Source organism: Trifolium pratense, linkage group LG2 (assembly GCF_020283565.1).
Source record: "Trifolium pratense cultivar HEN17-A07 linkage group LG2, ARS_RC_1.1, whole genome shotgun sequence".
Lineage (NCBI taxonomy): Eukaryota > Viridiplantae > Streptophyta > Magnoliopsida > Fabales > Fabaceae > Trifolium > Trifolium pratense.
The window spans coordinates 70,763,443-70,907,621 of NC_060060.1; the positions used below are offsets into that span (position 1 = coordinate 70,763,443).

Sequence of the window (144,179 nt, forward strand, 5' to 3'; positions counted from 1 at the left end):
ACTTTTTTATGGGGGAATGTAGCCACCCTTGTCATAAGCTTTGTACTTGATTCAGATGTGAGGCTTCTATGCAAGCTGTATGTACTTGTTGCTGAGTTCTTATTGGTCTAGATTATCTTCTTTAATGATGTTCTATGAGAACATAAAGCCTTGTTGCAAGATGTGAAGTTATTATTCCTTAAAGAAGCTTATTTGAGTAAGCTCAAGAACCAAAATTAATTCCTTGCCTTAAATGACTTATTTGTACTGTTATGATCTTTTAATAAGTCCAACTTAAAAGTTCTTTCTTGTCTTGTACCAGTTGACTTGAATAAGTGCTTATGCTTTAGAACGCATAAGTCTGGAGACCAATCTGAGATCATTCTTCTACTGCAGATTTGTCTAAAACTTGTTTGATTCTTTTCTTATGAGTGAAACAAGGTTAATTTAATCCATTGCATCTGTTCTTAAATTGAATCACTCAAGAGCACTTGTTAGATCACAAAATGATCAGAATCAAATTAAAATTTAATTAAGGGTTGTTATCTTTAAAACATCAAAATAGGATTTTGTCTCAACAATCTCCCCCTTTTTGATGATGACAAAACCTTTAATTAATTTTTGATTGTGATTCTGATTAAACCATATTCAGTAATAATACTTGTGATTTAATCATATAAAGCTCCCCCTCAATTTTAGCATTCTTTATCAATTTATAAAATATGCAAATGCAAATTGAGTAAAAATATGTAAAGACATAAATTTGAATCAAACATAACATTCATTAATCAAACTCATAATCAGAGAATATGACATTGTTCAGGTACATGATTAATGATTCAAAAAGGTGATTCAAAATATAATCTAAGTTCTTAGAATTCAAACAACATACAATTAGAAGTTGAAACCAAAACAACTTCCAATTATATCTACAAATTCTAAGACTGAAGTACATAAGGCAAACAACAACATAATCACAAGAGTTTTTAAAACATTTCAAAATATCACAATCTCCCCCTAATTACTACAGAATTCATTCTCCCCCTTTTGTCAACAGCAAAAAGGCTTGGGAGGTATGAAGGAGTGCTACTGAGGATCTGCAGGAGAGGAAGGATCAGAGTTAGAGTCTTTGCCAAGTTCTGGAAAATCTGGAACTTGTGGAGGAGGATTTGATGGAGGTGGATTGATACGCATTGCTGGGCAAAATTCTTCAATGAGCCAGGTCCTAAAGAGCTGGTGCTCATGGATAGTGTAGTTCATCAGAGTGTTGTTGATCTTGATGGCTTGAAAGAGCTTAGCCATATCTTTCTCAACTTTTGACTTTTTGATGGGTCTTGAGTCAAAAGGAGGTATATTTGCAGAGTTTTGGAATGCAGCAGAATCAGTTGATGGGTAGCTAGTGCAGAAAGAGTTCATGGAAGCAAAGTTTTGAGGGAAGGATGGCAGAGATGGACCAGCATCAGTATAGATAGGCTGATGGATTTTTGAAAAATCTGAAGGAGTTGAAATGAAATTTTTCAGAAAATCTGTGGTGTCAAAGGAGGTTTGTGGAGAGGTTAATAAAGGTGAGAAGATGGATGTATTGACAGGATTATTAATGGTGGAAAAGTCATTATCCAAGACAGAGGTGTGAGGATTTTGAGGGTTGCCAAAATCATTTCTTAGGTTATCAAACTCTAGGGATACAAAAGGATTGAACTGAGCAGAAGTGGTTTTTTCACTTACAGTTTCTTTGGTTTGTTCTGTTGGAGCTGAGACTGGGAGAATGATCTCTGGATGGTCTCCCTGCTGTGTTGTCACAGCTTCAGCTAGAAGGTTCAGATTGCTATCCTTTTCAAAATCTTCTCTTTTTCTTTTCTGGCTTGGATCAGGAATGGTGTGGTCTTCAATATCTCCTATGAACTTCATTCTTCCAATATTCTTTAGGGAGAATGTGGTAGATGAATTCTTTCCTTCTTCTCCTTCAAAGCTTACTTTGAATTTGTTAAAGACTCTTGTTAGAAACATTCCATAAGGAAGAGTGACTTTTCTGGATTCATTTTCAATGACAGAAACCATATGTTTGAGCATGACAAAGGGTAGGTTGAGAGGAATTTTGTTGAACATATGATACATTATCAACATATCATTGTCAGTGACTTTATCCTTGCTGCCTTTTCTGGGAAAGATGGCATGAAGACACATGTTGTGGAACATTTTGAACACAAGTTTAAGTTTGGAAGAGGATGGATTTTTGAGAGAGGTTCCGGGTTCATAGATTTCAGACATGAATGTTTCCTTGTTCACTCCTGCCATGGAGAACCAGCTTTCTCCATACAGTTTGTGACCAGATGAGGGTACATCTAAGAGTTCACTGAGGAGTTGTTCAGTGACCTTGAATTTGATTCCTTTGAGTTCAGAAGCAATGTAGGTTTGTTCAGAGGAAATAACAGCATTGAAGTAAAAAGCTGAGATAAGGTTAGGATAATGAGTTTCTCTAATGTTGAACAAGTTTGTCCATCCAAGAGGGTTGGTATATTGGGTTAGGTCATGATCTGTGTTGATAAGATCATCAAAGTTATACACTCTACCAGGAAGAACAGGTTTTTTCTTTGAAAAAATTTCAAAACTTTGTTGACAATCTTCATGAATAAGAGGAGCAGGTTTTTTGAGTTTTCTAATCATGATATCTTCTTCAGAAGATTCAGATTTTGAAGGTTTGGTGTGGTGTTTGGACGATGAAGGTCTTTTTGAGTAGGTTTTGATTTCAGGAACAGATTTGGCTTTTGGAGAGCCTGAGTGTGTATTTTCTGAATCATCATCAGAGAGAGAGTACACAGTTTTATCTATTGCTGGTCTTCTCCCAGCACCTGAGGCTAATCTACTTGATTTTCTGACTTTTGAAGCATCAAGTGATTTTGATTTTTTGGTTTTGGTTGAAGTTGAAGTTTTCTTAGTGATAGGGTTAGTTTTGATTTTTGGAGTGGTGGTTTTGATTTCAGCAGAGGTTTGAGAACATTGAATGGGTTCAATGACGGTTTTACAAGTAATTGGAATGGTTCCAATTAAAACTTCAGAGATTTGAATGGTTGTTGGTGGTGGTGATTGTGTTTCAATAGAGGGTTGGTTTGTTTGAGGCGTATTTGAGGGATTTGATTGAACTTCAATCTCATTTTCACGAGTTGAAAGGGATTTAGAAGAGGTAGAGGAGGATGATTTGGTACCTGACTTTTGAGAAGAGGATGAACAACTTTCCATTTTGTTCTTGTTTGCAGGTTTCTTCAAACGAGCCATGGAAGCAAAATTTGATTTTGGAAGATGAACAGTGGAGAAGAGATAAGGGTTTTACGGAAGTGATGATGAAAGAGTGTAGATTTTGTTTTGATTAAATAAACCACTAATGAGAGAGTGTCTAGAGAATAGGAAAGGATTTGATAGATAGGTTAGGTGTAGCTTAGTACAATTATGAATAGTTGCAAATTGTACTTAGGAAAACTAAAAGGAGAGAGAGAGATAGTTAAGGCGTGAGAAAGAGAGAGACAAATGTCATGGGAAGAGTAAAGGACTTAAAAATTATAATTAATTTGAGAAATAAACATTTAAGAGTTTTCAGCCAAAACTTAGATCATTTTTTTTTAAGACCTGATTTTTTGTTCAGGGAAAGAATGTTCTCCTGACGTTCTCCAAGAGGAGAAACTTTGTCTCAACAATATTCAGCTGGGATTTTTTATAATTCTTAAATTTTCTTTAATAAAATTAAAACGATCTTCAGTTAGAGGTTTTGTAAAAATATCAGCTAATTGAGATTCAGTATCAACAAATATTAATTCAACATCTTTTTTGCAAACATGGTCACGTATGAAATGATGTTTAATTTCAATATGTTTAGATCTAGAATGCTGAATGGGATTCTTTGATAAATTAATGGCACTAGTATTATCACAAAGAATTTTAATATTTGTGTACCTTAGGGAAAAGTCCTCAAGTTGGTTTTTGATCCATATCACTTGTGAACAACAATTTGCAGCTGATACATATTCTGCTTCAGTTGTTGAGAGTGCTATGGTGTTTTGCTTCCTACAGCACCAACTTACAAGAGCTTCACCAAGAAATTGACAAGCACCACTTGTGCTTTTTCTTTCAAGCTTGTCACCAGCATAGTCAGCATCACAATAGGCTTTTAGGTCAAAATGAGATCCCTTTTTGTACCATAGACCAACATCTGGTGTTCCCACCAAATATCTAAAAATCCTTTTGACTGCTGTAAGGTGAGATTCCCTTGGAGATGTTTGAAATCTTGCACAAAGACCAACTGAGAATACAATGTCTGGTCTACTTGCAGTTAAATATAGAAGTGATCCAATCATTCCTCTATATTCTTTTTCAGACACAGTTTTACCACTTTCATCTTTGTCTAAATTTGTTGATGGATGCATTGGAGTAGTCATGATCTTTGCTTCATTCATGTTGTACTTCTTGAGAAGATCTTTGATATATTTTTCTTGACTAATAAAGATTCCATCATCTTGTTGCTTGATTTGCAAGCCAAGAAAGAAACTGAGTTCTCCCATCATGCTCATTTCAAATTCACTTTGCATAAGGTTTGAAAAATCCTCGCACATTTTTTCGTTAGTAGCACCAAATATAATATCATCAACATATACTTGCACAATTAATAAATCATTTTCATTTGTTTTTCTAAAAAGTGTTGTATCAATTTTTCCTCTAGAAAAACCATTTTCAATTAAAAATGAGCTTAATCTATCATACCATGCTCTTGGGGCTTGTTTAAGTCCATATAAAGCTTTGGTAAGTTTAAAAACATGATTAGGTTTGTGTTCATCTTTAAAACCAGGAGGTTGATGGACATAAACCTCTTCATTTAAAAATCCATTTAAAAATGCACTTTTCACATCCATTTGAAAAAGTTTAAGACACTTATGAGATGCATATGCAAGTAATATTCTAATTGCTTCTAACCTTGCTACTGGTGCAAAAGTCTCATCATAATCTATACCTTCTTGTTGATTATAACCTTGAGCAACAAGTCTTGCTTTGTTGCGAATTACCTTACCATTTTCATCCATTTTATTTCTGAAGACCCATCTAGTTCCAATGATAGAATGATCTGCAGGAGCTGGTACTAGTTTCCATACTTCATTCTTTTCAAATTGTGAAAGTTCTTCTTTCATAGCAATTTTCCATGATTCATCAATGATAGCTTCATCTATGGATTTTGGCTCAATTTGAGAGATCATAGCTAGATTGTTCTCATTAAGTTGAAATGATCTTCTGGTTCTTACTCCTTCTGCAGTATCGCCTATTATTTGTTCTTGAGGATGATTGTTTACAATCTTCCACGTTTTAGGAGGTTCTTGAGGTGGTGATTCCTGTTCTGCAACCTGTTCTTTTGATGAGTTTTGCTCATCTTCATCATCTATTTCTCTTACACATGATATATCATCATATTCATCAAATTTTACATGCATGCTTTCTTCCAAAGATTTTGATGTTAGATTATAAACTCTATATGCTTTAGATGTTAAAGAGTATCCTAAAAAGATTCCTTTATCAGACTTAGAGTCAAATTTTCCTAGATTGTTTTTAATATTTAAGATGTAACAATAACACCCAAAAATGTGAAAATAAGAAACATTTGGTTTTTTATCTTTCCAAAGTTCATAAGGGGTTTTGTTCAAAACTTTTCTAATAGACATTCTATTCAAGATATAGCAAGCAGTGTTGACAGCTTCAGCCCAAAAGTATTTTTCAACATTGGATTCGTCTATCATAGTTCTTGCCATTTCTTGTAAGGTTCTATTTTTTCTTTCAACAACTCCGTTTTGTTGAGGAGTTCTTGGGCAAGAAAAGTTGTGAGAAATACCATTTTCATCAAAGAATGATTCAAAGTGGGAGTTTTCAAATTCTCCACCATGATCACTTCTTATGGAGATGATATTTGAACCTCTTTCATTTTGAACCTTTTTACAAAAGATTTTAAAAGATTCAAAAGATTCATCTTTACTTTTTAAAAATAAAACCCATGTGTATCTAGAGTAGTCATCAACAATAACAAAACCATAGTTTTTGCCACCTAGACTAGTAGTTTTGATAGGTCCAAACAAATCTATGTGAAGTAATTCAAGAGGTCTTTTAGTTGAAATAAAATCTTTAGGTTTAAAACTACTTTTGGTTTGTTTTCCCTTTGTACAACTTTCACATAGTTTATCTTTGTCAAAACTTATCTTTGGTAATCCTCTTACTAGATCAAGTTGAGAAAGTTTTGCAATTGTTCTCATATTTACATGTCCTGCTCTTTTGTGCCAAATCCATTTATCCTTTTCAAGAGATACAAAACATGACTCAACAGGCAGTTCATCTAGATATATGACATATACATTCTTTTTTCTTGATCCATTAAAAAGAGTTTTTCCAGAAGATATTTGTTTAATTTCGCATGTATGAGTTTTAAAAATAACTTCAAGACCATTATCACATAGTTGACTAATACTTATTAAGTTATGTTCTAGACCCTCTACATAATGAACATTTTCTAATTTAGCAGAATTAATTTTACCTATTATACCTTTACCTTTGATACTAGCTTTTTCATTATTTCCAAAGGTAACGGTTCCTCCTTCCTTTTCTTCAAGGGAAAGGAAGCTGTGTCTGTCTCCAGTCATGTGCCTCGAGCAGCCACTGTCCAAGTACCATGGCTTTTTCTTGACTGCTAGCATACATTCCTGTATTTGAGTTTAGTAAGACTTTTGGTACCCATATGGATTTGGGTCCTTGTTGGTTAGTGTTTTTAAAATGTATTCTCTTATGAGATGGTTTTGTGTATGCATTCCTTTGAGACCAGTTTTGGAGATTATCTGGAGAATGATCTCTCACAGAATTTTTTGATCTTTTCTTAAAACAGAAGTATCTTATATGTCCATGTTTATGACAGAAGGAACAAAACAGTTTTTTTACTTTTTGATCTTTTTTAGGTAAGAAAACTTTATCATAAATTGTTTGATGAGTTTTGAAGCCTATTCCATTTTTATCAATTACTCTTTGTTGAACACCTAGGATGTTTTCAAAGGTTTCAGTTGCTTTTACATATTTGGCTATGTCTTTTTCTAAAAGTGAAATATTCTGTTTTAGTCCTAAGTTTTCTTGTTGAACAATAATTTCTTCTTTACTTAACTTAGCTACTTTATCTAGATCATTTTGAACTCTTTTTAAAGTGTCTTTTAAGGTTTTATTTTTAGTTTCATACTCATCTTTTTCTTTGATGACTTTAGTAAGTTCAAATTTATACTCATCTCTTTCTTTAATAATTTCAGTGAGTTCATTTTTAAGTTGATCATACTTTTGAGCAGTAATTTGTGAATCATACAAGAGATTATCAAATAGTTGTTCAGTTTTCATGCATGATGAACAAGGTTCAAGATTTACCTCATCAAAGTTGGTTCTGGTCATTAGGCAGACATTTGCTTCTTCTTCTTCTGGTAATTCTTCTAGATCGTCCCATGTAGCCATCATGGATTTGTTGTAGGGAGGTTTTCTTTGCTTCAGCTTTGGACATTCATTTTTGTAATGTCCAGTTTGATTGCATCCGTAACACTTTACTTGGCTTAAATCAGTTTCATTTCTTCTTGGTGGAAATGAATTTTTGATTTGATTTCTTCTCATCATCAGCCTTTGGATTCTTCTTGAGAGAAAAGCCATTTCTTCCTCATCATCTTGTTGAAGGGGATTCTCTTCATCACATGTTATTTCTCTTTTAAGGTTCTCTTTTACTTGTGATTCTAGAGCAATCATTTTGTTATTTGCTGGTTTCTTTTCTTGAAGTATTGCTTCATGAGCTTTTAAAGATCCAATGAAATCTTCTAGATCCATTGTTTTGAGATCTTTTGCTACAGTTATTGCAGTTACTATGTGTTGGGTTTTTGTATGGTTGGCTACATTTTGCAAAAACATATTTTAGCCAAGTGTTGAAACAAGTGTGCTGACCCCAAGTGTTGTGACAAATGTTGTGACACTTTGGAACAACACCTGACTCTGTTCTGCGCGCGCCAGCTGGATGTTATTATTTTCTACTCAATCTTTTGAAGATCTGTTTGAAGAATTATGTCAAGGTTTCTTACAAAGGAAGGCGCACGTGTTTAATGTGTTTCATGAGGCAGCTAAACCCTAGTTTTATTTTCCAAAGGAATTATATTTTTGGAAAATATATTTTTGCGGTTTCAAAAATATAACTATTATTTTCAGAAATATATCACAGCTGCCGTAATTCTAGAAGCCCTAATTTTTCTTGAAGCCCAAGTCGTTCTACTACTATAAATACGAAGGCAAGCATATGGTTTCAAGCATCTAAAATCGTGTTCTTACAAAGCGTGTGTTTTAGGGATTTTAGAGTGTTAATTGTGAGCCTTTCTTGTGTCTTATTGATGCAAGCTTAGGACCTGAGTTTATTGAGTTGTAAGTGTGAACTTCTCCTAAGCTTTGAAGTACGGAGATTGTTCCATTGTGTTGTGTGGTTTACTCGCAAGCTTTTAAGCAAGAGTGAATCCTAGTTTCTTAGGAGTGTGTCTCCACCTGTTGTGTTTGTGGAATTGAATAGCAGCGCTGTCTGTGTTGCTAAGGTGGGAATTGGGACGGGGTCTCATATCTAGGAGTTCCTAGGTAGAAGTGTCATTGGGTAGTGATTAAGTGAGAAGTTGTAAACGGGTGAGTTTAGCTTCGAAGTAATACTGCTGATAGTGGACTTCATTCCTGGATTGGTATCCCCCAGAGTAGGCTTTAGGCTGAACTGGGTTAACAACTCTTGTGTGTTATTTACTTTACTGTTTGTATTGTTGTATGTTATTTGCTCTGTTTATAGACAAGTGTTGGCGCACCGGTAACAACATCTGTCTACAACAGACAAGTGTTGCTACACCTTGAGCAACACCTGTCCACTGTGTGCCAGGAAATTCAATTGGCATCAGAGCAGGCACCCTGTTCTGAATTTTAGGGTGAGCTCCAGGGAAATCGTTTCTGGCAAGGATGGACAAAGAAGGAGGTTTTGTTACCAGACCACCTCTCTTGGTTGGCGCTTCAAACTATGACTATTGGAAGTCCCGCATGATGGCCTTCCTAAAACAAATTGATAGCAAGACATGGAAGGCAATTCTGAGAGGATGGACTCCACCTGTGAAGATGGATAAAGATGGCAAACCAACTCTTGAGTTGAAATCTGCTGAAGAATGGTCCAAAGAAGAAGATGAGCTTGCTCTTGCAAACTCAAAAGCATTATATGCGCTATATAATGGTGTTGACAAGCACATATTCAGACTCATCAAAAAGTGTGTCTGTGCTAAGGAAGCTTGGACAATTCTTGAGACTGTTCATGAAGGTACCTCTAAAGTGAAGATGTCTAAGCTACAACTCCTAACAACTAAGTTTGAGAATCTAAGAATGAATGATGATGAAACCATTCAGGATTTTCACATGACCATACTTGATTTTGACAATCAATTTGATGCCTTGGGTGAAAAGATACCTGAAGAAAAGCTGGTAAGAAAAATGCTCAGGTCTCTACCTAAGAAGTTTGACATGAAAGTCACAGCTATAGAAGAAGCAAAGGATATCACAGATATGAAGCTAGATGAACTAGTTGGTTCACTACAAACTTATGAGGTAGCCACAAATGAAAAGATGGATAAGAAAAACAAAAGTATTGCTTTTGTTTCAAATGCTGAAGAAGAAGATCAACTGAGTGACACAGAATCTGAACAAAGCATCTCTGATGCAATGGTTCTTCTGGGAAAACAATTTAATAAGGTGCTAAAAAGAATGGACAAACGCTCTAAGACAGGTGCAGCTGACATTGGTCGCAACACTTACAGGAATTTCAGAAAACCTGTAACAGATGAGAAATCAGCTCCAAATAAAGGTGTTCAATGCCATGAATGTGAGGGGTTTGGTCACATCAGAAGTGAATGTGGAACCTTTCTGAAGAAACAAAAGAAGGGGTTAACTGTAACTTGGTCAGATGAAGATTCTGAAGGAGAAGCCGATACTGCAAAAGCTATACATGTATTGACAAGTGTTTGCACATCTGACACTGAATCATGTGAAGAAGAACTAACCTTTGATGAGCTTGCTGAGTCATATAAAAAGCTGTGTCTGAAGAGTGCAGAAGTCTGCAGAGTCTCTGAAGAGCAAAAAGAGACAATCACTAAGTTGCAAACTGAGAAAGCTGCCAATTTGTCAAGAATCTCTGAATTTAGTACTAAATGGGAAGATAGCTTAAAGATCATTGAGGAACAGAAGGGAACCATCATCAACTTAGAAGCTGACAAGATCAAACAACTGACTGAGATAGCCCATCTGAATGAAGAGGTAACTGAATTAAACTCTCATCTTGAGAATTTAAAGAAGCATGTTCTTAGGCTATTCAAAGGAAGTGATCTAGATGAAATCCTGGAAACTTTGCCTGCCCCTAGTAGATCCAAAACAGGCATTGGGTATGAATACAAAAATGTTAATAGGATTATGGATTACAACAAAGAAGGGAAATTTATGCCTGAGATAAGTAAACAATCGTCTCCAAAAATGCATGACAGGATGTCGTCACACCTGTCCCCTAGACAGCAGAGACAAGTGTTGCCACATGTGGCACCACATCAGCAAAGATGGCAGAGACCTAGGTTTATACCTAGACCAAGAAGCAGGTACCATTCATGGAGATGTCATCACTGTGGAAGGAAGGGGCACATAAGGCCTTATTGCTACAAACTATATGGTTATCCAAGTGAAATTCCACAAGAACCTGATCAATCCATCACTAAAACAAAGATGGAATGGAAGCAAAAAGATGATGCAACCAATACCAAGGAGTATACAGCTGAAAGCAGTGGGAAAAGTCTGATTGCCCATACATCTCTCAGAGCATCATCAAAAGAAGATTGGTACTTTGATAGTGGCTGTTCCAGACACATGACTGGTGTTGAAAAATATTTAAAGGAAGTAAAATCTTATGCCACAAGTTTTGTGACATTTGGAGATGGAGCAAAGGGGGAAATCAAAGGTATTGGAAGACTTATTGACCATGGTCTACCAAAACTTGAAAATGTTCTCCTTGTAAAAGGACTAACTGCCAATCTAATCAGTATAAGCCAACTATGTGATCAAGGCATGAAAGTCAACTTTACAAAAAATGAATGTCTGGTCAGCAACAATGAAGGAGACATCCTTATGAGGGGTGTTAGATTAAAAGACAACTGCTACTTGTGGATCCCTTTTGAAGAAGGTAATGTATCTACATGTCTCTTAACTAAAAATGAAGAGGTTAAGCTGTGGCATCAAAAATTAGGACACCTTAACCTGAAGAGCATGAAGAGAGTCATATCAGAAGAAGCTGTCAGAGGACTACCAATCTTACAGATACAGGAAGGCAATATCTGTGGTGAATGTCAGATTGGGAAGCAAACCAAAGTGTCGCACCAAAAGTTGCAACACTTGTCCACCTCTAGAGTTCTTGAGTTACTACATATAGATCTGATGGGGCCCATACAAGTTGAGAGTCTTGGAGGTAAGAAATATGTTCTTGTTATTGTTGATGACTTTTCTAGGTATACTTGGGTGAATTTCATTAGGGAAAAATCTGAGACTTTTGAAGAATTCAAAAATCTTTGTGTACAACTTCAAAAAGAGAAAGACTGTGGTATTGTAAGAATCAGAAGTGACCATGGTAAGGAATTTGAAAACTCTAAATTTGCTGATTTTTGTGCTGCTGAAGGAATAATTCATGAATTCTCTTCACCAATTACACCTCAACAAAATGGTGTGGTTGAAAGAAAGAATAGAACCTTACAGGAATCTGCTAGAGTAATGTTGCATGCCAAAAATGTTCCTTACAAGTTCTGGGCTGAAGCCATGAATACAGCATGTTACATTCACAATAGAGTAACATTAAGGAAAGGTACTGCTACAACATTGTATGAACTTTGGAAGAATAGGAAGCCTACTGTGAAGTACTTCCATGTGTTTGGGTCAAAATGTTATATTTTAGCAGATAGAGAACCTAGGAGAAAATTGGATCCCAAAAGTGATGAGGGGATATTTTTAGGTTACTCAACCAACAGCAGAGCGTACAGGGTTTTTAACTCCAGAACAAGAACTATGATGGAATCAATTAATGTTGTTGTTGATGACAGTGATACAACAAGTGCAGATCCAGCTGAAGAGACAGATGTCATAACACCTGTCCCAACACCTGATGATGATCAAACTGAACCTGAACCTGATCAACATTCTGAGTCTACAACAGAGGTTTCTAGACCAAACAAGGGACCATCTACTAGAACACAGAAGAATCATCCTCTGGAACTTGTCATTGGAAATCCAAATCAAGGAATTGCAACAAGAAGATCAAAAGAAGCAATTTCCAATTCATGTTTCATATCAAAGATTGAACCAAAGAATGTTAAAGAAGCTTTGACTGATGAATACTGGATCAATGCTATGCAGGAGGAACTAACTCAGTTCAAAAGAAGTGAGGTATGGGATCTAGTACCTAGACCAGATGGTATAAATGTTATTGGTACAAAGTGGGTGTACAAGAACAAAACTGATGAAAATGGTGATATTACTAGAAATAAAGCCAGACTTGTAGCACAAGGATACACCCAGATAGAAGGAGTAGATTTTGATGAGACTTTTGCTCCAGTTGCTCGCTTGGAGTCCATAAGATTACTCTTGGCTGTGGCATGCATTTTGAAATTCAAGCTATATCAAATGGATGTAAAAAGTGCATTCCTAAATGGATATCTAAATGAAGAGGTATATGTTGAGCAACCAAAAGGGTTTGTAGATCCAAGCTTTCCTAACCATGTTTACAAACTAAAGAAAGCACTTTATGGATTGAAACAAGCCCCTAGAGCATGGTATGAAAGATTGACTGAATTTCTTGTCAGCCATGGATACAAGAAGGGTGGAAATGATAAAACCTTGTTTGTAAGAGAAGAGAAAGGGAAGCTAATGATAGCTCAGATATATGTGGATGATATTGTATTTGGTGGAATGTCGCGACAAATGGTGGAACACTTTGTGCATCAAATGCAATCTGAATTTGAAATGAGTCTTGTAGGTGAGCTAACTTATTTTTTAGGTCTTCAGGTCAAACAAATGGAAGACACCATATTTATCTCTCAAGAAAAATATGCAAGAAACATTGTGAAGAAATTTGGTATGGAAGGTGGTAGTCACAAAAGGACACCTGCACCTACACACTTGAAGCTTACCAAAGATGAGAAAGGGGTTGATGTGGATCAAAGTCTCTATAGAAGTATGATTGGGAGCTTACTATATCTCACAGCTAGCAGGCCTGATATCATGTTTGCAGTTGGAGTTTGTGCTAGATACCAATCTGAACCCAAGATGAGTCATCTGACTCAAGTAAAGAGGATCTTCAAATATGTCAATGGCACATGTGGCTATGGAATTCTATACTCTCATGGTAATGATTCTACCTTAATTGGATATTGTGATGCAGATTGGGCTGGAAGTGCTGATGATAGAAAGAGCACCTCTGGTGCATGTTTCTTCTTGGGAAACAATCTAGTATCTTGGTTTAGTAAGAAGCAAAATAGCGTGTCTCTATCAACAGCTGAGGCAGAATATATAGCAGCTGGGAGTAGTTGCTCTCAATTGTTATGGATGAGACAAATGTTGAAAGAGTATAGTGTGGAGCAAGATGTGATGACACTTTACTGTGACAATCTTAGTGCTATAAACATTTCTAAAAATCCTATTCAACATAGTAGGACTAAGCACATTGACATACGTCATCATTTTATAAGAGAGCTTGTAGAAGAAAAAATTGTTACACTTGAGCACATTGCATCGGAAGAACAATTAGCAGACATTTTTACTAAAGCGTTGGATGCAAGTCAATTTGAAAATTTAAGAGGCAAACTTGGAATTTGCCTTTTTGAAGACAAATAGCAGTTACAGCATGCAATGCGTGTAACCACCTCTCATCACTTTAAGTTACACGCTAATCAAGGAAGTTCTTATTCAACTTCCCACAACCTCCATCAACCACAATCATTACTTTTCATCTATTCTCTCTCTCACGCTCAAAAACTCTCTATCTTCCTCATCAACATTTCTCTGACTTCTCCTCTTCTCAGAAAATCTCAAATCCAAATCATGTCTAACTCCGCCAAATCTTCACCAACAAAGTCAGATGCTACTCCATCACTACAAAAGGTGGTAATCGATGCTGTTCCTCTCACCACCATACCTTCCATAAGTCCAACTATGAGGAGAAAATCAGTTGCGAAGAAGGAAAAATCATCACGAACGAGCATAAATCCTTCATCTCCCTCCTCTTCAATTAAGAAAACGAAGAAGAAGAGCAAGAAATCGCGAACTGAATCGAGAAGGTCGTTTACAATGTCTGAACTGCATGTTGATCCTCTGCCATCAAAAGATGTTCCTACTCCTGTCGTTGATACTACAGAGGACGATGTTGACACATCTGGTAAGAACTCACTTAATCAAAACTCTGATGTTCCAAATTCTGTTGAAAACCTAGGTTTAGAGAAACCTACTGTGTCTGAAAATTTGGGGAAAAGTGTTCCTAACTCCCCTGTTGCTGTTGATGATAATATTGGTGCTTCTACTGAGACCAATAATGATGTTGCTGATGAGTCCATTAAGAAAACTGCTCCTGAGACTCATGTTGCGCCAAGTGTTGCAACACATGGCGCTACGCCAAATGTGGTGCCAGATGTTACCACATCTTTGGCACAAGAAAACCTTGTGGACTATTCTGAATCTGATGAGAGTCCCCCACCAAAGGCTGTTCCTGATAAAGTTGTGAATGAAACTCCTGAGGTGATAATCGTTAATGAAAATGAAACTACTGTTAGTGATAAGGCTATTCCTGCACATTCTGAAGCTAGTGTGGCTAGGAGGACTAGAAGTAGGGTTAATAAAGGTGTAGAGACTGCTAGTACACCTGTCCAAACACCCAAACCCTCTAAGGCTGGAAAGGCTACTGGTAAAAAGCCTGTGTATGGACCTCCAAAACCTGTCAGTAAAGTGGTCCCTAGGTCAGAGACCAAGAAAAGAAAAGCTCCTCCAACAAGTGATTCTGATTTTGAACCTGAGACAGATGTTGCTGCATCTGGCAGCACATCTAGAAAGAGTATAGGAAGGAAGAAGGTTCCTCAAACTGTTCCCTATGCTCCTTTAGACAATATATCATTTCATCTGGAAAATGGTTCTGCAAGATGGAAATTTGTGTATCACAGGAGGCTGGCTCTAGAAAGGAATTTGAAGAATGATATTCTTGAATGTCCTCTTGTTGTTGAAGCTCTTGAGTATGCAGGTTTGATGAAAACAATGGTTGGTTTGGACAAGTGCTATGACAGGCTTGTCAAGGAATTTTTGATTAATGTAGCTGCAAACTGTAATGACCCAGCAAGTCCTGAGTACAGGCAGGTGTTTGTACGTGGAAAGTGTGTGAATTTCTCACCAATTGTGATAAACCAATATCTCCAAAGAAGTTCTGATGAAGTGGCTCCTCTAAAAGCCACAGATAATGAAATCTGCAAGGTCCTCACTGGTGGAAAAATTAAAGTGTGGCCAAGCAAGGCAAAGCTGTCTGCAACTTCCCTCTCACCATTCTATGCTGTTTTAAATAGGATTGCTGCCCATAATTGGGTACCAACTACTCACTCAGGTGATATTGCAAGAGGATTGGGCAAGTTCATTTATGCTGTGGGTACCAAGGCCAATTTTGACTATGGAGCTTATGTCTTTCAAGAAACTTTGAGTCATGCTTTAACATATGCTGTTGAGAAACCAGTTGCGTTTCCCACTCTGCTATGCAATATTATACTTGAACAACATCCAGATATTTTGAGAAGTTCTGATGTTCCTTGTAAAAGGAAAGGGGTGTTGGTGATTGAGCAGAGGCTGCTGGATGGGACAAATGCTGCAGCAGGTGTTGGCACATCTGTCCAAGCTGGTGTATTCTCTAGGAAGCAGATGATTGCAGACTTGACTGAGACCAGCAGAGCTCTTGAGGCCAGGAAGCTGAAAATAGATCGTGTGATTGATGCACTTAAGGCTGAGGAAGCTGCTGATATGGCTGAGGGTGAGCTAGATGGACAAGAAGGAAAAGAGGCTAGTGAGTCTGAGGATGGTTCTGAGGATGTGATGGAGGACTCTGATGAAAGTTCTTCAATCTGATCTCTGATGTTTTGCTTATGATTTTGTCTCTGATGTACTTTTGGTGTTTCTTTTGTTGTTCCTTTTTGGGCAAGGCCCTGAATTTCTAGCACCTGTGTGTGCTCTATGGTCTGTAATAACTGCACACTGATATTCTCTATGCTCTGGTACACTATGATTTCCTATTCCTGATGTTTGTCTAAATTGTGGCTAAAAAGGGGGAGTAATGTGTGTGTGTGACAAATGCGTGGGCAGATGTTCTCACATCTGGAGACTGTTGACTATTTTTGCATGAATTGTTCGTATGCTCATATTGAGGGGGAGTGTGAGTAATATGCATGTACTGAGGGGGAGTAGTGAATATTCTTTCTCTATCTGGTGGTTCGTATGCTCGTATTGAGGGGGAGTGTGAGTAATATGCATGTACTGAGGGGGAGTAGTGAATATTCTTTCTCTATCTGGTGTGTGTATGCATGAATTCAGGGGGAGTGTGAGTGATATTATCTCTTGATCGCCTGAATGTATTTGATGACAAATGTTGTGCCAAGTGCTATGGCACCTGACTATTGAGTCCACTATCTATTATGACTGAGAATTTATTTTTCTCAGATGTTTATGGGAATTTATTTTTCCCTGTTGTTCTTATACTGAAGGAATGCGCCTTAAACTATTAGGAGTTTATTTCTCCTACTTCTAAGCATCTACTATTGGGAGTTTATTTCTCCCTTGTGTTGTTCCATGAGGCTAGTTGTTTTTATTCCGCTGTTGCATTGCCTCTGATACTACTTATTTCTCTTGGAAGTTTTGTTTATTGTGTGTTACTTTCTTTCCTAGTTGTGTGATCATGTTGACTCGAAGGAAAGGTAATACTGTATCTCTCTATATACTGGTCTAATATTGTTTTAGCCAAAATTTGCCAAAGGGGGAGATTGTTGGGTTTTTGTATGGTTGGCTACATTTTGCAAAAACATATTTTAGCCAAGTGTTGAAACAAGTGTGCTGACCCCAAGTGTTGTGACAAATGTTGTGACACTTTGGAACAACACCTGACTCTGTTCTGCGCGCGCCAGCTGGATGTTATTATTTTCTACTCAATCTTTTGAAGATCTGTTTGAAGAATTATGTCAAGGTTTCTTACAAAGGAAGGCGCACGTGTTTAATGTGTTTCATGAGGCAGCTAAACCCTAGTTTTATTTTCCAAAGGAATTATATTTTTGGAAAATATATTTTTGCGGTTTCAAAAATATAACTATTATTTTCAGAAATATATCACAGCTGCCGTAATTCTAGAAGCCCTAATTTTTCTTGAAGCCCAAGTCGTTCTACTACTATAAATACGAAGGCAAGCATATGGTTTCAAGCATCTAAAATCGTGTTCTTACAAAGCGTGTGTTTTAGGGATTTTAGAGTGTTAATTGTGAGCCTTTCTTGTGTCTTATTGATGCAAGCTTAGGACCTGAGTTTATTGAGTTGTAAGTGTGAACTTCTCCTAAGCTTTGAAGTACGGAGATTGTTCCATTGTGTTGTGTGGTTTACTCGCAAGCTTTTAAGCAAGAGTGAATCCTAGTTTCTTAGGAGTGTGTCTCCACCTGTTGTGTTTGTGGAATTGAATAGCAGCGCTGTCTGTGTTGCTAAGGTGGGAATTGGGACGGGGTCTCATATCTAGGAGTTCCTAGGTAGAAGTGTCATTGGGTAGTGATTAAGTGAGAAGTTGTAAACGGGTGAGTTTAGCTTCGAAGTAATACTGCTGATAGTGGACTTCATTCCTGGATTGGTATCCCCCAGAGTAGGCTTTAGGCTGAACTGGGTTAACAACTCTTGTGTGTTATTTACTTTACTGTTTGTATTGTTGTATGTTATTTGCTCTGTTTATAGACAAGTGTTGGCGCACCGGTAACAACATCTGTCTACAACAGACAAGTGTTGCTACACCTTGAGCAACACCTGTCCACTGTGTGCCAGGAAATTCACTATGTGTCTCCATTCTTCTGGTAGACATCTTAGTAGCTTTCTTATTCTCTCATGTGTGGTATACTTTTTGCCAAGAGAATTTAGCTCATTTATGATGACTGTAAACCTTCCATACATTTGATCTATAGTTTCACTATTACTCATTTCAAACAGTTCAAACTTTCTTACTCCTATGTCAATCCTTGTTTCTTTTATGTGGCTGGTTCCTTCATGGTGTGTTTGAAGAGTGGTCCACATTTCTTTGGCGTTCTTGCATTCCATGATCCTGTCATATTCTTCCCTGCACAAAGCACTTTTAATAAATAATTGAGCTTTAGTGTTTAGTAGTACCCTGTCAGATTCTTGAGTTGTCCATTCAAGTTGTGGTTTTGGTGTGAATGAATCTTTGACCAGTGGAGCATAGTCTCCAACTTCAACTACAGCCCACATGTTGATGTCTTGTGACCTAAGAAATAGTTCCATCTTGTCTTTCCAGTAGTAGTAGTCATTTCCTTCAAAAAGAGGTGGTCTATTTGATGATCCTCCTTCTGAGATGAATTTTGCAGGTTTAGACATTACTTCCTTCCTGAATCTTTTCCTCAAGCACTTGTTAGATGCTTAGATTTTAGAGGCAGTGCTCTGATGCCAATTGAAGTAACAAGGTTTGTCACAAGGAAGGGGGGTTTGAATTGTGACCCTTTAAAATTTTCTACTGCAAAATAAAGTTAGACAATAACAGCCTACAAAAGCTTGATGGTTAGATCAACTGGAGAACGTTCTCCTTAAAATGTAAGTGCAAATAATCAAGTGATTAGTGTGTATAGTGTTTGCATAAAATAAAAGAGTAAGGGAGAAGAGAATCACACAAAGAATTTATCCTGGTTCACCCCTTAATAGTATGGGCTACTCCAGTCCCCACTTGCGTGAGATTATCCACTATAATCTAGACCAAGATTACAGAAACTTCCCTTTGATCTAAGCCCAGATCAAAGAACCCTTTATGACCTAAATCCAGATCACAAAGTATCCAGCTATATTCAGCTGATCTACCTTTACAAGGTAACCTCAATCAATTATACCCAATTGACTTGAGAGAATCCTAAAGATTTAACAATGATTCTTTTGGATCTAAGCTTATACACCTAACCGGATGTGAAGCTTACAAATTGATACACTCAAAGTACTCTTACAAAATATGATCCTAGATTTCTAGAGAGCTTTAGAGTATGAGTGAAAAGAAGAGCTTGATTGCTTGAGATGGAATGTATTTAGATTGCTTTTTATGCTTCAAGTTCTTGCTCTTCCAATTAAACCAACGTGCTATTTATAGATGGAGATGCTCCTTTGTTGCTTGGACATTACACATATCCGTTGTGAGTGAAGAAATAGCCGTTGAGAGACAAACAAAACAGCCCATGTGATTCTGTCCTTCAGATGCTTCAGGAGATCGTTCTTCTCATGGTCTCTGACAGTCACTTGTACTTGTTGGTCAGAAATATTCTTTGGCCAACTGTAAATGGGTTGTCTCTGAGTGTATATCCGTTGCAAATGTATTTCCCATGTGGGAAAATAAGATTTGAATTCATTTGGATAAGATTGCCACCTAAGTGCAGAAACTGGGAGATCATTCTCCAGGACGTTGGAGACCATTCTCTGAGATGGTGTGGATAAGGTCCAACGAAAATATAGCTGTTGCAAGTTGTTGCAAGTTGTCAACCAGCTGTAAACTCTTCATCAAAGGCATAGAGTAGCCACTGTTCACTTGTCCTTCAAAGGACACATGAATAGTAAGATGAGTACTTTTTTATGGGGGAATGTAGCCACCCTTGTCATAAGCTTTGTACTTGATTCAGATGTGAGGCTTCTATGCAAGCTGTATGTACTTGTTGCTGAGTTCTTATTGGTCTAGATTATCTTCTTTAATGATGTTCTATGAGAACATAAAGCCTTGTTGCAAGATGTGAAGTTATTATTCCTTAAAGAAGCTTATTTGAGTAAGCTCAAGAACCAAAATTAATTCCTTGCCTTAAATGACTTATTTGTACTGTTATGATCTTTTAATAAGTCCAACTTAAAAGTTCTTTCTTGTCTTGTACCAGTTGACTTGAATAAGTGCTTATGCTTTAGAACGCATAAGTCTGGAGACCAATCTGAGATCATTCTTCTACTGCAGATTTGTCTAAAACTTGTTTGATTCTTTTCTTATGAGTGAAACAAGGTTAATTTAATTCATTGCATCTGTTCTTAAATTGAATCACTCAAGAGCACTTGTTAGATCACAAAATGATCAGAATCAAATTAAAATTTAATTAAGGGTTGTTATCTTTAAAACATCAAAATAGGATTTTGTCTCAACAATAAGATGATCTCTTATAAGGAGGTTTTGAGTAAAAATTTCTTTTTAGATTGTTCTGAGAATGTTCTGATCTATAGAGAGATTTCTTTTTAAAACAAAATGGTTCAAGATGTCCATCCTTGTGACAAAATGAGCATTTATATTTTTGAAATCTTTTTTCTTTATGAGGAACAAAAACATTTTCAATTAGTTTCTTATTTTGAAAAGGTTTGTATCCCAATCCAGTTCTATTATATGAATTACCTTGTGATCCTAATATATTTTCAAAAGTTTCTGTAGTACTGACAAACTTTGTTAAATCTTTTTCAAGTTTAGACACTTTTTGTTTTAAACTGATATTCTCTTTTTGAATCATAGAACATTCTTTTATTTTATTATTGTCTCTAAGTTCTTTAATTTGCTTAGAAAGTCTATCATGTGCAAGTTGCATATTTTTGATTATCTCTTTCATTATATCATTATCAGATTTATATTTATCTCTTTATTTAGTTAACTTAGTGACTTCATCTCTAAGTTGACCATTTTTAGAATTTAGAATTTGAGAGTCATATAAAAGATTATCAAAGAGATGTTCAGTTTTTTGACAAGATGAACAAGGATCTAGAGTTACCTCTTCAATGTTTGCATTTGTCATGAGACATACATTAGCTTCTTGTTCTTCTTCTGCTTCTTGTACTTCATCCAACTCATCCCAGGTTGCCATCATGGATTTGTAAGGAAAGTTCTTTTGTTTAGGACATTCATTCTTGTAGTGTCCAAATTGGTTGCATCCATAGCATTGTATTTTGCTGATATCCACTTCTGGTTTAGATCCATTTCTTCTTGGTGGAAAATTTTTCTTAATCTGATTTCTTCTCATCATTAGCTTTTGTATTCTTCTGGATAAGAATGCTAACTCTTCTTCATCATCTTCTTGAAGAAACTTGTTGTCTTCCTCCACTGCTTCTTTGTTCTTAGAACGTTCTTTAGTCTGTGAGTCTAATGCAATCATCTTGTTTTTCATAGGTTTGTCTTCCTGGAGAATGGACTCATGAGCTTTTAAAGATCCAATGAGATCTTCTAATTTAACCTCAGTGAGATCTTTTGACTCTGTGATTGCTGTTACTATGTGTCTCCAACTCTTTGGTAAACATCTAAGCACTTTTCTCACTCTTTCATGTATAGAGAATTTCTTCCCTAATGAGTTAAGTTCATTTATGATAATTGTGAATCTTCCATACATCTGATCAATTGATTCATCTTCCTTCATTTCAAATAGCTCAAATTTTCTAACACCAATGTCAATTCTTGTTTCCTTGACACGACTTGTTCCTTCATGGTGAGTTTGGAGTGTTGTCCACATTTCTTTGGCCGTTTTGCATTCCATGATCCTGTCATATTCTTCCCTACACAAAGCACTTTTAATAAATAATTGAGCTTTAGTATTTAGAAGTACCCTATCTGCTTCTTGAGTTGTCATTTCATCTTTTGTCTTTGGAGTAGTAGAGTCTTTTACTAATGGAGTATAATCACCAACTTCAATCACTGTCCACATGTGCGTATCTTGTGATCTAAGAAATAGTTCCATCTTGTCTTTCCAATAGTAGTAGTCATCTCCTTCAAATAGTGGTGGCCTATGTGAAGATCCTCCTTCTGATATAAACTTTGCGCTTTTATTCATTACTTCCTTCCTGAATCTTTTCCTCTAGCACTTGTTAGATGCTCAACCTTAGAGGCAGAGCTCTGATGCCAATTGAAGTAGCAAAGTTTTTCACAAGAAAGGTGGGTTTGAATTGTGAACCTTTTAAAAATTGTCCTTTTAAAAATTAGATATCAAAACATACGTTAGAATGATCTCAGAATAAATAGTATAAGTTAGGAGAATGATCTTAGAACGATCTCTGAGCTGCAAACAAAACAATAAGTGATTTGTGTGTGTTTGTGTTTGCATAAAATTAATATGAGTTTAAGGGAGAGAAGAGACACAATAATTTTATCCTGGTTCACCCCTTAATAGTATGGGCTACTCCAGTCCCCACGCTCCTGTGAGATTGTCCACTAAGAGATTCTACCGATCTCAAGATACACTTCTTCTTTGATCTAATCCAAGATCACAATCTTCCAAGCTTCACTTGCTTGATCTACCTAAGTCTTTCCTAGACTTTATGAGGTGTCACTCAATCAATAGTTACGTATTGAATTGAGCCAATCTTTACAATTTTGATGATGGTTTGGATCTAAAGCTTTCTCACTCAAACTAAGTTGAAAAGCTAGTTACAATAAAATCTCTCTTTGTTCACTCAAAATGGATACTGATCCTAGTATGATAATTACAAAATATGGAGTGAAAGAGATCTTTAAAGAAGAGCTTAAAAACTTGTGTCACAAAGACAAGTAGATTGATTGTTGTAAATTGAACTCTTGCTCTTCAATGTTGCCAAAGCCTTCCTTTTATAGTTGAACCTTGAGTCTTCAGTTCCTTGGTCCCAAAGGAAGTTCTCCAACGGCTAGTTGATTCAAAATAGACAGCTCATGCTGAATTGTTGAGTGGATAAGCTCAAACTGATCTTTCTCAGAACGTTCTCCCTGCTGTTCTTCATATTTTCACTTAAAAGGGCCAAAATGACAGCTTGCAATGGGCTGTAGATAGTTGTTCATTGCTTCCTCACCAAGTATAACCGTTATAGACCATTTAGGCACGTTTTGGCCAGCTGTAGATGAGCTTGCAACTTCAAAAGCAAAGGACAGTCATTCTCAGCATCATTCTGAGATCGTTCTCCAATCTGGGCGAATTTTATACTTGATCTTCAAATGGAGAATGATGCAGACCTGTGGCCAGTTGTAGTGTGAAGGGAATGCAGCTGTGATGTCCTTGCATAACTATTCACTTGTCCTTTCCATGTACTTCCTTTTCTTGATTAAGAATTAATCTCTTGGAGAATGTTCATTAAATAATGACATTGAAGGTACATGACAACTATGAGTTGAATGTGTGTTGTCTCATCCTTATTGGTCTATGTAATTCTTGTCCAAACACTCTTGATACACCTGATTAGATGATGCCTTGAGAAATTATCATGTTGCACATGCTTGATCATTAACTTTGTCCAAAGAGGAAAGTCACTTTCTTTCCAACTTATTCCTTGCCTTAAATGTTCATGAACTGTTGTGATCTTGTGAGTTAAAACCAAGATAAAGTGCTTGGTCTTGTATATGGTTGACTTAATGAAATAAGTGCTTTTGCATTTATTCTTGTTCATGAGGAGAATGTTGCACTTAAACCAGAGATCATTCTCAGACTGATCCTGAAGCTTCTCTTTTTGCCAAAGCATAATGAATATTAGAAGCTTAATTGTTCCTGACTAATTAAAACACTCAAGAGCACTTGTTAGATAACAATGAGATCAGAATTACATTTAAAATATAATTAAGATGTTTGTTATCTTTAAAACATCAAATTGGGATTTTGCATTTTGCCTCAACAGTACCTATGTTGGGGTAACGTTGTGAGATCGTAGAATGTGAGTTTATAGATGATTCGTGCGAAGTGGATGTTTTAGCGGTTTGCTAAGAATGGTTTATGCCGATGTCATGATTGTTGAATATTTATCGACAAATTGAGGAACTGGCCGTCCTTGATCTCTTGTTGATAAATAGACAAAAATTGTGTTGGATGGGATAAACTAGTTTTGTCAAACTTAGTAATGTGTAGTGTTTTGAGTGTTTCGTTGGAGGGTCGGATACAGGAGTTATCCGGAGTTGTTTTAGTAGCGTAATTTTCGAGGGCGAAAATCTTTTAAGTAGGGGAGAGTTGTAACGACCCAAATTTATTATTCGCTATTTAAGTGTTTAATTATTTGGTGATGTGGTTTTTAAGTAAGATAGTAACTTTAAGTTATTTATCGAGAGTTTTAGTTAACGCGCGAGTTAGTGAGAGTTAACGCGAGTTGGGCAAAGTTAGTGGGCTTGAGGCCTAATGGGCCTTGTCTCATGAGTGGGGGGCGCTACTTATAGCCCATTAGAGAGAGAAAGTCTCACTTTTTGGTTGTTCTTGGAGAGAGCTAGAGAGAAGGAAGAGAAGAGGAGAGCTAGGGCAAGCTTGGAGGAGAGATTCGAGGAGCAATCTTCGTGAGTTCGTCGATCTAAGGTAAGAGAGTAGATTTTCATATTCGTGGGTGACTCGAGGAAGGGGAGAATGTCGATTTCTCCTCACCCGAACTTCCTCCACCCCATTTTCGTTTTAGCTTAGATCAGATTTTCTTGATGGAAATCGTTCCTAAGGTTCTTAATATGTTTAACATGCTTTTAACATGATTAATGAACGGATTTAATGATTAAAAAACGAGTTTATGAAAGATTAAACTCAAGAACTTTGTGTTCTTGAGAGTTTTGATGAAAAAGTGTTCAATCTTTACTTTTTCGATGTTTATGATGTAGATCTGAGAAATGAACTGTCCTTTTGTGTTTATCCATGTTTGTTATGCTTGAATACAAACTCTTTTGGGATTTATAACATGAAAAATCGGATTTTTGGGCGATTTGGTGTAGAAAACGCAAGTATTTCGCCCCAGGCGCCAAAATTTCGCCTGAAACGGCAGAACAGAGAGCAAACCAGTTACTTCAGGAATTTTTCCGCCCCAGGCGAAAATGTTTCGCCCTAGGCGAAAATACTGCAGATTTCACAAATTTTCATCTGCTATCTTCCTTAGCATGTAGTTTCAAATCAGTGTCTTATTCTTCATGATAATGATATTCTTACATGATTGATTGCTTGTTGATGAAGAATGATGTGTTGATGAATTGTTGATTATATTTGTGAATTATAATTGTTGTTGATTGTTGATGATATTTGTTTAAATATCAAAGAAGTATATTAAGGTGTTAATCAACTCAATAAAGAAGGATATTAGAATTATGTTATTCTAATAAAGACGTATATTAAGGTATAGTGTTATCTTAATAAAGAAGTAATGTTGGATAGTGTTCCACATTAGTAAAGGAAGAGCTTAATGCTAATTAAAATGATTGTGAGTGAATTCATGAAAAACATATACATGCATTCATGAATATATGTGATATTGGATATTCCAATAAAGAAGGATATCGGATTATATTTATCCGATAAAGAAGGATATTAGAGGTGAGATACTCTAATAAAGAAGATGGTACCACATGCATTAGAGGTGTCTAGAAGACATAGCATGAATGTGAAGCATTAGATTGCATTAGGGATTATGTGTGCATTTTATGATAAATGATGTTTGACACGTACTTGGTAAATGTTGATTGTTAATCCGTATGTGAGGAGCAGAGTCCGTCATGACTATAAAATGAACAACGCAAGGTCCGTCATGACCATAATCTGAACAATGTATTTGTGGTGTTAGATTACATTAGGAACTTTATGTATATTCCTATTTGTAATTGAGTTATGTGATATTTGTTGATGTTTTGGTATTGTCCGAGACGACGTGAAACTATATGTTTGGTGTATTTTGTGGATGATTGATTATGTGATAATTGTTGACGTATAAGTGATGTTTGAATTATAATTTGTCTGGTATATTATAATGGAATGATAGATGTTGGTGAATATGTATAGATGTATGATATATGCATGAATATTGAGAAGTGTTTAAGTACCCTTTACTTACACTTATATTTTGAGTATGTTGTCTAACTCTCTTTTATGTGTTATGTGCTGGACCGTTGGGGGTCCAGATTTTACAGGATTTTGTGGTATTCGATGTCGAGTCGTCGGTGAAGCTCCGCTCTGATTGTGACACGGGAAAAGTGGGTTGTATATTGTATATACAGAGTCATTCATGACTCATGTATTTAGATTGGAAAAATGTATCTTTTATAAGGAAATTTATATTGTATAAAACGAGTTTTTATTAAATAATCATGTTAGTATTATTTTGTAAAGAGGAGTGTAATACCTAGAACTAATATTCTATAAATTAAATTGTAATTTTCCGTTGCGTATTTTGAAAAAGATTTAATAAAGGTAGAATTACTTAAATAATGGGTTCGGGTGTTACACCGAACATTAAAATTGTTTTCATCTTCACTTTCCACAATTCCAAATTGCTTTCTGTCGCGGTGATTTTTGGACGCCAAGCTATTGGTTAGCTTTGGTTCTCAAAAATGATTCACCACCGAACTTTAATTTATCCAAGGGAAGGGAAAAAGATCGAATAAACTCAAAATTAAATTTTTAGAGATTAAAAGGTTCGGGGGTTAGTTATACAAAGGGAAGGTATTAGCACCCTTTGTATCCGTAGTACTCTACGGGAACCTCTTGTGCTTATGTGTATTTTGTGCTAAAAAGGATTTGCTTGTCAGGTTTTCGATACACCGAGACGCTCATTTTTGCCTAAGCCGCCCTTTCGGGTTTTCAACCTAGCGAGCTGTTTTTTTTTTTTTGGCGAAGTATTTCTTGATTGCATCGGTGTTCAAGGCATGCCCCCGAAAAATTCATTGGTTATTTGATGCTAGGAAACACTAAATGGAGGCACAGAAGCTGGAGTAGCAACAATTTCTGTACTGACAATTGTTTGGAACGTTGTTACCTCTTCATGAAGCTCAATATTTTCTTGGATGCGTCCATTCTCTTTTTCAGGTTTGCACGGTGTTGTACTTTGTGACCGACTCGAAGATTGGAGAGAAAAGGCACGAATAGTTCCCAGAGTTTGAAAACTTGAATTATGCATGAAATGCAATGCCCATGATTTATTTTTATTGGTTTTCAAGGAACTCAATATTTTAATCGCAAACATCATAAGGACACAATTCCTTTTTTAGAAAAACGTGCCACCTTTTACTGAAGGAAAAGAGAAAAATGTACCAACATTTACTAATGGTAGAGAAAAAACGAGTATCAATGGTAACAAAGCATACCAACGTTTCTAAAGGTGGAAAAGAGAAAAAACTTCATTTCATTGATAATGGAAGGATTACAGAACCTATGACGTTTGTAAAGGGAATCCCAAGTTCTTTGAAAACCAAATTAAAAAATTTCATGAATGCATGGATGCATGGTTATGGATGCAAGGGTATGGTCCGGGATAATTTCAAGTCATCTAGTGTTAACTTTTTTAAAAACATTTGAACTACCATCCCCTCACATGTTGGTTCTAAGTTCCCTAATGGTCCCTAAAATCATTGATCTTTATTTGAAAATATTGCAGCCATTGCAAATCCTCACAAGACTGCAATCATTACAAACGATCTCTTTTAGGTGTGGCCTTCGCGTCGACCCTACGAGATATCCACCACGAAGGTCAACGCTTAACCACCAACTAGGGCTCTAGAAATAAGTCCTTAATAACATGTTTTAAGGTTCTAGACCGGTTTAAAAAACGGTCCCTAGAGTCATGGACCCAACGAGAAAATATCAACGTCATTGCAAATCCTCGCAAGACAATGACATCTCCAAGAGAGTCTACTCTAGGCGTGGTTTTCATGCTAACCCTACGAGGCATCCACCACGAAGGTCAACACTCAACCACTAACTTATCTTAAGTGTTTGCTCAAGTCCGGGTAGAGGACTTTTCTCTCATAAGTAATAAGCCCAAATAAATCAGTATTATAAAATAAACAAGATATACAAGCAAATAATAGCACAGAATAACATATACACAAGTTAGGCTTAACCCTCTTGGGGGATTCCCCAGTGAAGTCGCCATTTCTATCACGGTGATTTTCGGACGCCAAGCTATTGGTTAGCTTTGGTTCTCAAAAATGATTCACCACCGAACTTTAATTTATCCAAGGGAAGGGAAAAAGATCGAATAAACCCAAAATTAAATTTTTAGAGATTAAAAGGTTCGGGGGTTAGTTATACAAAGGGAAGGTATTAGCACCCTTTGTATCCGTAGTACTCTACGGGAACCTCTTGTGCTTATGTGTATTTTGTGCTAAAAAGGATTTGCTTGTAAATAATTGTTTATAAATAATTGGGATAATGAGAAGAAAAAGAAAATATGTATTTTATTAATTTTGATTTGGGAAGACGCAAGGTCTTTTGCACTACGTACCCGTTAAGGATCAAAATTCCGTAGTTCGGGGTAAAAATAACAGAGTGGTTTGTTTGATTGTTTTTAGGAGAAGAGACAAGTTGTCATCTTAAGTTAAAACTCCTTTAATCCACCATAAACATGATGACGATAGATCTTTGCTTCACAATAGGGAAGGGCTCCAACTTGGATATCAAATCAACAAGTATGCCACTAACTCTCCTAGGTGGAAAAGAATCAATATCTTTTGATTAAATGTTATGGGGAATTTGAGTTTTCAACCATAGATGACTCATGTCTAAACTCTTTTAAAAAAGAGTTTTTAAAGTCAAAAGCCAAATTGGAAAAAAGTTTGAGTGAGTTTTTGTATTTTTTAGTCTTTTGAAAATGTTTGGATATATGCTTAAGTGTGTTAAAGCATTTATTGAAAAAGAGTTAAAAATCTCTTGACGAAAGTCAAGGTATCTTAAAAAAGATTCTTTTTAAAAATTAGTTTTTTTGAATGTTTAGAATTTTGTGTTTTGAAAGTAAAGAACAAAGATAAACAAGTAAACATGCAAAAATCACATAATGACACAAAGTCAACAAAACAATCCATTCCCTTGGATATGGACATAAGCATCCTAAACAAAAATAAACTCTAAATAAAACATATTTTTGATCTTTTTGTTTTGTTATATTAAATAAATAATTGAAATGACAAGGGAGTGCAAACCTGTAATAAAAGGGGGTGCGAGTATAGTAAAAAAAACACAGGCCCAAGTCCAGACAGGCCCAAAACGCCCAAAAAAACAAACAAAAGTCAGGAACCACATCTGACCGTCTGATTGATCAGACAGTCCTGATCTGATCCGGGAAGAAAAGAATATAAGCTGTGTGATGAAGATCAGCGGCGGTGACAAAAGGGCTTATGGCGTGCTGCGATAGACACGCGCACACAGGATCAGGATGGGGTATAAATACCCAAATCCTACGATTTTTTTTCATTCTTTCTTTTTTTCTCTCACTTCCTCCTTCTTCTCTTTCTCAGTTCCCTCTTCTCTGCTAGGGTTCATAAGGAGGGATGAATATTCATCTTCTCCGGTGGGCTGCCACCATGGAGCTTAGATTCTGGCGCGGCGGCTGCCGTAACAGTACGGCGGCGCCGCCGCCGGGAACACTTTTCTTCTTATTTTTTTTCTTTCTGTTAAACACTAAATCCACCCTCAAAACACCCAAAATCAAACCCAATAAACTGTTTCCAACCCAAATCCGAACCAAGACAAAAAGCAATTATTCAAAATATTTGATCTAAGTTCTGTGATTGTTTTTTTTTATTCTGGTAAACACACAAAAATCAAAACAAACCCAAAAGGAAGACTTTTAAACAAAATAGGGAAAAAAAAGATAAGTTAAAATCGAACTAACCCTTGAAGACCAAAAGATTCAGACTCCTCTTCCTGTTCCCTGCTTTCTTTCTTTGATATATTTTTTACTCTTGTGAAAATTTTCTGTGTTTTCTCTCAATTGAAATTTTCTGTTCTGATTTCCCCCCCTCCCCTTTCTGCGTGTGTTTTGGCTCTATTTATAGAGCTCTCAAGATCAAAGTTGACATTTGATCTAGAGTGTGTGAGTGAACAAAGTTTTATGGAAAATTACAAAAGCAAAATGTTTGGTCTGCTGCTGTTTGAACTTGTTGATTAAAGTGAGATTTTTGCAGGAAAGGGATGCACTGTTGCTTGTTGTTGTTAAAGTTGCAGCAAAAGGTGAAGAGAAAGAAGAGGCAAGGAGGCAGCAGTGCTGGTTTCAGTACTGTGTTGCGTGTTTTTCTTTTTATTGTATTGTTTAAAATTAAAGAAAAAATAACAAATAATAAAATAAAATAAAAGGGAGGGGGAGCGTGCTGTCGATCAGCATTGCTGTTCTTCTTTTCCATTACTTTTTAATTAATTAATTAATAATAGTAATAATAATAAATAAGAAGAAAGAAAACAGAAAAAGGGTGGAGGAAGAAAATAGCAACACGTGATGCTTCCTTTCCAATTTTATTTTATTTTTTATATATATTTTTGAAAATAAGTTAAATATAATAATAGTAAAAATGAAAGAAAATAAAATGATTTCATTCAAGTTAACAAATTGACATATTTTTTAGGATTTTTGTTAGCGATGCATGAAATTTAAAGATGAGAATATGAGGTGGGATTTTAGGTCAAAAATTGGGATATGACACTTTCAGAAAGTCCCTCAATATCCGACTTAGAACTCATGGTGCTCACTTCAAATTGTTCCGGTTGCCCCACGGTGGGCGCTAATTGTTGTGAATTCGTCTTAAAATCACACCAATGAATAACTTGATGTGTGGAACAATAGAACGGCAACCAAATAATTAAGCGGAATAAGCAATAATAATACCGATAAACGAGATAAAGGAGAAGAAAGAACACAATATTTGTTTACCCAGTTCGGTCCAATAATGACCTAGTCTGGGGGAGAGAGCAGCCCCTCCGTTCCACTATATCAAACGAGTAACTTTACAAAGAGTTCCAATAGAGTTACAAGAATTAATCCTAATTCTACCCAAAACCCGAATCTCTTCCCGTGGCCAGGAGACTCAATTTGATAAGTGTTTTCCAAGGTGTAATCAATCCCCTTTGCCCAACCCTAGAGTTATACCAAGAGACAACCCCTCTTGTTTCTCTCTAAAACTCTAGCCTTGTGTCGGCGGCAAATCATAATTGAAAACCCTACATTGTTGCTCTCTTGAGTTGCTCTCTTTCTCTCAATTTTTCTATGAATAAAGCACTCCCTATTTATAGAAAAATATATGCCAAAAAATTAGTAACAAATCTGTTTTAAAATAAAACAAATCAAAGTCAGAGTATCTTCCAAGAAAATATATTTTTTTCCCAAAAAATCTTCAAAACATCAAAGATGCAAAAAGATTCAACAAAGATTTTTCTGACTTCTTGTAACTGAAATTTCAAGGCATATCCAACAATGGGTGTGAAATTTTGGGATTATTTTGAAATGGCTAGAGAGTGACTAGTAGTAGTAGTAGTAGTAGACGGAGATATTGTAATCAGTTTATTACTTGAAGTGTCACGCGTCTTGCCTTGCTTTCACTGTTTTGTTATTGTTATTGTTATTGTTATTGTTATTGTTATCATCTAGTTTTTAGAAGTAATATTTAATACGTGAAATACATGGGATATAACTTTGAGATGCATAAGCGAACTGTTAGTAATATTTAATTTAATATTGATTAGATTGCAATTTGAAAGTAATAAGTATGGTTTGGCATAGAACATTTACCCAAATACTGATACTTTGTTGAAAGATGAGTGAGTATAAGGCTTGAAAATTGTGGTTCTAGAAATCTAGAACATAATCCTTTATTCATGACTCCTAGCTGCATTTGCCGTTTTGTTTTGGACAATTTTAGAATTCTCTCTTGCATTTGATTTCCTTTATAATTTGTTTAAGTATGTGCAGCTTAGCTTGATTGAGATTTGTTTTTCGATGTTTCTTTCGTATATATTTTTGGCGCGTAACTTTCATTTTCGGCAGCTATTTTACTAATTTGAGTAGTTAATTTAGTTCAAATAATACTTTTTGTAATAAATCTGAGGAGTAATTATGAGAGAATTATTTGAAAGTAAAATGGACTTGGTAGATAATTAACTAGGTGGTTAGAGAGTATAAATCAGTATAGCGTAGTAGAGTTAGGACTAACTAAATTAATTTATCTAATTTCGAGTTGAGATATTAATAGTGAGGATTAATTTAATGATAATGTTAGTGCGCATGCACAATGACGAGGTGTGATTGTTCATGAATATAACTACGATGTTCAATTTTGATGATGATGATGATGATTATCATGTGTCCATGCATGCATTCATGATGTTCGTGCCTTTGGCATAATGACGTTGTTCATGCCTTTGACATATTATTGGTGCGCGCCCTTGGCGTAATGACGGTGCGAGATCGTTCGGTAACATAACTCCGACGCCCAAAAATTTGGTACCACATGCATATAGGTCGTGTCTAGGGAGACATTGCATACTTAATTTCAATAGATGAAATGTTGTGTGACTGATAAGTTGTTGATTGATGTTTGCATAATTGCACGCTATAATGATAAATGATAATTTGTGTGTGCTAATTGGTGGGTGCTAAATGGTGTGTAATGGTGAGTTGGATATTCAGTAATATATAACCGATATTCCAAATAACTAATGTTGTATGATTGATTTAATTAATTGATTAGTGATGTATAAATTGAGGTGCTGATTAAATGGTATAAATGTTGCATGAATTATTAATTTTTTTTTTTTTTGATAAGCAGATATTGAATTATAAGGAGTACAAGGGGTACCCAACCCTTACAATTCTAAAAACAACCATTACATGCTAATAATGCAATTTAAAGGATCCTTACACCAATCTGAAAAAACACAAGAAAACTTACTAGCTATTTTACCTATAAACCAAAACCATGAAATATAAATAATCTTGTCTTCTAAGGCTTTCCAATTAATAGCTTCTCCTCTAAAAACCACATTGTTACGCGCACGCCATATACACCAAGTGGTGACCAACCAAATAACGTGACGAGCTTTTTCATATTTCTTATTTTTCAATAAAGCTCCAAAAGAGGAAAAATGTTTCCACCCGTCATCAAAAGAGATGAAATCCACATTCATTCATTTAAAAATCCGCTTCCACAACTTTTGAGAAAAAGAGCAATTAAAGAGCACATGAGATAATTCCTCTTGTTCTTCAAAACAAAAAATGCAACATAGCTCATGCGGATTAACAAGGATAGATTTTCTTGCCAAGGCCATTCGAGTTGGAAGTCTTGATAATAATAACCTCCATCCAAAAATGCTTACTTTGGATGGAACATCATTTAACCATAATTGTTGTAAAGCTTTCACTACATTTTCATCAATAGCCACAACAACTTCGCGAGAGTGAAGGAACTCGTAAGTCGAATTCACCGAAAAAATACCTGATTGAGTAAGCTCCCATCGTCTGTTATCTGCGTCATTGCTCACATTAGTCCTGAACCACGCATCATTCTCAATACCCCCAATCTTCATAATATCACGCCACCACAAAGATTGACCTTTGACATTGCTAAGATTAGAGTGCAAAAAATTATCAGCTAAGCTCCCATATCTATGCTCTAATAGTTTGGTCCATAAGGTATTATGATCACACAAACCTCTCCACTTCCATTTACAAAGTAAAGCTTGGTTGAAATAATTTAGATTCTTTATACCCAAACCACCTTTATCTTTTGGAAGGCAAATTGTGTCCCAACTAACCCAACAAATCTTCTTAATATCAGAACATCCTCCCCAAAGAAATCTCCTTCGGATAGTAATCAATTCTTGTAACACACACACACACCGGCACCTTGAAAAAAGAGAAAAAATATAAAGGGAGACTAGAGAGAACCGAATTAATGAGTGTAACTCTTCCGCCAAATGATAAATTTCGACCACTTCAAGTATTAAGTCTTTTCTTCATAGCTTCCACTATAGGATTCCAAGTGACCTTTCTCCTTGGGTTAGCTCCAACTGGAATTCCTAGAAAACGAAAAGGGATCGATTCTACTTCACAGTGTAAAAAGGAGGACGCTGCGAACAAAAAATTATCATCAAGATTAATGCCATAGAGTTTACTTTTGTAAAAATTAACCTTCAGTCCCGATACTAATTCGAAACTTCTCAACACAGTTTTAAGCGACCACAAATTCTCCCACTTCCCTTCACCTACTAGAACGGTGTCATCTACAAATTGAAGAGTGTGAAACTGTAAGTCATCATGAACTTTAAAACCATGATAATTGCCATTGTCAACAGCCTTCTGCATTAAGCGAGTGAGACCTTCTGCAACTATCAAGAAAAGAAAGGGAGATAACGGATCCCCTTGTCTCAGCCCTTTACCAACAACAAAATTCACCGTAGGACTACCATTTACAAGCACAGACATTGAACTAGTAAAAATACAGGCTCTCATCCACTTCAGCCACCTCTGCGCAAATCCCATTCTCCGCATCATATACTCCAAAAAATTCCAATTAACCGTATCGTACGCCCTCTCAAAATCTACCTTCAATAATAAATAGTTATCTTTTCTTCTCTTGGCAAAATCAATCAGTTCATTCACTACCAAAACTCCATCCAGAATTTGACGATTAGGAACAAAGGCCGTTTGACAATCTGAGATCAATTTACCGATAACTTTTTTTAGACGAGCCGCCAACACCTTTGAAAGGATTTTATACAAACAACCGACAAGGCAAATGAGTCTATAATCTGATAAAACCTGAGGATTGTCCTTTTTTGGTACTAGTGTCAAGAAAGATGCAGTGATCGCCTTTGGAAGGGAAGCACTACTGTGAAATTCGTTCAGAAACTCCATAACATCTGTTTTTAAGATGTCCCAGCAAGTTTTCAAAAAGTTAAAGTTAAACCCATCAGGACCCGGACACTTATTGCCATCACTATTCCACACAACCTCTCTAACTTCGTCAACCGAAAAGGGAGATAATAAAGAAGAATTATCTTCTTCCGACAAGGAGTTAAACGAAAGCCCATCTAGAGTAGGACGGTTACGCCATTCTTCGGTGAAGTTATTAGCAAAATAATTTTTAACAAAATACTTGATCTCATCGACCCCTTGAACCCATTTGTCACCATCTCTCAACGCCACTAGTTGGTTATTCGTCCTTCTACCCTTTAAAGTCTGATGAAAAAATTTGGTATTAGAATCCCCTTCTTTAACCCACTTTGATCTAGACTTCTGTTTGAGTAAGCTATCCTTAAAATGAAGTTGCATCCAAAACTCCTTATTTAGACCCTCTAACATAAGGTAATCAACATCCCCATTAGTACTTGAAAGAAGGCCTTCAAACTCATTAATATCGGAGACTGTCTTCTCTATGTTTAGATCCAAATGACCAAACACCTCCTTGTTCCACTTCTTTAGACTCTCTCTAAGAAGTTTTAGTTTTTCCTTCAAGACAAAAGCTTTTTTACCCCTAATATCGTAACTTTTCCAAGCTGATTCCACAAAACCCTTAAACTCTGGATGTTCTAACCAACCGTTTATCACCCTAAAAGGTTTAGGGCCCCAATTACACGACGAGCTGAGGAGCCAAACCGGACAATGATCAGATATATCACGGTCTCCGATCCATTGCCCCTTAACATCATTCTTCTTCAAGAAGCCCTCTGATAACAAGAACCTGTCTAAGCGGCTCATAGCTATACCGTCTGGGCTAAACCAAGAATTATTAATATGATATAATCATGTTTATACTTTGTTGTATATTTCCTATTTTTGCTTATTACATAAACTCACCCGTTTTGTGTTATGTGTTTGACTCTTGGGAGTCCAGGTTTTCCAGGTATAGTTGAGTCTCGTGCTCGAGTTCTTGACGAAGCTCCGCTCTGATTGTGACACATGGGAAGAGTTCATAGAGTCATTTACTCTGTCATTTTATTTTTAATTTAAAATGTTTCTTTTTAGAAAAGAAAAATATTTTGAATAGTGATGCTTATGCTAATTTATTTTCATTAGCAATATGTATGAAGAAAAATGTAATACCTTAAACCGATATTTTTATAAGTTATTTTGACTTCAAGCCTATTAATTATTTATAACCGCCGTGTAATTTTGAAAAGCATTCTTGAATTAGAGTAACTTTTGAATGTTGGGTTTAGGGCGTTACAAGGATCACTGCAGGTTGAACAAAACATAACTGGACCGTTAGTTCTTTCTTATCGACGTTCAATATTCTCTTGTGTAGTAGGCGATTATTGCAAACATACACCATCGATTAAATGAAATCCAACGATAAAGAATAAAACACAAAACTGCCCTCTTTTCATCCCGATCAATAACACAAAACGTACATCGTCTTCTCAAATTTTGAGCAAAAACTCATTTTCAGCAAAACCCTAAACTCATTTTCACCTAAAGTTCAAAATGAACATTCAACCCAATATTGAACAAAAAACCATTCCTGACCTTGTTAACATTTTGTGTGGAACATGTCAATTTGATACCGTTGAATGTGTTTTGGTTAATAGAGATATAAAATTAAGAGCAGAGATTCAACAATTTCAAAAGAAGTTACCAGAGAAACTATAGCTTCAAGAGATGCTTCAAATGGACGTGCTTTTTAGGACACAGTCTAAGGAGTAGGTTGTGAAAAGAGAGAAACTTTGTCAGAAAGGGAAAAGAGTACAAGAAAGTTAATGTTCACGTATGTAAATGCAAGGTTAATACAAAGGGTGAACTGTCTCATTTCTGGCGGTATTCTTTCTCAGAGGCGGCGATCGTGCCTCCTTAATAGGAGGGGAGTTGAGCCCTCTCTCTTGGATACTTGGCCCATGTGGCCTATAAATCTAGGTCTATTTGTTAACCTAGGACTTGGTCCATTCATATTTGCTCAGAGGCGGGCAAAAACACATTATTGGGCCTCTTGCTACATGGGCGTGGCTAGCCCATTAAACCTAGGGGACGCGTCTAGTACACCTGCCATAGGCTTGGGTTTATACATGCCCGAGATTAAAAAACTTGTTATACTTTGTGTTCAAAATTTGATGTCGAAATCATACAAATTTTATGCAATTTTTTCGGATCAACCCATTTAGTTTTTTTTTTTTTTTTTGAAAACAACGAGTTCATAGCATTTCATTAATCAATAAGTGTTCAATACAATTTGGTTTGTCAACCAATAATTGGGGACTAGCTACACATGTGGCCGCTTTAGCTAAACTATGAGCAACCTCATTTGCTTGCCTCCTAATAAACTCAACACTAGAGTTAACATAAAAAGCGTTAAAAAGTCTTCTACAATGTGAGATGATTTCTCCAAACTCGGTAACATCATGATTATTAGAATGGAAACCATCTATCACCAACTTCGAGTCAAGTTCAAAATTCACCGGTCCTAAGTTTAATTCATGAACCCAAGATAGCGCTGACAAGAAGCCAAGAGCTTCGCCGACACGAACATCACAAATTGGTGAGAATTGATCAAGCTTCGCTAACACATAAGCGCCTTTCTCATCTCGAATACAAACACCTATCCCAACTCTATTATTATGCGATGAAAATGAGGCATCAATATTACATTTCACTCGCCCATTGGCCGGCTTGGTCCATTTAATCTCAGTAGTCGTACGCTGCCCCATCACATCAGGTCTAGCCTGCTGCACAGCGCACCATTCATTAATCAAGGCAGCAGCTCGTGAAAAGACAAAGTTTTGTGCGTCAATCACATTGTTCCAAATACGGTTGTTCCTTTGCTTCCAAATACTCCAAATAACACATGCCATGAGTGAAGCATCCTCATTAGAGAGTTGTTGCTGCAAATCAAAGATTAAATTTGACGCTGCATAATTATTGTGCAGTGCTGCTATAACTTTATTTCCAAAACTGCACATACCCCAAACATTTCTGCTACTCGGACAATCAAAGAAAACGTGGCGGCTGTCTTCATCATGATCATTGCAAAGAGAACATACAGTTATGCAATTCACACCTCTACTCCGAAGGTTTACACGAGTTGGGACACACCGACGACAGATACGCCATAACAGATTTATAACTCGCGGCGGAGCTTTTAACTTCCAAATCAAATTCCAAGTGCCGTCCATCTTAAAATGGGATGTATCTAATAGTTCTTGCACACACAAACGATATGCACTTCTAACTGAGTACACACCGTTTTTCTCCATGCGCCAAATACGTTTGTCCTCCACCACATAATCGAACAAAGGAGTGTGTAAAACTTTATCTATACCACTAGAATCAAGTAGAGTAGTGAGAAGAGGAAGATTCCAACCCTTTGTATCAGGAAGAATCACATCTGCCACCACTAAATGACCTGCTAAAGACACTTCAGTTTGCTGCAGCTGCAAAGACGATGCATCAAATAACCAATTTTCATTAAGTAGTGGAATATTATTGCCACTTCCAATCGTCCATCGACTACCTGCTCTAAGTAAAAATTTGGAGTTACAAATACTCCTCCAGACAAAACTAGGATTGTGACCCACCTTTGATTCAAAGAACTCACAACCGGGAAAATATTTTGCTTTATAGAGTTTAGAAATCAAAATATCCGGATTTGACATAATACGCCAACCTTGCTTTCCCAACAGTGCTAGATTAAAAGCAGTGAGGTTTTTGAAACCCATCCCGCCATCATTTTTATGCATGGAAAGTTTATCCCATGACATCCAATGGATACCTTTGTTACGAGCTCATGAGTGACCCCACCAAAAAGAGTTCATCATTTTTTCAATTTCATCACATAGGGAAGAAGGAATAGTAAAAATACTCATAAAATAAGTTGGAATTGACTGAAGGACTGATTTGATAAGAACTTCACGCCCCGCTTTTGACAGACTTTTACTACTCCAGGAATTAATTTTCTTCCACACTCTATCCTTGATAAAGCTGAAGATAGCTTTTTTACTTCTTCCAATCATGGATGGCAACCCCAAGTATTTACCGGTACCGAGGACAGCATGAACCCCAAGACAATTAGCAATAGAATCTCGGACTCCTCCTAACACATTCCGGCTGCAGAAAATTTCAGATTTTTGAAAATTGATAGCTTGACCAGAAGCTGCCTCATAAGTTTCTAAAATGTTTTTCATTGCCTCTGCTTCGTTACTACTAGCTCGGAAAAATAAGAAACAATCATCTGCAAATAAAAGATGAGAAATGATAGGCGCATTACGACAAATTTTGATGCCATGAATATCACCTCGAGCCTCTGCCTTTCTAATCAGAGCTGACAATCCTTCTGCACAAATAATGAAAAGATACGGGGAAAGCGGATCTCCTTGTCGAAGTCCTCTACTCGGTGTGATAGGCCCTGCTACATTATTATTCACAAGAACAGAATAATCAACTGATTCTACACACATCATAATCCACCTAATCCACTGAGTACAAAATCCCATCTTTTGCATAACTCCACGTAAATAGTCCCACTCAATTCTATCATATGCTTTACTGATATCAAGTTTAAGTGCCACCTCACCAATCTTACCTTTTGTCTTCGTCTTCATATAATGCACCACTTCTATGGCTACCATCGCATTATCTAAAATAGAACGGTCGGGAACAAAAGCAGACTGGTTATTAGAAATGCACTTGCTCAAAATAGACTTCAACCTGTTTGCCAAAACTTTTGCTACTAATTTATAGATGACATTACAAAGAGAGATAGGTCGCCAGTCTTTCATAGATTGTTGAGAATCTCCTTTAGGAATTAGAGCAATATTTGTCAGATTCAGTGTTGAAGGAAAAACACCTGTCGTGAGCCACATACAACATTCATTGAAAATATCTTGCCCACAAATGTGCCAAAAGTGCTGGTAAAACCCCGGATTAAAACCATCAGGTCCGGGACATTTGTCTGGATGCATAGAAAACATAGCTTCTCTGAACTCTTCTAAGGTAAAAGGCTCAGTCAATAAAGTATTATCTTCAGACAGAATAGATTCATCAATAATGTTAACAACAGGCTCAATGGTACTATGTTGTTTGGTAAAAATATCAACAAAATAATCTCGAGCAACCTCACACAAGTCTGAATTATTTGTGATCAGATTACCTGATGAATCCAGCAAAGAGTTAATACGATTGACTTTCCGCCTAGACGTTGCAGCCGCATGGAAGAACTTTGTATTCAAGTCACCATCACGTAACCAATGTGTCTTCGCACGCTGACGCCAATAAGCATCTTCTTGTACTAGTAATTGAGACATACGCTGCCTCAAAGAATTAAAATAATTCACATTTTCAGAATTCACCTTACTCCGTACCTGTTCAATTTTCTTCCGGCAAGTGTCAATGTCACGTCTGAGGCGCTGAAAATGATTCTTGTTCCAAATTGTAAGGTCCGACGCACACATATCCAGCTTCTTCAATACTTGATGATCACCATAAGAGAGCCAACGATTAGAGACAAAATCACTGAAGTCTGGATCAACAAGCCAAGCATTCTCAAACTTGAAACGGGAACGAATTCTACTAATGCGATTTTCAGGTTCACGAACTAACAAAATGGGATAATGATCAGAGGCTGGAGCAGGCAAGTTCTCTAGAATAGCAGTAGGGAATTTTTGAAACCAAGCGTCATTGGCGAGTGCTCTATCAAGCCTCTCCTCCACTGCTCGAAAGGTACCAAGGCTCTTGAACCAAGTGAAGGGATAACCTTCCATATGAATATCTACTAACCCTGAATCCAAAACAGCGGATCGAAAACCATTTATTAGCCAGGGAGCTCTGTCATTCCTGCCTTTCTTCTCCGACGGTAAAAGAATGTCATTAAAGTCACCATGGATACACCAAGGGAGATTGGAGCTCTGTGATAGTTGTCTTAAGAAATTCCAAGAATCCCTTCTTCTACCACTACCGGGAAAACCATAGAAGCCAGTGAACCTCCAATTACCATTCATGTTATCCTCCACATCCACATCGACATGATTCGAAGAATAAGTAATGACAGAACAATGAAAAGAGGACCGCCACATAAGAGCTAATCCACCCCCTCTACCTTCACGATCAACATAGATGCAAGAGTCAAAACCCAACATACAACGCAATTCCTCCATTCTACTAGATATGGATATAGTTTCGCTTAAGAATAAGACATCCGGTTTATACACACGGACGAGGTACTTAAGACCAGGAACTGTACGCGGGTGACCTATTCCCCGACAGTTCCATCCAATGATACTCATTTGAACTTGAGAGCTTGTCTACTCATAGACACACCACAGTTACCAACCAGATATCTTGTTTCATGTTCAAGAGCCATAATATCCCCTTCAATTGCGACTATACTAAGCCAAACAGCTTATAAAATGAAATGGAAACACCATCAGCCAATTATATTAGATTCAACTTTCAAGCAGAGGAAAATCAGCAAGTTCTCAACAAAAGAGGAGAAAATTCCACCAACTAATAGTTTCCAGACGTAAGCAAATCAGAGATGAATTGGAGATTCCAATTATCAATTAAACTAAAAACAAACGACCACAACAGGAATCAACTTACTGATGAAAGGAAATCCTGCGGAATCGACGACAAACGCTCACAGGGGAACCCAATTGAAGCAACCCAGGAGCGACAACCATATAGCAAAATTAGATTTGAAAGGCATCATTATACCATGAGGCAGAAAGAGATGATTGAATCTTCCATACGGTGAAGAAATTTGAAGACTCGGTTATTGTTTCACACCATGAGAGTTCAGCGACAACCTTCAGATGGAGGATAGAAACATCATAGAGGAGACCTTTAGACGGAGGGTAGATCGGAAATCACCGTTATGTTGATCGGCGGCGGAGACCAACCGTTACGTTGTTGTTATGCAATGATATTAGCTTGTTTTTCTCAGTAAATAAACTGACACATTTTAATTTTTAAATATCAAGAAATGAAAAATGCAAAATTTAAACTCTGATCTCTCCGGTGTTATCACTAATATCAACCGAGTTATACTTACGACACATCAAACCACACTTAATATATAATATTATTCAAGTGGCTCAAAAATACTAAATGTTCAGCACATGCATGATAAGTTTTCTTGAAAACCTCATCAGCAAATGGTAGAAATTAATTGCACCCAATATATAGTTGATGTTTTCTCTTCGGGCCCCCGTGTTTCTTTTATACCCCCAAATATTTCAATTTTGCCCTTGATAAAAACTTCGGTTCGCAGAAACCGAATTTTTTTTAGTACAAATTCAGAGTAAAATTCGGTTTTTATAAACCGAAATTTGTTTTCAAGGCAAAAAAAAACTTCGGTTTCTATAAACCGAAGTTTTTTGCAAGGACAAAATTGGAAATTCAGGGGGTATAAAAGAAACACGGGGGCCCGAAGAGAAAATATCTATATAGTTCTTAGTTCTATTGCTTAGTGGACTAACTTATTAAAAATAATAGTGGGCTGATAAAAAATTGGTTACTGGACCCGAAACGAACATTTGTTTCAAATGAGAATGAGTTTTTTTTTTTTACTAAATGATTTTTTTAAAAAAATTTAATTAATACTATTTCCGTCCCTAATTATAAGACCGTATTTCAATTTCCCGAGTTTCAATTTCTACCAATATAATGATATAATAAAGTTAATTATTATCAAATTTACTAAATTACCCTAAATATTTATAATCATATTTCTAGTTTAATGATCATAATTGTCTTTCTGTTCATGGGGACATCGTGGTTGATAGTCTGTCTTGCACACTTTTGGTTTTGGGTAGTATCTCAAAACGTCTTAAAGAGAGCGACCTGATCTGCAATTCAACCCAGTAATTTCTTTAGTGCCATATTTTAAAAATCAATTTTTTAAATTAAAAAACAAATATAATGAGACTGAAAGAAGATAAAGGCCACCGGCGAAGCAAGACTAAAAATTAGGGTGAACTAATATAAATATAAATCGAAAATAGTCAAAAGGTAGACTACCACCATTTCAAAATATAACTATAAATGTATTATGCATATTATATTGAGGGTGTATCTAATACAAATATCTCAAAATAGTCAAAATGCAATAATTATCATTTTAAAATAAATTGTAAAATATATTTATGTTTCTTTAGTATAATAATTGTATTAAATAATAATTGTGAATTTTTTGGGGCAGCTCTGCCCCTAGTCAAAAGTATAAATTACAACTTAAAATTCACATATATTTAATAAAAGTCTTAAACTAAAGGGACATAAATATATTTTATAATATATTTTTTAAATTTATTTTTAAAAATGGTAATTTTTGGTCTACCTTTTGACTATTTTTGAGATATTCATATTATACTTTCAATATAATATGCATTTATAGCTATTTTTAAATGGTAATAGTCAATCGTTTGACTATTTTTTATTTAATTTTACCGTGACTTATCCCAATTTTTTAGTCTGACTCCGCCACTACAAATATACTCCACTAAAACACATAAAATTCGAGGTAAATTCTAATATGGATCGAAAATATAATGCAATTCAACCCAGTAATTTCTTTAGTGCCATATTTTAAAAATCAATTTTTTAAATTAAAAAACAAATATAATGAGACTGAAAGAAGATAAAGGCCACTGGCAAAGCTAGACTAAAAATTGGGGTGAACTAATATAAATATAAATCGAAAATAGTTAAAAGGTAGACTACTACCATTTCAAAATATAACTATAAATGCATTATGCATATTATATTGAGGGTGTGTCTAATACAAATATCTCAAAATGGTCAAAATGCAATAATTGTCATTTGAAAATAAATTATAAAATATATTTATGTTTCTTTAGTATAATAGTTGTGAATGTTTTGGGGCAGCTCTGCCCCTAGTCAAAAGTATAAATTACAACTTAAAATTCACAAATATTTAATAAAAGTCTTAAACTAAAGGGACATAAATATATTTTATAATATGTTTTTTAAATTTATTTTTAAAAAAGGTAATTTCTGGTCCACCTTTTGACTATTTTTGAGATATTCATATTATACTTTCAATATAATATGCATTTATAGCTATTTTTAAAATGGTAATAGTCAATCTTTTGACTATTTTTTATTTAATTTTACCTTGACTTATCCCAATTTTTTAGTCTAACTCCGCCACTACGAACATACTCCACTAAAACACATAAAATTCAGGGTAAATTCTAATATGGATCACTTCATCAAGTGGTTCGTGGTGGATTAGTTATGAATAATATTATAACGAATACGAAATTTACAAAATCCACCATTGAATTAGAAATTTATATCATATAAATCACCCGTAAAAAAAATTGAAAATAATTTGATATGTTATTGAGACCCATCAAGATTAACAGTTTATTAAATACCTTAAATCTTGACGGGTCTCGATAACATATATGATTTTTGATTTTTCTAAATTTTTTTATGGACGATCTATATGATATAAAATTTCAATCTAACGATAAATTTTGTAAAATTCATATTCGGTAAATCAGTTATCCACGATAGACCACTTACGAAGGTGGTCCACCTTAGCCTAAAATTCAGTGCTAAAAACTTTGACAGTCATATCATGTACTACATGTAGTATGAGATATGGACGTTGGCGGCTCAATCTTAGTGGGGCTAGTACTAGTAGATGAGTATCTTAAACACAGTGCCAATTAAAATCAAAGGAAAATATCTCTCACAAACTTGACTCTATTTATAGGACGCACACTTAAAACATAATCCCTCACAAGTCACAACACATACCATATAGATGATCAACCAAACAGTACCATTAAATCATTAATTCATTTATAAGCTTATAATATAAATAAGCTTATAAATTCATAATAGCTACATTCATTCATATTTATAATTTCAGTTGCAAAAAAACCAATTTCCTACTTCAATTGTCTTTAACATGAGTACTGCAGAAATTGCTCGAACAGTAGTCGGTATCATAGGTGAGTCGGTCATATTAATTTGCTATGTGATCAATTTTCATTAAAAACATGAATATGCACACACATACACGTGCTGTAACATAGTATTGTGTTTTCATTAATTTGGTTATAATTTTCACCTTATTGATTTGTCACTTTTCTATTTCTTTGACTTCAGGAAATGTCATCGCTGGATGCATGTTCTTGTCCCCATTGTAAGTTTATTTCTTCTTTCTTTGTATTAATTTCATTGTAAGAGTAAATATGAACATTCACGCTCACACTATATTCATGGACTGTGGAGTAACAGTTTTGGTTATTAATATTGAGGAGTAAAGTTCTGTTTGATTAAGCTTCCAAGAAAACATTTATGTTCTTTGATATGGAGCTTTTAATTTATATTGTTTTGAAATGTCAACGGGAGCGGGATGTGAGCGGAGAGCACTCCTCCGCTCCCCACCTAAAGGCCCCTATATCTTCTTCATTCTACAATCAGAAATAAACATATTTAAGGTCTCAAAGAGTGTTCTGGGAACACTCGTTAGCATTTGACATACCATATATATATATATATATATATATATATATATATATATATATATATATATATATATATATATATATATATATTTTAATAAATTGTTTGAAAAAAAAGATTAGCGCGGATGGAGATATATAGAGTCTATTTGTTTTAGCTTTAAAAAAATTGTATTTCAAAATTACAATTTTTTCAAAACGTTGTATTTCAAAAATGATTTTTATGAGATCCAAAACATACAGAGAAAAAATATTCAAAAAAAATAATTTTTATGAAAATCTATTTGAAATAACTTAAAAGTTAAGTGATTTTTTTTTTGAAATTTTGATATCCAAAAAAAAGTTTCGATAAAATGATCAAATACCTAAAATAATATTTTAAGAATTCCTTGATGGTTTAGCAGTTGAGGGGCGGTTGAAGGATGGGACATTTTTTCGAAAAACCCTGAACTATTCAAACCAAATTTTTATTTGAAACTTTTATAAAAAAAATTTAGTAAATTTTTTTATACAAAATTATGTAACACTATAAAATTAATTTTAAAAAAATCCAAAACAAACAGGCCCATAATCTTCATATCCAAATCACTCTTGCCTTCTTGTAAAAAAAAAAAAAAAATCACTCTTGCCTGCCTCTCTTGATTTGTCACTTTAATATAAATGATTAAATATGTTTTTAATCATGATAACATCTTGATATAGTCTTGTAAATACAATTTAGAGAATAATTTTGATGTGTTGAAGAGTAAATTCAAATATATAATTTTCTATTTCTTTATATTTAATGTATGAGAATCTCGTCAAATTTCATTATATAAAAATATAAGGATTTTACGAAGTGTATCTTAAAGTTTCATATTAATGTTTTTGGGTGGAATGAGTAGCTTAACTGGTTAAACTAGTTGAGCTAAGGGTCAAGAAGCAGGAGATCCATGCTTCAAGTCCGAGAAAAAACTAACATAACATTGTAATACTAACAACTAACATTGCTTATAAAAAAAAAATATTGACGTTTCTAAAAGTAGAATTTTTGCATTCAAAATAATATTTTAACAATTTTTTAATTTTTTTTAGCAGTGATGTAGTATAAAACTCATGAATAAGTTTTGTAAATCACATTTAAAACACATTTTTAAATTTTACTTAGTGATTAAATTATAGGATAACAAATTTTTTTGGTACATACATGATAACAATTTTACAAGATTTAGAACACATTTTTCTGAGATGTTAGAAGTAACAAGCACACAGTCCCCTTAACTTAGCTTAATACAAAACTGAAATTCCAACTCTAAACATTTCAATTATTTATTTTAATCATAAAATTCTATTCAATAAACTACTTAAAAATTAAAAAATTGGAAGTAAGAAACACACATGACAATTTCATGTCTTAATTTTTTTTATGCAATTTCATGTCTTAATTAATTAATTATAATAAATAATGCAATATAAATTTATGCAGGCCAACATTTGTTGGAATATGCAAAAAAGGATCAGTGGAACAGTTCTCAGCAGTACCATACCTAGCCACGTTAATGAACTGCATGGTTTGGACACTCTACGGACTACCAATGGTACACCCTCACAGCACACTGGTGGTTACCATCAACGGTGCAGGATGTGTGGTTGAGATCATTTATCTCACACTTTTCTTAATCTATTCTGACCGCAAAAAAAGACTCAAAGTCTTCCTTGGTTTACTATTGGAGCTTATTTTCATTTCCCTTCTTTCATTTGTTTCGTTGACTATGATCCACACCGTTAATAAACGTTCGGCTGTTGTTGGAACTATTTGTATGCTCTTCAATATTGGCATGTATGCTTCACCCTTATCCATCATGGTTAGTATATTTCACATGTTCAAAATAATTTGGTTAATATACACTCGAGTCTGCACTACTACTTGATAATTTGTGATATTTACGTACTCAACAACTAATAAAAACAAGCACAAATAAATTTTTATGTAGTACACATATAATTTTTTTTTAAAACTTAGTATCCGGTCTTAGGACCGACTGATCCAAATGGACCAATCCCACCGCCCACTTGTAGGGCCCATTTAAAGTAGGAGTTTTTTTGCCCTGAAGTGGTACACATATAATTAACTTTTATCTCACATGCATATGATTTGTTCTTATTGGTTGTTAGATATAAATATCCTTAAATTATCAAGAAATAATGTATTAATATTTATTGTTTTTTTTTTTACGGTAGTAATATTTATTGTTTTTAATGCCTTAATTATTTGATTTTAATTAATCTATGGTTGAATACAGAAAATGGTGATCAAGACTAAAAGCATTGAGTTTATGCCATTTTTCCTATCTTTGGCTTCATTTGGAAATGGCGTGTCTTGGACCATTTATGCTCTCATCCCTTTTGATCCATTCATTGCGGTAAGGAAACTAATTGTATATAATACCATGCTTAATTCTTAGCTTAAATATGTCAAAAAAAATGTCATTGTAAAATTATTTTTACCATGCAAATATGTCAAAAAATTTTTTTAAAAAAACTCTTAGCTTAAACCATACAATTATTTTTACCTATATAGTTTTTATAAGATGTTGCACAAATCGAAGTTGATTAAATTTTATACACCATCATCGTAAAAAAATTTATACTAGCGTTTACAAATTACAACCATCTTGATTTTAAAATAGTTATGGTTAAAGTCAAATTTACACTAGCGTTGACAAATAATCCAATGTCCTTTACTTAGCGCAAGTAAGATAAGATGAGAATCTGGATTTGCTGCTGTTGAACAATGATGCAGTTTCACGCGGTAATTAATCAAGATCGTTGGGTTGAGATCAGACAGTTCAAATTTAAAATTTAGTTTTATAAAGCAAAATGATCTCAGCCGTCGATCAGAGATCGGACGGCCTAGATCAGTTACAACATCCTGTTGTAATCTATTTCCGATAAGATGTATTTTTTTATCTTATAGCTAGGTGAAATGAATGAACATATTATACAACTACTCCCTTCGTCCGATAATATAGGCAAAAAAAATATTTTCACACTTATTAAGAAAAATAAAATATGATAATTTCAAGGTTGACTTTTTGTGTATTTGTTGAAATAAATTTTATGGGAAGATGTAAAATAGTTTTTATTGGTTATTGATTACGTGGAAAAGAAGAGAGAGAGAGTAAATTAAGTAAAAATTTATCTTAAAAATGATAAAAGTTAGTTTTTTTTTGTTTATAATATGAGACGGAGGGAGTATACGGTAAGAATATAATTAAGGTGCTACTTGAGGTTTTTGACTAATATCGTACTAAATGAATGATGATCAGATACCAAATGGGATTGGAACAATGTTTGCAGTGGTACAACTGATTCTATATGCAACATATTACAAGTCAACAAAAGAGCAAATAGCAGCAAGAAAGAATAGTAAAGGGGAGATGAATCTGTCAGAATTAGTGGTAGTTGGCATTAGTAATGGTACTGCTACTGTCCAAGACAACCCTAACATCAGCAAGATAACTACTGCTCCTCCCATTGCTAAATGACTATCAATGGCAATGATGTATCCTATTCCTCTGCCCAACCCATTGTTGCTTTTGGATTAATTCATGTAATCCTATTTTTATTTCTAGCTTAATTTGTCAGATTTTGGTTACTAAGTAGTGTTTAATTCAATATTGCTATAGATCAACACATAATAATGTATGTGTTGTTACTTGAACTCTCTGCCTTTTTCAATAAAATTTCCAATATGCTTTTGTTCTGTTTTTTCATAATTTGTCTCGGTTGAAAATTGAAAATTTTTATTCTCTCCAATATGGTTTTGTCCTTTTTTTTTCATACTCTCTATCTCATGTTTAAAATTTTTTAAGTTAGTCATTTTAGTCAAATTTATATTTAAATCGTTCAAGTTGACAACTTAAAAGGGTACCATGTAAAAGTTTTAGACAAAATTAACTCAACATTTAAGAGAAAGTTAGAGGATATTAACTAAAAATTTAAAAGAAATGACGAACTTATGTTGACATTAATAACGTAAGGGATCAATTTGAAACTTTTTAAGCATAGAAGATTATAACTCGAAACCTAAAATAAACGTAAAATACCAAATATTCAAACCTACTTTTTATCTGCGGATTTTGACACAATATTCGCATGAAGTCAGTTTCATGGGGACTTTCCTGCAGAATTTGGTGCCCAGATAAAATCTTCATGTGTAGTTATATCCTCAGCTAAAACTGCATATAAAATCTCAAGTAAATCTGCATCAAAATATCCAAATTCATCATTTTCTTACTCAATTGATAGGGATCACCTAGACTAATATTTCTTTGTAATTCATATTGAAAAAACTAATTATTAAATTTTGGCTCTATTATTTAAAAATCCAAGACACAATTTTATAATGAAAAATTAGTATCTGAATACAAAAACTTAATCAAATGGTAACTAGCCCTTAGTACTTTACTATCGGAGAACAAGCACACACACTTTGTGTTATTGAAGAAGAGGAAGAAATTTAGGAGAAAGAAAAAAGATTTTATTGATTAGTGAATATTGTGGAAAATTTACAAGAGATGTTTCTACACTTTATTCTAACTCCTACTTATAGAAAACAAAAGATAGGTGGTTAACTTGATAGACAAGTAACCAACTAACCAACTACTAACTAACAAGTTAGTTACAACCAACTAACTTGAAATGAAACTAACTTCTAAACTAGGTTTGAACAATTACAAAACAACATTCTCCCTTAATTTTCAAACCTATACAACAAGTTCAACATCATGATCTAAGTTGGAACACACCAAGTGAATTCCTTAAGTTCAAAAATCTGTCAATCTTCAAACTCTTAGTCATAATATATGCAACTTGTGAACCAGTAGCACAATGAATTACTTCCAAGCTACCTTGATTCACCTGCTCCCTCAAGAAGTGAAATCTGGCTTCTATATGTTTGCTTCTTCCATGCAGCACTGGATTTTTAGCTAAGTTTATTGCAGATTGATTATCAATTTGCAGTGTAATTGGCTTCTTCACATTGATCTTCAATTCCTTAAGCACTGAGTTAATCCATAGGGCTTGACATGCTGCATAAGAACCAGCAATATATTCTGCTTCACACGAGGAAAGTGCAACTACTGGTTGCTTCCTTGAACACCAAGCAACTGAAGCATTCAAATACTTGAAGAAATAGCCAGTGGTACTCCTTCTATCCACTTTATCACCACACCAATCAGCATCTGAATAGCAAATTATCTCTGATTTTGCATTCACTACTGACTTTGGAAAGAGAATTCCAAAATCTAGTGTGCCAGCTATGTACCTCAATATTCTCATAGCAACTTTCATATGAGATTGTCTAGGATCCTCCATAAATCTGCTAATCAAGCCAACTGCAAAGCATATGTCTGGCCTGCTATTGCACAAATATCTCAATGAACCAACAATCTTTTTGAACATTGTAGGATCCACTGCATCTTCACTTTCATTCTTTTCCAGCTTAAGATTTGTCTCCATTGGAGTTATAGCATAGGTATAATCAGACATATTGAATCTCTTCAAAATCTCACCAACATACTTTCTTTGATGTAGCATTAATCCTTTTGAAGTTTTCAAAAATTCAATTCCCAAGAAGTAAGAAATTTCTCCCAAATCTGTCATTTCAAATTCAGTCATCATGATAGTTTTGAACTTCTCAATCTTAGCTATGTCACTCCCAGTTACTAAGAGATCATCAACATACAAACATATCAGAATGATGCTTGAAGTTGACTTTTGTACATAAACTCCATATTCTGACTTGCATTTGCTGAAACCTTGTTTCACAAGGAATCCATCAATCCTTTTGTTCCAAGCTCTTGGAGCTTGCTTCAAACCATATAGGGCTTTCTTCAACCTGTATACCATGTTTTCTTTACCTTTTATCACAAAACCAGGAGGTTGAGTCACAAAAACTACTTCTTCTAATGGTCCATTTAGAAAAGCAGATTTGACATCTAGATGGTACATAGGCCAATCTCTTGCATTTGCTATAGCTACTACCAGCCTTACAGTCTCAATTCTAGCAACATGTGAGTAAACCTCTGAGTAATCCAGCCCTTCTCTTTGCAGAAAACCTCTTGCAACCAATCTTGCTTTGTGCTTTGCTATGGAACCATCTGGGTTGAGCTTCAATTTGAACACTCATTTTACTACTATTGCTTTCTTGCCTGATGGTAACTTGATTATCTCCCATGTATGATTCTTCTCAATGGCACATAGTTCTTCCTCCATAGCTTGCTTCCATTTCATGTTATTCAGAGCTTCAATATGATTAACAGGTTCTGCTCCTGCTAGCAGTGCAAAGTGTACCACATCACAATCTTGTAATCTGACTGGAGTTTTCCTTGCCCTTGATGATCTGGCTCTGGTTCCAACTTCTGATGCTTCAACATCTGATGCTTCTGATGCTTCAACATCTGCTGCTTCTGATGCTTCAACATCTGCTGCTTCTGATGCTTCATTTTTTTTTTTGAAGAAGCTAAATTAGCCCACCCAAATTGGCGCCAGAGAGAATCGAACCTCAGACCTCAAGAGGAGCACACTCCCAGGTCCCAAGCCAATACCAATGCACCAACCCAAGTGGGTTCTGATGCTACATCTTCAGTTAAGCTTATCACTGGCATGCTTGTACTACCGCCAGATATCCAATCCCAACTGTTTGCTTCATCAATAATGACATCTCTACTGTATATCGTTTTCTTTGTTGTTGGATTGTACAGTTTGTAAGCTCCAGTTACATGATAGCCCACTAGAATCATTGATTCACTTCTATCATCCAGCTTCTTTCTCTTGGCTTCTGGTACATGCTTGTAGCAGAATGCACCAAAAACTCTAAAGTGACTTACACTTGGCTTCTTGCCACTCCATACTTCTTCTGGTACTTTGTCTTTGAGTTTCTTTGTAGGGCATCTGTTTAACACATACACTGCAGTACTTACAGCTTCACCCCAGAATGACTTAGGCAGATTTCTATGCTTCACCATGCATCTAGCCATGTCAAGTATTGTTCTGTTCCTTCTCTCAGCCAAACCATTGTGCTGAGGTGTGTATGGAGCTGTGACTTCATGTTCAATGCCATTCTCTTTACAAAATGACTCAAACCTCCTTGAAGTATACTCACCTCCTCCATCAGTTCTGAGAATCTTAATTCTCTTGCTGCATTAATTCTCTACCAAAGCCTTGAATCTTTTGAACTCATCAAATGCCTCATCTTTTGACTGTATCAAGTAAACCCACATTTTTCTGCTGAATTCATCCACAAATGTTATGAAGTACCTGTTTCCACCAAGTGATTTCACATCAAATGGTCCACACACATCTGAGTGTACAACTTCCAAAACATTTGCAGATCTTAATGGTAAAGATTTTTTGAAAATGTTCCTGGTTTGCTTGCCTGCTAAGCAACCCTCACAAATCTTATCTTGCATTTGAATTTTGGGCAGTCCTGCTACCATTTCTTTGCTTGCTAACTGGTTCAGATATTTAAAATTCAAATGGCCAAATCTCAAGTGCCACAACCAATTTTGTTTATCTTCTGACACAACTTTCATGCATTATACTGTAGCATTGTTGATCACAGTTTTGAAAGTTCTATTCTTAGCCAAAGGTGACCTCAATACTAACATGTTTGCAGGATCATAGAGTTCAAAGTTTTCATTCTTTATACTAACTGAGAAGCCTTTCTCTATTAATTGACCAATACTAAGCAAGTTACAATCCATACCTGGTACAAACAAGATATTTTCAACTATGGCAGAACTACCATTCTTTCTCTTGATTACCATGTTTCCAGTGCCTTCTGCTTGTATGGACCTACCATCTGCTAGTTTCACTTTGCTTTTCTTTGTGTCATCAAATTTGATCAGCCAGTCTTTATGACCAGTCATATAATTGGAACACCCTGTGTCCAAGAACCATGCTCCACTAGAAATTTTATCTTCTGACATAGCAGCAGCCATGAAGGTTACAACACCTTTACCTTCATCTGAGTTTTCTTCCACCAAGTTTGCTTCATCATCACTGTCTTTTGCCTTCTTTGATCTGCATTCAGATGCATAATGACCCCACTTCTGGCAATTCTAATATTGAATGTGACTTTTATCCTTTTTCTTTGGATTCGAATTTAAGATGTTCCTCCTCCTTTCTTGAAGGATTCAGATTTTTCATCAAATTTCTGCTGGTTTTGTGAAGCATTCTTGGACTTATTCTTTCCTTTGTAGCCACCATTCTTCTTGAATGTTTGAGCTTTCAACGCTTGCATAAATTCTTTACACCCTTTCTCTCATTAATCATCAATTCATGTGCTTCTAAAGAACCAACCAAATCTTCTAATTTCATGTCTGCTACTATACCAGCTTCTTGGATAGCAACAATAAAATGATCAAAATTAGGGGTTAAGGTTCTCATTACCTTTTCAACAATCATCTTCTCAGAGATTTCTTCACCACAACTCTTCATGGTGTGAACCAGTGCTTGAACCTTTGATGCATAAGATCCAATCGATTCATTGTTGTCCATTTGCAGTAATTCATATTGCCTCCTCAATGATTGTAGTTTCACAGCTTTCACTTTTTCTCCACCATCATAATACTTCACCAAGATATCCCATGCTTCTTTAGATGTTTCAGCATGAGAGATCTTATCAAAATTTGCTGAATTCAGTGCAGCCTGAATTGCATACACTGCCTTGCAATCTTTCTTCTTCAAATCTTTGTGATTGTTTCTTGCCTCTGCATTTGCATTTGCAGGTAATGCTGCAACACCATTAATCACCACATCTAGTGTATCTTGAAATCCAAACAAAGATTTCATTTGCTTGTTCCATCGTTCCCAATTCTTTCCATCAAGAATTGGAAGATTGTTGGGTAAACCACCATTGCCACTTGCCATTGCCTCTGAATGTTGACAATCTCACCCAAGAACCTGAATCTTGTGATGCTACACAATGAACCAAAAGGCTCTAGATACTAGTTTGTTGGAGAACAAGCACACACACTTTGTGTTATTGAAGAAGAGGAAGGAGATTTAGGAGAAAGAAAAGAGATTTTATTGATTAGTGAATATTATTTACAAGAGATGTTTCTACACTTTATTCTAACTCCTACTTATAGAAAACAAAAGATAGGTGCACTACAAGAAAATATGGACTTTGCGACAGTTGAATTGTGACAACAAAGTCAAAACCGTTGCAATGTGTTTTTTTTTGGAATTTTGTGACAGTGTATATGACGGTTTGATCAACCGTCGCAGCTTTTGGTTCTAAAACCGTGAAACCATGTTTTAATTTAGCCCCATACAGATCTACTCAGACATACTCAAATCCTTCTTCACTTTTTGTTCTAAAAAAACCCTAAAATCCCTAAATCCCAATCTCTCTTGCGACAAATCCACGCTCCAAATCCTGTTCCCCATCATCGTTCCAATCCCACCAATCCCTAAATCTCCTTCATGTTTCAATCAACGAAGCTTCATCGTTCTGTTTCTATTCTCTCTCTCTCTCTCTCTCTCTCTCTCTCGTTATGTCTCCGACAACGACGGCAGCGTCCGCCACCCTTCAGGCAACATCCGGCAGCACAAGACACCATCTATTGTTTACACTTAAGGTTTGTTTTCCCTTCTTTCTTCTTCCCTTTCTTTGTTCTGGTTAGTTTTCTATTAGGTTGCACAACCTAAGCGTAGCCTAAGGGTTATCTATCTATATTTATTTTTATTTTTATATTATTATTATTATTATAAATCCTGAAAAGTTGAGCAATTGTTTAGGTTAATCTGCTCAACCAATGAAAAACATGTAATCTGTTCTAATTCTTTTAAGTAGGTTTCAAATAAATGTTTCTCTTTCTCATTTGTTTGATAATGAAGTTTTGATTGTTCAATTGTATAGATGTTTCCATTGATATATTTCTAAATGATGCTATAGAATGTTTTTCATCCTTGAACCTTAATTTTGTTTGTGTCGTATTTGACTTATTTTGTGTTTGTTTGAGTTGTGTTTCTTTGATTAGGTACACAGTGAAAGAAAATAGCATTTCTCGGTTCTATTAGTGTAAGTCACTTTATTTGATTGTTCCTTTCGATTGATTATTATGTATACTTGCAGCTTTGTAATATGTCCCTTATTATCTTATGGTTGAGACTAGCTAATTTCTTGTAACATTTTAAAAATCTCGTGGTTTTGTAGACTAACTAATGCCTGATAAGAAGTACAACACTTGGTGCATACAACTTTGTTTTACTTATTCCCACACTGCACAATTTGAGTATGATAAATTGACTTCAAATAAAATCAATCTAGCTCCTATATATTACCCCTCTAATTGTAACTAGTTTTGCCAAACAGAGTTTGTTAACTCTGAAACCTTTCAAATAGTGAATTGACTACAAAATAATAACTACTTTCACGTTTAAAAGATGATAGAGTAGGTTTTGATTAAAGAACTCTACTAGTGCAGCTCCTGCCCTTAATTAGTCTCTACTAGTACTGGTGATACAATAGGAGTGCCTAATTGATATTCATAAGTCATAGTTATTCCGAATTCGCTACGTGATATCAGTCGATTGATTCTTTGCTTCAATTTTCCACAAATTTATGGCACTGATGTCATACTACCTTTCTCAGTTACCATATCAGGATCCCCTCCAAATACTTGAGGCTGATATACAACAAGCTGCTGCAATTCCAAGAGCCAGAGGAGGGACTCTTATTAAAATGAAATTGGTTTGCAATGGATGGATTGTTCTTGTGTGAATGACATACACTCTTATTTTGTGTGAATAATTATGATAACTCTTTGTATTGGAGGCACATATCCATGCCACTTATGTAGCCTTTTATTTGTTGGTAATCGAGGTATATATATGCTATAAGTAATAGGTAATTAATAAGTAACTTATTGCAAGAGTGATTGTTTATACTTGCAAGAGTGATTGTTTATACTTCAGTTACCATAATACCATGGTATTATTCATCATGTTGTTTTATTTATCCTATGGAACAGATGCTATGCAATAACCATACATTTTGGGTGTTTAAAGATCCAAGTGGATCACATGGTGAGCTTTTTGGATTTGAGATTGATTTATGCAAGATTTATGGGACTTAACTTATGCAGGTTTCATTAGACTAGTTAAAATCTTGTTCTTTTTATTTTATCTTGTTTTGTTTTGAATTTGGTTTATGCAAAAAAAAAGTTCTATTAAAAAAAGCTGGAAAGATGTCTTTAGGTTGTAGGTTTGAATTTTACTCTTCAAATCTAATTTCAAATGGTTTTATGTTCTAATATTTTGGGACTGGTTTATGCAGGTTTCATTGGACTCTTTATATTGTAGTTTTGAATTTGGTTTATTGATGTTGATGGTTGCAGCAAATTGAATTGAGTAATGGAGCAATTGAAGGCATTAAGATTGAGTTCAGTAATTATAATACAGGTACCATTTTCTTGTATTATTGTAGTTATTTGGATTTGTTTTTCTTAGATTATTTCCTAGAAATTATGCTCACGTTAGCACAATTTACCCTCATTGTTCAATTTAAGATGTCATTATATGTCATATATAATTGTTTGATAAAACTCCAATTCATTAGAATATTGGCATTGCTGTTTTGTTTGAACTTGAGGATTGAAGATGGTTATTCTGATCATGAAAACATTGGTCAACTTAATGTGTTAGACTTATAGTATGTATCGAATCATTCCAGATTACATGTGCAGTTTAATTTGGCATATGTTAATGAGTTCATTTATCATTTATTTGATCTTCTTAGAAAAGAGATGCATTATGTTTTTTTTGAAGAAGCCAAAATGAAATATATTAACACAAACAGCCTCCTCAGCACAAGACGTGCCAAGGTAGACTAAAAAAGTTTACAATAGAGTCATAGAGATGCAATCACAATCAAATCATACAAGGCCCAAACACAATAATGGACTAGACCACCAGCTAGGGTAGTTCAAAGCTAACGTAAAACTCGTCGACTTCAACCACCTAAATGAAAAAAGCTTGATCTTATCCAACAAAAAATGAGGTGTGCCTGTTGAGCCTTTGAACAAACGATGATTTCTCTCTGTCCATATCACCCAAACACAAACTAGCCAGAGGAGCTGTAGAAAAGACCGTCGCGCTCGAGATACCCCTGCCGAAGCTGTAAACTGGACAAAATGATCACGCATTATGTTATGTTTGAAAATACCATTATCTTGTGGAATTATGCCATGAACTAAGTCAATTTGTACATCTCAGTTTCTTTTTTTAAGTATGCTAATATATATTTATGTTTTTCCAGGTAACCGAATAAGAAGAGTCAAGTGATGGTAGGCGTTTCCGAGTCTAGTTAACGCTAATTAAGGATTATGAAGCAACATCACATACTAGGGATATTTAGATATTTTTTAACTTATTTTGACGTAATGTTATGTTTAACCACTCTACTAATATTTATGTTTTAGGTTTTGAATGATTGAACTACATTAGTTTCTTTCGTTTGGAACTTCAAGTACTTGAATTAAATTTTGGATGTATGGATCTTGTCACTATTGAATGAATTATATAAATGAGATTTATTTATATTCGTATATTTTTGCATTTTAATTTCTTTACTCTTGTATGAATATTATAATTGTTCTTTAATAAGCCATCAAAATGAATATTTTTTTTTTTACAGTTAATATAAATTAGTTTAAATTAATATTATTTTTTTTAAAAAAAAAAAGAAGTTTGCAACGGTTTTGAAACCGTTGCAACATTTGCTACTAAATTTAGTGTTATATGGGGAAAAACATAGCGACGGTTTGAAACTGTTGTAACAACGGTTTTCAGAACTGTCGCAAAGTTCTCTTGCGACACACAAATCTGCAACGGTTTGCAAACCGTCGCAAATGTACAATTGCAACGGTTTCAACCGTTGCAAACTGCAATTTTAACCGTCGCAAAGTGCTTATTTTCTTGTAGTGGTGGTTAACTTGATAGACAAGTAACCAACTAACCAACTACTAACTAACAAGTTAGTTACAACCAACTAACTTGAAATGAAACTAACATCTAAACTAGGTTTGAACAATTTCAAAACAATATTTACATCTGTAAATTCATCAAGTATATAGAAAACAAATAACAAAATTACATATTTAACTTAGGTTACTTGAACAAGTACTTACGTTACTCTTTAGATTCTTCAAACAAAATAAATGTTGGTTAGGAGATCATTAACCAAATATAGTTTTATATATATAAATACGTAAATTATATACACTTTTTATTTTGCCATGAAAACTATATACAATTTTATTTAAGCCTTTGAAATACTAATGTCAATAACATTGAGACTAAGTTAATTTATAATGTGCTGCCTATTATCCCACGATGAGAAACATTTAACTTCAAGTCCTCACACTATTATCACGGGTAGTGATTGGCACCTACAAAATTATTATTGCCGTTGGTTTAGTTATTGTTGTTAAATTAATATGTATTTTTGAATGATAATTTTATATAAATCTTGACTATATTATAAAAAATTATTCAGAAAAGGAACTAAAAAATTGATTACTAAGTGGAAATTTTCATTACTTTTATTTTAATCTTTTGAAATTTCAAAAATTCTTTTTTTTTTAAAAAAAATCAATATTTAATTTTTCTCATTTTAAAAAATTCTTAAATCTGTAAATAATTTTTTGATAGTGTTATAAACATGTCTGAAAAAAGTTATTAAAAAATTTAAGAAAAAAATAAAGGGGCTAAAACTAAAACTATATGTATAAAAAAAATTGTTGTAGAAACAAAAATATGTCATTTGTTTTATAGAAAAAAATAAAATTTAATAATTTTGTAGGAAACTAAAACAAATAATTAAAAAATATTTATAGGAAAAAATAAAATTTAATGATTTAAAATTTTTTTATAGAAAAAACAACACCGTTTATTACCGCCGCAAAGAAGAAGTGAGCCAACACAGTGTAAAAGGGAAGAAGAGGAAGAACAAGTACGTTGTTGAAAAGTACCACCGTCAAGAAAAAGAAGATGAAAAACAAGTTCAACCGAAGAAACAAAAAATAACAGAGGAAAACAACAATAACGAACTTGTTGGTATCCCAATTGCTCCTCCAACTGAAAACAACAGCGAGAAACCAAGTGTTATATTTATTCTCGAAAAAGCTTCTTTGGAAGTTGCTAAAGTCGGCAAGGTACTTCAATTTTCTGGTTTTTTCTTTTCTTATATGGATTTAGGTCATGTTTGGATTCATTTGATTGAACTTGGGCCAGTTTTGATTGGCTTATTTTTTAGCTTATGAAAAATAGCTTATGCAACTAATTAAGCTTTTATATTAATTCATAAGTCTCACTAACGAAAATTGTATCATAATAAGCTGTTTTTTTATTTTTATAAACTACTTTGACAAGCTTATAATAATAATACATAAAAGCTTATTTATTTGCGTAAGTCAATGTTGATAGTGAAGAAATAAAGAGCTAGGACAGTTGCTTGTGCAACAAGCCAACTGTCATATTGAGTTAGTTAGTTAGTTTCTCAAGCAGTTTGGATTTGTTACAAGTTGTTAAGTTTGTTAGTAGCTTATTACACTTGTATATAAACATATCCATAGCCGTTGTATCATTTGAAGCAATAAAATTTTCTTCCTTTCTCTTGAGCTCTGCGTGCTTATTGCTTCTCTGCATAGTTAGGCTCATTCTGCCACTAACTCTGCTTCATCTTCTTCCTTTGTTGCATAACTTGTGCACATCAATGACAGAATACACTACTCTTTACAGTTAATCCAAACGGGCCCCTTATCTATCGACATAAACACTTGCCAGACTATCCGGAAGAGCTTTTGAAAACCGCTTATATCATGTACATAAGTGCTTAATTAGGTTGTTTATCCAAACACGGTCTTAATTCATGTAGTCTTTGTAAATGTTTTTACAATGTCAATTGTTGATTGTAATTGCTAAGTCATTAAAAACATCCGACTTTAATAATTTCTTCTGAAGTCATATGTATGATTGGTAGTGATTTGTTTCATGGGGTAAAATTTTACACCGATAATGTATCAAAATTAAACACTTGTTTTAGCAGAGAATGAAGGTGTAAAAATTCTGTTACATGAAATTATATTATGTTATGTATGTGATGCTTTGGTATTGTGATTAATGATGGAATTATGATGATGTTGAACTATGTGTCTACAGACTTACCAGCTTTTGAACTCGGATGACCATGCTGATTTCCTCCACAACCATAACAAGAATCCTAATGATTACAGACCTGACATTTGTCATCAGGTTGGTTCAAAAATGTTTTTATCAATTATATTCTCGCTATGTTTTGTTATTGAGTTTGATGTTTATGTTATATGCTTCTTGGTTGGTTTTATAATGGTTGGGCTCAAAATGATTAAATTCTGTTCTTTCCCAAGTTTAAATGTATTGACTTGTTTTACTTTCAGAGAATGTACAATGATGGCCTTGAATTTTGTAGTAATTATTTGGCTTAAATGTGATTTTCGTCTCCAAATTACCATGATTTTTGCTTTTAGGACTCCAAGTTTTTGTCTCATTTATGAAAATTTGTCAACTTTGATTCTGTAGCTAACTCTATGTTTTGATAGTTTCACATTAGATGAGATACGGCCTGAAAAAGTGTTTATAAGTGGGAGACATCCCTCGTCTTACAAGCTGGTTTTGTAGGATTGAGATAAAGCTCAACCTAAATTTTGAGATAGTATCAGAGTCTATCCAAGATTTTTTGGGCTCACTCGGCCACATGGGTCATGCTCTCTAGGTATCCAGTCTTGAGTATGAGAAGGTGTGTTGAGAATCTCACATTGGATGCGATTCTAAATTATTATGCTTAAATATGTTTTTCAGTCCTTATGTATACCATTTTCAACCTCCCAGCTTGATTCAGTGGGCTATCTAAAATATATAGAAGTGCCTGAAAAAATCTCTCACTTTACAAGTCAATTTTGTAGGATTGCGTTAGGTTTAACCCAAAATTTAGGACTCTCGGTTTAATTATAAGTCTAATCGTGTCTTACAACGATTTTCCTGATTTATTGTTATCAATTCGACATAGTGTACTATTGTTGGCATCTCCCTCAAAGGGCTCTATAGTAATTACTTGATTACTACAAGACCAAAATTGATACATTTTTAGAAGTTAAGGACAAAATTATTGTATAATATTTGGTAGTCAAGTAAAAATTATCATATTTTGAGGAATGAAAAGCATATTTAAGCATAATAATTTAGAATCTCATTTCATATAAAATGTTGTTTTCAGGCACTTCTACATATTTTAGATAGCCCACTGAATCAAGCTGGGAGGTTGAAAATGGTATACATAAGGACTGAAAAAGGCCTTCTCATAGAGGTTAAACCCTATGAACGTGCTCCGAGAACATTCAAACGGTTCGCTGGTGTCATGTGTAAGTTTTACTTTTACCTATTTGATTTGATTATTATGTTATCACTACTATCTTGTGTGTGCCTGCATTATTTTCTTTTTGTGAAGAAAATGAATAACCTCTTATTTCCTGCTCTTAAAACATTTCTTCCTTGCAGTGGAGCTGCTTCAGAAATCGAGTATATCTCCTGCTGGCAAGCAACTTCTCCGCACAATAAAATACCCCGTAACCCAATATTTGCCTATCAACTCGCGGATAGTAGGTTTGTTATTGTTGTCAATGCTTTTGAAACTGATTCCATACAGTGTTGTCAATCACGAATTGCAAAGATCAGCCGTTTGTTCACATTTTGCTATGCTATAGTGCTATAGCACTGCTATTTGAAAACACTTGGTACTAAATAGCGTATCATGGAACAATAAATGATTTATTCAAATTCCGCTATGCTATAGTGCTATCGTTGTTATTTGACAACCTTGATTTCATGAAGGCCACGTTTATTTCCTTTGTTTCTTCCTTTTTGTACTATAGAAGGATTCACAAATCTTGATGGTACACTCACTTGTGTGTTTCTCTTCTCTTTAAAAAGTATAATTAATTGCTCCCTTTGAATGACAGGTTTATCTTTTAGTTCAAAGAAGCTGGTAAATATGAAAGACTATTTGTCAACAATTCCAACCAATCTGGACCTTGTCTTTGTGATACTTATTAGCTCAATTTTTAAATTCTTATGCCTATTTATCTCAGTGGAGCAATGGAACATGGGAAGATTGAGACAGATTACACAGATGATTATATAGCTGGTATGTTATCCTTGTATTCACTTTTCCTTAAATTTGGGCCTCATTGGAGTAACTTATTTGAGGTTATCTACTGGTGTATAAACACTTGTGAGACTGTTTGGGAGAACTTATATAAATAGCTTATAGACTATTTGCAGCTTATTTCAATAAGTTCTATAGAATAGCTTATGAAATTAACTTATAGCTTATATGAAATCTTATTTTTTGGTCCCTCACTTGGGTTCTTGGACCCAAAAGTGGTGAAATGTCAAGTTTATATTCACATGACATAAAATATGCTTAGGTGAAATCATACAGGTGGATTTATAATATACAAGTTTTATGTTACATCAATAAAAACTTTGGCACATTACCACAAGTTGCAATTAAACCTCTTCGTTATAAAAGTAGCTTATACATAAGTGCTAAATTAAACTGTTTATCCAAACATGACCGAGATGTATTTGTTCAGAATGGAAAATAATTAGTGAGTTTCTTACTTCATTATGTTTCTTGATTGCAGTTTCTAGGTACCCTTTAAGTGATGCTGCTTCCTGTATTGCAAGGATTTGTAACTCCATTGAGGGAAAGTGGAACATATTGTGATTTAGCTTCTTCTGTTTATGCTGGATGGACAATATATTCTTTTGAAGAGCATATTTACTTTATGTAATATTTAGGGATATGTAGGTCTATGTGTCATATAGGGAATCAAAGTGTGAGCATTATTAGGTCGGTATGTTATTAAGTTTCTATTCTAACTTATCTCTATATTGTTCTACATTATAGGAACTCTTGTTCTCTAATTGCTATCAAAGCATTTTCTTTGAAATTTTTATGGTTTCAACTAAAAAAATACAAGTCAAGAATTGAAATCAAATAATTGTTGTAAAATCAATAATAAATCGATGATGGCGGTGGGTTGTTGAAAGAGGGATGTTGATACTCTTTACTATGGATGATCATATCCAAACCAATCCAAAAGAGTCTTTACTGGTGGTGTGTCATGCTTCCAAAAGAGATGTTTATTGCACAATAATCCATCGAAGGAGATGGGAAAGTGACGAAAAATTTACGGCGTTATTAATAAACTAGTGACCTAAAAAAAATAGGGCAGGTGTAACATTTTGGTTGGGAACAGCACCACAAGATGTATGTTACTACATCTAAGTTTTATCCTATATGCAAGGGGCAGGGGTTGAACCCCGACCATCTATTTATCCACCATAAGGGTGAAATTTTTAGCCACTAGACTACATGACAAAAAAAAATTTAAACATGTATGAAGTGCGACCTAAAAAAATTAAATTTGTTTTTGATCCCTAAAATATTTATCAAATTTTATTTTTAATCTCTATAAAAAAATGGCATGTTTTGCACCCTACAAAATTATTATGCACGTTGGTTTAGTCATTGTTCTTAAATTAATGTGTATTTTTGAATGATTATCTATATCTATATACTATATATATCTTATATACTATATATAAAGGAGAATACATGAGTTTTGGTGTGGACTTTTCATAATACCATCATTATCCTTAATTTTTATTTTTTTTAGCAGTAAAAATCTTTTATTAACAACCTTACCATAACATAAAGGCATGATTTTTTTTAGTAGCAAAATTTTTTAATAACAAACTCACCAAAACATTTTTCATTACCGTAGAAACAATTTTACATTACCGTAAACTCACCAAAACATAAGATATTTTTTTTACATAAGTTTGCATAATAGACACAGATAGGCGTGGGTCTGACTGCTAGTTTTACATACATGTTTAGAATATTATAAAAAATTCTTAAAAAAAGAACTAAAAATTTAATTTCTAAATGGAGATTTTCATTATTTTTATTTTTATCTTTTGAAATTTCAAAAAATCATATTTAATTTTTCTCATTTTAATTTTTTTTGAAATTTTGTAAATAAACTTTTGATAGTGTTATAAAAATTCCTAAAAAAAGTTATTAAATTTTTTTAAAAAAAAATAAAGGGGCTAAAACTATATGTATAAATAAATTTGTTTAGTCAATTTTTTTTAGAAACTAAAATATGTCATTTTTTTATAGAATAAAGTAAAATATAATAATTTTGTAGGAACTAAAGCACATACTTAAAATTATTTTTATGTCATTTTCAAAATTGTAAGGTTAGTTATGTGAGGAGACAAGCTAATCGAGTGACTTATGAATTAACTCAAACAGCTCGTTTATATATATGCCGGTCCCCAAATTATTTTGTCTTGTCCACATTGTATTGAAACTATTGTTATGAATGAAATGAATTAAGCTTCTTTCCGTCCAAAAAGAACAAAATAATTATAGGAAAAATATAAAATTTAATAATTTTGTAGGGAGTAAAATACCAAATACTCCTTAAATTTCAAAATTCGTCAAATACCCTCCTGAAATTTGGAAATAGGCAAATAACCCTCTTAAATTGTAAAACGTCAATCAAATTGTCACTGCTCCGCTTACTCCGTCTATTTTGACGAGGAAAAGAGAAAAAAAGATGGATGAGACAAGAATTGATAAATAGTATGATGTTGGTGATTGTGTTTCTTGTCTGGTTATGAATCTGATGACTCAAATTGGTCTATTGGGTGATTAGAACCTCTTGGTTATGATTTTGAAAACAATGATAATGATGATGATTCTGGTGATAATTGTTTTGGTCACCTGTTATTCACTTAGTTGCAAGGAGGTTGAAGACACAAATAATGTGTTTTTGAAGGATCAAAATAGACGGAGTAAACGAAGCATGAGACAATTTGATTGACATTATACAATTTCAGAACTATTTGCCTATATCCAAATTTCAGGGGTATTTAACAAATTTTGAAATTTCAGGGGGACATTTGACATTTCACTCATTTTTTTAGGGAACTAAGAACATTTTCAATAAGGATATTTAAGAGAGTTTCATAGATTAATGATATGATACCTTATTTTTTTTTTATCATTGGAGTTTCATGACATGACACATACGGTATCAAAATTGATGACACCGGTACCTTAACTAAGGTATCGTATCATCAATTTAATGTTATTATTAGCTTCCATATATGTCAAAATATTATTGTTGACATTCAATAACCAGATCTTCTTTTTCTTTTTTTTATTATAGGAAAATTTTATTTCTTTGTTGCCTTTCATTTTTCATTCAATTTCGTTTCTTCAACAATAGTGCAGAAAAGATGTCTTTGATGATATTTTATATTATTCTATTATATTTTTCATTATATATTTTCCGTCATGTTTATGCATTTTTCACCATTTTTTATTTATTGTCATGAATTTTTTATTATATTTAATTATTAATTAATTAATTTACGTATTTATTAAATAATTTTTATTTTTATTTAGATAAAATAAAAAAATAAATATAGAATGAACCACTTATTATTAATATATGATACTCAAAAAGTGATATCATCGTTGAACCAAAATATGTATGAGTTGCATAAATATTACATGGTCATTTTGTTAATAATATATGATAATGATAACCAAATTGGTATCAATAGATAAAAGAATAAACAACACCGTTTATTTTCGGCCAAGATGAAGTGAACCACCATCGTCGTCTCTGAAACCCAACTAGAACCCTAAACCAAACGAAAACGGCGCCATCACTTTTCACTCCTCCGATCAATTCGTCTACATTCCCAGGCAGGTAAATTTCGTTCTCGAATCATCACAATCAATTTTCTGTTTTTGCTTCTCCTATTTAATCTACTTTTGTTTGTCAGAAAATTAAATTAATTTATATTTACTTATTATTCACACGAACATTAAGAACCCTAAAAAATCTCGTTGGTTGTAGTGAGTGAACTTTGCGAGCTGAAATGACGAGAGCTTACAGTGTAAAGGGGAAGAAGAGGAAGAACAAGGACGTTGTTGAAAAGTACCACCGTGAAGATAAAGAAGTTGCAGATGAAGAACAAGTTCAACCAAAGAAACCAAATCTTCAGAAGGAAGAAGAACCAACACAAACACCAACACCAAAAATAACAGAGGAAAACAATAATAACGAACTTGTTGGTATCCCAATTGCTCCTCCAACTGAAAACAACAGTGAGAAACCAGGTGTTATATTTATTCTCGAAAAAGCTTCTTTGGAAGTCGCTAAAGTCGGCAAGGTACTTCAATTTTCTGCTCTATTTCTTTTGTAATATGGATTTAGGTCATGTTTGGATTCCATTGATCGAACTTATCTATTAATATAAACACTTGCCAGACTATCAGGTCGATAGTTTTAGAAAACTGCTTGCTTATATCATGTACATAAGCAGTGACGGAGCCAGGATTTTTCAATAGTGGGTGCACCAAATATATAAATTTGTAACATTAAATATATAATCTAAAAAATCTTTTTTTTATAGATAGATCCAATTTTATACTTTCACATTCATCAAGTGCTTAAAGTTAAAATTGGAATAAAAGATAAAAAGTTATAAACTATAAGCTCAAACGATACTTGAAATAACATAGAAAAAATTATAAGTATGAAAGAAAAGTTTTTTTTCCAAACACAATTTTATTTTATCAAACAAGCTTATGGGTCCATTTGGGATAACTTTTTTTTTAAGCTTATGCAAAACGACTTATTCAAATAAATAAGTTTTTATATGTTATTATAAGTTTTTTTTTTGTTGAAAACTTGGTATCCAGCTCAAGAACCGACTAATTCGAGAGAACCAATCTCACCGCCCATTGCGGGGGGTCCGTTTAAAGCTAGAGTTTTTTTTTAACTCTGTATATATGGACCAACCCACCGAAATTGGCACGAACTTGAGACCTTGAGAGGAGCAAACTCCAAGATCCTAAGCTATAACACCACTAGACCAACCCAAGTGAATATTATTATAAGGTTGTTAGTTTATGAAAAATAGCTTATAAAAATACAGTTTTCGCGTTAGTGAGAATTTATAAATTAACATAAAAAATTATTTATATAAATTGTTTTACATAAGCTCAAAAATAACTATTTCAAATGAACTCGAAATTATAAGATAGCTTATTTGTATTACCAAACAAATATTGATATTGCCTTGACAATGACTTGAATTGAGCCTAGTTACTTTTCAATTGATGATGGGTGAATGTGGGGGACTAGTTAAAATATCAACACTAAAAATTACTAATTGATGATGGGTGAATGTGGGGGAGTAGCATATAAAAAATTTTCCCAAAAAGTTTGTGCAGGCAAGTGCCCACATAACCCCCTGCCTGCCTCCGTCCCTGTACATAAGTGCTTAATTAGTTTGTTTATCCAAACACGGTCTTAATTCATGTAGTCATGGTAAAGGTTTTTACAATGTCAATTGTTGATCGTAATTGCTAAATCATTAAAAACATTTGACTTTGATCATAATGTATCAAAATTAAAAATATGTTTTAGCAGAGAATGGAGGTGTAAAAATTGTGTTACATTAAATTATATTATGTTATGTATGTGATGCGTTGGTATTGTGATTAATGATGAAATTATGATGATGTTGAACTATGTGTCTACAGACTTATCAGCTTTTGAACTCGGATGAGCATGCTAATTTCCTCCGCAGACAGAATAAGAATCCTAATCATTACAGACCCGACATTTGTCATCAGGTTGGTTAAAAAATGTTTTTATCAATTATATTCTCACTATGTTTTGTTTTTGAGTTTGATGTTTATGTTATATGCTTCTTGGTTGGTTTTAAAATGGTTGGCTCAAAATAATTAAAATCTGTTCTGTCCTAAGTTTAAATGTTATTACCTTGTTCTACTTTCAAAGAATGTACAATGATGGTCTTGAATTTTGTTGTAGTAATTTGGCTTGGATGTGATTTTAGTCTCCAAAGTACCATAATTTTTTGTCTCACTTATGAAAATGTGTCAACTTTGATTCTGTAGCATACTCTATGTTTTGAGAGTTCCACATTAGATGAGTTACGGCCTGAAAAAGTGTTAATAAGTGGGAGATAGTTTCAGAATCTATCAAAGATATCCTGTTTTGAGCATGCGTAGGTGTTTTGAGAATCTCACATTGCATGAGATATAGTTTGAAAAACTATTTATAAGTGGCAGACATCTCTCACTATACAATTTAGCTTTGTAGGGTTGTGTTAGGTTTAACCCAAAATTTAGGACTCTGCAGTCTAATTACAAGTCTAATTGTGTCTTGCAACAATTTTCCTGATCTATTGTTATCAATTCGGCATAGTGTACTATTGTTGGTATTTCCCTCAAACTAAGGGCTCTGTTCTTGATTGCTACAAGACCAAAATTGATACATTTTTAGAAGTTAAGGAGAAAAATATTGTATAATATTTCGGAGTCAAAAAATAATTATATCATATTTTCAGGAACGGAAAACATATTTAAGCATAATAATTTAGAATCTCATTTCATCTAAAATGATTTTTTTCAGGCACTTCTATCTATTTTAGATAGCCCACTGAATAAAGCTGGGAGGTTGAAAGTGGTATACATAAGGACTGAAAAAGGTGTTCTCATAGAGGTTAAACCCCATGTTCGTATTCCAAGAACATTCAAACGGTTTGCTGGTGTCATGTGTAAGTCTTACTTAGTTACCTATTTTATTTGATTATGTTTGATTTGATTGTGTGTGCCTGCATGATTTTCTTTTTGTGAAGAAAATTAATAATCTCTTGTTTCTTGCCCTTAAAATGAAAATTAATAATCTCTTATTTCTTGCTCTTGAAACATTTCTTTTTTGCAGTGGAACTGCTTCAGAAATTGAGTATACATGCTGCTGGCAAGCGTGAGAAACTTCTCCGCACAATAAAAAACCCCGTAACCCAATATTTGCCTATCAACTCGCGGAAAGCAGGTTTGTTATTGTTGTCCAATGCTTTTGAAGTTGATTCCATACAGTGTTGTCAATCACGGATTGCAAAGATTAGCAGTTTGTTCCCATTTTGCTACCCTATAGTGCTATAACACCGCTATTTTAAAACACTTTGTACTAAATAGTGTATCATGGAACACTAAATGATTTGTTCAAATTCTGCTATGCTACAGCGCTATCGTTGTTATTTGACAACCTTGATTTCATGAAGGCCGCGTGTTTATTTCCTTTGTTTCTTTCTTTTTGTACTATAGAAGGATTAACAAATCTTGATGTACACTTGTGTGTTTCTCTTCTCTTAAAAAAGTATAATTAATTGCTCCCTTTGAATGACAGGTTTATCTTTTAGTTCAGAGAAGCTGGTAAATATGAAAGACTATTTGTCAACAATTCCAAGCAATCTGGACCTTGTCTTTGTGGTACTTATTAGCTCAATTTTTAAATTTTTATGCCTATTTATCTCAGTGGATTTTAACTTTTGAATGATCTAATTTAAGGTAGGAGCAATGTCACATGGGAAGATTGAGACAGATTACACAGAGGATTATATAGCTGGTATGTTATCCTTGTATTCACTTTTCCTTAAATTTGGGTCTCATTGGAGTAACTTATTTGAGGTTATCTACCGGTATAAACACTTGTGAGACTGTTTGGGAGAACTTATAGAAATAGCTTATTAGACTATTTTCAACTTATCTCAATAAGTTCTATAGAATAGCTTATGAAATTAACTTATAGCTTGATATTTTTTGGGCCCTCACTTGGGTTCTTGGACCCAAAAGTGGTGAAATGAAATGTCAAGTTTATTATTCACATGACATACAAGTTTTATGTTACATCAATAAAAAATTTGGGCCCGTCTGGATTTGACTTATTTTTGAGCTTATGAAAACAGCTTATGCAAATAAATAAACTTTTATGTTAATTCATAAGTTTTCACTAACAAAAATTGTATTTTATAAGCTGTTTTCCCATAAACTACCTTGAAAAACTTATAATAATACATAAAAGCTTATTTATTTGCATAAGTTGTTTCAGATAAGCTCAAAAATAAGTCAATCCAAACAGGCTTATAGAAGTAAACTTATACGCAAACATTTATATGATAAACGCCAGATTAAACAGTTTATTTGTTCGACCGAAATGTATTTGTCCACAAAGGAAAATAACTATTGAGTTTCTAATAACTTTATTATGTTTCTTGATTGCAGTTTCTGGGTACCCTTTAAGTGCTGCTTACTGTATTGCAAGGATTTGTAATTCCATTGAGGGAAAGTGGAACATATTGTGATTTAGCTTCTTCTGTTTATGCTGGATGGACAATATATTTGTTTGAAGAGCATATTCACTTTATGTAATATTTACGGATAGGTAGGTCTATGTGTCATATAGGGAATCAAAGTGTGAGCACTAGGCCTTGAATATTTGTGGGTATGTTTTTAACTTTGTATTCTAACTTATCTCTATATTGTTCTACATCATAGGAACTCTTGTTCTCTAATTGCTATCAAAGCATTTTCTTTGAAATTTTTATGGTTTCAACGAAAATAATGCAGGATAAGAATTGAAAACAAATAATTGTTGTAAAATCAATAAGCGTCTTTTTGGATCGACGTTACATCGATCATGCGAAGTTTGTATATCTCAATGTGGTGAAACTTCATCTGCATAGTCTTCTAGTTCTCTAGTAACTTCGGTAGTAGTAGTGAGTCATCTCCTTCATCTTTGTCTCAACAACTTAGAAATGTTGCTCAACAACTTTACTATTGATTTCATCGAAATGAGCTTTACAATAGAGTTTACTATCTATAATAGTTGATGGTGGCATTTAGGGTGCACAAATGTTAAATTTGTGCACCATGCACAAGTTAGAGAAAATAAATTTTAACCATTAGATTAAAAAGAAACATTAATCTTTATTATAGTCTACCTACACTATATTTTTGTCACTTTGTCTTCAACTTCTCTTTTCACCATCCTGCTCTTTTCACCACCACCACCACCACCACCAAATTCAACAGCACCGATGGGCACCTCCACCACCAGTAAAATACTCAAAGAATATAATCAAACAGTTGAAACGCATGAATGAAGTGAAATGGGTTTGTGGGTGAAAGAGAATTCGACCCAACGACTGAATGAAACTCTGGTGAATCGGGCTCCGGTAGTGGAAGATCCGATCTGAAGGATTCCGGCGAGATCGAATTAGATTGGTTTTCTGATACGCTTTTACGCTATTTTTCCAACGTTGTGTAAAAAAAAAAAAATCAGATCTAAGAAATATGAAGAACTCAATATAAGGGAAGATGAAGGTGTAGCTATGCAGTACTCATCTTTTATGCCGGAGAGGAATTTTTCCTACTTATGGTGGATGAGTTACAGGAACTAAACCAAATTAAACCGAATTCATCCTACTTATGGTGGATGAATTAAACCGAATATCATCAATTTAATTAGTTAAAGGAATTTTTAATTTATTTTTTTTCCTACTTATGGTGGATGAGTTACAGGAACTACTCATGATTTATGTTTCAAAGTTCTTTTTCTTTAAACACTTCATTTGGAATGATGATGATAGCTAGCGATGATGATGATAGTTGGGAATTGTAGACATTGATGAGAATGTGCAGAGAAGAGGTGATGAAGAATCATATTTATTTATTTATTTTGAGTTTTTGTGGGTGTTAGATTTGATACTGACAGATCATGATAAAAATATGCTCTTTAGTAGATCTAATGGTCAAAAACAAATTGACCTATGTGGTGCACAAATTTGTGCATGGTACACAAATTTGTGATTTGTGCATGCTAAATGCCACCATAGTTGATGATCACATGTCTCATTCTAATAATTACTGCCAGCATGACAAAACTAAGAAGATGTATTGGATTGAGATTTTAAAAGACTTTTTTATGATACAAAAGTCTTATGGTATTTAATCAAGACTTTTACAAAAGTCAAATAAATCTTGTGGTATTCAATCAAGACAATTAAGATTTTTTTTTTCAGGGCAACAAAATCCGCTGGTATTCAATTAAGATTTCATACCACTTTTAAAATGTTTATTGGTATTCAAAAGTTTATGGATTTTGATAGATTCTTCTTTGGAATGGATTTTGACAGATTTTTTTGTTAAAAATACACACAAAACACTCCAACCCATGAGACTTTTTATAATCTTCCCAGACTTTTTTTTCTCTCTTCATCTTCTGCAGAACATGAATATTACCAAATTCTTTCTCATACGATCTATTCACAATCAATTTTTCCTTTGAATGACAGTCTATAGGCATACTAGTTATTGCTGACAATCGATTTCGTTTTTTTTTTTTTTTATAATTCATTGATTCATGATTTCACTTTTTATAAGCTACATGCATACTAGTTATTCATATGGTTTTTTCTTCATCGTTCATACATATATACCACTTTAAAAAAATCTGTAACATAATTTTACAACTTTGAAAAATTCTGTAACATAATTTTGTAACTTTTTGCAACAAAAAAAAATGATTATGCAACTATTCACTTTTTTTTTTATGATTCATGGTTGTTTTTTCATCAACCTATTAATTATTTTTTCAACGTTTATGCATCTTTTATTAATTTTTACATTTTTTTGTTTAATATCCATTTATTTGATATATTCATGATTGTTTGATTTTTTTAAGGAATGATTCTTTTTCATTGATTGATTCATTATTATTTTAGAAAATATTTATATTGAATTTATTGAGTAATTTAAATCTTAAAAGTCTATAAAGTAATTTGTAATCTCAAAAGTATGTGCTATAAAGTCTTACAAATTCCTGTATTAAGAATCTTGATTGTAGAAAGACTTTCAAAAAAATCTTTTAAAATCCCATAAAACCAATACAATCCCACAAAGTCATTTAAAATCTTCAAGACTTTTTTGGTTAAAATTGTCTTGTGAAATCTTAATCCAATACACCCCCCATTTTCACTCAGAGTTTTGCACATTTTTATTGTGCTTAAATCCATTTGACATGTGTACAACCACCGGTGAATAGAGTTGCTGTAGTATATCTATATAATCCCTCCGTCCCCAAATACGCGACTTGTTTTGACCATTGCACGTATGCCAATGTACAATTTTGATCACTAATATCTTTAATTATCTATTATTAAAAATTATAAATAAATAATAAATACTAAAAAATTATAAAATAAGTGATGTGTACACGTGAGGACCAGTTAAATACTCAAAAATGAGTAACTCCATTATGGATGTTCTTATATGCTAATATTTGCATCTATATATTATTAAAAAAAAATATAGTCAAAACAAGATAAATAAATAATACAATTTAGTAAAAGTAGCTCTTATAAAAATGGACTGAGGGAGTACATAGAAATCTAACAAACTCCATTGAAAACAACATATTTATTGTAAAATCAGTAAGCATTGAAAAAAGCTATAATGGGATCATAAATGACTTGTTTAGCATCGACATCCACACCAAAATCAAGATGTGCATAATCTTCCTTGATCAATATCACAAGCTTGTTAGGATCATGGTCATTGAGGGCATTAAGTTTCACCGGTTCAATAATAGTTGAACAAGTTGACCCATAAATCGAAGGTCACACCGATTCAACCTCCCGTCCAATTTTTAAAACATTGATTGCAGCCTAACTATATATGTAGAAATCCAACATACTCCATTAAAAACAAAATAATTGTTCTGAAACCAATGAGCTTTGAAAAAAGCTATCATGGGATCATAAATGACTTGTTTAGCATTGACATCCACACCAAAATCAAGATGTGCATAATCCTCCTTGATCAATTCCACAAGCTTGTTAGGATCATGATTATTGAGGTCATTGAGCAAAAGGTTCACATCTTGTACATCAGACAAAATATCTTGCCCTCCAACACCTAGAAAAAGAGGGAATTCACTTGGAATTTTGGCCATGTCATAAGTTGGAGGAACCACTTGTCCGTAGTGTAGTACATTTTGTGCTTGATCACCATAATCATACTTTGCAATTTGTCCTGTTCTGATCACTTCTCAGAGTTTATAATACACGAGTGAGTCAATAAAAAATTATTAGTCCTAATAAAAAATGCATAAAAATCTAGACAAAAAAAGCATAAAAATAAGGTGATATTGAGATTATATTGATTTTTATACACAAACGTTACTATAATGAGATGTATTATATTATACTGGCTGTGTATAGAAATTAAATAATATTTAGTCACAACAAAAAAAAGTAAGAAAATGTTGCTTCTTAGACGACTTACTTTGCGAAAAATGGATCAAGTTCTTTATTGATGTTGGTTGTGGTTCGTGATTAAGATAATAACCCAACCTAAAAGAATTCACGCAACAGTTCGGACATGTGATAATCAAAATAAAATAAATAATTGTTGTAATAATTTTGATACATAAGATTGAAGTGAAATTTCCTTATCATTTTATCAATAACATGTAAAGTACCTGTCAACAATAACAATAAACTTGTGAAGTTGATGTTTAGAGTGTTGTAGATGTCATAAACAAATTTTGCCGCAACATTCCTACCATTTAGAAAAAAATTGATATGTTAGTTTTACTTACCTTTTTGCACTCAAACATTCTAACAAAGATATAGTAAAAATATAGATGAAAGGTTTATTTACTATTACATATTAGGAATGAATACATGGATGCCTAACTAGTATATAACCTATTATATTCAAAGAAGGTATTGAGCCGAGCCTGCTTGTTACTAATATTTACCTTATGTTCATCACATGTGTAAGTTTGTGTCTTTACCATATTGTTGCATTTACCATATTGATAAAATGAGATGATGTGCTGAAAATTCTTTTGTGTGTTAAGTGTTTTTCTTATATGCTACACAGTAGTAGTTAGTTTTATCACACAATGGAGAAGAATAATGAAATTTTAGAATCTGGTTTAGTTTTATCTCAATGGAGAAGAATAATGAAACATAACCAGATTCTAAAAACGGCCAACACAGTAGTAGTTAGTTTTATCTCAATACTCTTACTTTGCTTTATTACAACAACACAGGGAAGAAAAACACATAACACAACAAAAGAATTTTCAGTATCCTCTCTAGTTATCAATGATAGTATGTGCAAGAATATGATAGAAACACAAGATATATTACACATGTGAAAAACATAAAGGAAATATATTAGTAACATTTCTTTAACATAATGTATTTTTTTAAATCATACTTACAATGTGTTCATTGAGTCTGTATCATAAATATCATACATTGTTATATATATATATATATTAAAATTTTCTTTTTCCACCCCCTATATTTCTTCCAAGCCCCTTGAAATTCCAATTTTATCCTCATAAATATTTTTCGGAAAACGTTTTCCAAAATTCTTATTTTTTCGGAATCTATTTTTCGAAATAGTCTTAAATGTAGTTTTCAGATTTATTTTTTCCATTTGCATTCCAGATTCTATTTTCCAAAAATATAACTACTTCGGAAAACGTTTTCCGATATGAATTCCTTTTGTAGGGATGATCATTTAGTACTACGTTATTTTGTCTACTTTTGGGGTAAGGTTTAGCCCTATGCATGTACATATCTTCCTATTTTTATTTATATTAATATTTGATATAGGTATAACACAAGAGAGTTTAGGTGTGCAAACTTATTTGAAATATTTACTCAATCTTTGATGCATAAATGCTCTTAATTTATATAAAAAATAATATACTTTCATCCCAAAATATAAGAACTCATTGACCATTGCACGTATGTCAATAGATAATTTTGATTAAAAATATCTTTAATTGTGTATTAGTAAAAATTATAAAAATTTGATATTTTGATAATATTCATCTGGAAAAGAAAATTATTATATTTCACTTTTCTTAATAAGTGTGAAAATATTTTTTTGGCTTATAATATGAGAGTAAAAGTTTTCCAATAAGGTGTGAGACAGTAACGAAAAAATATGACAATTTTCCTTACTGTCTCACACCTTATCTTTAAATCACATACTATTAAATAAACGAGTACATTACGGCGGAAAAGAAAACTAAAACTAAAAGAACAACTAAAAAGGAACTAGCATGACAATAGACGATCCAAGCGTAGCCTTGATCATCAACTTCCTTCACACGCTAGTAATTCTTAACATGTCACCTATAAAAATACTTCCTCCGTTTCATATTATAAAAAAAAAAAATACTTTTTCATGTTCCAAATTATAAAAAAAAATTAATTTTATCATTTTTAAGATTTTTTTTTTGGTACATCATTTTTAAGATTTACTTTTACTTATTTTCATTAAATTAATTACAAATTTAATTTAATTTAATCTCTCTATTCTTTTCCTCATAATCAATAACCAACAAATTTTTTTTTTACATCTTCCCCTGAAACTTATTTCAAGGAAAACCAAAAAAAGTCATATTTCAAATTATCATATTTTAATTTTCTTAATAAATGTGAAAATATTTTTTTGGCTTATAATATGAGAGTAAAAGTCTTCCACCTTCTTTTCGCTGATGATTGCTTCTTGTTTTGCAGGTCAACAGTAGCAGAAACTAATCATCTGATGAGTATACTAAAGACTTATGAGGAAGCGTCAGGGCAAGAAATTAACTTGGCAAAGTCGGAGGTTTTCTTTAGTAGGAATCTGAGTATAGAGGACCAGCAAGATCTTTCAAATATTATGGGAGTCAGACACGTACTCGGAACCGAAAACTATCTAGGTCTCCCTTCTATGATAGGCAGAAAGAAGAAGGATGTTTTTGCTTTCATCAAGGACAGAATTTGGAAGCGTATAAACTCGTGGAGAGGGAGAGCTTTGTCACGAGCAGGAAAGGAAGTGATGATTAAATCAGTGTTACAAGCAATCCCGACCTATGTTATGAGTGTTTATCTTCTTCCGGAGTCCACGGTCAAGGACATTGAGAGGATGCTGAATTCATTTTGGTGGGGAGGTGGAGCTAATAACAAAGGAATTAGGTGGTTAGCTTGGGACCGTATGACATATCCTAAGACTCAAGGTGGCTTGGGGTTCCGCGACATACATATGTTCAATTTGGCGATGATAGCTAAGCAAGGCTGGGACATTATGACAAAACCTCATACACTTGTGTCTAGACTCTACAAAGCAAGGTACTTTCCGAATTCATCTTTATTTGAGTCAAAAATTGGTCATAACCCGAGCTATGCTTGGAGAGGTATTTGGAAAGCTCGGGAAATTCTTATGAATGGTTGTAGGTGGAGTATTGGAAGTGGAACTAGCATCAAGATCATGAGTGAACCATGGTTGAGAGGACAAGGCAGTGTGTGGCTTCCTTCACCTCAAATTCAAGGTGTGCATAATTTTACTACTAATGACCTTATGATTCCTAATATGAAGGTGTGGAATAAGGAAAAAATTGAGTCCATCTTTCCTATGCATATTGCTAATTGTATTCTTGAGACTCCCTTACTTGACATTATTGAGAATGATAAGCTAATTTGGGCTGATGACATGCATGGCCAATATAGTGTTAAAAGTGGATATAAATTATTGTTGACTGGTACAGGTAAAGTAGACGTTGGCTCCCAGCAAAAAGATTGGAGCAGCCTTTGGTCAATCCTTGCTCCACCAAAAGCTAAACATCTTCTATGGAGGATAGTTAAAGGATGTTTACCTACCTGTATGAGATTACAAGAAAGACGTGTTCCTTGTTCGCTATTATGTCCACTTTGTAATCAACATAATGAAGACGATTGGCATGTGTTTTTCGGGTGTGCAACCAGTCATCAAGCTCGGCAGGCAGTAGGACTAGAACAGATCATCACGCCAAGATTGCAGCAGTTCTGCAGTGTAGCAGACATGATTTTTTGCATCTGTTTGACAGAAAACAAAGAAACAGCAGGTACTTTCGCAATGTTGGTATGGATACTTTGGAATAATAGGAATAATTGTGTTTGGAATGATAATAATGAACCGGGAACAAGCTTAGGAGTTAAGACTCGACACCTATGGAATGAGTGGTTCTCGGTTGCACAGGTACAGCAGAATAGGAGTCAAATTGCACAACAGCAGCAGGATACACGTTGGCAAAAACCAGTCCAAGGATGGTACAAGTGCAATGTTGATGCGGCTTTTCACAAAGAGCGAAACAGGTCCAGGTTTGGTTGGTGTCTTCGTGATGATGAGGGACGCTTTGTTATGGCTGAAACAACGTGGTTGAATGGGAACTGCTCCATTATAGAAGGAGAATCCATAGCCTTAATTGAAGCATTGAAAGTATTGGAACAAAGAGGCATATCTCATGTTATATTTGAGACGGATTCCAAAAGTGTGGTGGATGCAATTCATAATTTACGCAGCGGTAGCTCTGAGTTTAGTTCTATTATTTGCCTTATTAAAAATAGTCTCTTATGTAATCCAAACTTTAAGGTCAAGTTTATTAAGTGGCAAGCGAACATGGTTGCTCACACACTTGCTAGGGCGGCCATTTCTTGGTCTAGTCGTTGTACCTTTGAGTCGATACCTACTTGTATTCTTCCTTTATTGAATAATGAAATGAGATATTGTTTGTCAAAAAAAAAAAAGTCTTCCAATAAGGTGTGAGACAATAAAGAAAATTACATCCATTGGGATAACGGGAGCGATTAAGTATTGATTGCAGACTTTCATCCTTATAATTTTCATTCCTTTGGATACTACTCCCTTCGTCTCTTATTATAGGAGCCTTTTACAAAAATCACAGATATTGAGTAAAGTTGTTGGACTAATAAATTTGTTTGAAATGTGTGTGACTAATAAAGTTGTTGGCTTTCAAGTCTAATTCACTTGTGCCTTGGATGATAAGAAACAGATGGCAGAATTGTAAGTTGTTGGCTAGAAGAATGAATTTAATTATCACTCATATCTATAGGGAAGGGAATGTTATTGCTGATAGCCTTGCAAATTTGGGTCTTAACACTGATAATGCCTTGTTTTTTTGGGAACCTCCTAGTTGTATAGTTAATAGCCTGAATAGGAACAAACTTGGAATACCAAACTTTATGTTCAAATCTTACTAAGAGGGTTTGGTTCGGCCCCCCTCTTAATCTTTTGTATTTTTCTTTCTTTATCAATGGAGTTTTGTGGTTGTAGCACCCTATCTACACCACCTTTTGTTTATAAAAAAAAAATTACTAGAATATCCTTCGTCTTATATGCATTTATTATTGATGATATGATAAGGGGTATATTTGGAAAAATGTAATAAATGCACCTAAAAATGTATGTTGAGGGTCTTATATTTAAAGAATAGATTTTTTTAAGAAATGATCTTTAAATTAGGGACGGAGAGAGTAGTAAGTTTTTATTTTTTTTGGAATAGAGCAGTAAGTTTTTAATGTGACAATAAACAATTGTTCAGAACATCAATAGAAATAAGCGAAGAAATAGGTAAATGAACATGGTAATGAAAAAAAGATGGAGATCCTTCCCCATATTTAATGCATCATAAGTCATATAAGGTGCCTCAGGCGTTAACTTAATGAAAGAATTTTTTTTTGGTACATAGAAATTCAAAAACTTTACCAAATTTAAAAAAAGGTTTGTCTAATACGTGAAATATTGCAAAGCAACCAACAAATAATAATTTTTTATTGAAAAATAACAATTAAAATATTTATTAAAAAATTATACATTTAATATAAAATCCACATCTTAATTAGGGACGGAGATAGTAAGTTTTTAATATGATAATAAACAAAGGGTCATGCTAAACAGTGCCCCTGGGGCACTAGTTAAGCATACTAAAAAAGGAAACAAATGATAAAGTTAATGATGAGAGAGAATAACTTTTCACATCATTAAAACATTGAATGCACAATTTACGAGATAAAACTTCTATATTTGTATCCTTAATTAGTGTCCCGGTGCCAACTTGACTACCCATTCTCATGAAATGGGTAATGTAGCCCATCCTAAATGTATTAGATATATTGGTTGAAAAAATATCATTTATAATATAATTAAAATATGAATAGTTTTCAATAATGACAATACAACTTTTAATAATTGTAGATTGACCCCATATTAAATTTCACAGTATTTCTCGTGCTATTCATCTTCTTTCTTCCACCTTCCTCTTCTTCTTCCATCTTCTCCGACGACGGCGACGGCGAAGACCACCGCCACCACGGTTTACAAATTTTCTGTCATTCTTTTCCATCTTTTTCTACCTTCCACCTTCTTCGTCTTCTATCTTCTCCGGCTCAGCTTTTCCCTCCGTTCAGATTACAAACCATTGTTCCTTCTCTCCCTCCTTTCGTTGCTATTCTCTCTTATTTGATCCAAATTGAAAACCCTATTCATTTTTTTTTTATAAACCAAAACCCTATTCCTTAATATTAGATTCAAAACCATATGGAGAGAACCCTAACTTTTGTTTACCCCAAATTTCGTAACATGACGAGAACCCATCTTTACAAATTTAGTCTATAACAAACAAGAAGACAATTTATTCTCTTCTCCAGTCGCTGGGTAATTTTGTTGAGGTTAGAAGATTTCAATTGAATTATGAATTGATTTATTATTAGATGCTTTGTAATTGAATTGAGTTATTGTTGATTTGTTGTTGTTAGGAACATTGAATTTAATTGAGAATATTGTTAATTGATGTTGTCTTTTATATAGTTTCCTCATTATATTACAATTTAGATTTATATTCAAAGAAATGTATTGTCCTTTATAATGTGTTTGGAACTTGCTGCCTACCTTATGAGATATAGGGGATGAATGGTTTGTAATTTGTGAGGGTTCTCTTCATGAAAGCTTTAACTGTAATGGACATGAATATGAAAATGGATTGGTTTGGTTTGGTTTGGCAGGGTTAAATTCAAAGAGCTCTGGTTCAGCTGGAAATGATTTGAGAAGTACAAATAGTAATTTATTAGTGTAAAAAATTCAAGCAGCTCTGGTTCACCTTCCTGTCGATCATCGGCTGCTTGTTCAAAATCTTACCGCTCAGGTATTAATTGGTTACTAAACACCCTAGTTACACTTGGTTATTTATTAGTGTAAAAAATGATTATTCTGCTCATGTTTTTTTAAATGATTATATTTATGCTTGTTACCTTGTAATCAATCTTGTTTATTGTCAAAATTGATGAAAGCTATTTATACAAAACGGGAATTTCAAATCCTTCTGAAAAGAGTTTTGGTAGTAAAATTTACAATTTGAAGTATTTACTGTTTCCTTCAAAGACTAGGTTGTGTGATGTTGTGTCAGTACCCCCTATCCTGATTCAGTAAATGACATTACACAAGTAATATAATTGCAAGTTTTTTTCAATTGCAGGTTTTCAACAATGGTTTTGTACCAGCCTCAGCACAAGCTACTTTCCCATATATATTTGCAGTCAGCAAGTTGTTGCAGGTATGCCGTTACTTTGAAGGCAACTGCTTTTAGTTTTTGAATGAATGAAAACATAAGAGAGCACTTCTATACTCATGATCTCATAACGTGTAATGATATTTATGAATGCAGCCTGGTAGTTTTGATCTTGTTGGTACTATTATATACGAAATAGACGAGCATCCATACCAAAGCACCTTCTTTAACGGCACTGTTGAAGTTGTTGAATATGTTGGTATTCTTAGCATCGAATCTGTTTTTCTTGTTACTCTTGGAATTGCCCTCCTTTTCCTCCTAGGGCTATGGATTCATGGTCACGTTCAAAACCTATCTAAGGTACTAATGTCTATATTTTTCTAGATAATGCGCTATTATTGAACCATCTTCACATTTAGAGTTTGCTAATTTTACTCATGTCATAATGGTTTGTTTGGTTTATGAAAATGTTGGTTTGGTTTATGAAATGATTGCAGGATTATAACGCAAAGCTTTCTGATTTCGGGTTGGCAAAGGATGGTCCAACAGGTGACAAAAGCCACTTCTCTACCCGAGTAATGGGCACCTATTGATACGCAGCTCCTGAATATCTAGCCACATGTATATTTGAGTTCATGTTGTCAAACCATATATGTTTTTCGATTCTCCTTTTATAATTTTGTTAACTTATTCTCGGTTCAGCTTAGTAGCATTTCAGTTAATAGCAAAAAAATCATTGTTACCGCAGGTCATCTTACTACTAAGAGCGATGTTTATAGTTATGGAGTTGTCCTGCTGGAAATGTTATATGGTAAGAGGGCAGTTGACAAGAATATACCATCTCGACAACACAACTTGGTGGAATAGGCTAAACCGTATCTCGCTAACAAATGTAAGGTTTTCAGTGTGTTAGATAGCCGACTCAAAGGACAGTACTCATCAGAGCATCTCTACGAGGTTAAAGAAAGCTTTTAGTTTCATTGGTGTAGCTGGTGCATGCAGGAGGTTAAAGAAAGTTCATGTAAAGTTGTGTGCAACTTGATAACATTGATTAATACAGTGATGTCATTTGCATTATTTGTATGGAAGCACTATGACAAAAACTTAGAATTCATTATGCGTACACATTTGTAATACAAATTTTATGGTTTGAATTATAATATGTATTTTTCGTTTCATATCTATTAATTTTTTTTAGTATTTACCCAAATCGTCAATGTGATACAAAATGTTCCTCGGGTCTTATAAGTATTCAATCTTAAGTTTCTTAAAGGTGTACGGTAAATGAGCCTCAGAGAGTAACCAAATCAAGCATGTTAAGTCCTCTTTCTTGAAAAAAACCAATCAAACCTGTGATGTTTTCATGTCCTAGTGGAACCAATTTTGCTTCTTTGGCTAATGAAATCACAAACAATAATTTATTCTTATATTTTCACACAAGTTGTGCTAAAAACAGTACTCGAAAACAAGTCTGGTATATGGGATCCTCAAATACAATAACGAGAGCCCTCCCCCTATTCAAATGCTCCAAATTATATCAAGCAAAAAATCCTAAGCTAACCAAACAAAAAGCAACATCGCTACAATCAGCTGGATAACAAACACAGAATATGCGGCCAGTCACTACAACAAAAACTAAACTCCCAAATACAAAGGAGACAAAACAGATGAGCACGACCTTAAATGTAAGCGAAATAGGACTGATTCTGATCCAAACAGATGAGCACGACCTTAAATGCTACCTCTCAGGCCTTAGAAGCTTTATCTCGCTTCTAACCTGAGATAATTGGACAAAGGCATTTTGAGATACAACCAAAAACAGAATACAAAAGGGAGCATTTGAGGTTAAAATCATAAAAACATGGCTGCCAACGCAGAACCATGAACAACAGTTCCAATTACGATAACCCTTTAGAGAACTTAAATATATTAATGTAATAATAGAAACCGCCAAAACAAGCTGCAATTTAGAGAGACAAATTCCAACAGAAAAGTGGTCATCACACAGACTGATACTAAAGTGATAAATGTACCAAAAATATTCCAATTACATCATATCGATGTTCAAATTAAAAACCATAGTCAACTACCAAACGTAGTTGCTACATAGTTAATAACCAGCAAAATACTAAGTCAATATTACTCAATATTACAACTCTTCAAAATTCATCACATCATCCAGCAAAATACTACCAAATATAACCCTCTTAAGCTTTTCCCCGCTTGTCAATTTGTTGCATCGACCTCGCCAAAATCTCATCATTCAGCTTGTTGTAGGAATTCATTGTCAAATTTAAGGCAACTCTTAATCGTGTACGATCATCAACCTAAAAAATAAAATCTTGTTGTCATTGGTTAAATTCACATAATTTGAAAGTGTTCAACTTATTAATTAAGAGTAAGGTACATCAATCTTATACACATCCGCCTTCATTTTCTCCATCCATGTTATCACCCATATTGCACAATCATTCCTACATTTTAGTTTCAGCATTAGACGACATATTGATGAAATTTTTTAAAAAAGTAAATTAAAATAGAATAACTTACGAGTTGTTTGCCTGCTGTCCCAAATCATCAAAAGATGTTTTTTGCGAGTTACACTCAATTTTATGTTTATCTTCATCTTCTGTTTTGAAGAGCATAGGATTCCATTCACCACAATCAGCATTCTTTCCTTTTGGTGTATGAGCAGTGTCTGCTTTACTGTCTTTTATTTTGAAAAGGCGAAGAAGATAAATAAATTAACAATCAATAAGACCGAAGCAACTGACTATCACAGAATACACAGACTATCACATAATAGAATTAGATTAAGGAACAAATTTGAGTACCAACCTGGAAGAATCCACACAGACTAAAGAGACGTAGTTACCGTTACTATCCAATATACGTCATTTGTTCCCCTTTTCGTTGGCCAGAGGTGAAGTAACAGACACAAACTCATCTTCCATATTTTGTTGCTTGAAAACCCTAAAGGTAATGAGTTTTTGAAAAGCTTTCTTATACCCATCTATTTAGTTTGCTGGGCAAAGGGAACCGTGAAGAATTCAACTAATTTGCGGCTAATTAATGAGGTTACGAGTTTCAAAGTTTCAATTGAAAGAGGAAGAGTCGTTGTGCTAAAGAATTTGCGGCGATATATCTGAGGTACGAGTTTCAATTTCCAGATGAAGAGTCACCTTCCAAAAACAAAACAAAAAAAAAAGAAAGAGGAAGAGTCTTCTTTTTTTTTTTTTACCTTATATTCCGACTTATTTATTAGTTTTTTTATAGGCTGTTAGGTTTTTTTTTTTTTTTTTTTGACAAAAGTTGTTAGTTTTTATTTTTGTAAAAATAAATTATTTAAAAAAAAAACACAATATTTGTTATTGACTTTATATTCTAAAAAAAAATAATTATTAAATTATATAAAATTTTATAAATCAGACAATTTGGTCTCACGTGGTAGAAATCACGGTGACTTAAGAGAACTAGTTCCTATATGAGGGATTCAGCTGATATAACTAGCTACGATCGAAAAATTTGAATTTTTTCAATCATACCGTTCGATATTACCTAATCGAACTAAACATCTATAAGACATTTAAATTTCATAAATCAGACAATTTGGTCTCACATACTGAAAATCATGGTGGCTTAAGAGAACTAGTTCCTATATGAGGGATTCGGCTGATATAACTGGCTACGATCGAGGAATTTGAATTTTTTCCATCATACCGTTCGATATTACCTAATTGAACTAAACTTCTATAAGACATTTGAATTTCATAAATCAGACAATTTGGTCTCACATACTGGAAATCACAGTGACTTAAGAGAACTAGTTCCTATATAAGGGATTCGGCTGATATAACTGGCTATGATCGAGGAATTTGAACTTTTTCAATCATACCGTTCGATATTACCTAATTGAACTAAACATCTATAAGATATTTGAATTTCATAAATCAGACAATTTGGTCTCACATACTGGAAATCACGGTGACTTAAGAGAACTAGTTCCTATATAAGGGTTTCGGCTGATATAACTGGCTATGATCGAGGAATTTGAACTTTTTCAATCATACCATTCGATATTACCTAATTGAACTAAACATCTATAAGACATTTGAATTTCATAAATCAGACAATTTGGTCTCACATACTGGAAATCACGGTGACTTAAGAGAACTAGTTCCTATATGAGGGATTCGACTGATATAAGTGGCTACGATCGAGGAATTTGAATTTTTTCAATCATACCGTTCGATATTACCTAATTGAACTAAACATCTATAAGACATTTGAATTTCATAAATCAGACAATTTGATCTCACAGAGTGTTACCACTCTAATTGAACACTTATAAATATCACTTAAGATAACTATTAGAAGTGGTTAAGTAGTTTGGGAGGAGAACATATGACATCTGATTGCGGTTGTTGTAGTGGTTTTGTTGGTTTAAGTACACACACGTTACGCAGAGTTTGAGTTGTGTCTGCAACATTTTTGTTTTATTTTCTTCATTTTAAGAGATAACAACCACTTCAACAAGTGGTTACTATCCTCAAGGAGACGTATTGTTCTGTTCTTTTTTTTTTTTTTTCTTTTTTTTTTTTTGATATAGTTTTATAATTTTATTTTGAATTTTAAACATTAAAGTGTGTATTATGATGACTTCATGTCATTTCTATGTTCTTTTAAGCAAATGCAAGCAAACAAGTAGTTTTTACCATATTTTAGTACAATAATACAAGGAATTACATTGAGTTTTAATGTTTCTCGGATTGGAAGAAAGGAATCAAATTTGGTGTTATTGCTGTCAACGAAGCCTGGCTCAGGAAAACCAAGCCTGGCTCAGAAATTTTCTGTCTGAGCCACTGCCTGTTGCGCCCAGCTTGGGCAGAACCAAGCCTGGCTTGGCACGAAAACTGCACTATAAATTGGAAACAGTTTCTCATTTTAGGGTTACGAAATATTGGATCAAGAACTGATTTTTGACGGCTATTTCAGAGGATCAAAGAGGCATTCAAGCAAGGATTCAAGGGTGGAAACACATCTAATCCCTTCTTGTAATGATGATTTCTTTCACTCATGTTAATGTAATTTCTTATTTGAACATGTTTGGCTAAATCTTTATGATTGATCTTTAGGGGATTCTAATTACTTTTGATCTTGAACAATGTGATTGTCATTTGATATGATGAATGAATTACGAAGTTAGTTTCTATTGATTATTCCTTATGCTTAATGCTTTATATGATTTGGCCAATTATATGATGATCTCAATTATTTGTTTTACTATGAAAATAGGAATGAATCATCGATCTAGGAATAATTGATCAATTGACTTTTACTTAAGATATTTTGGATTGTTAATTGAGATTTTAAGGATTAAAGTTTTTATTCCTCAATTGATCATAGATTACCTAAGACATTAGGAATTGATGATCAAGGGAGAGGATTGTGTTACCAAGACATTGGGCATAATCAATTATGTTTAATCTAATCATGAAACTAAATTGAGTAATTTGTTCTCATACATGAAATTACCAAGAGAAATAGTAATTAGATGAACCAAAAGGATCAATCGCTTTTTCTTTATCAATTTGAATTTTAAGTCATTTCTTAAGTTTATGATCAAAACTTTGAACCAAGCAAAACTCCCCCCTTTGTTACTATTATATCAATTTTCTTAAGTATGCCTTCAATTTCCATTTGAATTACAACAATCCCTGCGGAAAGAACGATTTATTATACTACTTGACGGCGATTTAGTACACTTGCTAAATTTCTATCAAGTTTTTGGCGCCGTTGCCGGGGATTGTTGATTGATTCAACAAGGCAATTGGACATTACTTAGTAAAATTCACTATTTTTATTTTTGTTTCTTTTCTCATAAAAAAAAAATACAAAAACAAATTTTAAATTTTATTTTCTTTTTCATTCTTGTGTAGTGCAGTTGCTTCTAAAGGTATTTTCTGGTTGTTTATGCAAGGTAGGAAGGTAGTTAGAGAACTTCTCTTTGACCCTGAGATCGAGAAAACAGCTAAAGCAAACAGAAAAGCGGCGCGATTAGCTCGTGAAGCTGCTCGGTTAGCAAGTGTTGCACCAAACATAAGTGAAGAGGAGATTTCTAGTCCAGAACATTCGGACAACGAAGCCAACATCCCCATCATGGCTGCTGATCCACCGCCTCCTTTGAGAACATTAGGTGATTATGGCCGGAGAAACAATGGAGAGCTGGCAAATTTGGGATTTCAACCGAGAAACCCAGTTTCATTTGAGATTAAAAATTCTGTGCTAAGTGCACTCAAGGAAGACCAATTTTCGGGTTCGGAGTCACAATGCCCCAACCTTCATCTACAAAAGTTCTATGAGGCATGTGATTATACCGATCCTCCCAATATTTCAGAATCTGCAAAGAGGTTGAGGCTTTTCAAGTATTCTCTAACTGGAAGAGCAAAAGACTGGTTGGACACTATACCACCAAATACCATCAACACTTGGCAAGAGCTGGAGGTAAAATTCTTAGAAAGATACTTCCCCATTCACAAGTACCTTGAGAGAAGGCAGGACATAACAAGCTTTGAGCAAGGGGACTCTGAAACATTGTATGATGCATGGGAAAGGTTTAAGCTGAGTTTGAAGAAATGCCCAAAGCATGGTATTGACAGTCATGCTCAAATGCAGCACTTTACTCAAGGATTAAGGCCTCAAACCAGAATGTTTTTAGATGCATCAGCAGGTGGCTCTCTGAAAAATAAGAATGAAAATGAAGCTAGAGAATTGGTTGAGAATATGTCTCAAAATGAGTATAGAGTTCAAAATGACAGAGGTGCAAAGAAAAAGGGTGGTATGCTAGAGCTTGATACACAAACTGCTCTTCTAGCATAATCCACTTTGATGAATTCTCAAATGGCAGCTATGTTGAAGCATTTCACTAATACTCCAAATTCCCAAGCGCAAGTAATGGCAGCTCAAGATTTGAAATGTGATTTTTGTGGGCAAGGCCATGCCAACGGTGAATGTTTTCCTGAAGGTTCAGAAGAAGCTAAATATTTGGCTAATTTCAAGAGAAGCAATCCCAATCATAACCCGTACTCTAACACTTATAATCCGGGTTGGAGAGATCATCCAAATTTTGGTTGGGGAGGAAATCAAGGGTATTCTCAATCTCAACAACAATCATCTTCACAGAATTCTCAACAAAGAAAACCGTCTCAGCTAGAAGATACTCTTACTCAATTTATCAAGGTGACTCAAGGAAATTTTGAGGCAATGAAGATGAGCCAAGATCAGATGAAAGCCAACCAAGATCAGATGAAAGCCAATCAAGACATTGCCAACAAGAATCATGAAGCTTCAATTAAAAACCTTGAAAATCAAATGGGTCAATTGTCAAGACAATTTGCAGCTACTCAAAATAATGGTTTTGAGGGGTCTACAAAAGATAATCCCGGCCATGAAAGTTGCAAGGCTATTAATTTGAGGAGTAGAGTGGTTCCTTCACCGGAAGTTGTGACAAAGAAAAAAAGTGAGACAAGTGTTGAGGAAGAGAAAGAAAAAAATAATGTTGAGGGAGAAGTTGAAAATAATGTTGAGGGAGAAGTCGAAAAAGAGTGTGAGCAACTAGTTGAGCATGAGGTTGAAATTGAGGAGTTAGTTGAAAATGAGAAAGAGAGTGATGAGAAGAAAGTTGAAAAGAAGAAGGGTAAGGATGTGGAAGAAAAAGAAAATTCAATCCACACCAAATTGCCATATCCGCGCAAGAAGAAGGCAAAGGCAAATGATCACCAACAATTCAAAAAGTTTATGAAGATGCTTCATGATCTCCAAATCAATATTCCTTTTGCAGAAGTGTTGGAACAAATGCCGGTTTATGCCAAATTTATGAAAGACCTCTTGACAAAGAAGCGGAAACCTCTTGATGACAACACGGTTGATATGACTGAGGAATGTAGTGCTATAATCCAAAAGAAGCTTCCTCAAAAGAAGAAAGATCCAGGAAGCTTTACTATACCATGTTCTATAGGCAACATTTCTGTCGGTCGAGCTCTATGTGATTTAGGAGCAAGCATCAATTTAATGCCATTGTCCATGATGAAGAAGATACCGGGGGCGGTTGCCAAACCTACAAAGATGCAACTCTCTTTGGCCGATCGATCAATAGTGCATCCATATGGCATACTTCATGATGTATTGGTAAGGGTTGCTGAATTTGTGTTTCCGGCTGATTTTGTAATTCTTGATATGGAAGATGATGCCGAGGTAGAACCGTTGTTATTGGGTAGGCCATTTTTAGCTACCGGTAGAGCATTGATTGATGTCGAGATGGGAGAACTTATGTTGAGAACACATGGAGAGCAAGTCATGTTCAATGTGTTCAAAGCTATGAAACACCATGATGATGAACCACAATGTTTCAAAGTTGATGTAATTGAGGAAGTGGTGGAAGATGTCTTAGTTGAAGAAACACCATCCTTACCATTAGAAAGAGTCATTATTAATTCTATTGATGATTTGGAAGATGAATGGGACAAGGAGATTGAAATTTGTCTCCGTCAACTTGAAGCATGCAAAGTAGAAGAGACACCAAAAGATTTTGAGAATGTGTATGCGGTAGTAGAGAAGGAAAGTGTTGGAGAAGATCCAAAAGTTGCTGTTCCTGAGTTGAAAGAACTTCCCTCTCATTTGAAATATGTTTTCTTAGGGGAAGATTCTTCACAACCGGCAATCATAAGTAGTGAGTTGAGTTCACTTGAAGCGGAGAAGCTAGTGAGAGTGTTGCGAGATAACAAAGAAGCTATGGGTTGGAGCATTGAGGATTTGAAGGGCATTAGTCCCGGATTTTGTATGCATAAGATAAAAATGGAAGAAGAATATAAACCAGTGGTGCAACCTCAAAGAAGACTCAATCCAACCATGAAGGAGGTAGTGAAAAAGGAGGTTCTTAAACTCTTAAAGGCAGGTATGATTTATCCAATTTCAGATAGTGCTTGGGTGAGTCCAGTTCATGTGGTCCCTAAAAAGGGTGGTATGACGGTTGTGAGGAATGAGAAAAATGAATTAATTCCAACTCGCACCGTCACCGGTTGGAGGATGTGCATCGATTATCGAAGACTCAACCTGGCAACAAGAAAATATCACTTCCCTCTTCCATTCATGGATCAAATGTTAGAAAGGCTTGCGGGGCAGGCTTATTATTGCTTTTTGGATGGATACTCTGGTTATAATCAGATTGTTGTGGATCCGGCGGATCAAGAGAAGACGGCATTTACATGCCCATTCGGAGTATTTGCTTACCGGAGAATGCCATTTGGACTATGCAACGCACCGGCTACGTTTCAGCGGTGTATGTTATCTATTTTTGCTGACATGATGGAGAACTCAATTGAGGTATTTATGGATGATTTCTCTGTTTTCGGAAAATCCTTTGATCATTGCTTAGCTAATTTGAATGCTGTTTTGAAGAGATGCATAAGTACCAATTTAGTTTTGAATTGGGAAAAATGTCATTTTATGGTAAAAGAAGGAATTGTGCTTGGGCACAAAATCTCTTCAAAAGGCATTCAAGTTGACCAAGCAAAGATAGAGGTTATTAAGGATTTGCCTCCTCCCGTAAATGTTAAGGGAGTGAGAAGCTTTTTGGGTCATGCCGGTTTTTATCGGCGTTTCATCAAAGACTTCTCCAAGATAGCAAAACCCTTAAGTAACCTCCTTGTGAAAGAAAATGAGTTTAATTTTGATGCTGATTGTTTGAAAGCTTTTGTTGTTATTAAGGAAAAGTTGGTCACCGCGCCCATAATCATTGCACCTAATTGGGACCTCCCATTTGAGTTGATGTGTGATGCAAGTGATTATGCGGTTGGAGCGGTGCTTGGCCAACGACATGAGAAGTTTTTCCATGCCATATACTATGCGAGCAAGGTTTTGAATGAAAACCAAATAAATTACACCACAACTGAAAAAGAATTGCTCGCAATAGTGTTTGCATTGGAAAAATTTCGCTCTTATTTAATTGGATCCAAGGTTGTTGTTTTTTCAGATCATTCCGCACTTAAGTATCTCCTCACAAAAGGCGATTCAAAGCCTAGGCTCTTGAGGTGGATACTACTCTTGCAAGAATTTGATTTGGAAATTAAGGACAAGAAGGGTGTCGAAAACGTGGTAGCTGACCACTTGTCAAGGTTGGAGAATCCCATAGTGACCATGAAGGAGAAGTGCATCAATGAAGACTTTCCGGATGAAAAATTATTAATGATTTCAAAAAGACCTTGGTTCGCCGACATGGCAAATTTTAAGGCGGGTAATGAAATTCCGGAGGAGTACTCATCTCAACAAAAGAAGAAATTTTTTAGAGATGCTAACTTCTACTTTTGGGATGATCCATATCTTTTTAAGGTAGGGCAAGATGGTGTGATTCGGAGATGTGTTGATGAAGAGGAGTCGCAAAGTATCATGTGGCATTGCCATAGCGCTCCTTATGGTGGACATCATAGTGGGCCAAGGACAGCGGCCAAGGTGCTTCAAAGCGGTTTCTTTTGGCCGACATTGTTTAAAGATTGTGTTGAGTTCGTGAAAAGGTGCGACAATTGTCAAAGAACCGGCAATGTGTCAAAAAGAGATGAGATGCCTCTTAATGAAATGCTTGAAGTGGAACCGTTTGATTGTTGGGGGATTGACTTTATGGGACCTTTCCCATCTTCAAAGTCTAACCTCCATATCTTGGTATGTGTTGACTATGTGACAAAATGGGTTGAAGCTATTGCGTGTCAAGCCAATGATGCTCACACCGTGGTGAAATTCCTCAAGAATAATATTTTCACGCGGTTTGGTGTGCCTAGAGCTCTTATTAGTGATGGAGGTAAACACTTTTGCAACAAATACTTGGAGAATCTCTTGGCAAAATACAATGTTAAGCACAAAGTCGCTACTCCATATCATCCACAAACAAGCGGACAAGTTGAAGTGTCTAACCGTCAATTGAAGCAAATTCTTGAGAAAACGGTTTCCACCTCAAGAAAAGATTGGTCAATGAAGCTTAATGATACACTTTGGGCTTATAGAACTGCTTTCAAGACTCACTTGGGATTGTCTCCATACCAACTGGTTTATGGCAAGGCGTGCCATTTGCCGGTTGAGCTCGAACACAAGGCATACTGGGCCGTAAAATTTCTTAATTTTGATGCAGGTATAGCAGGTGAGAAGCGGTTACTTAAGCTGAATGAGCTTGAAGAGTGGAGGTTACAGGCTTATGAGAACGCCGTAATTTTCAAAGCAAGAACAAAGAAGTATCATGACAAAGGTTTGGTAAGTAAGGAGTTCAAGAAGGGACAACAAGTCTTGTTGTTCAATTCTCGGTTGAGATTGTTTCCGGGTAAATTGAAGTCTCGGTGGTCTGGTCCATTTGTTATAAAGGAAGTCTTTCCACATGGGGCTGTGGAAATTTTTACACCGGGAGAGGAAGAGAAGTCATTTAAAGTAAATGGACAGAGGTTGAAAATTTATAAAGGAGGAGATTTTGATCGTCATAAGGTGGCGATGCTTTTTAAAGACCCGTGAGGTCATGGATCGTCAAGCCTCGTGACGTTAAACAAACGCATGGCCTTTTAGGACATGGACCGTCAAGCTATTGACGTTAAACGAGCGCTGCTTGGGAGGCAACCCAAGGTTTTCTTTGCTAATCTCTGGTTATTTGCATTGTTTGTTTGTGTTTGCAGGTTATCTAAGGAGTAGTGTAGAGTCCCTAAAAAAAAGAAGAATAAAAAAAATTGTTCATGCCACTGCCAGTTGAGCTTGGCGCAGACAATCTCAAGCCTGGCTTGAGTTTCAAAATTTTTTTTGGGAAGGCCACTGCCAGTTGAGCCTGGCTCAGACAATCTCAAGCCTGGCTTGAGTTTCAAAAAAAAAAAAAAAAAAAAAAAAATCTGAAACCATCCTTTTAGAACCCTTGCATCGTGAAACTCCATCTTCTTCCTTGAAACCACCATATTCATCTCTTCTACAAACCCAAATTCTTCCATTAACACCCCAAAACACCAATTCCTCCATTAAAACAACCTTCACCAACACCAAATCAAACTTCTTTTTCTCAAACAACCACCAAATCCCTCAAATCCTCATAACCCACCATTAACAAATACCTTCAACCTCTATTAATCACAACAATCTTCATCTCCTACACTCACCAACCCCCAATTTCGAAATTAAAATTTTCACCCTAACCCATCTTAAAGAATTTCGAAAATTCACATATCCAACACCATATAAACCCTTTTCTTCATATTTGAAATCAAAACCACATTCAAACACCAACCTACCCACACTATTCAACAACCCCATCTCCAAATTAAACTTTCTCTTCACAAATTTTCACCCAATTCTCTCAAATTCTTTGAACCCACTTTTATCAATTCTCTCAAACCCTTAAACCAAAAACCTTCACCTTCACCAAACCACCTTCAAGAATCACGAAATTTCACCACCACACCCCACCCTCACTTTGAAAATTTCTTGAAAAAAATCATGGTAAGAGGAAAGAAGAAGAATTGAACATAATGGGCAAGGAGTGCCTTCGCAAATGGACCCAGGCGGGTCATCGCAGTCTTAGCTACTTTGATGTCGGTTGGTATCACTTCCTTTAAGCTTGAATTTAATTTTGTTTTTGATGAATGTTTTTGGCTGTTTGAAAACTTGTGCACTGTTTGAATTGTCTTGTTTGAATGTCATTGAAAGTTATCTAGTTTAGCATCATAATACATGAATGTGTGATTCTCTTGTTTGATTGCTTGTTATATTTGATGATAGTTAGAAAAGTTGAGGAAGTTTTTCAAACATTGACCAATCGATAATCCGGCCTAGCCGTGAGATTTCGAGCCCAAACACATAAATTTTCTTGTCATGAGAGATTCCACAACTTAGCTAATTCTCTAGAACTTGCTTATGTTCTTTTAATTGATTGCTTGCTTTGAATTACACACCGAGGCATGTTGTTTGTACCTTGAGCCTTATTGAAGCCACCATTTTTTTTTATGTTATATCCTTCGTTAACCCCTTTGAGCCGAAAGAAAAATGTTCTTTGTTGATAACCCAAGTTAAAAAAAAAATTATAACAAAAAAAAAAAAAGATGATTTTCTTGGAGTTAGATCACTTAACTTATGAGTAGAGCACATTGCTCATCATTAAGTTTGGGGTTGCTTTTGGTATTTGCAACTGATTAAGTTTGGGGTGGGGTACTAGAGAATTTCTCATATGAAAAAAAAATAAATAGGGAGAGGCATTACCATAGGGAGAGGCATTACCTTGTGACAAATGGTGTAAAAAAAAAAAAAAAGAAACAAAAACAAAACACCAAATAAAAAAATGCTAATGAACCTCTCTGCGAAAAAAAAAGTTGGACAAATAAATTCTCTAGTATGATTATGCTTGAATTTTGGGGGGGTGTTTGAACAATTCAATTCTTTGTGAAATAGGTGATCTTAAAACTCGCAAGTTTTTCTGCTTACCATCCAAAAAATATCCACCCTAAAACCTTAGCCCCGTTATAACCCTCAAGTCCTCTAAAGGTGTGAATTCTTATGCATGTCGATCGATTGTTAGAATGTTTGCAAGCTTATGGTAGAATGGCTATGTTTGTGTTGATTGAGTGAATATACCAATTTAAACAGGAGAGAATGTGAGGGAGTGAAGTGATTATGGTTTGGTCAATATTTGTGAAAAGTTCTTGATTTTTCGGTATTAATCTGTGTGCAAGTAAATTCATGATAGGGATGATCATTGAAATGTTAATTGTGATGTTCTAACTTGACTGATTTTGATGGCTTTGAATTAGACTGTTTGATAGTGCCAGGTTTTCCGATGGATGAAGATATTCCTTGAGGACAAGGAAAAGTTCAAGTTTGGGGTTGTGATGACTTCATGTCATTTCTATGTTCTTTTAAGCAAATGCAAGCAAACAAGTAGTTTTTACCATATTTTAGTACAATAATACAAGGAATTACATTGAGTTTTAATGTTTCTCGGATTGGAAGAAAGGAATCAAATTTGGTGTTATTGCTGTCAACGAAGCCTGGCTCAGGAAAACCAAGCCTGGCTCAGAAATTTTCTGTCTGAGCCACTGCCTGTTGCGCCCAGCTTGGGCAGAACCAAGCCTGGCTTGGCACGAAAACTGCACTATAAATTGGAAACAGTTTCTCATTTTAGGGTTACGAAATATTGGATCAAGAACTGATTTTTGACGGCTATTTCAGAGGATCAAAGAGGCATTCAAGCAAGGATTCAAGGGTGGAAACACATCTAATCCCTTCTTGTAATGATGATTTCTTTCACTCATGTTAATGTAATTTCTTATTTGAACATGTTTGGCTAAATCTTTATGATTGATCTTTAGGGGATTCTAATTACTTTTGATCTTGAACAATGTGATTGTCATTTGATATGATGAATGAATTACGAAGTTAGTTTCTATTGATTATTCCTTATGCTTAATGCTTTATATGATTTGGCCAATTATATGATGATCTCAATTATTTGTTTTACTATGAAAATAGGAATGAATCATCGATCTAGGAATAATTGATCAATTGACTTTTACTTAAGATATTTTGGATTGTTAATTGAGATTTTAAGGATTAAAGTTTTTATTCCTCAATTGATCATAGATTACCTAAGACATTAGGAATTGATGATCAAGGGAGAGGATTGTGTTACCAAGACATTGGGCATAATCAATTATGTTTAATCTAATCATGAAACTAAATTGAGTAATTTGTTCTCATACATGAAATTACCAAGAGAAATAGTAATTAGATGAACCAAAAGGATCAATCGCTTTTTCTTTATCAATTTGAATTTTAAGTCATTTCTTAAGTTTATGATCAAAACTTTGAACCAAGCAAAACTCCCCCCTTTGTTACTATTATATCAATTTTCTTAAGTATGCCTTCAATTTCCATTTGAATTACAACAATCCCTGCGGAAAGAACGATTTATTATACTACTTGACGGCGATTTAGTACACTTGCTAAATTTCTATCATATTACTTTATTGAATAAAAACATTATTTCTCTATAAAAAAAAAAAAAAACAGTATTTGGTGTTAAAGAAGATTGAATAGACCATCAACAATATATACCTGATATTCAGATAAATCTTGTATGATAATTTGGGTATATGTAAGTTAGGTTTACCTGAATTTCTTTTTCAAACCTTGGCAGGATATTACTTTTAAACCAACGGGCACAACAAGAATTAGGATTTTCAAACCTTGGCATGACATTGCATTTAAACTAACAGCCACAAAAGAAATTAGGAAACAAGTTATGCACCTTAGTCACAATTGACTTAGTAATAAAAATCCTCAAATAGTAACAACTACTATAACAAATCAAAAGTTTTCTATTAAAGTAATTCATGATGGTGGGAATCAAAGTTTTCTTTCTAGCTCACTAAATTCAAACTTTAAAATTCACAATTCCACCCCTTGACAAGCATTCCTTTCCAAGCATACCATATTAGGATCTAATGGAAACTAGAATTGTATCAAATTCTGAAGTAGGCTAAACACCTCTCTTGGAAGCCATTTTTTCCGAACGCTCGACCTCTTCCAACACACCTAGAAACTGATATGAAAAAAGAATTTATAAGAACTCTTATTTTTCCTTAAGTGCACAATTAAATTATGAGTGTTGTGTTTACCCACCGGTGTATACGAGTTTTGGTAGTTTGGAGAGTTCCGGTGGGATTTGTCCGCTAATTGAATTATTGTTCATGTGACTGCTCCATTGAGAAATGAAAGTGATCAGATAACTTGTTATTGCCAAGAAAAATATGTAAATGATCTTTGAAGAATAATCCAATAAAACCAAGACTAAAGTTTTATTTTTTCACATTCGTTAATTCTTTTAGTGCTTGATTGATTGAAGAGAATTAAGCATCTAAGGTAGCCATGGTTGACACTGAAATTGAGCCTCCACCACGTATTGAGGTGATATATATTATATATAGCTAATTGATTAATTACTTTAGGTAAATAAAATATATATGTATTATTTCTTAATCTAAGTTATTTGGTATTAACAGGGAAGATTTACTGCATTGGTGGTTTGTTGGCTTCTTGGCAGTGGTGTTCTTTTCTCTTGGAACAGTATGCTAACAATAATAGATTACTATGAATATTTGTTTCCGGTAATTTATCTACTTTCTCAATTCTGATGCATCTTATTGTATATCTCTAGTTTAGCAGCATTCAATTTGGTTCAGTTTCATGTTTCTATTCCTTTCATGTTTCTAAACTACAACATAGCAGCAATATACAACACTAGAAGAGTTCAAAACGAACACTTATCTATGAGGAAGGAAGTTGTCCACTCAAACTATTATTTCTTAAAATCAAAGCCTCCATGTTAGCAAGGGTACCCATTGAGACCAGAATCTTTCCCGACAACTTGTTATTGCTTAGGTCAACATTGTGGACTTGGTCAACTAACTTGACATTTTAGTATTGGTCACACAAAGTTGGCCACCGTCTCTACAACTACAATATTAGCTGCCATTTGCAATTGCCAATCCATCAAAAACAATAATAGGTCCTACCTCCACTTCAAGAATCCAATCCGGAATCTAAGTTGTCCGTAATCACAACCTTATTCAGTCACACACATCTCAGTTGTTTATTCCAGATTGAATTGTTCAGGTTTCAAGATTAGCTTTTTAAACAAATCTGAACAATTCAATCTTGAGCGTACAATTGAGATGTGTGTGACTGAATAAGGTTGTGATTACGGACAACTGGGATTCTCGAGATAGGACCGCACAGAATCCAAATCCTCACTCAACCTCCTCATATCATGTAATTTGGTCCAACACTTAGATTGCACACCACACCACCAACAACTATGAACATTACACTTGCACACAAAGATTTCAACACAAGGGAAAAACTAAAGTAAAGTTATACTAATTGTAATTCTAATCAAAAGATCACAAGACTAAACTTTTCTACTTTAGAAAGTCATCAACAACAAGATGAAAGCAATAATTGGTTCGATCATGAAATAATCAATATGATTCTCATTTTCATAACGTGATAGCTGGCAACAAACAATTCGAGTTACAAAAGAATGTGACATTCACATTGCATTGCAAGTTCCACAATCCTTAAGCGGTTAAGCCAATACACTTAAAGTAAAATTAAAAAAAATAAAATACAAAGACCTTAAATCCAACTAATGCTATCTATGATCTTCTCTTCTCCATTGTAAAGAATAATCAGTTAGATCTAACATATCAAATCATTGAATTCTCACAAGCATCAAAATTCTAAACTACACTTATTCAATCACTATGTTCATGAAACAATTGAGTTAGTAGGGTGTAACAAAATTAAAAATCTAAACTTTTAACTAGTTAGCATCATCACTGTCTAATTAAAATCATCATAATCATAAAAACAGAACAAAATGCAACCAGAAGCAGAATCAGAATCTTTCCCGACAACTTGTTATTGCTTAGGTCAACATATCATAGTGAGGTTAAATTATTCCAACAATCAGGCAACTCACCCTTTAATTCATTGTTTGATAAATCCAAAATTCCCAAAATGTTATTAGGGTTACTTTTGCTGCAGATAAAGGGATCTAAATCTGAAAATTTATTATTGGAAAGATGCAACAACACAGCAGGATACACACACACACGCGCAGGATTTGTATTAAAACAACAATATACACACAGGATTAACTCAATATACACGCAAGATTAACAACAACACAGCAGCAAAAACACAATATACACACACACACACACACACGCAGGATTTGTATTAAAATTAAAAGAACCCTAACAACAACAAGTAGCAATGTCAACCTCAACGATGAATCAAAAAATTAAAAGAAGAAGAATAAACTTACTTGAAGAGATGAACTCGTGCAATAATTTTTGGTAGCGGTGGTCGTCGCCGTCGACGGTGAGGAAGGAAAAGAGGGATGAACAAAAGAGGAAAATTAAGGAAGGAGATGGAAGGATAGGTCAAAATTGTGTGGTTACGTTGAAACTTCTGATGTGGTGGTAGGGTTGGTCTTCGCCGTCCTCGTCGGAGGGTGTGTCGAAGAAGGTGGAAGGTTAGAAGAAGGCAACAACAACTGAGTGAAAAAATTGTAAAATCCCTATATTAAAAAGGCAAATGCTAAATAGTGCCCTCGGGGCACTTTTAAGCCCTTAAATAGTAAGCTTTTTATAGAATTTTTATCGGAATGCGTAAAGTCAACGCATTGGAAATTGTAGTGTTTAACTTTTTGAATAAAAAGTTTCTTTAAATGGAATGCTTAAAGAGTGCCCCGGGGGCACTCGTTAGCAACACCCATTAAACAATTAATACATTTGGGGTTAATTTGCAAATATTTAAAATAGTAGTAATTAAATGACATTTTCAAAACTAATGTCACATCAGATGGGTTGAGTAGCCCATTCTCATGAAATGGGTAGATAAGAATTTGTCAGTAAAGAAACATGATAATGAACAAAAAGATAATGATCCTTCCACATATTTAATGCATCATAAGTCATATAAGACTATGTGCAATGGTGGTGTTGAATGTATATTCAACTGCATAATGTGTGTTGAAACCATTGGAGCAGCCATGTTGAATCTGAGCTGGATGAAAGAGGAGATGAAAATTTTCAACTCAGTTGAAACTGACACGGGGGGACAGCTGGCGCGCTTCCATTTGCCCAAGACAGGCGCGTGTGGCACACGCGCCGACAAACCGCGTGAAGAAGCATTGGACGCAGAGAGAGAAACTTTGTTTGGATAAAGCAGGCCACGTGGCTGCTGCTGATTGGTCCGGTGGATTTTTATGATTTTTATCCTTTGAACTCAATTATTTCATTGAAAATTAATTTTTTATTTTTTAATTTTTATACCAAAATTCGTGAATTTTTTTTCTCTACAAATAGAGACTTGGTTCATTTCATTTGGACACAGAAAAAAAAACCAAATTTTTCACTATCTTTATCTATTATTAACTTTCTAATTAGTCTTTCTTTTGAAGTTTTAACCTTTTTTTAGTGAAATGGATCCCAACAATTCTTCTAATTATCCCAACAATTCTCAAAATCCCAACAATTCTCAAAACTCCAACAATTATCAAAACCCCAACAATTATCAAAATCCCAACAATTATCAAAATTCAAATCAATTTTTCAATCAATATCCTCAAAACACACCTAATTTTGGTTTAACACCAAATTTCAACCAATCATCCTTTGTTCCAAATTTTCATCCATATTATGGAACTATGCTGAGAAATCCATCTCAAACACCCCCGTTTAATGGTTACATGCCGATGGTTAATGAAAATTTTTCGAGTGGTGGTACAACTAACTTTCCCGAATTTTCAACACAATTAACTATTGTTAATGAAGATTCAACTCCTGTGAGCAAGAAAAACCATCAACCATCATGGAACACTGAACAAAATTTGGTGCTAATTAGTGGGTGGATCAAATTTGGAACAAGCAGTGTTGTCGGGAAAAACCAGAAAGGTGAAACATATTGGGGTCAAATTGCTGACTATTGTAATGAGCATTGCTCATTCGATCCTCCGCGTGATGGAGTTGCATGCCGAAACCGTTTTAATTATATGAACAAAATACTGGGTAAATGGATTGGCGCTTATGATGGCGCTAAGCGTCTCCAAGGAAGTGGTTGGTCCGAGAATGATGTTTTGGCAAAAGCGCAGGAAATATATGCATGTGGGAAGAATGTTCGGTTCACTTTAATGGAAGAATGGAATGCTCTCCGTGATCAACCACGTTATAGTAGTCAAGTAGGATCTGGAAGTAGTGGATCTAAGAGATCTCACGAGAGTGATGCATGTGGCTCAAACTCTGTAGGATCTAGTGCTCGTCCTATAGGTAGGGATGCAGCCAAAAAGAAGGGAAAAAAGAAAGCTTCCACACCCACAGAGGTGGTGGACAAAGAATGGGATACTTACATGAAAATGAGGGAGAAAGAGGTGGAACATTTGGCAATGGTAGTTTCCAATCAACAAGAGAAAAACAGACTTAAGAAAATGAAAATGTATCTGAAGTTAAGTTCTGATGAGAATCTCGATGACCGGAAGAAAGCCATGTTGGACACATTGGCCCAAGAACTGTTTCCATAATTAATTTCAATCAATGTAGTGTTTGCTTTAAATATTTGTCTGTAGTGTTTGCTTCAATTATTGTGATTGAATAAGTCAGTGTAGTCTTTGTTTTAAGTATTTGTACTACGTGTTTGCTTTAATTATTGTATCCACCACCCAACTTGCTTTAATTATTGTGTCCACTACCCAACTTGCTTTAATTATTGTGTCCACCACTCAATTCTTATCTGATAATTAACTCTATACAATAATTATTTGAAATCCGTCAGTGGACCAAATTGAATCTATATATAGGGACTCATCCATTTATGTATCAATATCCTAAATCTCACCCAATCTACTTCCAATATCACAAACAATGGATCCATCAAGCGATGATTTTGATGTCGCAGCCTACTTGCAAAATCGTGAAGTTGAAGACACTTATGTACTCAACCGATTTAGAGAGCGTCGGAAAAAAATATTGGAAGATGGTGCACCTCGTAGTAGAAAATATGTCAATAGAGATCATCCAGCTGCAAACCAAAGACTAATTGACGACTACTTTGCCGATGAGCCTACATATGACGATGCAATGTTTCGTCGTCGGTACCGCATGCAAAAACATCTTTTCCTTCGAATCGTTGGGGACCTTTCAAGTAGTGATAACTACTTCACCCAGCGAGCTGATGCTGCCAAGAAAGAAGGTATATCACCTTTAGCAAAATGTACCACAGCAATGCGAATGTTAGCATACGGTATGGCAGCAGATGCGGTCGATGAGTACATCAAAATAGGAGGTACTACTGCATTAGAGTGCTTACGTAGATTTTGTAAAGGAATCATACGATTGTATGAGCAAGAGTATCTCAGAGCACCAACCCAAGATGACCTGCAAAAAATACTACATGTAAGTGAACTACGGGGGTTCCCTTCTGATATAGAAGCGGAAGAAGCTCATATTGAAAAAGGTGTAAATTATAAATAATTTCATTTTTTACAATTTATTTTATGTAAACATAATTTTTTATGTTTTTATGTCTTATGTTTTACTTGTAGAAGTTGAACCTAAAAAAAAAAGAGGCCCAACAAGAATGTTAGATGTATGGGATATGGATGATGATGATGTCATAATTGTTAATTTGGATAAATATGGTCGACCCATTGGTAAGGAAGGGGGAATTCTTAATCGTTTCATAGGAAGTATGGTTCGAAGGAAACAATTTGCTCCCATCAAATACACATCTTGGAAAGAGATGCCCTTAAAGCAAAAATCTGCTATGTTGAAAAAAATTGAGGTATTATAATTTTATATTTAAATCATGATGTATCAAAATTATTATTATCACTTATTTTATGTTATATTTGTTTAACATTTCTCTCTTTGTTTAGTCCAAATTTGAGTTCATTCCTCCTATAAATGACACAACAAGGGAAATGTTGAAATCTGAGTTGAACGACAAGTGGAAACAATGGAAGACCGATTTAAAAGGAAAGGCATATGATCCAAGTAAAACAGAAGAAGAAGTTGCATCTGTTGTACCAGATAGTAGGGTTGATCCCGATCAATGGAGAGAATTGGTTCATCATTGGTTTTCTGAAAAAGCCCAAGTAAGTTAAATTGAAATAGATTCTTTCATAACATGAACTATATTTTAACCATGGTTTCTTCTCTTGACTAATATTGTGTTGTATAAATTGTAGAAAATAAGTAAAATTAATAGACAAAATCGTGCTAAGTTTGAAGATGTTCATCATCTGGGTACAAAAAGTCTCCCAATATTTATTGATGAAAAGGTTTGTATATTTTTGAACTTTTTATTGAGTACATTGTACTTATAATACAAATTACCTATAATCTTGTTTGTTTGGTTTTAGAAAAAAAAAGGCAATGGAGTATCACCCAAACGTAAAGAGATTTACATTGATACTCGTACCCGTAAAGATGGTTCAATTGTTAGTGAAAAAGCTTCAAGAGTGATTGTAAGATTTTCTTTCATTCGCACCTAGTTGATTATCATGCCTCATAAGGTTTTCTGGTTTATGCCTTTTGGCTTTGTTGGTGTGCCTTATATTTTTCTGGTTTTGGCCTTCTCATTTGTTGCCTTCTGTTTGGGCCTTCATCATATTGTAGTTATTGAATTTCCAGGATTTAGAATGCTCCCTACTCCTTGAACAGGTGAAAATAAGTGGGTTTGAGCAGTTCGGTTCACACAGTTTTGGTTGGGTTATTTGGGTTTGGTTCAGGTTTGTGGACTGTATGAAATTACAATTCAGTTAGTGAACCAACATTAAAGCTTTGGTTTTCAGTTTTTGTGAAATGCCATGATTCAACCTGTGCAATGCCTTGACTTGACTCAATTGTAATTAGTACTAATTAGTGTCAATATTTAGTATTGTTTTGCTATTGATTCCATGATTTATCATATGTTTTAGGAAGAACTAAAGAAACATGATAATGAGGTTGAAACATCTCAATCGGTCCAAGAGATACAAAGTCACATGCCTTGGATGGATGATATATATTCCAAAGTACAAGGACCTGAAAAAAGAGGACCAGTGCGTTGTATGGGCAAGATTCCCAAACCCAAAAAATTGAAAGCTTCTTTGTCCGAAAATCAAGAGTTACGCGATAAAGTTAAGCAAATGCAAGAACAACAAAACAATACAAATGCGGTGTTGGTAAATGTGTTGTCATTGATTCAAAATCGATTTTCTGGAGAAGATGTGAATGACATTTTACGAGCTGCAAGACAGGTATATTTTATTTTACACTTTGAGCTCATATTTTGAATATTATGAAAACGTCAATTAAATTGATTTCCTAAATTTGTTTTCTTTTATTTTCTATAGGTTACTGATTCTTCTAGTTCCCCTAACCAAACGGATTCTCCGAATCCATACACTAACGAAGATTAAAGAGAGAAAACGTATATTGTGTTCTGGGTTCTTTGCTGTCCTGTTTGGCTGGTTTTGGGGGCTGCTACTATCTAGTTGGATTCCGTTGCAAGTCCGTTTCAGATTATTGTTTGGTAGGGATGACATACACATGTATTTTGGTGGTTGGTAGTTTTTCGATTTGTAGTTTTAGGGTGAATTACAAGCAAACAGTGGCTGTCATGTTGCTTTCAAGTTGTACTAATTTTATTTAACTTTAAAAAATTTGGTGCAATTTCAATTTTGGAGATTTTTCTAGTTAACATTGTTTTGGTGTTTTAATATACTTTGTTAGTTTAAGATGTTTGCAAGACTTATTAGTTTTTTAATATAGTCTGCAAATTTTTGTTATTACTAAAAAAAAGTACCTATTATTAAAAAAAAAATGTTCCAAAAAAAAAATTCTGCCAAACATATACCCACGGACAAATGCGTTGGTATTGTGATTTTCTTATTATCGATTGCCGTGGGTATAGGTATGAGATTTTGACCAACAGCCTTAAATACCCGTAGCTATAGGCTATTGCAACCGCGTATTGCCGTGGGTATAGCGAAGCAAAGTACACGGAAAAAAACTGCCGTTGGTGTAGGTTTTTTGGCCTATACCAACGGTTTTGGGACCATTACCTACGGGATTTTGCCGTGGCTATAAGTCAAATTTCTTGTAGTGTTGGGAGTATTGACTGCATGCACTGGGAGTGGAAAAATTGTCCTAAAGCATGGGAAGGTCAATTTACTAGGGGGGATAAGGGAACCACCACAGTTATTCTTGAAGCAGTTGCATCTCATGATCTATGGATCTGGCATGCCTTTTTTGGATGTCCGGGAACGTTGAACGACATAAACGTTCTAGACCGTTCACCTGTTTTTGATGACGTGGAACAGGGAAAGACTCCAAGTGTGAATTTCTATGTGAATCAACGTCCCTATGATATGACATACTATCTAGCCGATGGTATCTACCCTTCTTATCCAACTTTCGTCAAATCTATTAGACTTCCTCAAAGTGAACCCGATAAGTTATTTGCAAAATATCAGGAGGGATGTCGGAAGGACATCGAACGTGCATTTGGAGTGCTTCAAGCTCGATTTAAAATCATCCGTGAACCAGCTCGCTTGTGGGACATAGCCGATCTGAGTATCATCATGAGGTCTTGCATCATATTACATAATATGATTGTTGAGGATGAGCGAGATTCATATGCTCAACGTTGGACCGATTTTGAGCAGTCTGAGGAAAGTGGATCTAGTGCACCGCGACCATATTCAACCGAGGTATTACCCGCTTTTGCAAATCATGTGCGTGCTAGATCTGAGTTCCGTGATCAAAAAGCTCATCACGAATTGCAAGCAGATCTAGTGAAGCACATATGGACCAAATTTGGAATGTTTCAGGATTAAAGATGATTTGTTTCGTATTTGTGTGTTGTTTCGTATTTTAAGTTAGTTTGCATTGTATTAATTACGTAACTTGTGTGTTGTATTGCATTTTAAGTTAATTTGTATCGTACTAATTACATTATTTGTGTGATGTATTGCATTTTAAATTAAGAAAATAAAAAAAAATATTTAAATAAATTTTGTTAAGTGTCTTATTTTAATTTAATTTTAATCGATAATTATAATGTTATTTAATCATAAAAACAAAAATTAAAATTTAAATAATAATATGAAATAGAAAGTGGTGGGGTAGAGAAAGTGGTGGGGTATGGTGTTGAATATAAAAACCATTGGAGAGGGTAAAAGTTGAATGTGTGTTGAATGATTAAGTGGAAGAAAGAGAAAATGATGTGGAGTGAAAAAGTGGGTGTTGAATATTTTTTGGTGTTGAAACCATTGTGGGTAGTCTAAGATGTCTCACGCCTTAATTTAATGAAGGCATAGAAATTTGGAAACTTTTTTTTTTGGTACATAGAAATTCGGAAAATTTACAAACTTAAAAAAAAAGGTTTATCTAATACTATGTAATATTGCAAAGCAACCAATAAATAATAATTTTTTATTGAACAATAAAAATTAAAATATTTATTAAAAAATTATACATTTAATATAAAATCCACATCTTAATTAGGGACGGAGAGAGTAGTAAGTTTTTAATGTGACAATAAACAATTGATTAGAACATCAATAGAAATGAGCGGAGAAATAGGTAAAGGAACATGTTAATGAACAAAAAGACACTTATCCTTCAACATATTTAATGATTCATAAGTCATATAAGGTGCCTCACACCTTAATTTAATGAAGGCATAGAAATTTGGAATTTGTTTTTGGTGCATAGAAATTCGGAAACTTTACCAACTTTAAAAAAATGACAATTTATGAAAAGCAATCAAAAATAGTAATTTTTTATTGAAAAATAACAATTAAAATATTTATAAAAAATTTTACATTTATTATAAAAAGGAGATAAAAATAGGGGATTAGAAGTGCTATTTTGAAAATTAGGAGGTCAAAATCGTAACTTTCTAAAATTTAGAGGACTAAAAGTACAATTAATCCAATAAATTTTCAGTATATTAAAATCCACCTTCGGCTGAATTTCCTTTATTGTATATCGAAATGATGAACATTATCAATTACTTCGTACTCCATAGTACACCTGTGTGTCTGTGATTCATAAAATAATAACAAATTAAAGCGCACACAAAAAAAAACTACAATATATTATATAACGTACAGTCAAAGGTTAGCCCGTGTCATGCACGAGATTATTTTCTTTTTTAATATTATTTATGTGTTTATTTTGATATATTATTTGAGTAATTTGGTTTAAAATTCTACGATAAAATTAAGATAGATTTCGCATGATCAAGGTTTAACGATGTTACAAGATAGAGCGAGATCAAAACTATTATTTCGCTTTTCGTTCTACACTATTAGAAGATAGACTCATTATCTTATATTCATCATCGGGACTATATAGTGACCCTATAAATATAAAATAATTATAATCTCGATTCTCAAATGAAAATTTAATTAGTTAAGGATGATTTTAATAGTGGGTAGAAAGTACTCTGCATTTCTCATTCTACACAAGTTAGAGATTCTCTCTCTCTCTCTCTCTCTCTCTCTCTCTTTCTCTCTCTGTGTGTGTGTGTGTATATATATATATATATATATATAACTCTCCCACATGATACTTTTTATTTTTCTAATAATATTTATTTTCTTATGTTTTTTTTTTACTTTTGAAGTTGTCTATTTAATTTTTCATTTTATATTATTTTGAATGTTGTATATATTTTTCTTTCAATTGTTTATGAGATTGATTTTATTTAATTTACTTGAGTACGAAAATACGATATATATTTAAAGATGTTACAGAGGCATAGTGGGGTGGAAAATACTCCCTCATTCCTTGTTCCCCGTTCAACAAAACTAAGAAATTTTCTCTCTCTCTCTCTCTCTCTCTCTCATATCTATCTCCCAGGAATCTCTAGAGACTCCATCAATAAAAAATAATTGTAAATTTTATACGATTTTTCAAATGAATATTAACATAATTTGATCATTGTACCACAAAGAAGCATTTTTCAATGGTGATCGTCATATGAAAAAATCTATGTATGGATCTCCACTCTCCCAGGAATCTCTAGAGACTCCATCAATAAAAAATAATTGTAAATTTTATACGATTTTTCAAATGAATATTAACATAATTTGATCATTGTACCACAAAGAAGCATTTTTCAATGGTGATCGTCATATGAAAAAATCTATGTATGGATCTCCACTCACATTGATAAATTAGCATTCCTAAAACGGTTTGAACGAAGTTTATGGAAAACTTAAGATTAGAATTATAAAAAAATTCCATAGATTATAAAAAATTAAAATTATATTAATTTATTTTAGATTTCCCATGGATTTTATTGGCTGAATGTAATCTAGTGAAAGTGCGATGGACACAAAATATGGAAAAATTCCCGTGGTCGAAATTCAAATTTTAATTAGTCAATGTGTATTTATAATAGTGGAGTGAAAATTATTTCTCATTTCCTATTATATACCAATGAGAGATTCTCTCTCTCTCTCTCCCTCTATTTCTATCTCTTTCTCGTTTTTGTTACAGGACTCTATAGAGACCCCATCAATAAATATCAATAAAATTCTGTATTTTTTTTTAATGAATATCAATAAAATTCTCGTGCGCAGTTATCACTATCTTCTACTTACACTTTTTATCATTGGGGATCATTTTTCATCGTGCTAAATAAAATTTTGAAGAAGTGATTCCCGTGATTAAATATGAAAATGTGTTTTATTCAAATTTTAATTAGTGGTGCTAAGCAGGAAACATCACGCTAATTTTACTTGAGGGCGAGAGTTCATCTCCCTTTGGCCCTAGTTTTCTTATTTTTTATTTTTTATTTTTTGTTCCTTTTCCTTTAAAAAAAACCATGTTAAATACCCAAAGTTCTAACCCATGCAAAACATGTTCAGAAGCTACTAATCCATTGACACTTTTTCATAAAAATAAAAACTTCGTTTTTTTTTACATAAAAATTGGTTTTTATTGATATATATATATATATAATGGAATCTTTGTATTATTTTGTGGATATAACAAACTTTTAGAAAAATATGGATTTGGGAAAATCATAGTTTTATGATAAGAATCATATTAAAAGAACCTAAAGAAACGGACCTAAGATTTTTCCTATTGAATATTTGGTCATAAGGGAAAAGCAGCATTGTCCATATAGCAGTAAAGAGTGATATAGTAGTGTCAGAAAATTTTGAAAAAAGGGAAAAGCAACGGTGTCGGTGTAGCAATAATGAGTGATGTAGCAGTGTCTTATATATTTTACCACTCAATTTTTAAGTTTTTAATTTGACAATAAAATTGACCAGAACCTCGATATAGAAATGAGCAGAGAAACATGTAAAAGGAACATGGTAATGAACACAAAGGTAGAGAGACAAATTCATCCCTTTTCGTATCTAATGGAGTGTTATCAGTTATACAATATTAGTATACTGTATCTCAAACCTCACCTTAATAAAGACATAGAAAGAAATTATGAAACTTTACCAATTTTAACGAACAATGGTTGTCTTACCATATTAATTGATCGCATTGATATGCCACCATCAATCCAATATAAAATATATGCTTCTCAAGTGTTTTGAAATATCTGCTTCCCACCAACCGCTTACCAAGTGCTTTGAAAACTATTGACGTAACAGTGACAAATTATGACAGTCGTCTGTTAATGCAGACATTGAAAATACAGATAACAGAGTGACAATTTATGGCATCAGTTAATGCAGACTTTGAAATTCACCATCAGCTGCTGCATGTTTTGAGAAATATTGACGATTTATGGCATCAGTTAATGCGGACTTTGAAATTCACCATCAGCAGAGTGACAATTTATGGCATTAGTTAATGCAGACTTTGTTTTTTCAAGAAAACCAGTGGAAAACAAATAATCCACTTTTTTAGATAATAGACACCAATATACTCCCTCCGTCCCAAATTATAAGGGAAAATAAAAAAATCACACTTATTAAGAAAAAGTAAAATATGAGAATTTGAAGTATGTTTTTGTGGGTTTTCTTTGGAATAAGTTGCATAGGAAGATGAAAAACAATTTTTATTGATTGTTGTTTATTGAGAAAATGAGAGAGAGAAGAAATTAAATGCAATTTGCATTTAATTTTATGAAAATAAGGAAAAAATATTCTTGAAAATGATTTTTTCTCTTATAATTTGAGACAAAAAAATTGGTTTTTTTCCCTTATAATTTGGGACGGAGGGAGTATATTCGACATCTTTCAAACCGTTTCTCAAAATTGTTCCTAAAATTATGCCCACTATATTTCATCGATGCAATGACAGCTGGTGGTTAAATATTCAGCGGCCGTGATTTAAAGTTTCAAAATTAGTATTGTTTGTTTAATAAAAAATAAAAACAAAAGCAATTAAAGAAAAACAATTATAGAAAATAACTAAATAACAATCAAATATAAACTTGTTCGAACGAAATTATATGTCACAACTCACAAACATTCATAAGGAAATTCATCTACTCGACCTAACCTAGGAAAATAAAATCACAAAGACAATAAAATAAAGGAACCTTGTTACCTCGGAGTTCCTTGGCCCTCCTTGCCTTCTCCTTAGAGTTCTCTCAACTCTACTTGAGCTATCACTATTGTTGAGTGATTTATGAATGAATAATTGTGAAGGAAGAGAGCTCTATTTATAGTTTTTCAGTTGGATTTGAGCTTTTTCCTGCTCTTCATTGTATCCATCGTGGCCATGATGGCGTTCAAATTCGCCTACTCGTGGCCACCATGGGTCATATTGTGGCACGATGAAGATTTGTTACAGATTTTCTCGTTTTGTTTCACCGCCTTTCATCGTACTGCGATTGATCTTATCGTGGGAATGATGGCTTGCGCATTTTCTTCCGGATTTGCCATTTTTTGATGTTTTTTCCATTTTTCTTGCTTCTTGGCCAAGTAACTTCGTTTCTCTAGTTATTTGCTTGTTTTTGGTCTTCAATTGCTACTAATACTACTAAAAACTACTCTAAAATAGTACTAAAAACATCATATAATTGACTGTCATCACTTATAAAAAAGATTGAATGAAGTATTAATTAAATTTAAATAAAATTAAACACGTAAATTGTCTCTCTCACACATTGTCCTTTTGTAAAACCTTCTTTCCTTTTTTCTTACAACCTTCATCTTCATTATGTCGTGCCAGTAAAGTGATATCTGTTGGCGCAGCAGAAGCATCAAGCTTGGCACACACACTTGCACAATGCACATAAGCCAGTGAGCTCGCCTATGAGCATAACACAGTTTTGCAGAAAAACTGTGATAGAGAAAGAAAGATGAAAAACTCTATATTTTGTGAGGTAGAAGAAGATGAAAGAATAAGCAAAAGGAAAAGTTTTATTCATCCACAATAGGGGCCAAAAAGTTGATTACAATTGATACACTAAGGTGTATTTATGCTTATTACTTAAGCTACAAGTAACTACCTTTGGCCTAACTAATTCCTAACAACTTTTGATAGTTAGACTAACCAACTAACTACCTAGGATCAAACAAAACAAACTGACTTCTAACTACTTAGCTAACTGATGAATTAGTATATTCCATCACTCCCTCTTAATTCAAAGTTGGCTAAGCACTAACAAGTCCTAACTTCTCTCTTAGAAACTCTAATCTGTCAAGTTTCACAGATTTTGTGAAACCATCTGCAAGCTGAATCTCTGTAGGACAGTACACTAATACAATGTTTCCATTCATAACTTGCTCTCTTATGAAGTAGAACCTTGTCTCAATGTGTTTGCTTCTTCCATGTGAAACTGGATTCTTTGCCAAATTGATTGCAGACTTGTTGTCAATCATAAGCTTCAAAGGCTTCTGCAGTTCACACTTTAGTTCCCTTAGCACAGAGTCAAGCCAAACCATTTGGCAAGTAGCAAAAGTGCCAGCAATATATTCAGCTTCACATGTTGATAGAGCAGTCACTGGCTGCTTCTTGGTACACCACGCAATTGCAGCACCATTGTATAGCATCACATATCCAGATGTGCTTCTTCTATCTGTTGCATCTCCTCCCCAATCTGAATCAGAATAGCTACTCAAGCTTTCACAATCATTTTTCAAACCAGTAGGAAATAGCAATCCATACCTCATTGTACCTTTTACATACCTAAAAATTCTCCTTGCTGCATTCATGTGAGATTTCTTAGGCTTATTCATGTATTTGCTGATTACACTTACAGCATAGCAGATATCTGGCCTGCTATTACACAAGTACCTCAATGATCCAATCATTTGTCTGAATAGTGTAGGATCTACTCCCTCTTCATCCTTGCATTCATCTAGTTTAGAGTTTGTGTCTGAAGGGTTTGAAATTGGCTTGCACTCAGTCATTTCAAACTTATCAAGCAGTTCACTGATGTACTTCTGTTGATGCATCACTATTCCACCTTGCACTTCAATAAACTCCATTCCAAGGAAGAATGATAGCTTTCCAAGATTAGTCATTTCAAATTCAGCCTTTAACTTGCCTTTCAATTTCTCAATTTCTGGTTTTTGACTACCAGTTATGAGAAGATCATCTACATACAAGCAAATTATGACCAAATCTTCATTGTTGAGATTCTGAACATAAACACCAAATTCCACTGTACACTTCTTAAATCCAATCTGAATAAGAAATTGATCAATCCTCTTATTTCAAGCTCTAGGTGCCTGCTTTAAACCATATAGAGCTTTGTACAGTTTGTACACCATTTCCTCTTTTCCTTTGATTTCAAAACCTGGTGGCTGAGCTACATATACCTCTTCATCCAATGGACCATTTAAGAATGCTGACTTGACATCCAAATGGTACATTCTCCATATATTTTTACAAGCCAGTGCTACTACCAACCTCACAGTTTCAATCCTAGCAACTGGTGCAAACACTTCATTGTAGTCAATACCATGTTTCTGTAAGAAACCTCTAGCCACTAACCTTGCTTTATGCTTTGAAATTGTACCATCAGGGTTCAGTTTCACTTTGAACACCCATTTCACATCAATTCTCTTTTTCTTGTCTGGCAAGGCAACTAGCTTCCAAGTCTGATTTTTCTCAATTGACTTAAGCTCCTCTTCCATAGCCTTCTTCCACACATTGCTTTTCAAAGCATCTTTGAAATTTACTGGTTCAGAATCAGCTAGTAATGCAAAATGAATGAGGTCACCCTCATCATTCACTGCATTGTCTTGAATTACTTCACAGTCATTCAATCTAGCAGGTACACGTTTTGTTCTCTGAGTTCTTCCAACCATATGAGCCCTGTCATCATCATCACTTGAGAGATTTGGATAAATGAATGTTGGTCTCTGCACCTTGAATTTGATCAACATCATTGACTGTTTCACCTTCATCATAGTTTTCACCTCCATCTGATTCATCACTTGAATTTGGATAAATGAATGTTGACTGTGATTCACTGCTATACACTGGCTCTTCCTCCCATTTCCATTTCTCATTTTCATTCACAATTACATCTCTACTGAAATGAACTTTCTGAGTGACAGGGTTGTATAGCTTGTAAGCACCAGTTGGATGATACCCTATAAGTATCATTATTTCACTTTTGTCTTCAAGTTTGGTTCTTCTAGCATCTGGCACATGCTTGTAACATAGTGAACCAAACACTCTGAGGTGCTTCACACTTGGTTTTCTTCCATACCAAGCCTCTTCAGGTACTGATTTCAGCTTCTTGGTAGGACACTTGTTCAAGATGTAAGCAGTAGTAGTGACTGCTTCACCCCAGAACTTGTGTGGCAGGCACTTCTGCTTAATCATGCTCCTAGCCATATTCAGCAATGTTCTATTCCTTCTTTCTGCTAGTCCATTGTGTTGTGGTGTGTAAGGAGCTGTAACCTCATATGTTATACCCTGACTTTTGCAGTAATCTTCAAAATCTTTTGAAGTGTATTCACCTCCACCATCAGTTCTTAAAATTTTAATTGATTTCTCACTCTCCTTCTCAATTAAAACTTTAAGACTTTTGAACACTGATAAAGCTTCACTCTTCAGCTTTATGGTGAATATCCACATCATTCTAGTGAATTCATCTACAAATGTAATGAAGTATTTGCTTCCTCCCAATGACTGCACTTCAAAGGGACCACAAATGTCTGAATGAATCACTTCTAAGGCTGCATTTGCTCTCTTAGCCATCTCCTTCACAAAAGGTAATCTGCTTTGCTTGCTCTTTATGCAGATATCACATATAGCATGCTTCACACTGATCTTAGGCATGCCATATACAAGTTCTTTAGAATTTAAATCTCTTAAGCTTCTATAGTTCAAGTGTCCATACCTTTTGTGCCATATTTCTTCAACTGGTTCACTTATATTTGAAGATAAACACATCACACTATCACTTGGAATCTTGCATCTGTATGTTCTATTCTTTGCCAGAGGAGACTTCAACACTAAGTTCCTTTTTGAATCAAACAGCTTCAATGAATTGTCCTCCATAGTCACTGAGAAACCTTTCTGCACCAGTTGTCCTATGTTAATGAGATTACAATTCATCTTAGGGACATAGAACACATCTTCTATGATGACTGTGTTGCCTGTTTTGCCTTTGAACACAATTTTCCCTGTACCTTCTGCTGCCAGTTCACTACTGTCAGCTAGTTTAATGCTAGTCTTCTTGCTTGCATCAAAACTAGTCAACCATTCTCTATGAGGTGTCATGTGGTTTGAGCAGCCTGAATCAAGAAACCATTCCTAATTTCTGTGAGTTTCATCACCAGTAGTAGCCATTACCAACACTGCCTTAGCATCATTGTCTTCAGCTACATTAGCTTCTTGTTGATCTTTATTATACCAGCATTCATCAGCAAAATGACCTAATTTTTCACAATTATAGCATTTTACCTTGCTTTTATCAAAATTCCTCTTCTTGTTTTGACTTTTGACATTGCCTCCTCCCTTTGAAGTTTCAGCTTTGTCATCTGACTTTGAATTTTGACTCTTGAGCCACTTTGCTTTACCCTTTCCTTTCTTTTTGAAATTCTTGTTACCATCATCTTTCTTGTTGGTTTGAGCTTGCAAGGCTTGTTGTTCTTTCTTTTCTGAACCCCTACTGAGAACTTTAATCTCATGTGCTTCCAAAGCACTTTGTAATTCTTCAATTTTCATTGTAGCTGTATCTTTCACATACTCTATAGCTATTACCACATTATCAAAGTTTGGAGTTAAGGATCTAAGCACTTTCTCTACTATCATTTCATCAGTGACATTCTCTCCACAATTTTTCATTTGATGAACAAGTGCAAGAAGTTTTGAGAAGAAGTCACTTACTTTTTGATCCTCTTCCATCACCATAGACTCATATTGCCTCCTAAAGGCCTGCAATTTCACTTTCTTGACCTTGGTTCCACCATCATGGTAACCCTCGAGTATATCCCAAGCTTCTTTGGACTTAGTTGCTTTTGAAATCTTTTCAAAATGTTGTGCATCACAATTCTGCTGGATATAGAATAAAGCCTTGCAGTCTTTTTTCTTGTTTTCTTTGTATGTGTTTCTCTGATCATTGGTTGGGTTTGCTCCCAACTCATCGTATCCATTCACCACTACCTCAAGACACTCTTGTGCTCCAAATAAGGACTTCATCACTGCACTCCATCTATCCCAATTCTTTCCATCAAGAATCAGAATGTTTGTACCAAAACCTTGGGTGTTCATCTTGAATTTTCAAGAAATCAATCTACACAGCTTCACTTTGTGTTTCTCCACTTGATTCCTTCACAATTCACTCTTGTCCTGTGATTGAACCAGGCTCTTGATGCCAATTGTTGGCGCAGCAGAAGCATCAAGCTTGGCACACACACTTTGCACAATGCACATAAGCCAGTGAGCTCGCCTATGAGCATAACACAGTTTTGCAGAAAAACTGTGATAGAGAAAGAAAGATGAAAAACTCTATATTTTGTGAGGTAGAAGAAGATGAAAGAATAAGCAAAAGGAAAAGTTTTATTCATCCACAATAGGGGCCAAAAAGTTGATTACAATTGATACACTAAGGTGTATTTATGCTTGTTACTTAAGGTACAAGTAACTACCTTTGGCCTAACTAATTCCTAACAACTTTTGATAGTTAGACTAACCAACTAACTACCTAGGATCAAACAAAACAAACTGACTTCTAACTACTTAGCTAACCGATGAATTAGTATATTCCATCAATATCTTCAATCTTTCTTTGTTTTGTTTTTTCTTTCATGAATCTCCCATCACTAATTTCATATATGTAACGCCCCAATTTTTAAACATATTATTTATTTAGGATTCAATTAGTTTTTGATTTAATTAGTCAATATTTATTTAGAATTTAATTGTCTTGGCGTGTCTAAACAATTCAATAATTAAGATATAGAGTAGAAGTGGCGAGATGATAAAATAAATTTAATTAATCAGAATTTAAAAGACTTTTAGTAAATTAAACAAGAAGAGAAGAGTAAAAAGAAAGAACTTAGAACATTGAGTGCTTGTTTTCGGGATAATGATGGTAACTTTGTGGCTGGCTTCACGTAAAGACAACAGGTCACCTTGTCAACGGTTGAAGGCGATGCTTGGGCGCTCCTGCAGGCCATGAAGGAAGTCAATATTAGATGTTTGAATATGGTTCAATTTGAAAGCGACTCACAGGTGTTGACTGAAGCTATTCTAACTAGGCATAGTGGTAATTCGGAATTTAGTTTAATTGTTGCTGACGTTATCAAAATTATGTTATCGTGCATAAACTTTAAAGTGAAGTTTGTTAGGAGACAAGCGAATATGGTTGCTCATACTCTTGCTCGGGCGGCCATTTCTTAGTCTAGTTTCCGTAGATTTGAAATTATTCCCTCATGTATTGAACGTTTACTAGTTAATGAAATGTATTAAGTTTGTTTGATTAAAAAAAAGTTTAGAAGAAATAGAAGTAAGGGGTGCAAAGGCTAGTTAACCCGTAAAAAGGGGTATAGTTGGCAAAAGAGTAAAATAATAGAGAAATAGAAACTAAGAATTTTTTTTTACTCATAATAGAACCTAAGAATTAGGCCTAGAGATTAGTAGTAAGAATGAGATGTAAATTATAACCTTTTTAGTAAACCCAATTGTCTTGTAGAGAGGTAACCTAATAATTACTATAAAAGGCAAAGAAAATAGATAACTAGGATTACCATTACTTTTTACTAGAAACAGAAAAATAAGAAAAGAACAGTAAGATCAAGGATAGACTTGAATTTAAACTAATTTACTTATAAATATTAATATTAAATATATTTTTAATTTATCTAATATTAAATTTCACCGGTTCAATAATAGTTGAACCAATTGACTCATCAATCGAAAGTCACACCGATACAAATCTCCCATCCAATTTTTAGAACATCGATTGCAGCCTAACTATATATGTAGAAATCCAATATACTTCATTATAAACAAAATAGATGTTGTGAAATCAATGAGTGTTGAAAAAAGCTATCATGGGATCATAAATGACTTGTTTAGCATTGACATTCGCACCAAAATCAAGATGTGCATAATCCTCCTTGATCAATTCCACAAGCTTGTTAGGATCATGATTATTGAGGTCATTGAGCAAAAGGTTCACATCTTGTACATCAGACAAAATATCTTGCCCTCCAACATCTAGGAAAAGAGGGAATTCACTTGGAATTTTGGCCATGTCATAAGTTGGAGGAACCACTTGTCCGTAGTGTAGTACATTTTGTGCTTGATCACCATAATCATACTTTGCAATTCTGATCACTTCTCAGAGTTTATAATACACGGGTGAGTCAATAAAAAATTATTAGTCCTAATAAAAAATGCATAAAAATCTAGATAAAAAAAATGCATAAAAATAAAGTGATATTGAGATTATATTGATTTTTATACACAAACGTTACCATGATGAGATGAGATGTAATTATATTATACCGGTTGTGTATAGAAATTAAATTAAATAATATTTAGTCACAACAAGAAAAAGTGAAAAAAAAAATGTTACTTCTTAGACGACTTACTTTACGAAAAATGAATCAAGTTCTCTGTTGATGTTGGTTGTGGTTCATAATTAAGATAGTAATCCAACATATAAAAGAATTCATGCAACAGTTCGGACCTGTGATAGTCAAAATACAATAAATAATTGTTGTAATCATTTTGATACATAAGATTTAAGTGAAATTTCCTTATCAATGTAAAGTACCTGTCAATAATGACAATAAACTTGTAAAGTTGATGTTTAGAGTTTTGCATATGTCACTGACAAATTTTGCTGCAACATTCCTACCAAATAGTAAAAATATTAAATTAAAAAAAAGTTTATTTACCTTTTTGCACTCAAACATTCTAACAAAGATATAGTAAAAATAGATGAAAGGGTTATTTATTCTTATGCATTAGGAATGATTTCATAGATGCCTAACTGATATAAAACCTGTTATATTAAATTAAAAAAGGAAAATATTTTCATAATTGAATTCAATAAATATTTTAATACATAATTTAGCTAAAATAGAGCATTTTTTTTCTTTATAGAGAGATCATGCTTTATGTCTTAGGACAAACTTACATGTATTGCTTTATATGCAGTTTTTTTTATTGCTCTCGCAAAGTAGTTTTTTAATTAAAAAAACGACTTCTTATATTTTTTCAAAATAATTTTTCTTAAAAAACTAACTCTTTGTGAGAGGAACAACAAAAATAGCACATAAAAGTAATGCATATAAATTTTGTCGTATGTAATTTTATTGACAAAAACTTTTAGTCCTGTCTCACCTCCACTAAAAATTTATCAACAAGAAGTCTTATTGCCGTAGCAGGAATCAAATTCATATGAGCAATTGGACTAAGTAATTCAGCCGATCTCAACATATTCAAAAGCTTCCCTTGAGACAGAGCAACAAAAGCCATTAAAGATCCCTAAAAAATTATATGATTGTTACATAAACACTAAAAGCATAGAAAATAAACAAATAATCAATTAAGTAGCTACGAGTATTAGCTTACGCTCAACTAGTAGAACTAGTTGAGTTAAAGGTTAACGAAGTTGGAGGTTCATGGTTCATATCACAAGGTGTAAAAGAAATTAACATAACAATTAACATACTTCCAATTTGTCGTTAAAAAAAGTAGTATTAGCTTAATTACCTGAGAATGACCTGCATAGTATATTTTTTGACCTGTATGGTTGTAAACATATTGGACCAAAGCTGGAAGATCATAATTAGCTAATTCATCTCATGACCAATCCCAATAAGCCTATACAAAATGAAATAAATTAAAACAATAATCAATTACAATTTATATCAATCAATGAAAATTTTTAAAAAATGAAATGCATTAATAATTATATCATATGTATAAGAACCATGTCATTAGGACTTGGTGATGTGTGCATGGTGCTATATTTTGTACCACGACCATTTACAAGCCACACATCAAATCCACTGTCTGCTAAAATAAATCCCAATGATTCTTCTGGAGAATTCAACAACCATACAATACCATCCTGAAATAAATAATAGGAATCAAACATATTGTCTTTGCATATACTGCAATATTGTAATTTGTATATGAATTTGCATCGATAAAACTTACAAAGAAGATACCATGTTGTATTAGCACAGGTGGCTTGTCTGCTTTCTTACCGGACAACCTTGCAGGAATTCTCTGTAGGCTTAGGATATAGCCATCCTTTATTGTTACCTAAGTCGTAAAAAAAATAGTCATGCAAATTTGCGATATTATAAAATAATATAATGTCAAATATGTGATATACTCTCTCCATATCCTTAAATATGATAGCCTCTGCAAATTATTATGTGTATTTATTAGAATTTTCAAAGGTATACTCCTTATTAATATTGTTGATCTATTTTGAAAGAAAAAAAGTTAAAGCGAAACACATTTGAAAAATTTACGAACAAACATCAAGTATTTAAGATTTTGTATAGTTGTTTGTGTAATCTTGTGTATTGATAATTGATATAATAATAATAATAATAATAATAATAATAATAATAATAATAATAATAATAATAATAATAATAATAATAATAATCAAGGTTTTAAATTGCGGTTGCGGTCGCGAATGCGGTTGCGATTGCAGGTGTTGAGAAGACTGCGATGCAGATTGCTGCCATTGCGGTGTGAAATGATTTTTTATCCACACAAACATAAAAAAATAAATTATAATTACTGTAATTTCTTATATATGTTTTACTTATAGTTCTCTATAAATTTTAATTCATTTTTAAGACATTGTATCTATTTATGAATAATATAAATTTAACTCGAATGGAACAAACATTAACATAAATACATTCTACAAATTAAAATATAAAGTAACACAATAATTTAGTTTTTTACGCTAACATTGTATCAAAATTAATCTCATTATTTAAATAGTAAATACAAAAATAAGCTAATATGGATATCCATATAAAAAATAAATCTATTAATAAATTAAAAAGAATAAAAAAAAACCACTAATACCACTACCAATATTTTCTACACTGATATTTTTCCCCATTAATATTTCGGTTCCCTCCACTACCCAATAAAATAAATTATTAATATTTTTTTACCGGATTATATTATTATAATTATTATAATAATAAAAATTTCTAGAAACTAGTGGTACTGGTACACTCTGTCTCACACTCTCACACAATGCTCAACAACCCAGAAAACTATTTCTTCTTCTTATTTCATCTTCTTCTTAACAAAACCCAGACACCAAACTTAGAAACCAAACTTCCAAACAACTCAAAAAATGCACACATGTATTTCATCTTTTACACAGCAGAAAACAACATGAGTGAAGGGAAGAAAGAGTAACATACCCTGATAGAGGTAAGTTTTCTGAAATTTTACAATAAGATTCTTTGAAAAGTTATTTTTTCTCTTTTCTAAGATTGATTCGAGATGCGTTGCGGTTTCGATGCGACATCACATGTGATTTAAGTTCACACCACAATTATAGCCCGATGCGATTGCGGTGTCGTCCGCATCCGTAATATTGCGGCCGATTCGGGCAATAATACCTTGATAATAATAATAATAATAATAATAATAATAATAATAATAATAATAATAATAATAATAATAATAATAATAGTGGCTATGCTCAACAGCCCTTGTCTGTTGCCTCCACTGCGGCAATGTTCTTATCTATAATGTATGAGTACTTACCAGTATCGAGTGTTGGGGTTGATTGCAATGTAAGTCTCACATTGCTAATGAAGAGAAATAAAGGTCAAAGAAATTATATTGAAGAAGTCTCACATCGCTTAGAATTGTGAAGCAATGAGGGAATCAAGGCTATATAATGGACCTAAGTTCTTTGTTTATAATTGCACCAAGCAGTAACACTTGTAAACACTTTAAGTTTATATTTGTGTCTTTTTGCTTTTCTCTTATGCTCTTGTTTAAGAGTATTTGAGATGTAGTTCAAATATTTACTTTGGAGAGTGTGAGTGTATTGGGGGCCAAGGAAAGGTTGAGGGTAGTCTATGTGTTGTAACAATTTTCACATAGTGTTTATTCTCTGATTTGTCGTTTTTGACAACGACCGTGGTTTTTTTCTCCGGTTTGGAGTTTCCACGTTATATTCTTGTGTTGTTGATTGCGTTCTTTTATTTTCTCTATGCCGGTTTTTCCCAACAACTGGTATCAGAGCTCTTGGTTTGATTCAGGAGGAGGGAGTTCCGCTGTGAAGTTTAGGCTAGAGAAAATTGATGTTTGGCTTATAGAAAATCAAGTCAAGGATGTGTTGATGCAATCAGGGTTACACAAGGTCAGCTTGGAGAGGCGGTGGTAATAATACTCGACATCAGTCTGGAGAGGCGGTGCTAAGAATACTCGAGTTACGTCTGAAACAACAACTTATTATGAGGATGCGAAGGTGCTAGTGGAAGTTGAGAATCGGTGGAGTGCTGTGTCATATGGACTTTGGAAGCTCCTATCACATGTGTTTGAAGAAGAAATACTTTTGAATCCCTATAGCTAGTTGAAGGTGGAGTTGTTCATCTTGGTGACGGAAAGCTTGTAAGGTTCAAGGTATGGGTGAGTTTCTTTTAACACAATGCGAGGTATTTTCTTGAACTTTGATGCATAGATAGTAGGTAGATTACTTGTTAGATAGTTCTACTATTATTGGTTATGCATCTGTTACTAGTGGTGATTCTCATGTTTTGGTTAAGTTGTGGATCTTCGGGTGGGTACTTGTTAGTGACATGAGTTTAGTTGGACTAGTGAAACAAGGTTTAATAGGTGATGTAACTAAACTGAAATTGTTGGAGCCTAACAATGGCCTGAGGTGGTTTCACAGATGTTTGAAGTTGTTCAAGTGACACATGGGCATCGGTTGACATAGATGCAAGGTGTGTGATGATAGCGTGCGGGCATTGGTTGGCATTGATGCAAGGTACGCGGTTATCTCGATGGCTGATGAACTTCCAGAGAAAGCCAACATGGAAGTTGCACCATAAATTGTCAGCGAGGTTTCGAGATGAAATTCTTGGGATGGCTTGGTTCCAAGTGAAGCAAAATCTTGGGATGGTTTAGTTCCAAGTGAATAAAATTCTTGGGATGGTTTAGTTCCAAGTGGAGTGTACTTTTTATGGTGGAGTATGATAATTTAATTTGTCGGTATAGACAATGAGAATTATGATTGTCGGTGAAGACAATGATTGTCGGTATAGACAATGGAAGCATAAGATAATGATTGTCGGTGTAGACAATGAAGATTAAAGACCATTACAATCAAGGTGGAGATTGTTGGGGTTGATTGCAATGTAAGTCCCACATTGCTAATGAAGAGAAATAAAGGTCAAAGAAATTATATTGAAGAAGTCCCACATCGCTTAGAATTGTGAAGCAATGAGGGAATCAAGGCTATATAATGGACCTAAGTTCTTTGTTTATAATTGCACCAAGCAGTAACACTTGTAAACACTTTAAGTTTATATTTGTGTCTTTTTGCTTTTCTCTTATGCTCTTGTTTAAGAGTATTTGAGATGTAGTTCAAATATTTACTTTGGAGAGTGTGGGTGTATTGGGGGCCAAGGAAAGGTTGAGGGTAGTCTATGTGTTGTAACAATTTTCACATAGTGTTTATTCTTTGGTTGTCGTTTTTGACAACGACCGTGGTTTTTTTCTCCGGTTTGGAGTTTCCACGTTATATTCTTGTGTTGTTGATTGCGTTCTTTTATTTTCTCTATGCCGGTTTTTCCCAACATCGAGTACGTACTTCATACCAACCCGTACCTTAATTGTTGATAGTGAATTTTCTTTGGAAAGAAATTGAATAAATGATTATTGATAGAATGTTAAGAGGAGAGTAATAGCATGTCGGTGCCTTTGAACTCCATTGTTGCGCGGGGTGAAATCTAGTAAAGATTGTGTATCTGTTTCTTTTTTATATTTTAATTAGTTTTAATGTATGAGCAGTTAGATTTAATCCAACAAATAAGAATACTGCAGCAGTGGAGGCAGCAGACAAGCGGGCTGCTGAGGATCTGGATTCAAAATTCAGTCATGATCGCAAGATGACAAAATGGCAAAACAGAAAGACGGTGACGAAAACGACAAGACAATGAGATAATAAGGTGGTGCATGGCGGTTGTTGGAACAAAATTGATTTAAAGATGTTAGCCCCTAAATCTATAAAGGTTTTGATGATAACAAAGTATTAATAAACAATTGGAAGGACTAAACATTTATTTTAAGTGTGCAGATATAAGCATCAGATAAGCTCTGAGTGAAGCTCAGAGGATGTGAATTCAGAAGTTCACAAGCGCTCAGAAGATGTTGGACTTCAGAAGTTACAACCTTCAGAGGATGAAGTCTTCAGAACTTCTTGAGTGACTAAAGCCTCATCAACCTCTGAAGATCTTTTTGATATCTGTGAAGATTCCCTTTGCAAGTCAACTCTTCTACCAATGAAGAAAAGGACCTTTCAAGCCTGATCAGTTCAGCTACTCTCGTTTTTGTCTGTCCTCACTTGAGAACGTGGGTCTTCAGAATTGTTAGCTGAATAAGGAAAGTCCACTCTGCAGTAGTCAAAGTATCTGAAACTTTTACTCAGTTTAGATACAAACAAACTGCATCAAGACAGACTGCTTGAAGACAAAAGATTATCAACTCCAACGGTTCTTTTTACAACGACTCTTTTCTAGTCATATATATACTAGAAGAATCAGCTACAAAAAACATATACAATTATCAAGGATTGAACGTGCGCTGACCAAACTCTGAATTCTGTGTATACAAGCTCTGAACCTCTTATCAAGTGTTTTTGCACTTTAGTCAAATACTCTGTTCTATTTGTATTTGCTCTCTTTAGGTTCATCTAAGAGCATTTGTATATTTTCATATACTTTACTATTACTTGAGGAAACTTAAGCTTGTGTGCTTAAGTGTGAAGTCTTAAGCTTGTGTGCTTGAGCATTGTTGAGAAGTCTCTTGCTTGTGTGCTTGAGCAGGTGTAATCTTGTGTGATTATAGTGAAATCCCTTGGAAGTGCAAGGGGACTGGACTACTCTCGTTTTGTGAGAGGAACCAGTATAAATTGCTTGTGTGATCTCTCTCTCTCTCTTAACGTGTTTATTGTGTTTTTATCCGCTGCCGTTGTAGTTAAGTTAAGAACTTGAAAAAGTTTTAAACTTGACTAAAACACAATTCAACCCCCCCCTTCTTGTGTTTTCACACCTTCAATTGGTATCAGAGCACTGGTCTGTTACTTTCACTTAACAGTGAGACAGTAAAGATCTTGTGAGAACACTATGTCTGGAGGAGACGATAGTAGCACTAGAACAACCGGTGAAGCCGGTGAGGCCAGTGGTGCTGGTGGTGGTCCTAGAAATGCTTTTGGTTTTGACTACTTAAGTAATGAATCACATGAACATAGTGGCAATAGGAAAACCCCTATATTCAATGGTGATGCATCATTATTTGAGTGGTGGAAGGAAAGACTGTATAGCAATATTACTGCTATTGATCATGAGTTGTGGGATTTGGTTGAGCTGGGAGTAACTTTTGAAAACTTAAATGAACATGGAAGGTTGTCCATTGAGCATAGAAAGTTACTCACACCAGCTAACTTAAAAACCTACACTAAGCATCATAGAGTAAAAGACATTGTTGTTGGTGCTATTAGACATGAGGATTATGTCAGAATAGAGAACAAGTCTACTGCTAAATCTATCTTTGATTCTATGTGTGCTACCTATGATGGTAATGAAAAGGTTCAAGAGGCTAAAGCTAGTCTTTTGATAAGGCAATATGAACTATTCACTATGCAACAAGATGAAAACATTGAGACTATGTTTACAAGGTTTCAAATCCTTGTATCTGGTCTTAAAGCTCTTAAGAGAAGTTATTCCACCTATGACCATGTTCAGAAGATTCTGAGAAGTCTTCCTATTGCTTGGAGACCCAAGGTCACTGCAATAGAGGAAGCTCAAAATCTCAAGACTCTGAGTCTTGAAGCTCTGATAAGCAATCTCAGAAGCCATGAGATGGTTCTGGATGCTGACTCAGAAACTAAGAAGAAGTCAAAGTCAGTGGCTTTACAGTCAACTAGGACTACTTCTAAGGCTCTTAAGACTCAGCTTCTTGATATTGAAGAAGAATCTTCTGCTGATGGTCAAGAGGATGAGATGAATGAGGATGAGTTTGCTTTATTCACCAAGTTTCAGCAATGGAACAGATTTAACAAAAGAAATTTCAGAGGTAACAGCTCCAGAAATTTTGTCAGCAAAAAGGATGATCAGAAGAACTGCTTCAACTGTAAGAAGCCAGGACACTTTATTGCTGATTGTCCAGAAATGTCTGCTAAAGACAAAAGCAAAAGATATAACTCAAAGAAGCAACAATTCAAGAGTAAATTGAGAAAGAGTCTGATGGCTACCTTTGAAGAGCTATCATCTGAGGAAGAAGTTGAGGAAGAAGAAGAGGCAAATCTAGCCCTGATGGCTTCAACTGACTCAGATGCAGACTCAGACGATGAATCAGAATCAGATTCAGAAGTAACTGATGAGGTATTTTCTGACTGCTCTAAATCTCAACTTATAACTGCACTTAACAAGGTCATTGAGAAACATCTCAGAGTGTTAAGTAAACAAAAAGTTTTACAAGAAAAGCTTAACACTCTGACTGAGCAAGCAGAACATTTTCAAGGTCTATATCAAGAAACTCTGAATAGAGTAAATGACTTTGAAAAGGGTTGTGCTGTTTGTCACAAACCTATTGATGAGCAGGAAATAGCTCTTCAACAGTTTGTGCATCTCAACCTTGGGAAGAGCAAAGCTGCTAATAGAATTTATAATGTTTTAAGACATAGAGGAGAAGGACTTGGCTATGAATATGGTAGAACATATTCAAAGCTGAAGACCTTTGCCAAAAAGGTTGGAAAATCTTGGGTTTATTATGTTGTTCCACCAAGTGAAGAGGGAAAGAATCCTGGTATTGTTGAAAATGACAATGATGATCTGAGTGATTTAGAAGCTGACAGCTCAGAGGAACCAAGTGCCTCAGGATCTGGAAAGAAAAGTTCAGAAGATAGAAGTTGTTCAGAACCTGAGAACATTAGTTCAGATGTTCTGAAAGCTTAAAATCTGAGACTTCAAATTCTGGATCCAAAGGAACTTCAGTACCTGAAGCTAGTCAATCTAAAAGATCAGAAGTTTTTAAAAGAAAAAATTCAAACTCCAAATCTCAGATGAAGTACAAGACTCAGATTATTTATGATTCTAGAGTCAGTAGATATAATCAATCAGAACATGGGATTGATGATAAATACAAACCCTGGAATCATAAACAATCCAAATCTTGGAACAATAACAGATTTCAAACAAAGAAAAGATTTCAAAAAGGTTATTATTCCAAACCAAGATCTTTCTCTAACACTAGACAACATAGTAAGCATGTGTGGACTAACAAGCGTGGACCCAGAAGATGGGTACCAAAAGCTGAAATAATGTATCATTCAGATTTACCAACTAGGAAAGGATATGTCCTACCTAAAGTATGGAAACAAGTCCTATGCAAAGGAAGAAGGGCTTATGTCCTAGACACATGGTTGACAAGTTCTCAAGTCAACAATCAGAACTTGAAAAATGAAGAGGAAGAATACTGGGATGACTTTATCATTAACCTTGATGAAGAGTTCTATCGCAATGATTAAAGTTGTTTCTCATACAGCCTGCCACTCAAAGAAGTATCATGAATCATTCATGGTATCTGGATAGTGGATGTTCAAGGCATATGACTGGTGACAAACAACTATTTTCTAAGCTGACTATGAAAGAAGGAGGATCTGTTGGCTTTGGAGGTAATCAAAAAGGAAAGATAATAGGTACAGGTACAGTAGGTAATTCTTCCCTATCTATTAATGATGTCTGGTTAGTTGATGGACTTAAGCATAATCTATTGAGCATAAGTCAATTTTGCGACAATGGTTATGTAGTCATTTTTAATAAGGAATCATGTACTGTAACCAAACAATCTGATAATTCCATTATATTCAAAGGTCTTAGAAAGAACAATGTTTATAAAATTAATCTTTCTGATTTGAATGAACAAAAAGTGATGTGTCTTTTGACTTTGAGTGAAGAAAAATGGGTCTGGCATAAGAGGTTAGGCCATGCTAACTGGAGATTAATCTCTAAGCTTAGCAAGCTTGACCTTGTCAGAGGTTTACCAAAAATCAAATATCACTCAAACACACTTTGTGGTTCTTGTCAAAAAGGAAAAATTACAAAATCTTCTTTTAAACCTAAAAACATTGTTTCTACCTCAAGACCATTGGAACTTCTTCACATTGATCTTTTTGGGCCAGTTCACACTGCCTCTATCAATGGAAAGAAGTATGGATTAGTAATTGTTGATGATTACAGTAGATGGACTTGGGTAAAATTCTTAAGAACAAAAGATGAAGCTTATGATGAGTTTAGCATCTTCTGCAAACAAATTCAAAATGAAAAAGGCTACACCATTTTAAAAGTTAGAAGTGATCATGGTGGAGAATTTGAAAATGAACCTTTTGAAAACTTTTGTGAAAAATATGGCATCCTGCATGAATTCTCTTCTCCTAGAACTCCTCAACAAAATGGGGTTGTAGAAAGGAAGAATAGAACTCTGCAAGAAATGGCCAGAACCATGATGCATGAAACTAATGTAGCAAAATTTTTATGGGCAGAAGCTGTAAACACAGCATGTTATGTTCAAAATAGAATCTATATCAGATCTAAATTGAACAAAACTGCTTATGAATTGTTCAAAGGAAGAAAACCTGACATTTCTTATTTTCATCAGTTTGGATGTACATGTTATATCTTAAACAACAAAGTCCATCTAAAGAAATTTGATGCTAGAGGTTATAAGGGTATCTTTATAGGATACTCTGAACGCTCAAAAGCATACAGACTGTATATTTCTGAAACACACACTGTGGAAGAAAGTATGCATGTCAAATTTGATGACAAAGAGCCTGACCAAGTGTCAGAGCTTGTGGAAGGTTTGTCTAGATTTCAGGTATCAGAGGATCAATATTCAGATATTCCAAACTACTCAGAACATCCATTCTCTGAAGAACCTCTGAACATAACAGTTCCTACAGACTCTGAACAACAAAGAGCTGAAGCAACTGCTGAACCTGATGTTGATGAGTCTGAAGATGATGAGCCCCCAAGAAATACCTTCAAATACAAATCATCACATCCAGAGGAACTGATCTTAGGCAACAAGGATATTCCAAGAAAGACAAGATCTCAACTGAGAAATGAGGAATCTTTAGTTGGTCTTATCTCAATGATGGAACCTTCAAAGATTGATGAAGCTCTGAAGGATGATGCTTGGATTGTAGCAATGCAAGAAGAGCTGAATCAATTTCAAAGGAATGATGTATGGACTCTAGTGCCCAAACCTTCACACAAGAACATTATTGGAACAAAATGGGTATTCATAAACAAGCTGAATGAACAAGGTGAAGTGGTAAGAAACAAGGCTAGATTGGTTGCACAGGGTTATAGTCAACAAGAGGGGATTGACTATACTGAAACCTTTGCACCAGTTGCTAGACTTGAAGCAATCAGGTTACTTCTATCCTATGCTGTTAATCATGGAATAACCTTGTATCAGATGGATGTTAAAAGTGCCTTCTTAAATGGTTTTATTTCTGAAGAAGTGTATGTTAAGCAACCTCCTGGTTTTGAAGATGTCTCAAACCCAGAACATGTTTTTAAATTGAAGAAATCACTGTATGGTATGAAACAAGCTCCAAGAGCTTGGTATGATAGACTCAGTAATTTTCTTCTTGAAAAGGGTTTTGAGAAAGGGAAGGTTGACTGCACACTCTTTAGAAAAACAACCAAAGAAGACATTTTAATCATTCAAATTTATGTTGATGATATTATTTTTGGTTCAACTAATGCTTCCTTGTGCAAGAATTTTTCTAAGATAATGCAGGATGAATTTGAAATGAGCATGATGGGAGAATTGAAATTCTTTCTTGGAATTCAAATCAATCAGAAGAAGGGAGGAACTTATGTTTATCAATCAAAATATACCAAGGAACTTCTGAAGAAGTTCAATCTAGATGACTGCAAGATAATGAACACTCCTATGCATTCAACTACCAACATGAGCAAGTCAGATGATGAAGGAAAAGTAGATCAAAAGGTCTACAGAGGTATGATTGGTTCCTTACTCTATCTGACAGCCTCTAGACCAGATATTTTATTCAGTGTATGCTTATGTGCAAGATTCCAGTCAGATCCTAGAGAATCTCATCTTACTGCTGTAAAGAGAATCTTTAGGTATCTGAAAGGAACAACTAATCTTGGACTTCTCTATAAGAAATCCAATGATTATGTGCTAAATGGATTCTGTGATGCTGACTATGCTGGAGATAAAATTGAAAGAAAATCCACAAGTGGCAATTGTCAATTTGTTGGTGAAAACCTTATCTCCTGGGCTAGTAAGAGACAAACTACTATAGCTTTGTCTACAGCAGAAGCAGAATACATTTCAGCAGCTAAGTGTTGTACACAACTACTCTGGTTAAAATATCAGTTAGAAGATTATCAGGTAAGCAGTAACAATATTCCTTTATATTGTGACAATACTGCAGCCATTCATTTATCTAAAAATCCTATCCTACACTCTAGAGCCAAACATATTGAAATTAAACACCATTTTATCAGAGATTATGTTCAGAAAGGCATTATAGATATTAAGTTTGTTGATACTGAAAATCAATGGGCTGACATATTTACTAAAGCCTTACCTGTTGAAAGATTTGATTTTATAAAGAAACATCTGAACATGTTTTCAATCTCTGAATGAAAATTTTTTTTGGCTTTTAAAATGTAAGAGGTTATGTATATCAGAACTTATGATTCAGATCATCTGAAACACAAGCTCTGAAGTACCTAACTCTGATAGAGAATTTTAAATATCTCAGAGGCTCTGAACTATTTAAGTGGGAAACGTTTAGTATTCACTGCTGAACAGTTGTCCATTAAAATAGCAGTTACCGAGTAAATTTCTGCACGTGGTCTACGTGTGTCAGGTAGTGGGTGGTTAATGATGATTTTTGGTATTCAACTTTCTGTCAATTAGCGTAAATTCCCAAATTTGCTATTTTCGTGTTAACTGTGTGCATTTAAATAAAACTTACACAATACACTTGCACACTTCTCACTCTCACAACCTACACTTTCTTTTTCTCTCTAAACCTTCAACAAACTTTCTTTCTCTCTCGTTAGTTTTCAAACCCTACCCTAATCTCCAACAATGGCCGGACCTTCATCTTCTTCGTCAACTAAGATTCCACCGTTTTTGTTCAAGAACCTTCAGATTGTTGGGAACGAGATGGAATTCCCAGAATCTGAACTCACGTTTCTGTCAGAGAAGATAGTAGATTTCGACGGCTTGAAAGCTAATGGTTTCGACGTTAAGCCGTATTTTATCACTCAAGGTTGGGATAAGTACTTCGACATGCTTAACGGTCCTATCTACCCAGATTTGTTGAAGAAATTCTGGATGAAAGCAAAGGTGTTTGATAAGCATGAAGCTAAGAAGGAAGAGCTTGCTGCAATAGAAAGGAATCCTAGTCTGAAGGGTAAAACTAGGAAGGAAATGGGTCTGCTGGAATATACAGGTGTACAGATTAGGTCTAACATCTGTGGAATGAATATGAGTCTCTCGCCCATTCATTTCAATGCTCTTCTTGGTCTGCCTAACTCTGGGATAGAGTTAGATGTTTTTGAAAAGGATACAAGATACAGAGATGATCTTCTGCATCTCATCTGCACAGACTTCTCCTTGAAAGGGAAAGTAAAGGGATTGACTGATGAATGTAGAGTTCTCTTCAAAATCATCTTAGCAACTATCAGTCCAAGAGTTGGTGGGACTGATACAATCTCCTGGACTCATCGTCATCTTCTGTATTTCCTTCTGACAGGAAAGAAGGTAAATCTTGGAGATTATTTCTTTGAAAGGATATGTGAAGCCATTTTTGCAAGTAAATCTCAGAGGAAAACTACTATAGTTTATCCTAGGTTGTTGTCAGACCTTCTGCATCAAGGTCATGTTGTTCAGAACCTAAAGAAATTTCACCCAAAACTTGTAGAGAAGAAGTTCACACCTGAAATTCTATATGCTAGTTTCCTCACTAAGATGCGTCTTATTGCATCTAAGCCTGTTGCACCTCCACAAGAGTTATCTGCTAAACTTGAAGATCGTTTGTATGTGGATGGATATCCAGTTATTTCAGAAGCTGACGCTGAGCACATCATTCAGGACTATTTGGAAGTGCTCAGAGAAGAAGGATTCGTTGTTGATAGAAGTATGGTTCCTCCTGCTCCTGCAAATTTGTATATTCCTACAAGGAGACCTAAGAGAAAGGCTGTTGCTCAAGCTGATCAACCTAAGCCAGATCTCTTGGCTCAGAAGAGGATTAAGGTGGAGCAAGCTGATGCTGAAAAGAGAACAAAGAAGAAGCATGAAGAAACTGCAACCAAGGCTGCTGAAGGAGCTTCCAAAGAGCCTATAGTTGTTGAAGTTGACAGCTCATCTGAAGAGTCTGAATCTGAAGATGAGACTGAGTCTGATGAAGAGACACTGGCTGAAAGACTTCGTAGAAGACCTGTTCCTATTTCTAAAGGTAAAGGTAAGTCTTCTAAGTACATCTTCAATGAAACTGAGATTGGAATAGGTTACACAAAACCTCTTAGGACTATACTTCCTGAACCCACAATTATTCCAACCTCTGATAACCCTCTGTCTGAACTAGAAAAACATCTTAGTCCAGACCCTCTGAATAATCAAACCTTCACCCAGAAATCTTCATCACCCCCTAAACCACATTCACCTCAACCCCAATCACAAAAGGAAACACCTACCATTCCATCATCTGAACCAAAATCACATATTCCAATCACTGAACCAACCTCTCCCACAAAACAACCCTCTCCACATAAATCTCCTGAACCAACAGCTGAACACATTTATCCTGAATCAACCTCTGACATCTCATCATCTGAAGCAACCCCTGAACCCAATCCTAACCCAAGTGCTGAACATGCTTCTCCTGAGCGTATTCACACCTGTGCTCCCAAGCCTTCAGAGGCAGAAGTTGTTATTATTGACAACCCTGCTACTGAAACACCAAACCTCTCTACCATTCCCAATCCTTCACCCTCATCATCTAACCCTTTTAGTAATCTATCCACTCAGTTTCATGATGACTTACTTAGATTATCTAAGATAAAGGACAGGTTCTTAGTTTGTCCTTCTGATGTGGACCTAGAAGTGTCAATCATTAAGGCAAGGATTTGCAATGCTTTGGATGATGCTGCTGAAGAGATTAAGGCTGTTGTTGGTAAGAGGGATCTGGATGTTATAAGCTTCATGAAGAACAGTTTGGCTAGGGCTGAGTTGAAGAGGTTAACGTCTTTCAATCATGAAGAATCTGAGCGTGCTAAGCTTGAAGCCATTGCTGCTGCTGAACAGCATCTATCTACTTTCAAGGTTTGCTGGATTGATTCCAAGCTTTTTCAGAGTCTTGAAGCTCACAGGGTTGAGAAGGAACGTCTGGAAGAAGCCGCTGCTAGAGTTGCCCAGTTGGCAAATGAGCTACATCATGAGGATGCCACAGAAGAGGATGTACTGAATGTACTGAACCAGGATGATGTCCTGATGATTGATTATCCAGAGGAAGGTGAACCCTCTGATAAAGGCAAGGCACCTTTGGTTGAAGAACAAGCACCCTTGATTGAAGATCAAGCTCCTGTGGTGGCTAATCAGTTGCAGATGTTTCAAGAAGCCCTGAGGGAACAGCAGGAAGGTTTGGAAAGGCAAAGAGCTGCTCACCAAACATTGGAAACCAAGGTGGATGGTTTAGTTTCCAATGTGGGATCGCTGAATGACAAATTTGACCAACTCTTAGCTTTCCTTAAGAAACCCTAGGATTCTATGCACTTGTTTTAAGTTTTGTTTGTTTTCTTGATTATCTTCTGAACAATTTTATTTGTCTGGTTTATATTTTTCAAGTTGATGTGTTTATGTTTTGCTTATGCTAAATTTTCTTTGATAAATAAGAACATAAGAACACAAGATGCTTTTAAAACGAAAATTTTATTAATGATCTAACCATGTTGAGTACATTGGTAAAAAGAAAAAGAAAAAGACAACCTAATCCTAATCAGATGGATAATACTCAGAAGAAATCTCTGATTTCTCCTCAGCATCATCTGATGAAATTTCTATGGGATCTGGGTTTTGCTCTTCTTCTTCTTCTTCTTGTTCTTCTTCTGGAACATAGCCAGCCAAGAACTCAACATAGTCAGCATCATCTTCATTCTCTTCAGCTTCAGAATCTGATGAGATGATTATTATCTCAGCATCTTGTGGTTTCTTGTTGTCTTCTTTATCCTTCTCATCGTTTTCGCGTTGTTCGTCTTCTTTCTTTCTCCTAAACTCTGCAATGCGTGGACTAAACCTTTTCATTATTCCTAATCTCTCTTGTTTTACTCGTTTATTCTTGTTTTTACGTGAAGCAGGCATGTTAACTCTTTCACCTTTTATAAACCTTTGAGCGCGTTGGTTTTTGTTTTTGAAATTAATTCACCTTTGTAACACCCACTCTTCTTCTTTGACTGTCTTGGTTATATAAATTTTTTTTTACTTTTTGATAATGACAAAAGGGGGAGTAGTTACGCATTAATTGATAAGTGATAAGTTTGTTTCAAAAATGAAACCACACTTTTATCTCGCTTTTATCCGTTATGTTAAAAGTTGTTACTTTTAAGTTGTTTCACGTATTTCAATGCGGAGACTAAGTTAGTTGAAACTAAAATAAATTTCATAAGTAAGGATAAGTTAAGAGTGCAATTTTAACTTAGCCTTATGAGACTTAGGGGGAGAGCTTGCAAACCTCTCACTCTGAAGAAAGATATGAAACTTGTTTTATTTCAAATTATCTTAATCTTATACTAAATTAAAATATCATGGATATAACCTAAAGTTTTGACTTTAAGGAGTATCAATCTTAGGGGGAGCTTGCAAACCTCATAAACCTAAGAGAAACATGATAAGCTAATTTAACAACAATTGTCAATTAATACTTATGTTTGTCATCATCAAAAAGGGGGAGATTGTTGGAACAAAATTGATTTAAAGATGTTAGCCCCTAAATCTATAAAGGTTTTGATGATAACAAAGTATTAATAAACAATTGGAAGGACTAAAAATTTATTTTAAGTGTGCAGATATAAGCATCAGATAAGCTCTGAGTGAAGCTCAGAGGATGTGAATTCAGAAGTTCACAAGCGCTCAGAAGATGTTGGACTTCAGAAGTTACAACCTTCAGAGGATGAAGTCTTCAGAACTTCTTGAGTGACTAAAGCCTCATCAACCTCTGAAGATCTTTTTGATATCTGTGAAGATTCCCTTTGCAAGTCAACTCTTCTACCAATGAAGAAAAGGACCTTTCAAGCCTGATCAGTTCAGCTACTCTCGTTTTTGTCTGTCCTCACTTGAGAACGTGGGTCTTCAGAATTGTTAGCTGAATAAGGAAAGTCCACTCTGCAGTAGTCAAAGTATCTGAAACTTTTACTCAGTTTAGATACAAACAAACTGCATCAAGACAGACTGCTTGAAGACAAAAGATTATCAACTCCAACGGTTCTTTTTACAACGACTCTTTTCTAGTCATATATATACTAGAAGAATCAGCTACAAAAAACATATACAATTATCAAGGATTGAACGTGCGCTGACCAAACTCTGAATTCTGTGTATACAAGCTCTGAACCTCTTATCAAGTGTTTTTGCACTTTAGTCAAATACTCTGTTCTATTTGTATTTGCTCTCTTTAGGTTCATCTAAGAGCATTTGTATATTTTCATATACTTTACTATTACTTGAGGAAACTTAAGCTTGTGTGCTTAAGTGTGAAGTCTTAAGCTTGTGTGCTTGAGCATTGTTGAGAAGTCTCTTGCTTGTGTGCTTGAGCAGGTGTAATCTTGTGTGATTATAGTGAAATCCCTTGGAAGTGCAAGGGGACTGGACTACTCTCGTTTTGTGAGAGGAACCAGTATAAATTGCTTGTGTGATCTCTCTCTCTCTCTTAACGTGTTTATTGTGTTTTTATCCGCTGCCGTTGTAGTTAAGTTAAGAACTTGAAAAAGTTTTAAACTTGACTAAAACACAATTCAACCCCCCCCCCTTCTTGTGTTTTCACACCTTCAGCGGTGTCTAAGAAGAAGGGAGAAAAATCCTCCAAATTTTAGAGGGTCGATGTCATGCATTCCTGACACATAGTATTGAGTCGGGCTGCATGTTACTAATATTTACCTTATGTTCTTCACATAAGTAACCTTGTGTCTCTACTAGTCTTGCATATACCATCATTTATAGGAGATGATGCTGAAAATTCTTTTGTTGTGTAATGTATTTCTCTTCCCCGTGATGCTGTAATGCAAAATAAAAGTATTGAGATAAGAGCAGCTATTGGGCTTGCCATTTTGAGAATGTGGTTATGCTTAGTTATTCCTCTTCATTGAAATGGAAAATAGTGGTCTATATATACTGATATTTTTGCATAAGATATATATATATATATATATATAGGGATTTGCTAATGCACAACCACCATTTTTTATGAAGGTGTGCATTAGCAACGTACACCTTAAGGTGTATTTAACTACTTTTTAGTTATCATTTGCTAACACACACCTTCTAAAAATTAAGTAGGTGTATTATAGCAAATGCCTGTAGGAGTTGCTAACGTACACCCACTTATTTTTTAAAAGGTGTGCATTAGCAACATGCACCTCAGGGTGTATTTAACTACTTTTTAGTTATAACTTGCTAACACACACCTTATTAAAAATAAGCGGGTGTACGTTAGCAAAACCCATATATATATATATATGATATTTTATAGGTTTCTTGATAAGAAAGTTGAGTTGAAGATAATAGGCCACAGGAGTACGGTGATACTAATTATTGTTCCTTGACACTAGTTAAGGAAATAAAAAATAAAAGTTAGAATTATCTTTGGATAAAAACTAATTCACAATTTGTTATATTGGTTTTCAAATTAGTACTTTTAGTTAAATTTCGGTTTAAATCGTCCACACAACTAATAAATTGGTATACATGATCAACTTACTCATTTAATTTCGGAGTAAAAGAGTACTAGTATTTAATTAAAAGCGTTGGCATGTCTACCACGACAAGGTTTGCTACATTAAGAGAGAATGATGTAATAGTTGAGTTTTAGAATTAAGATCCATAAGAGCATCCACAATGGAGCTCCCGAAATTTGAGTACTTAACTGGGTCTTATGTGTACACATCACTTATTTATTATTTTTTAATAATAGTACTTAATAAGTACTCAATCCCTCCAACTCAGCACCTCTTAAAAAGTTCTAAATTGGTCTCACTAATAACTCTATATCTCATCAATAATACTACATCTTTATAAGTAGGTCCCACAAATATATATATATTATAATGAGGAGAGAGAGGGTACCTATTTGAGAAACAGTACATATTAGGTACTCAATAAGTATTGCTCCAATGATAGTACCTAAAAAGTACCTGTATAAGTACCTAATAGGTACTACCATTGAGGATGGTCTAAGTCCATTTGCAAAGAAAGAGATCAATCCGCTTCATTTACCACATCATATATAAATATATATTATAGTAAGATACTAATGAAAATACTTACTTGCCCATTATTGAAAATTTAAGTTTGTTGCTTTTATTAAATTTTGAGTTAATTTCATCTAACTTTTTGTTAGATTTTGAGTTTTTTTTTTAAACCGAATGTGGTAACAAGTGGATAGAATGATCAATCTGTCGTGGTGGCGGCAGAGAAGCTAGAGGAGTGAACAAATGGTCGAATTGTTGTAAGAGCTCTGTAATTGGTGACGGTTCCTTTTGGTTTGAAGGGAGTTCGACTGGAAGCATTTGAACATGGAAAAAGGAACTAATAGAATCAGTGTGGATTAATCGTTCTACCTGGTGTGCAGAAATCATGTGAAGGCCAACATCGCATTCCCCTTGAAGATGGATAATGGAGCCGGCGTGTTTGAATTGCATGGTTAGAGCATTGTAATCCACCAAAATTGGCCCTAAGTATTTCATCCATTGTACTCCCAGAACTAAGTCAGCACCACTTATAGGAAGTATATGAAGATCAACCACAAATGTGTGGCCCTGAATGTGGAGAGTCACACCAGGGCAAACTTGATTGCAATCCAAGAGTGTACCATTACCCACCATAACTGTAGGCTGGACTTTAAGGCCCAAAGACATAACCAAACGTTCCTGGAGAAAATTGTGTGTTCTACCACCATCCATCAGAATATGGACTCGTTGGTGTGTAATACGGCCTGCTAAACGCAAGGTCTCTGGAGCTAAGTGACCTGATAAGGCGTGAAAGCTGATTTGGGCTTGAGATGGTTCCAAGTCAGGTTTTGGGTCGGGTTGAGCTGCAGAATTTGGGTCAATATGTGTGAGGTCCGGGTCGATGTCGTCATCAGTAATGAGGATGAAGAATCGAGAAGAACACTTGTGACCAGGGCGAAATTTCTCATCACAGTTAAAGCATAAGCCCTTTTCACGGCGTTGTGCCATTTCAGTCGGGGATAAACGTTTAAAAGTGGGTGGTGATGGTTTAGGTGGAGGTGGTAGGAGAGCAAGAGGTGTTTTGGAAGTAGATGATGGTGGAATTTGTTGAAGTGAAGTGGGATTAAGAATACCTCGATTGCGAAGAGCACGTCGAGCATCATTGAACTTCTCCTCCTGTAAACGGGCCAAGGACGCTGCCTGAATGAGATTGAGAGGTTGCAAGGCCAAAACCTCTCGAAGGATCTCAGGGATTAATCCAGAGATGAAGCAACTCAACAAAAATGGTGGTTGTAATCCGACAATCCAATTTGCCAAAGTTTCAAAGGCAGAGAGATACTCACTGACGGAACCTTTCTGGGTGAGCTTGAACAAAGACCCTTTATGATCTTCGTATTGGGACGAAGCGAAGAGAGCCTCAATCGCATTAAGTAAACCATGCCAGTAAGTGAGTTGGCCATTACGAGCCATCCATTGATACCAACCCAACGCCGGTCCTTCCATGTAGAAAGATGCGATGGTGAGACGGTCCGCTTCCGGCGTATCATGAAACTCGAAGAACTGTGAGATCTTGAAGATCCAACCCATAGCATCAGATCCATCAAATATGGGAACATCAAGTTTCATCCGTTGATGGTGGCGAAGATCGGGTGATGGAGTCGGAAGTGGTGGCGGAGCGGAGGAAACAGAGGGATGGTTCTCGGATGTTTCAATAGCCGCTAGTTTGACGAGTATTTCGTCGATTTTGGTAGTCATGGAAGCTTGGGTTTGTGCGAGTGTTGTTTGATTGGTGGTGAGGGTGGTGATGAGTTCTTCGAGGTGATCGGTGTGTGTGGTAGCAGGCATGATCACAGCTCAATGAGAGCACCAAAGTTGTTAGGAATGAAGATAAATTCTAGATTCGAGTTCTAGAAGACTCCTAAGAAAGAGAAAGAGAAAGGGATAATTTTATTAAATAAAAGCTGATAAAGAAAGGAAAGCAGTCTAACAACCCATTCCTATTAGCCAATCTAAAAGCAACAGCTGGCTATTCTTCTAACTGCTTAATCTTCTAGACGTAATCCTTAAAGTGACCTGGTGGAGTGATCTTTCTCTTGGGCCTCTGCCGGGTCAAGGAAGTAGTAGTAGTATTGGGCTCATCTTTATTGGGCCTAACGAACATCAATAGAAATGAGGGGAGAAACATGTAAAGGAACGTGATAATGACCACAAAGATAAAGTGACGAATTCATCTTTCTCCCTATCTCAGACCTCAACTTAATGACGACATAGAAATTATTAAACTTTACCAACTTTAACAAATAACAATATACAATTGATCTAATGATATGTCATCATCAATTAATCCAATATAAAATATCAGCTTCCCAAATGCTTTGACATAAACTATATACATTAACATGACATGACAGAAACAAAGAACAAAATATATTTGCATATGAAGATATGGAGGCTATCGAGCTCCTAATTTATGAATGCAAGTTTAGTAGAAGAAAAAAAATTATGAATACAAGTTAGCAAATAATCCACTTTTTTAGATAATAGGCAGTTGATATCTCTCAAACCATCTCTCTAAACGTTCCTAAAATTATGGCCGCTATCTTTCATTGATGCATAACAGCTGGTGGTTAAAATTTTAAGTGATTAATGAAGAAGATATGGAAAGAGAGGAGCAACTAGTAACGCATGTAAATCGAGAGGAGAACTTTAAGGAGAAAACCGTTAGTCAACATCCTGATCCAGTGCAAGTTTCTAAAGCAAGCAGGGCTAGACACAAATAACTGGCGGGGCTAAAAATTTTAGACACTATTCCAAAAAAAATCATTGATAATTCAGTTGAACAACAAACAATATATAGATTTATTAATACAACATGTATATCCAAAAAAAAGAACAACAAACAATATATGAGATTTACTATAAAATTTATTTTAAAAAAAACAAACATAAAAAATAAAACCACAAAATTTCTATTCGAATAAGAAAAAGACTATAATTATTAAATCATACATATCACTATTGTTAGAGTCTTCAAAAGATCACACCTTGAACCAAAATATATAAAACACAAAATTATACTAGCATATAATTTATTTTGATAAACTAATTCAATTAGTTTATAACTTATTAATTTTTATTTCAATTTTACTCGTATTATCTTACTTCAAAAAATTAAATATTAATTATGTCATTTCATATTTATATTCCAGTTGAATTGATAATTTTACCCAATACTGAACAAACTCAATTAGTTATTCACCTTTTTTTTGCCAAACAAAATTAAAGTTAATTGTTATAAAATTAAACTATATATAGCTTAAAATAATACTTTACATATGAAGTGGAAGTAATAGTCACAAGAAAGGGAGGGTTTGAATTATGACCCTTTTAAAAAAAATTCTACACTCTACAAAAAATGATCTCAAGTATATACTTGGATGAATGTTAGTGAATGATAAAACAGATTGTTCTGAGAATGTTCTATACTGCGTGAGAGTTCAGGTTAAATGTCAATGAAGTGGTTTGTGTGATGTGTAGTTGAGAAACTTAGATCAAATACACTTATACTATGAATGAAAGTTTAAACTCAAATGAAAACGTTAGAATGATCTCAGAAGGATCTGGTTAGCAATAAAATGAATTCAAAGTGAATTATGTGCTTGGTGTTTGCTCAAAATAAAAGATAGGGAAAGAGAGAATCAACACACCACAATTATAGTGGTTCACCCCGAATAGTATAGGCTAGTCCAGTCCCCACACTTTATGAGTTTTCACTATAATCTTGAGATACTAGTAATCTCAAATTACAACCTCCTTGATCTTAAACCAAGATCAAATAATCTTAAGCCCTACAAGCTTAATAACTACCTCAACCTCCTTCTTACTAAGGTATCACTCAATCAATAGTTACGTATTGACTTGAGCCAATCTTTTTACAATGAATTGTTCGGATCGCAAGTTTTCAAATGAAGAGAAAATCAAGTTGAGAAGCTAATAGAAGAATACACTCAGTTCACTCAATGATATATTGATCCAAGTTTGTGATGTTAAAGAGCTGGAGTGAGAGTGGAAGAGTTTAGATGACTTTTTCGAAAAAGATAAGTGTATATCTTGAAATTTGTAGTTGAAACTCTTGAATCTTCAAAGCACCCAAGTGTGCTATTTATAGATGTTGTTTGTCCTTTGTTTCGTGGTCTCCAAGTAAGTTTGAGTGGAGCACAAGACTAGCCGTTAGTCCTTTAAAAGCCACATCAAAATATTATTCAAATAATATTTGATGAGAGAGAAGATGTTTTTTGAGAATGTTCTTAGAATGATGATGTCATGAGGAGCGTGAGTTGAGCATCTTATGGGTTGTATGAACTTGTTCTCCAAGAACAAGCACTGTTGAAGCCTTGGAAGATCAATTATAACAGCTGGATACAGCTGGAGTGAATCTTTCAAACACGAGCAGGAAATCTGTTTGATTCTAGAACGTTCTTAGATCGTTGGCCTAGATCAAATAGAGAGGTATACTTTGCTTGTTTTGTTTTCGTAGGCCTCAAGATATTCATGATGATCATAAGATGATAGCTGGTATTCTTATCCTTTTACTATTCCGGTGTACTTGCAAAAGTACAAGCAGCTTTCCATTGTAGATCAATGACATAGTAGAATATATTTTATGAAGTCCTTTGACAAGTGTCATTTCAAACTTGTTGTCTCCTTTTCATTGGTCCATAAATGTCTTCAAATAATCTCTGAATAGAGCATGTGAGTTTGCGAAATAAATTGTCAAAGACATGTTTGAAGGTGTGAAAACACAAGAAGGGGGTGGGGGGGGGGGGGGGGGGGGGGGGTTGAATTGTGTTTTAGCCAAGTTAAAACTTTTTCAAAGTTCTTAACTTAACTACAATAGCAACGGATAAATAACACAATATAACAAGATAAGAGAGAGAGAAATCACACAAGCAATTTATACTGGTTCCTCTCACAAAACGAGAGTAGTCCAATCCCCTTGCACTTCCAAGGGATTTCACTATAATCACACAAGATTACAAATGCTCAAGCACACAAGCAAGAGACTTCACAACTATGCTTAAGCACACAAGCTTAAGACTTCTCACTTAAGCACACAAGCTTAAGACTTCTCAAACTTACAGAGATGATAAAGTTGTTGAATGAATACAACTGCTCTTAAGAGAACCTTAATAAACAAATACAGTGAGCACAAAGTATTTGGACTAAGAGTTAAAAACACTAGTTCAGAGGTTCAGAGCTTGTATTCGCAAATAAGAATTGTTCTAGTATATATAGGACTGAGAAAGAGTCGTTGCAAAGATGACCGTTGATGAAGATAATCTTTTGTCTTCAAGCAACTTGTCATGATGCAGTTTGGTCGTTTCCAAAACAGAGTAAGAGTTTCAGTAACTTCGTCCATGTGCAGAGAAGACTTTCCTTATTCAGCTAAGAAGTCTGGTAACCCACGTTCTCCATTGTGGACAGACAAAATGCAAGTAGCTGTTCTGATCAAGATTGAAAGGTCCTTTTCTTCATTGGTAGGAGAGTTGACCTTCAAATTCGAATCTTCACACCATCCAAGAAATACCTCAGAGTTTGATTCACTTCAGACTTTAGCAAGTTCTGATGTCTTCAACCTCTGATGTAAGTAACTTCTGAAGATTCTTATCTTCCGAGTTCTTGCGAACTTCTGAGGACTTGTCTTCTGAGCTTTCTTCAGAGTTTGTCTGAAACTAAGTTCTGCACACTTAAATTAAATTTTTAGTCCTTCCAATTGTTTATTAATACTTTGTTATCATCAAAATCTTAATAGATTTAGGAGCAAACATTTTTAAATCAATTTTGTTCCAACAATCTCCCCCTTTTTGATGATGACAAACATAAGTATTAATTGACAATTGTTGTTAAATTAACTTATCATGTTTCTCTTAGGTTTGTGAGGTTTGCAAGCTCCCCCTAAGATTGATACTACATAATGCCTAAGCTTTAAGTTTTATCCATGATATTTTAATTTAGTATAAGATTAAGTAGTTTAGAATAAAACTAAATTTCATATTTTTCTTCAGGACGAGAGGTTTGCAAGCTCTCCCCCTAAGTCTCATAAGATTAAGTTAAAATTGCACTTTTAACTTATCCTTACTTATGAAATTTATTTTTAGTTTAAAATACTCATTCCCCGCATTAAAACAAATAAAACAAATATTTGCTAAACAACTTTAATAACATAACAATATTAAGCGTGGTTTCAGCCTTTTGAAACATATCAATTAATGCGTAACTACTCCCCCTTTTGTCATTATCAAAAAGTAGCAGTCAAAAACGAGAAAACCAAGACGGTCAAAGATAGGAGTTGGTTGTTACGGAGGTGAAATTAATTTTCAAAAGATAAAACCAAGCGCCAAAATGGTTATAAATAGGTTATGGTTAAACAAACTTCTTCACAAAAACAAAATCAAACCCAATATAAAAAGAAAAGAACACAAGAAAGAATGAAGAGATTCAGTGCTCGCATTGCAGAGTTCCGGAGAAGAAAGGATGAGGAACGTGAAAGAGAAGAGA

General features: G+C 34.5%; 8 protein-coding genes, 1 long non-coding RNA gene and 1 pseudogene across 11 annotated transcripts; 7 read left to right on the top strand and 3 right to left on the bottom strand.

Annotated features, from left to right (window-relative positions):
• Window positions 1-3,767: 3,767 nt before the first annotated feature.
• LOC123905351 lies at window positions 3,768-7,845 on the bottom strand (the record flags this gene model as incomplete). Its single annotated transcript, XM_045954957.1, has 4 exons — window positions 7,015-7,845; window positions 6,000-6,701; window positions 5,843-5,939; window positions 3,768-5,551 (listed from the first exon to the last, which is right to left on the bottom strand). Coding segments are annotated over exons 1-4 (3,414 nt in total), but the record flags the coding sequence as incomplete, so codon positions are not given.
• A 37,023-nt stretch (window positions 7,846-44,868) lies between these two features.
• On the top strand, window positions 44,869-49,091 carry LOC123911168 (bidirectional sugar transporter SWEET7-like). The gene is made up of 5 exons (XM_045962535.1): window positions 44,869-44,954; window positions 45,112-45,148; window positions 46,936-47,314; window positions 47,753-47,872; window positions 48,779-49,091. The coding sequence occupies exons 1-5, from the start codon at window positions 44,912-44,914 to the stop codon at window positions 48,995-48,997; spliced, it is 798 nt and encodes a 265-aa protein (XP_045818491.1). The 5' UTR covers window positions 44,869-44,911; the 3' UTR covers window positions 48,998-49,091.
• A 5,539-nt stretch (window positions 49,092-54,630) lies between these two features.
• Window positions 54,631-58,055, top strand: LOC123911169. 2 transcript variants are annotated; one of them, XR_006810387.1, is made up of 3 exons: window positions 54,631-55,542; window positions 56,116-56,924; window positions 57,781-58,055. It is a non-coding gene; the product is annotated as an uncharacterized LOC123911169 (long non-coding RNA). The 2 variants fall into 2 exon arrangements; XR_006810386.1 differs by having other exon boundaries at window positions 54,631-56,924.
• Window positions 58,056-58,372: 317 nt separating this feature from the next.
• Window positions 58,373-63,369, top strand: LOC123905353 (ribosomal RNA small subunit methyltransferase nep-1-like). The gene is made up of 8 exons (XM_045954958.1): window positions 58,373-58,407; window positions 59,398-59,677; window positions 60,684-60,776; window positions 61,777-61,921; window positions 62,058-62,162; window positions 62,519-62,603; window positions 62,648-62,703; window positions 63,206-63,369. Exons 1-8 carry the CDS (start codon window positions 58,373-58,375, stop codon window positions 63,286-63,288), a joined length of 882 nt encoding a protein of 293 aa, XP_045810914.1. The 3' UTR covers window positions 63,289-63,369.
• A 2,828-nt stretch (window positions 63,370-66,197) lies between these two features.
• LOC123911170 (ribosomal RNA small subunit methyltransferase nep-1-like) lies at window positions 66,198-71,019 on the top strand. Of its 2 annotated transcripts, none has more exons than XM_045962537.1 (8): window positions 66,198-66,358; window positions 66,509-66,824; window positions 68,203-68,295; window positions 69,098-69,242; window positions 69,410-69,520; window positions 69,875-69,957; window positions 70,036-70,093; window positions 70,750-71,019. In XM_045962537.1, exons 2-8 carry the CDS (start codon window positions 66,531-66,533, stop codon window positions 70,827-70,829), a joined length of 864 nt encoding a protein of 287 aa, XP_045818493.1. In that variant the 5' UTR covers window positions 66,198-66,358; window positions 66,509-66,530; the 3' UTR covers window positions 70,830-71,019. The 2 variants fall into 2 exon arrangements, with proteins under 2 accessions (XP_045818493.1, XP_045818494.1); XM_045962538.1 differs by having other exon boundaries at window positions 66,204-66,354.
• A 3,309-nt stretch (window positions 71,020-74,328) lies between these two features.
• Window positions 74,329-120,256, bottom strand: LOC123905355 (annotated as a pseudogene).
• LOC123911172 lies at window positions 100,938-102,110 on the top strand. Its single transcript, XM_045962540.1, has one exon. It carries the CDS (start codon window positions 100,938-100,940, stop codon window positions 102,030-102,032), a length of 1,095 nt encoding a protein of 364 aa, XP_045818496.1. The 3' UTR covers window positions 102,033-102,110.
• On the top strand, window positions 102,338-105,193 carry LOC123911171. The gene is made up of 7 exons (XM_045962539.1): window positions 102,338-102,964; window positions 103,053-103,291; window positions 103,386-103,604; window positions 103,698-103,790; window positions 103,872-103,976; window positions 104,430-104,750; window positions 104,847-105,193. Exons 1-7 carry the CDS (start codon window positions 102,373-102,375, stop codon window positions 104,910-104,912), a joined length of 1,635 nt encoding a protein of 544 aa, XP_045818495.1. The 5' UTR covers window positions 102,338-102,372; the 3' UTR covers window positions 104,913-105,193.
• On the top strand, window positions 105,611-106,331 carry LOC123905354. The gene has a single exon (XM_045954959.1). The coding sequence runs from the start codon at window positions 105,618-105,620 to the stop codon at window positions 106,329-106,331; it is 714 nt and encodes a 237-aa protein (XP_045810915.1). The 5' UTR covers window positions 105,611-105,617.
• Window positions 120,257-137,807: 17,551 nt separating the features above from the next.
• Window positions 137,808-139,466, bottom strand: LOC123905356. Its single transcript, XM_045954961.1, has one exon. The coding sequence runs from the start codon at window positions 139,464-139,466 to the stop codon at window positions 137,808-137,810; it is 1,659 nt and encodes a 552-aa protein (XP_045810917.1).
• Window positions 139,467-144,179: the final 4,713 nt, after the last annotated feature.

Excerpts from the sequence above, each read along its gene's own strand:
- LOC123911168 (XM_045962535.1), top strand. The coding sequence starts at position 44,912 with ATGAGTACTGCAGAAATTGCTCGAACAGTAGTCGGTATCATAG. Across the intron at positions 45,149-46,935 it reads TGCATGTTCTTGTCCCCATT|GCCAACATTTGTTGGAATAT; the intron begins GTAAGTTTATTT and ends AAATTTATGCAG. Across the intron at positions 47,315-47,752 it reads CTTCACCCTTATCCATCATG|AAAATGGTGATCAAGACTAA; the intron begins GTTAGTATATTT and ends GGTTGAATACAG.
- LOC123905353 (XM_045954958.1), top strand. The coding sequence starts at position 58,373 with ATGTACAATTGCAACGGTTTCAACCGTTGCAAACT. Across the intron at positions 58,408-59,397 it reads GGTTTCAACCGTTGCAAACT|AAAAAACAACACCGTTTATT; the intron begins GCAATTTTAACC and ends ATTTTTTTATAG. Across the intron at positions 62,704-63,205 it reads CACAGATGATTATATAGCTG|TTTCTAGGTACCCTTTAAGT; the intron begins GTATGTTATCCT and ends TCTTGATTGCAG.
- LOC123911170 (XM_045962537.1), top strand. The coding sequence starts at position 66,531 with ATGACGAGAGCTTACAGTGTAAAGGGGAAGAAGAGGAAGAACAAGGAC. Across the intron at positions 69,521-69,874 it reads TATCAACTCGCGGAAAGCAG|GTTTATCTTTTAGTTCAGAG; the intron begins GTTTGTTATTGT and ends TTTGAATGACAG. Across the intron at positions 70,094-70,749 it reads CACAGAGGATTATATAGCTG|TTTCTGGGTACCCTTTAAGT; the intron begins GTATGTTATCCT and ends TCTTGATTGCAG.
- LOC123911172 (XM_045962540.1), top strand. The coding sequence starts at position 100,938 with ATGGATCCCAACAATTCTTCTAATTATCCCAACAATTCTCAAAATCCC.
- LOC123911171 (XM_045962539.1), top strand. The coding sequence starts at position 102,373 with ATGGATCCATCAAGCGATGATTTTGATGTCGCAGCCTACTTGCAAAAT. Across the intron at positions 103,977-104,429 it reads AAAAAGCTTCAAGAGTGATT|GAAGAACTAAAGAAACATGA; the intron begins GTAAGATTTTCT and ends CATATGTTTTAG. Across the intron at positions 104,751-104,846 it reads TTTTACGAGCTGCAAGACAG|GTTACTGATTCTTCTAGTTC; the intron begins GTATATTTTATT and ends TATTTTCTATAG.
- LOC123905354 (XM_045954959.1), top strand. The coding sequence starts at position 105,618 with ATGCACTGGGAGTGGAAAAATTGTCCTAAAGCATGGGAAGGTCAATTT.
- LOC123905356 (XM_045954961.1), bottom strand. The coding sequence starts at position 139,466 with ATGCCTGCTACCACACACACCGATCACCTCGAAGAACTCATCACCACC.